Source organism: Aotus nancymaae, unplaced genomic scaffold (assembly GCF_030222135.1).
Source record: "Aotus nancymaae isolate 86718 unplaced genomic scaffold, 86718_ANA_hifiasm-v0.15.2.pri h1tg000036l, whole genome shotgun sequence".
NCBI lineage: Eukaryota > Metazoa > Chordata > Mammalia > Primates > Aotidae > Aotus > Aotus nancymaae.
The window spans coordinates 92,403,824-92,539,145 of record NW_026988450.1 but is presented as its reverse complement, the minus strand read 5'-3'; the positions used below and the strand labels follow the sequence as shown (position 1 = coordinate 92,539,145).

General features: G+C 59.6%; 5 protein-coding genes across 25 annotated transcripts in view; 3 read left to right on the top strand and 2 right to left on the bottom strand.

Moving 5' to 3' along the window:
* Positions 1-7,397, top strand: part of OPLAH (5-oxoprolinase, ATP-hydrolysing) — a 9,549-nt gene extending 2,152 nt beyond the window's left edge. The window contains exons 7-27 of the mRNA XM_064384714.1: positions 74-239; positions 350-488; positions 570-637; positions 779-1,044; positions 1,181-1,293; positions 1,394-1,564; positions 1,794-1,931; positions 2,026-2,164; positions 2,290-2,402; positions 2,611-2,762; positions 3,349-3,509; positions 3,813-3,914; positions 3,990-4,164; positions 5,308-5,492; positions 5,572-5,718; positions 5,800-5,934; positions 6,111-6,260; positions 6,347-6,504; positions 6,588-6,748; positions 6,832-6,929; positions 7,161-7,397. Of these exons, the coding sequence (XP_064240784.1) occupies positions 74-239; positions 350-488; positions 570-637; positions 779-1,044; positions 1,181-1,293; positions 1,394-1,564; positions 1,794-1,931; positions 2,026-2,164; positions 2,290-2,402; positions 2,611-2,762; positions 3,349-3,509; positions 3,813-3,914; positions 3,990-4,164; positions 5,308-5,492; positions 5,572-5,718; positions 5,800-5,934; positions 6,111-6,260; positions 6,347-6,504; positions 6,588-6,748; positions 6,832-6,929; positions 7,161-7,307 (3,084 nt within the window). The 3' untranslated portion in view covers positions 7,308-7,397. The remainder of the gene's footprint in view (positions 1-73; positions 240-349; positions 489-569; positions 638-778; positions 1,045-1,180; positions 1,294-1,393; positions 1,565-1,793; positions 1,932-2,025; positions 2,165-2,289; positions 2,403-2,610; positions 2,763-3,348; positions 3,510-3,812; positions 3,915-3,989; positions 4,165-5,307; positions 5,493-5,571; positions 5,719-5,799; positions 5,935-6,110; positions 6,261-6,346; positions 6,505-6,587; positions 6,749-6,831; positions 6,930-7,160) is intronic.
* A 5,111-nt stretch (positions 7,398-12,508) lies between these two features.
* On the bottom strand, positions 12,509-38,842 carry SPATC1 (spermatogenesis and centriole associated 1). 2 transcript variants are annotated; one of them, XM_012473346.2, is made up of 5 exons: positions 38,396-38,842; positions 18,767-19,321; positions 18,121-18,660; positions 17,884-18,023; positions 12,509-12,994 (listed from the first exon to the last, which is right to left on the bottom strand). In XM_012473346.2, exons 1-5 carry the CDS (start codon positions 38,604-38,606, stop codon positions 12,665-12,667), a joined length of 1,776 nt encoding a protein of 591 aa, XP_012328769.2. In that variant the 5' UTR covers positions 38,607-38,842; the 3' UTR covers positions 12,509-12,664. The 2 variants fall into 2 exon arrangements, with proteins under 2 accessions (XP_012328769.2, XP_012328770.2); XM_012473347.2 differs by lacking the exon at positions 17,884-18,023.
* Positions 38,843-49,882: 11,040 nt separating this feature from the next.
* On the bottom strand, positions 49,883-53,198 carry GRINA (glutamate ionotropic receptor NMDA type subunit associated protein 1). Its single transcript, XM_021676000.2, has 7 exons — positions 53,054-53,198; positions 51,660-52,062; positions 51,471-51,583; positions 51,197-51,397; positions 50,903-51,031; positions 50,669-50,812; positions 49,883-50,583 (listed from the first exon to the last, which is right to left on the bottom strand). The coding sequence occupies exons 2-7, from the start codon at positions 52,036-52,038 to the stop codon at positions 50,434-50,436; spliced, it is 1,116 nt and encodes a 371-aa protein (XP_021531675.1). The 5' UTR covers positions 52,039-52,062; positions 53,054-53,198; the 3' UTR covers positions 49,883-50,433.
* Positions 53,199-55,935: 2,737 nt separating this feature from the next.
* PARP10 (poly(ADP-ribose) polymerase family member 10) lies at positions 55,936-65,287 on the top strand. The gene is made up of 12 exons (XM_021675999.2): positions 55,936-56,327; positions 56,809-56,897; positions 57,019-57,197; positions 57,277-57,531; positions 57,604-57,840; positions 57,923-58,740; positions 58,853-59,074; positions 59,180-59,276; positions 59,473-60,117; positions 60,216-60,349; positions 64,649-64,823; positions 64,909-65,287. The coding sequence occupies exons 3-12, from the start codon at positions 57,026-57,028 to the stop codon at positions 65,253-65,255; spliced, it is 3,102 nt and encodes a 1,033-aa protein (XP_021531674.2). The 5' UTR covers positions 55,936-56,327; positions 56,809-56,897; positions 57,019-57,025; the 3' UTR covers positions 65,256-65,287.
* Positions 65,288-65,918: 631 nt separating this feature from the next.
* PLEC (plectin) lies at positions 65,919-124,947 on the top strand. Of its 20 annotated transcripts, none has more exons than XM_064384709.1 (35): positions 65,919-65,965; positions 67,298-67,496; positions 102,070-102,131; positions 102,331-102,345; positions 102,456-102,545; positions 102,890-102,925; positions 103,435-103,512; positions 103,605-103,697; positions 104,628-104,794; positions 105,322-105,437; positions 105,516-105,622; positions 105,704-105,823; positions 105,903-105,998; positions 106,186-106,313; positions 106,539-106,632; positions 107,232-107,386; positions 107,471-107,780; positions 107,860-107,937; positions 108,010-108,171; positions 108,330-108,434; positions 108,559-108,654; positions 108,931-109,056; positions 109,852-110,004; positions 110,093-110,247; positions 110,328-110,454; positions 110,542-110,725; positions 110,798-110,955; positions 111,093-111,271; positions 112,154-112,292; positions 112,378-112,734; positions 112,815-112,898; positions 113,065-113,169; positions 113,259-113,357; positions 114,245-117,625; positions 117,734-124,945. In XM_064384709.1, the coding sequence occupies exons 2-35, from the start codon at positions 67,304-67,306 to the stop codon at positions 123,950-123,952; spliced, it is 13,767 nt and encodes a 4,588-aa protein (XP_064240779.1). In that variant the 5' UTR covers positions 65,919-65,965; positions 67,298-67,303; the 3' UTR covers positions 123,953-124,945. The 20 variants fall into 20 exon arrangements, with proteins under 20 accessions (XP_064240779.1, XP_012328754.2, XP_012328755.2 ...); XM_012473331.2 differs by lacking the exon at positions 65,919-65,965 and adding an exon at positions 66,625-66,830; XM_012473332.2 differs by lacking the exons at positions 65,919-65,965; positions 102,331-102,345 and adding an exon at positions 66,625-66,830.
* The last annotated feature ends 10,375 nt before the right edge of the window (positions 124,948-135,322 follow it).

The following is a 135,322-nucleotide window of genomic DNA, read 5'->3' as shown; positions in this document are numbered from 1 at the left end:
CTCCACCGCCCGCTCCTGGGCCTGGGCCTGGGCCTGCCTCTCGCCTCACGGCCCGCCTGCCGCCCACTCACAGGACGTGCAGGTGTTGTTCATGCGCTCCGACGGCGGCCTGGCGCCCATGGACGCCTTCAGCGGCTCCCGTGCTGTGCTCTCGGGCCCCGCTGGCGGCGTGGTCGGCTACTCAGCCACCACCTACCATCAGGAGGGTGGCCACCCTGTCATCGGCTTCGACATGGGAGGTATGAGGGCTGAGGGCTGAGGGCTGGGGGCTGGGGGCTGGGGTCTGGGGGAGGCCCAGACGCTGGGCCCCGGGTCTTCAAGCGACCCACCAGCACTGCACCCCTGCCAGGCACGTCCACGGACGTGAGCCGCTACGCTGGGGAATTCGAGCACGTCTTTGAGGCCAGCACGGCTGGCATCACCCTCCAGGCCCCTCAGCTGGACATCAACACCGTGGCAGCGGGTGGGGGTTCCCGCCTCTTCTTCAGGTCAGCTCCCCTGCTTCCTGGGCTGAGACCCCCAGCCCTGTCTCCCTCCTCGTCTCCAACCCCAGCCCTTCCTTCCCCTAGGTCTGGTCTCTTCGTGGTTGGGCCTGAGTCAGCAGGAGCCCACCCAGGACCCGCCTGCTACCGCAAAGGTAAAAGTCAGGATCTGCCTGGCCTGGCCTTGCCCTCTGCCTGCCGCCTCAGGCCCAGCCCCTCCCGTTAGCCCCATCCCTGCTGCCCATCCTGCTCCCCTGCCTCCAGCCCCCAAGCCCCACACCCTGTCCACCTCCCAGGGGGCCCTGTGACAGTGACAGACGCTAATCTGGTCCTGGGTCGCCTACTGCCTGCCTCCTTCCCTTGCATTTTTGGGCCGGGAGAGGACCAACCACTTTCTCCCGAGGCCTCCCGCAAGGCCCTGGAGGCTGTGGCCACTGAAGTCAACAGCTTCCTGACTAATGGGCCCTGCCCGGCGTCCCCGCTGAGCCTGGAGGAGGTGGCCATGGGGTTTGTGCGTGTGGCCAATGAGGCCATGTGCCGACCCATCCGTGCACTCACGCAGGTACGCCCGCCTCTGTCCTGCCCCCAGCCCTGCTTCCTGCCCCATGCCTCCCTCTCAGTCAGCTCAACAGGGCTGAGAGGCTGGGGGCTGGATGAGGTAGGGTAGGAGAGCCCACTGACCCCTTCTGTCTCCCTAGGCAAGAGGCCATGACCCCTCAGCCCATGTGCTGGCCTGCTTCGGGGGTGCTGGTGGGCAGCATGCGTGTGCCATTGCCCGGGCCCTGGGCATGGACACTGTGCGTATCCACAGGTGGGCCTCGGTGTGGGTGCGTGGGGGTGCGTGTGATCCATGCTGGGGGAGCCGGACTTGAGAGGTGATCCCTCCATTGCCACGCTGCCCATCCCTACAGGCACAGTGGGCTGCTGTCAGCGCTGGGGCTGGCCCTGGCTGACGTGGTGCACGAGGCCCAGGAGCCCTGCTCCCTGCTCTACATGCCGGAGACCTTCGTACAGCTGGACCAGAGGCTGAGCCGCCTGGAGGAGCAGTGTGTGGACGCCCTGCAGGCCCAGGGCTTCCCCAGGTGGGCTCCCAGGGTGCCCTGGGCAGAGGACTTAACGGTCCGGCTCCCCCAGCGCAGATCACACGCACCCCCATGCACCCACACCTAGGCCCACCTGTGGATATGCAGGGTGTCTGTGCCCAGAGCCCGGGCAAGAAGCAGAACAGGTGTCCTTGCCAGGCGCTGGGTGGGTTGTGGTGGGGGGCAGGGCAGAGGGCTTGCTGTGAGTGCCCCCAACCACCTGCTGCAGGTCCCAGATCAGCACTGAGAGCTTCCTGCACCTGCGCTACCAAGGCACAGACTGTGCCCTGATGGTGTCTGCCCACCAGCACCCAGCCACAGCCCGCTCGCCCCGTGCGGGGGACTTCGGGGCAGCCTTCGTGGAGCGGTATGTGAGCTTCCTGATTCCGGATCCCTGGTGAGGGGCTGCCCGTCTGGTCGCCTCGCCCTGAGTGCTCCTTGGGTCTGCGTGGGGAGTGCAGGTACAGGAGGGAATTTGGCTTCGTCATCCCTGAGCGGCCGGTGGTCGTGGACGACGTGCGAGTGCGGGGCACTGGCCGCAGCGGTCTTCGCCTCGAGGATGCCCCCAAAGCCCAGACCGGGCCTCCCCGTGTGGACAAGGTCCGTGGTCCTGCCTGTGCCAGCTTGACAGCAGCCGTGGGGCATGGGGATGGGGACCAAGGCCTGCGAGAGGCAGTGGGGAGGGTGCTGGGCCTGGGGGCTGCACTGACCCACACCCTCTGCAGATGACCCAGTGCTACTTTGAGGGGGGCTACCAGGAGACCCCTGTGTACCTGCTGGGAGAGCTGGGCTACGGGCATAAGCTCCAGGGGCCCTGCCTCATCATCGACAGCAACAGGTGGGCCGAGGTCCGGCCAGGGTGGAGGTTGTGGAGGGGTCAACTGTGGGGCGCCTGGTGTGGGGTTCTCTGGCCCAAGGTTGCAGGGGCCTGCAGGACTCCGTATTCCACCATTGTTGGGGTGTCCCCTGGCCTGGGACTGTGGTGTCTCTGGTTGGAGGGGTCTCACCTGGCCCCATGCAGCCTCTCTGTGTCCTCTGCTCCTCAGCACCATCCTGGTGGAGCCAGGTTGCCAGGCAGAGGTGACTGAGACAGGGGACATCCGCATCTCTGTGGGGGCTGAAGCCCCCGGTACGGTGGGCACCCAGCTGGACCCTATCCAGCTGTCCATCTTCTCACACCGCTTCATGAGCATTGCTGGTGAGTGGCCGCTGCCAGGTTCCCTGCTGCCCTGGCTCCCTGTGGGATAAGGTGCCATCTGTGTCATGGGGTGGCTGGCAGGGCTGTGCCCAAAGGGAAAGGCAAAAATAGGACCCCCTGGCGACAGGGCGGGCAGCATGCCTGCAGCACTGGCATGGTGCAGTTGGCCATGAGAACAGGCCTTGGGTAGCGAGGACACCTTCCCCTCTTACCCGAAGCCGTGTGATCTGGGGATTGCCCACCTGGCTAAGGAGGGCTATTGAGGACACCACAGGGAACCCATCTGTGCAGGGTCAGGCCAGTGGCTTGGTGGGAGCCCAAGGGTCAAGAGCCTAGGAAGCAGGTTCTTACTGTGCCAGGCAGGGTGGGAGGGCTGAGGGCTGGCACCAGGTTCTTGCTGGGAGCTCCAGGAGGGGCTGGGGAGGAAGGTGGTGTCCTTTACACAGGCGAAGAGGCATGGCCAAGTGGGCATGCCGCCACCTTGGTCTTCCCCAGGTAAAAGCTGCTGGGTCCTGTTCCTCCCCTTCCTGGGGCCATGCTGTGGGTGGGTGGGACCAGCGGGTGCCTGGTCACTTTGTGCTCCCAGAGCAGATGGGCCGCATCCTGCAGCGCACGGCGATCTCCACCAACATCAAGGAGCGCCTTGACTTCTCCTGTGCCCTCTTTGGGCCCGATGGGGGCCTTGTGTCCAATGCCCCCCACATCCCTGTGCACCTGGGCGCCATGCAGGAGACTGTGCAGTTCCAGGTGTGGTGGCCCCTCCCTCACCTCCCTCCCTCGCCCCCCTCCTTCACCCCCCTCCCTCACCCCCTCCCTCACCTCCCCACCCCCCCACCCACCCACACCCCCCTCACCCCCCTCCCTCGCCCCCCTCCCTCACCCCCCTCACCCCCCCTCCCACATCCCCCCTCCCTGGCCCCCCTCCCTGGCCCCCCTCCCTCACACCCTCCCTCACACCCTCCCTCACCCCCCTCCCTCACCCCCCCTCACCCCCTATCCTGCTCTGTCCCCTGCTCCTGTGCCCACTCTGCACCTGTCTCCTGGTTTCAGATCCAGCACCTGGGTGCCAACCTCCACCCTGGCGACGTGCTACTGAGCAACCATCCCAGTGCCGGGGGCAGCCACCTGCCAGACCTAACTGTTATCACGCCGGTGAGGGGTGCCATCCGCCTGCCTCTGCTGGGGCAGGGTGGCTGATGCAGCTGACCATGGCTCTCCACCCACTAGGTGTTTTGGCCGGGTCAGACGCGGCCTGTGTTCTATGTGGCCAGCCGAGGGCACCATGCAGACATTGGGGGCATCACACCGGGCTCCATGCCCCCCCACTCCACCACGCTGCAACAAGAGGGCGCCGTCTTTCTGTCCTTCAAACTCGTCCAGGGGGGCGTCTTCCAGGAGGAGGGTGAGTGGGAGTGGGGTGGGGCGGGCCTTCTGCAGGCTGGGACACATGGCTACTTCTGGCAAGCAGGCTTGGCTGGAGCATGGGATGCAGTCCACGGGCCCAGGCCTGCCTTGAGGCTGGGAGGAGATAGATGGTTACCCCAGGGGGCAGCTGCAGATGAGATCCCAAGAGCTGAGATGAATTCAGCCTCCGCCTGGGAAGGCCTCTGGGGGGCGGTTTTGCGGCTGGAGAGTTAGCCAAGCGTGCAGGGTCAGGGTGCTGGAGGCAGAGGAGCCTGTTTCAGGGTGGGTGGCTGCTTGTGGTGTGTGCAGTCACACTGGGTGGGGCGGCAGAGAAACAGCAGGGCAGGGGCAGGGCCCAAAGGCCCCTGGAGAGTTTTCTGGGCCTGAGTCCTGGTCACTGGGAGGTGAGTGGCCGTGAAGGGCTTTCAGCTGGGCCTGTGCTGGTCTCCTGCTGTGCCCATGTGTAGAGAGGATGCGGGGTCTGAGAGTGGCCCAGAGGCTGGGGGGCAAGAGGGGGTGCAGCTGCCGTTGCCTTGGATGATGCTGAGTCTTGGGCTGAGTGGAGGCTGAGGGCAGGGGGTGGGGGACTGTTTTGGAGGTGGAGGTGGGTATTTGGAGGGATTTGGGAGACAGGACCTGGGGTCAAGTTTGGGCAGCTGGAGGTGGAGGCCCTGGCACTGAGCAGCTGCAGGGAGGGTGGGATGGAGAGTGCAGGGGTGCCTGTGGTGGGGGTGGGGGTAGGACAGACAGGAGAAAGCAGCCCTGGTCTGAGGCTGCAGATCTGGGAGCTCAGGGGAAGTGGCATGGCCAGGGTGGAGGGTGGGGGCGGAGGGTGTGTGGGTGTCATGGAACCACAGGCTGTTCTGGGTGTCGACACAAATAGGGTGGCCCATTCCTGGCTGCTCCTTTGGTCAGTATGAGCTGGGGCAGGGGGTGTGGTCCACAGAGGGCCACGCACAGGCGTATTGCAGAGGGCCCTGTGGCCAGGTTCACGGAGGGGGCCTTTCCTGAGGTGGGGAGCAGTCCCAGGCCAGACCTCACTGTTTTCTAGGGGCAGGAGACCTTGTCTGGATCTGGGAAACCTGGGTTTGGGGGGCAGACAGGCTTGGCCAGGGGCTCAGTGATGACACTGTCCATCCAGCGGTGACCGAGGCCCTGCGGGCACCAGGCAAGGTCCCCAACTGCAGTGGAACCAGAAACCTGCATGACAACCTGTCAGACCTCCGCGCCCAGGTGGCAGCCAACCAGAAGGGCATCCAGCTGGTGGGCGAGCTCATTGGGCAGTATGGCCTGGACGTGGTGCAGGCCTACATGGGCCATATTCAGGTGGGCCTGGGCAGAGGAGTGTGGGCGGCAGGGCCACCCTGCAGGTGGCCTGGTTGCCACTGACTCTGCTTCCTGCCAGGCGAACGCGGAGCTGGCTGTGCGCGACATGCTGCGTGCCTTTGGAACCTCCCGGCAGGCCCAGGGCCTGCCCCTGGAGGTGTCCTCGGAAGACCACATGGATGACGGTTCCCCCATCTGCCTCAGCGTGCAGATCAACCTGAGACAGGTGGGCTGCGGGGAGAGGGCCTCTGGGCAGCAGGGGCAATGGACCGGAGGCTGACACCCTCTCGCTTCCCTCGGGGCACAGGGCAGCGCTGTGTTTGACTTCAGCGGCACCGGGCCGGAGGTGTTTGGCAATCTCAACGCCCCGCGGGCCATAACCCTGTCCGCCCTCATCTACTGCCTTCGCTGTCTGGTGGGCCGCGACATCCCGCTCAACCAGGTTCGCAGGGGCGTTTGCGAGAGGGGGGCCTCAGCCCGAGGTCACCCTGAGTGCGCCTACCTGGGCCCAGCCACGGACTGACCCCCAAGGGTGCTGGGGGGGTGCTGTTTCTCCTGGAGCCCCAGAGTGGGTTCCACCCACCCTAAGAGCCCCTGAAAGCCGCCCGCCCCGCACAGGGCTGCCTGGCGCCAGTGCGCGTGGTGATTCCCCGAGGCTCCATCCTGGACCCGTCGCCAGAGGCCGCGGTGGTGGGAGGCAACGTGCTCACGTCGCAGCGCGTGGTGGATGTCATCCTGGGGGCCTTTGGGGCCTGCGCCGCCTCCCAGGTGGGTGGGCGGGGTGGTGTGGGGGCGGGCGGCGAGGTCGGGACGCCCCGCCCCAGCGCAGCGCAGCGACCGGATGCCCTTGCCAGGGCTGCATGAACAACGTGACCCTGGGCAACGCGCACGTGGGCTACTACGAGACGGTGGCGGGCGGCGCGGGCGCGGGCCCCGGCTGGCATGGGCGCAGCGGCGTGCACAGCCACATGACCAACACGCGCATCACCGACCCCGAGATCCTGGAGAGCCGGTGAGCGGCGTGCGCGGCGGCCGGGGGGAGCCGGGGGGAGCCGGGGCTCGGGCCACGCTGAGCCTTCGCCCTCGCCCTTGCAGGTACCCGGTCGTCCTGCGCCGCTTCGAGCTGCGGCGGGGCTCTGGGGGCCGAGGCCGCTTCCGGGGCGGCGACGGCGTCATCCGCGAGCTGCTGTTTCGCGAGGAGGCGCTGCTGTCAGTGCTGACCGAGCGCCGCGCCTTCCGGCCATACGGGCTCCACGGTGCGCGGCTCCCCAGCCCTCGCGGCCGGCCCCGCCCCCGCCCCCCTTCCCGGCCCCTCTGGACTCCTCGCCTCCCTCCGCAGGGGGCGAGCCCGGCGCCCGCGGCCTAAACCTGCTGATCCGCAAAAACGGCCGGACGGTGAATCTGGGCGGCAAGACGTCGGTGACCGTGTACCCCGGGGTAAGGGCTGCGGCCTGTCCTGGTCCCTCCCCACCGGCCTCCATCCCGCAGACGGTGAACACTTGCAAACATGACAAGACGCCGGAGTTTAATTTGGCCCCGAAGGAAAGGGGGCGCGTGCTGGGCCTCTGTGGTCCACGGGGCGGGTGATGGACGCTGCCCCGCGGGGGAGGGGGCTGCGCAGGTGACAGGGAGGGGCCGTGCCTGCGCTGAGCCCGCCCCCCTCCACAGGACGTGTTCTGTCTCCACACGCCCGGCGGTGGTGGCTACGGGGACCCGGAGGACCCCGCCCCACCGCCGGGGTCCCCCCCGCTAGCGCTGGCCTTCCCGGAGCACGGTAGCGTCTTTGAGTATCGCCGGGCCCAGGAGGCCGTGTGAGGGTCACACTGCTCGGCCCAGTCCAGCAGCAGCGTCAGCAATAAAGAGCCCTTCAGTCCCCCGGTTCTCGGGGCGAGGCTACTGCGCCTAGCTCGTGCTCCAAGCCGTGTCTGTGTGTGCCCGCCGCGCCCCTTCCATCCGCGCCCGCCCTGGGAGGACGCGGAGACTCGCAGCTGCAGGCCCAGCACCAGGTGGTCCCTGAGCCCTGCCAGGACGGTACTGAACCTCACCTGCTCCACCTCCTGGGGGCGGGGTCAGGTTGAGGGTCGTCCCAGCGCTGCAGGCCCGGCCACCCTGGGCCCCGGCACTCACTGGGCTCAGCAGGCCCCCGGGAACTCCGCCGTAGGTGATGTAGTCCAGGCGCCGACCTCTCCAGGGCTTAGCCCGGCGGCTTCTGCGGGGAGGGCCAGCCAGGTAGAGGTGGCGTCCTTTCCCCTGCTCCAGGGCCCTGTAGGGAGGGCCCTCTGCGGGCTCGGGGCGGGCAGTGCCTCCCAGTCACTCACCGCCGCAGCATGTCGGAGGACCAGGCCATGGGGTGGAGCACGGAGGTGCTCTGTATGGTCCCTGGTGTAGGGCACGCTGGGAGCCCGGTGTAGGGCAGAGTGCCCACAGGGTCGTGGGGTGAGCCTTATGCTGTGCTGAGGCGTAGGATCTGTGAAATAAAGAGACAGGACACAGAAGTACAAGAAAAATGCAGCTGGGCTCGGGGGTCACGCCACCTATAAGCGGAGTCTGGCGAGGCCCCGAATGTCCAGAAGCGTGAGTATTTATTGTGTGTAGGTTGGGGGCGGGGCAGTGAGTGAAATCATCTTTAAGGATAGTAATAGGGTCGTGAGCAATAAAACATGGGGTCCACCCCCATTAGGTCGCCTAGGCCAGGAGGTGGACAGTGCGCAGCAAGGGGCCCGTTCCCATGAAGGCAAGGGCCGTGTGCAGTAAGGGGTCCACCCCATTAGGTCACCGAGGCTTGAAGGTGGGCCGTGCGCAGTGAAGAGGGTGCAGTGTGCAATACCTTTATCTATGGGCAAACTACTTCTAAGAAGATTTATAGGAGGATGCTTTAAGTCACACAGCAGTGACAGAGCTGTCAGGGTTACCGCCACCTTCTGGCAGCTTCCAATGGGTTCTATGGGAAGATGCTTTTCAAGCAGCACCATAGCAAGAGCTGATAAAGTTCACAGTCACCAAGGTGGATTGCCGTTCTGAGGGCAGCCTTCCACAAGAACTGGAGCAGGGTCCTACAACTCCTTTATCAGGAGGAGTGGCTCTTGCCCCAAGCCTGCCATACAGCGGGTATCTTTACGATACTGAACGCTGCCGCCTGGGCCATGGATTCTTGTCCTGGTATAACTGTTTTCCCTTAAATCATGCTCTGCACTGTGTCTGCTCTAGGCATTCCTCCGATTATAAGCTGCTTATTCCTTAATTCATGCTCTGTGCTGTGTCCACTCTAGGCATTCCTCCGATTATGAACTAAGATATAATTATGTAGGGAAATATTCTTTAGGCAGTCATACTATTAACTATTATATGATTATATAGAGAGGATTATATAAAGGGATTCATTCTTCAAGCCCTATTTCTATAAACTAATATATGATTGTATAAAGGATAATATAAAAGGAAATAGCTGAGTAGTAACACTATAAAGTGAGATATTCCTCAAGCCCTAACTGTGCCAGGGTTCTGCTTAGCTCTCATTCCTCGGTGCCTATATGGGGGGTTAGCCACACCTGGGGGCCCCGGGGAGGGCGGTATCAGCCAGAGCCTCGGCCGACAGCGCTCCTCAGGTCCACTTCCCGCTCCAGAACCCTCCCCACAAGCGCGATACCCAGGGCCCAGGGCTGCTCCTGGCGCGTGCCCAGCCGGCAAGGGTCCTGGAAGCGGCTGAAGAGCTGTGCTCCTGCTCCAGCGCGTGGTCTGCAGAGACAGACCGGCTCGCGGTGGGGGGAGGAGGGTGGGCCTCCTGGCTCCGCCCTCCCTCCTCCTCAGCCCTCCCCTCTCCCTTCCCTCTTGCTCTACCTTTTGAGCAGTCACCGAGCACGCTGAAAGCCACGACCTCTCCACTGTGGTCGCTCTGTGCTTCAAACTGCCCGGCCCAGTCCAGCAGCAGCGTCCTCTGCGGCGGGGAGCGGGGTGGGGTGCGCTTGGCTCCGATTCGAACCCGCGTCCAGCCCCCGCCTCCCCAGTTCCTGCTGTGTGAGCCCCGACAGGCACTTCTCAGGAATTCCCTTGCCTGGGGCAGTGTACAAAGGCTGGGAGGTGGGGGGCGGGGTGCAGGCGAAGGTAGGGATCGGCTGCCGCCACCGACAGGCAGGACCCCCTCACAGGGCTCACCGGCCGGTGCTTGCAAGTGCGTGCAGCGCAGGAATCCCAAGATGCGGCGCCCGTCCAGGCTGCCCAGCTGCGCCTGCAACGCCCCAGGCGGCCCCAGCTTCCATCGCCGCCTCAGCCGAATCCCCCGCCCGCTCCGCGAGCCGCGCAGGTTACGCCAGTACCGTGCGGACAGTAGTCCCCTGGAAGCCGGCGCGTCCTCGCCACGCGCGTGGGGGAAGCAACGGAAGGCGGCGCGCAGCAGCGGGTAGCGCGAGGCCAGCAGCAGCCCGCTGCCCAGTAGCTTGAGGTGCGGCCCGGCTGTGGGCCGAACGTACCCACGTGGCAAGGCACCGGACCCAGGTTGGGCGCCAGGCGGTTCGCCAAGCGACGCCCGCTCGCAGATCGAACACCTCCTGCAGGCACACGGAGTCCAGACCCACGGGCAGCGAGGCCGCCAGTGCCCCGCGCGGCGCCCTGGGCCAGGGCTGGTTGCAGTCCGTCGGCAGACCCGCCAGCAGCGCGGCGCCCATGGCCTCGGCCCGTCGCTGGCTGTGCGGCAGGTTGCTGAAGCGCGCCAGCCCGTCGGGGAGCAGGCACAGGTTGGCCGTGAGGAAGGCAACGCAGCGCCCGCGTTCAGCCGGCGGGCACCAGGGTGCGGGCGGCGCCCGGCACAGCGGAGGGGGGCGGTACAGAAGGGGCGGCGCCAAACCCGCAGCCACAGCCAGAGAGGCAGGCGGGCAGCGCCAGGGGCAGGCCGACTAGCAGCAGCAGCGCCGCCCGCCCTTCTCTGCCACCCCGGGCTGATCGGGCGCGCCGCTGGTGCACAGCAGCCCAGCAGCTGACCCAGGGTCCAGTAGGCCGGGAAGAGCAGCGCGCGGGCCCTGCGGTGGAGGGCGCGCAGCGCCGGGTGCGGGAAGGGCGAGGGCCGCAGGGCAACGGGGGCCGGGGCCCGGTCGGGCGGGGATTGCATGGTACGGCCGCGGGGCGCGGGGGGGACTCATTGGCCTCCAGGGTACGAGCCGACTCGTCTGTGCGTCCGCGCCGACTGCGGAGGAATCTCAGGGGTGACGGCCACGTGGCGCAGCCTGTGCACGGCCCGCGGGGAGGCTCGGGCTTAGGTAGCGCGGCGCTTTCGCTTAGCGAAGCCACCCACTCCTCACCCTCGAGGAACTTCGGCGGCTGTTGGGAGAACACATGAAAATCCTAAAGGGACCAACCTCCAGTCCCCACCCTGGATGCTCCTTGCCCCGCCCCATCCACCTGCGGAGGCCGCACGGGGATCCTCTGAGCCCCGCCCGACGCAAGCGGGATCGGCCGCATGTGGAGGGCGACCGTTCTTGAGTGCGGGCGGCGCGGCGCAGGTGAGGAGCAGTGTGCGCTGCATCGACTCACCCCCACGCAGGTGAACACGGAACAGGCTGCGCACCCCGGCTGCCCCGACGGCAGAATCCACCCCACCCACTACGCGTCTCTCTGCAGCCCCGCGGTGTCGGGGCGCCTGAGTTCAAAGACCTGACACCCGAGGAGGGATGGACTCCTGCCCAGCGCCCCGCACAGCCCCCCAGAAGGCGAGCCCGCAGTGGTGACGGCCCTGTGGCCCTGCCCCATGGAGCTTCCAATCTAGAGGGAGGGACCGTCGGTTCTGCCCTGCGCGCGCCGCTCGCTCCACCGGGGCACGCGAGCCTGACTGAAGCGTTTCCCCAGTCGCCGAGCCCTCGGGCATCCTCTCAGTCGGTTCCCAGCACTGGCCAGCCAGGAGCCCCAGGCTCCCCTCCCCTCCCACCTGTCTAATTGGACGTCTGATTGGATGCGTGAGCCAGCACGCAGTCCCGCGGTCAGCTGCTGCAAGTGTGTTAAATAGCCCTGGGAGTCTGGGTCACGGCTGCCCTTCCCAGCGACTGAGAAGAGCTTGGGTGTCTGCCTGGATCCCCTGAAGTCTCAGGAGGCCTAGGCGTGGGGAGGGCAGAGCTCAGCAGTCCAGGCATCCCGGCAGGGCCGGCACACCCTGCATACCCTCTCGGTCCTGGGACCCCTTGCTGGTTGCTGAAAGATTCCCATTGGAACCCAGACCCTGTGGGTCCACTGTTGCCTCCTGCTATCCTCTCTGACTGGCAAGCGCTGGTGCTCCAGGACCCTCCTCAGTTGGAGTTTTCACCCCCCTTCCCGTCGCAGCTGGCCTCCTCGCCTTCCTGCATGTGGCTTGCTGCTGTCTTACCCAGTGGCCGAGGCCCCTCTGGGCTTTCCCACCCTGCACGTGTCTTCCTCCCCGGGGACTTCCCATCCTGGCCAGCCCCCTCAGCTTCCTGCACTTTCCACAAGCCCTTCCCAGCACCCCATCTGCCCTCAGTGCACTGTGGGTGGCCCCTGGGCTGCCTCCCCATCCTGCTGGTGCTCCTCAGCTCCTGCAGCAGGTAGGGTCTGCCCTTGTCAGCTCTGAATGCCTCTCAGAGTCTCCGGGGCCTGTGGAATGGCCTTGCACGTGTTGGGAAGGGGCCGCCACTTCGCTGGGCTGCTCCGTGTGCAGGTTGGGGTGAGGTTGCTTTCCCCTGGCTCTTCTCCCTCGAACGTCCCCCAGGCCTGGCCTAGTATGGGGGCAGGGACCCCCACCCACGTCCTTGTCTCGTCCCACCTCTGCCTTCTGCTCTGCACTGAGTGTGTCCCTCACGGCTTCAGCAGGTACAGAGGCACAGCCCTTCCCTTGCTGCTCCTTCCCGGTTCCTTCCCTTCCCTATCCCAGTCCCAGGAGCTCTGACTTCTTTCAGTGCCATGGAAGGGGAGGCTGGGGGCCTTCAGACCAGCCCCTCACAGACCACTGCTGAGCCTTGGCCTCTTGGGGCCCTTGCAGAGGGCCTGGGATGGGCATGGACCTCCAGGGCAGGCAGGACTGAAGGGGCGCAGTGCGGGGGCCTGGTGAGCCACCCCAGAGGAGGCAGCTCCACCCAGGAGTGCTGGCACGGGCCCAACGGCCAGCGCTGGTAGAAGCTTTAATGGCCGTGCACAGGGGTGTGGGCTGAGCGAGCCTGGACCGCCCAGCTCCGGCGTCACCAGATGAACATGGGCTTGCCGTCGTCATGCGCCAGCTGGTTGAGGCAGGAGAGCAGCAGCAGCGCATCGGTGAGCATGCTGGGGTGCACGGTGTCCGCGAGTACGCGCTGCAGGAAGTCCACGGTGTAGGAGCCGCCGTGGGACGCCACCAGCTCCGGGCGCTCTCGCAGGATGCCATAGGCATTCACCAACTGCTCGGTCAGCGCAGGGTGCACCCGCCCGTTGTAACCCAGACCCTGCAGCCTGTTCATGATGCTCACATAGCGCCGTGTGAGCGTCTGGCACAGCTCCTCGTCCAGCTTGTGGTCACTGGGGTTCAGAGAGGCCTGTGGGGAGAGCCGCCTTCAGGGACCCTCCCTTGCCACACCTCCACACACAGGCAGGCGAGGGGAAGACCAAGGGGCAGTGAGGCTGTGAGACGGCCAGGATCCGAGGGGCGTGCGGTGGGGAGGTTCTGGAAGAGGCTTCAAGGGTCTAGGACGGGAGCCCCGTGGGCAGAGCCTGACAGAGAGGTCTCCAAGGCCCGAGCTGGGCAGGGCAGTGGCTCCCAAAGCTCCTAGGGGGCCTCAGCCACAAGATAGAAGAGGGTGCCCCAACCCACCACCAGGGATTGCAGCTGGACTGAGGTCTCCAGGAACTGAGGACAGGGGTCACGGCTGGGCATCTCGAGGCACACAGGGTCCCCTGACCCAGGGGTCTGGGGTCCTTTCCAGGCCCCCTCCTGGCTCCCTGATCTGCTCCCTTTCAGCCTCTGAAGGCCCCGCCTTCCTCACCCTGGCCTCCATCCTCAGCACCCTCTAGTCCCCGGGGGACTCTGTTTACTCCCCCAACACTGAACTGACAACCCCAGCCAAGCGTTGGCCTCAGCGCCGAGGGACCTGGCTGCTTTACCTGTCTCCTTCGGTGCCCGGGGCCAGGGCCTGGGAAGAGCACATCTGGGTCAGTGTCAACTCACTTCCTCATGGCCTGTGTCCCCCCAACAGCCAGCAGCGACTGGGTGCTGTCCTAAGGCATGTAATCATGAAGGCAGCCTCCTCCCACCCTGCCTGCCACCGCCTCTGGGTGTGTGACCCGGATGGTTGTGGAAAGCCCAGCGCCCAGCTCAGTGCTCTCTGGCACCATTCTGAAGTTCTAAGTTTGGAATTGTTTTCATTTTGCAGCCTGTCTGTCTCAGGTGCAGCTGCCCCCGCCTCCAGGCTTAGTCCTGCCCGCTGCTGCACAGGCCCACGGAGCCACGGGTCTGAAGTGGAAGTGGGTTATCCCTGCCCAAGCTCCTCCTGCCACTTCCACTGCTGCAACACTTGGGGCAGGGCCTCCCTCCAGGGACTCCCATCTGTCCCTGCACGTCCAGCTGTGTCCCACTGTGTCCCAGATGCCTGCCCTGCTGGTCCCCACCCTGCTGGGGGTACTCCTCCCTGCTCCTTGCCCGGACAGCCTGTTCAGGCACCACCCCTTGGGGAAGGCTCCCAGGCCGGTCGTACGTGCAGGGCACCAGATGTGGGGCTGGACTCAGGACTGGGCCCAGTTGATGTGACCCCAAACTCCGCCAAGTGCTCCCAGAGCATGTGCTCAGCGCCGCTGTTGCCTGGATGCGCCTGGGATGGACCTGTCTCCCTAGTTGTAGGTTCTCGGCCCCTGAGGCTTCTAGGCAGATGAACAGTATGCACAGTTGGGGGCAGGAAGACAGCGTTGAGGTTCAGCACAGGAGTAAGGGCCCGTGGACAGCCATGCTCAGCGGCTGCTTCTGCACCACTTCTGCCTGAGCCTCAGTTTCCCTGCGGGGATGTGGAGGAGATCACAGTGCCACCTGCAAGAGCACTGAGCACCAGGCCACTCTGTCTTACAGATATTCCCTCAAGGAATAGACAAGGCGGGGCACCCAAGATGAAGTATGAGGCCAAGATCCGGGTGGGGAGCTTGCAGGGCGGTGCCCCCATCTCTCACTGCCCTGCTCCCCGAGCATGCGCCGCCTCTATCTTCTATTTATTGCTTTATGTATTTACTAAATGCCTTCCCAGGAGAGCACGTTGATTCGGGACTGCCTGGTGTGCACCTGGCTTGACACTAGTCAGGAGTGAGTGGGTGCAGGGAGAAGGCGGCTGCGGACCCGTGGGAGGTGTGGAGGACGAGAGAAGTGAGTAGCGGAAGAGTCTGTAGGACCCAGTGTTGATGGGATGTGGGGAAGGGCACGTGTGACCGTGTCCACACTGTCCTCAGAGGCGCGTGCCTGTGCTCGGCACCCAGGCCTTTCTTACGCGCAGCTCCTGGGACACTGTCACGTGCTCCACAGCAAGAAAGTGGCAGCAGGTGTCACAGAGTCACTGTCTGAGCACAGGACAGGTGCATTACAAATCAATTCAAAGACAGCCAAAAACACCTGTGAAAGTCGCTGGTATCAGAATAGAGTCACTTACGTAAAAAAATGAAAAAATGTAGTCAGTAGGCCAGTGCGGTGGCTCACACTTGTAATCCCAGCACTTTGGGAGGCCGAGGCGGGCGGATCACCTGAGGTCGGGAGTTTGAGACCAGCCTGACCAACATGGAGAAACCCCATCTCTACTAAAAACACAAAATTAGCTGGGCGGGGTGGCGAATGCCTGTAATCCCAGGTAGTTGGGAGGCTGAGGCAGGAGAATTGCTTGAACCCGGGAGGCAGAGGCTGCAGTGAGCCGAGATTGCACCACTGCATTCCAGCCTGGGTGACAGAGCAAGATTCTGTCTCAAAAAAAAAAAAAAAAAAAAAAATTAGCCAGGTGTGTTGATGCATGCCTGTAGTCCTAGCTAGCAGGGAGGCTGAGATGGGAGGGCCACTTGAGTGAACCATGATTGTGCCACTGCACTCCAGCCTGGGTGACAGAGTGAGACCCCATCTTTTTTTTTTTCTGAGACGGAGTTTTGCTCTTGTTACCCAGGCTGGAGTGCAATGGCGCGATCTCGACTCACTGCAACCTCCGCCTCCTGGGTTCAGGCAATTCTCCTGCCTCAGCCTCCGGAGTAGCTGGGATTACAGGCACGTGCCACCATGCCCAGCTAATTTTTTGTATTTTTAGTAGAGACAGTGTTTCACCATGTTGACCAAGATGGTCTCGATCTCTTGACCTCGTGATCCACCTGCCTCGGCCCCCCAAAGTGCTGGGATTACAGGCGTGAGCCACCACGCCCGGCCCGAGACCCCATCTTAAAAAAAGTTGCGGGCCGGGTGCGGTGGCTCACGCCTGTATTCCCAGCACTTTGGGAGAATGAGGCGGGTGGATCACGAGGTCAAGAGATTGAGACCATCCTGGTCAACATGGTGAAACCCTGTCTCTACTTAAAAATACAAAAATTAGCTGGGCATGGTGGCACGTGCCTGTAGTCCCAGCTACTCGGGAGGCTGAGGCAGGAGATTTGCTTGAACCCGGGAAGCGGAAGTTGCAGTGAGTCAAGATGTCGCCACGGCACTCCAGCCTGGTGACTGGTGACAGAGCGAGACTCTGTCTCAAAGGAAAAAAAAATTGCAGTAGAGGAAGGCCATGAAGTCCTTCCACACGCAGGCCCGTAACAGGACTTACCACCACAACTTCCTCAAGACTGCAGGATTCCGAGACACTGCTTGCTCAACGCCACTCGCCTGTGCCTCCGAACTTGGTTTCAAGGCAGCTTACACGGATGCCTCCGTCTTTAAAAGCTTCCCTTTCCCCACACCCTCTGGATATGCCTGTGATCCATCGTAGCACGCACATCCCAGACTGTAGTCCTCTGATTCCCAGATCAGCTCACTGATTCTGGAGAGCCTGTCTCTCTGCATTTCTTTTTAGGTTGACTCTCCTCAATGATAGAAACTGAGAATGAATCCTAATTGACTTAAGGGTTAGAGAGGAAATCCAGTGCCGTTTTGAACAGTGTTTTCTGCCCACCTGTGACAGTCTGTGGCAGGGAGCCTGAGTGCTGCTCCGAGGGAGGCCGGAGATGTGGCAGGTGCCTGCACCACCGTGGCTGCAGGGAGGTCACAGCAGCACTTCCCAGCCAGCTGGTAAGCAACAGAGCCCTGCTGGGACCCCGTGCTGCTTTTGCTCCCCAGGCCAGGACCCACTGTAACTGGCTGCTGTTTCTGTTGCAGCAGTTGCTAAATATTTTGAATATCTCCCTGATTAGAGGAAACTGCAAAGCCCCAAATGTATTTTTTTTAAGAGAAAAAATAAAATAAGATAAAGACTCAGGTGCTCAACTTAACAAAGAAAAATAAAAAGCAGGCTGGGCACAGTGACTCACACCTGTAATCCTGGCACTTTGGGAGGCTGAGGTGGGAGGATCACTTGAGGCCAGGAGTTTGAGACCAGCCTGGGCAGCATAGCGAGACCCTGTCTCTTAAAAAAACATTAGGCTGGGTGCAGTGGCTCATGCCTGCAATCCCAGCACTTTTTGGGAGGCCAAGGCGGGCAGATCACATGAGGTTGAGAGTTTGAGACCAGCCTGGCCAACATGGAGAAGCCCCATCTCTACTAAAAATACAGTATTAGCCGGGCATGTTGGTGCACGCCTGTAATCCCAGCTACTTGAGAGGTTGAAGCAGCCTCTGAGAGGTGGAGGTTGCAGTGAGCTGAGATTGCGCCAATGCTCCAACCTGGGCAGGTGACAGAGCGAGACTCCGTCTCAAAAAACAAACAAACAAAAACTAACCAAAGGATGCTTTAACTAGAGGCAAAGCTCAAACCCGGACCCACGGAGCTCACAACAGCTCCTGCTCAGGCAAACGCAGGCCAGCAACCCACAGATAAACACCGCTGGAGAGAAACAGTGGCCGGGGATGCAGTGGGGCTTTTTCTCAAGGGAAGCCCAGGCGGTGAGTAAGTAGAGATGCAGCCACCCTCCCTGCCCGGCAGTCCGCACGCCCCTAACCTGGCTTCCCCGTGCCCTCCACAGCCTGACACGCGTGACACAGAGGCGCACTCTGGCATGTTGGCGAAGTGTCATCCTCCACGTGTGTCTACAGAGGAGGCCATCCTGATGGCAAAGGACCGTTCTGAAAGCCCCCACCTTCCCTTCCTCCAAGGAGACCGTGGGCTCCCCCTGCCCTATGCCCCAACGCCTGCTGGCCGCTGGCACTCAGCGGTCTGCTTCCTCTGCCCCAGGGCCTCCTCAGGTCCTGGCACATTTGTCCTGGCTGGAGTGCAGGGTCCCCATACGCCTCATGGGCCAGCCTGCCCCCGTCCCTGCAGGCCTCCTGGCCACACACCTGGATGATCTTCTCTGGGATGTTTGAGACGGTGAAGCCATAGAGTCGCACGCGCTCTGGGAAGATGCTGGACAGGATCCTGCGGTCCAGCTGGAAGGCGATCTCACCCACCAGCCGCTGCCAGGCCAGCTGCTTTGACTCTGGGGACACAGGGTCTGGTCAGACCAGGTGAGGGGGTGAGAGGGGCCGGGGTCAGCAGCCCAGCCCCGCCCATGCAGAGCCTGCAGTGTCACTGACCTCGGGGGCTCTCAGGGAACTTGCTCGTCTTGCGGTGGGCCACCTTCCGCTCCACCTCCATCATGCTCTTCCTCGACGGCTCCGTGGTGCGTGGACCCCGAGAGTCATTGACTGAAGCCGGGGAGGATGAGGTGCGAGGTGGGGAGTGGGCGTTGTGTGGAGGAGGGTTGGGGGCAGGCAGGTTCCGGGTGGCGGAATGATGCATTCGGGAGGGGGGATGGGGGGCACCCTGGGCGATGTGGGTGGTACTTGAGGGGGTGTAGCTGGTGGCAACCTGGGGGGCGAGGGCGGGGGCAGAGGCAGGGACAGTGACCGTGGGGGAGGTGGTGGAGGAGGTGGGGATGGACGCAGGGACCACTCGTTCCTGGGTGGCACCGGGCTGGGCCCGTGCATCCGAAGTGTTGAAGGAGAAGGCCGTCGAGGGAGCAGGTGTGCCTATGGCTCCGACGGGGGTGGAGGCCTGGAGGGGTGCACCTGCAAACGGCGTGCTGAGAGGCTCTGGGTCCTGGCTTGGCCGGGGGGCCTCGGTGGAGAGTGGGACTAGTGATGTGGAGGGGACAGAAATGAAAGGAGGGGGATTAGAGTGACGTGGGGGGGGGCACAGCCCTCCCACCACTCTGCCACCCACCACCCACCACCCTGTTACCTTTGGTGGTGGCAGAGGGCACCATGCAAGCTGCGGAGTGGGGCCCAGAGGGGCCTCCGCGGGGCGGCTCAGCCAGCCGAAGCCTTGGGGCCTCTGGCAGGACCAGGTTGCTCATGGGGTTGGCCAGCAGGTTCTGAGAGACCCCTAGTGGGGCGGCAGTGGAGCCGAGCAGGGGGCTGCTCAGAGAGACAGCCACTGTGCCCGTCACAGGGACTATCAGGGGGCTGCTCTGGGACACGGTCACAGGACCTGCAAGGGGGCTGCTGGAAGTCAGGGGGCCAGTGGAGGGCAGGCCTAGGGAGCTGGCCATTGTACCCACGTGGGGCCCTGCCACAGCACTGGTCAGGAAGCCGGTGAGGGGGCTGCTCTGTGACATGGGTGCTGGGCCGGACAGCAGCGTGCTGAGGGGGCCTGTCAGGGGGCTCATGAAGGAGCCCGGTGTGGCACTGGGCTGCGAGCTGGTTAGCATCTCGGCCAGAGGTGCCAAGGCCATGATCCCCACTTCTTCCAGGACTGGTTCGTTTGCCACTGCTGGGGACGGGGGCGGGAAGACACCTGGGGACATAGAGAAAGCACTGAGACCCCAGGGGAGCCCCTCCAGGCGAAGCGGGGGGTGGGCGCAGGCTCTCCCACTGTGGTAGGGCCTGGCCGTGGTGCCGGTCTGGCCCCGATGAGCTGACTGGTCCAACCTGGCCCCGATGAGCCTCACGTCTTAGGTAGGCCAGAGTGGTGGCCTCTCTGCCTCCGTGGGGGATCTCTGCCTGCTCAGAGGATCCTGGGAGAGCTCCCCAAGGCCTCATCTCCAGCCCTGATTTTTGGTTCAGTTCTCCACTTGCCTGCTGCCCCCAGCCATGGGGACCTCCCTCTGCCCTTTTCTCAACCATGCCCACCCCTTGCCCAGCAGAGGGCCTCCCAGCAGCTGGACTCTCAGGTCACTAAGTTGGCCCCTCTGTTCTTCGGTGGAGAGAAGAGGGCCCAGGCCTCCTGACCACTGTGTTTGTGGGGAGGGATGAGCCCCACCCGGTGGAGGCTCCTCAGGGGCTCAGTGCCGCAATGGGCACAGCTTCATGTGGCCCGGCCCCCATGCATGGTTCCTGCCTTGCGTGGCTTGCCGTGGTCTGAACAGGGATGCGGGTCAGAGCTGCTCACACGCCCCGGTCCCAGACACATGGCTTTATGCTCTCTCCCCGCACCAGGGAGCCTGCTCTCCTTGGGTCCTGGAGGAGTGCTCCTTTCACTGAAATTAGGGGCGAAGCCCCAGATCCCCCGGGGTGCAGCTGCTGGCAGGAGCGGTGGGAGAGCAGAGGTTTTTGTGAGTATGTGATTTCATTAAAAGTTCCACTCTTGTTGTTGGTATAAAAGCAGTACATGCTCATTACAGAGAAAGAATGGAAATACAGAGAGTAGATGAAAAGCTACAGATAGTTCCGCCATCCCACGGCTGGTCTCCATCGAGGAGTGTGTGTTGCCTTGGAGACTTTCTCTACCGTGCGTATGAAGAGCAGGAGGCGGCAAGCGTTTTCTGTGACGGTCCGGAGGTAAACATTGCCACCTTTGCCAGCCACATGGTCTCTGTTGCAACCGCTCAAGCATGCCGTTGCCGTGAGAAGCAGCCACAGGTGACCCAGAGGTGAATGAGGGAGGCTGCATGGCCATGAACCTTTATAGATGAACACTAAATTTTGGATTTCTTCTGTCACGAAATTGTCTTCTTTTAACCATTTAAAAATGTAAAACTCAATCACTTGAGCCCAGGAGTTCCAGACCAGCCTGGGAGATGTGGAGAGACCCTGTCTCTACAAAAAATACAAAAATTAGCCAGGCGTGGTGGCATGGACCTGTAGTCCCAGATACTTGGGATGCTGATGTGGGAGGGTGACTTGAGCCTGGGATGGTCGAGGCGGCAGTGAGCCATGATTGCACCACAGCACTCCAGCCTGGGCGACAGAGTGAGACCCCAATCTCAAAATAATGATTTTTTTTTCTTTTGAGATGGAGTCTCGCTCTTATTGCCCAGGCTGGAGTGCAACGGCGCAATCTCGGCTCATCGCAACCTCTGCCTCCCGGGTTCAAGTGATTCTCCTGCCTCAGCCTCCCGAGTAGCTGGGATTACAGGTGCCCGCTACCACGCCCAGCTAATTTTTTGTATTTTTAGTAGAGACAGCGTTTCACTATGTTGGTCAGGCTAGTCTCGAACTCCTGACCTCAGGTGATCCACCCGCCTCTGCCTCCCAAAGTGCTGGGATTACAGTCGTGAGCCACCGTGCCTGGCCAATAATTTTTAAAAAGTAAAACTCGTGATCAACAGGCTGTGTACAAAGGTGGTGGTCGCACAGATCACATGTCCTTCTGTACCTTGCCTCTTCTCACCAGACACACACCATGGCGGCTCCGGCATCACGAGTCTTTGCGAATGGCACTATTGTAGTTGCAGAGGCCTCGTCTAGACACGCCAGTTTTTACTAAGCCTGTCCCAGTGGCTGGGCATTTAAATTGATTCCTGTGTTCCCTGATGACAAAAACCCTATTACATAAGTCTTTATGATTGATTTTTTTCCTGGAAATAGACATTTTAGAGGCTTCCTTGGAAGTGTTCCGATGTCCCCCAGAGAGTGTCTGTCGCTAATACTCCGTGATGTGTGGTGAGATGTTGTGTCATTTGATTTGCCTTTCGAGTTCTCAGTTCTGGGCTGGGCATGGTGGCTCCTGCCTGTTATCCCAGGACTTTGGGAGGCTGAGGTGGGCAGATTGCTTGAGCTCAGGAGTTGGAGACCGGCCTGGGCAACATGGTGAAACTCTGTCTGTATAAAAATTCCAAAAATTAGCTGGGTGTGGTGGCATGTGCCCATAGTTCCAGCTGCTTGGGAGGCTGAGGTGGGAGGATCACCTGACCCCAGGAGGTCAGGGCTACGGTGAGCCATGATTGCCCTACCGCACTCCAGTCTGAGTGACGGCATGAGACCCTGTCTCAGAAAAACCCAAACACTTCTAAGTTCCATTTTCCAAACAAATAAATCAAAATTGCACAATCCATTCAGCTGCTCTTTTACTTATGTATTTATTTTTACTTTTAGAGATAGGAGTCTCATTCTGTTGCCCAAGCTGGTCTCAAACTCCTCAAGCAATCCTCCCGCCTCAGCTTCCTAAAATGATGGGATGACAGTTGTGAGCCACCACTCCCGGTCTGGTCTTTTACGATTTTATTGTCTTGAATTTTTGGAAAGTTTTGTTTTAGGACCCAAGGCCAGGTGCGGTGGCTCACGCCTGTAATCCCAGCACTTCGGGAGGCCAAGGCAAGCGAATCACGAGGTCAGGAGATCGAGACCATCCTGGCTAACACGGTGAAACCCCGTCTCCACTAAAAATACAAAAAATTAGCCGGGCATGGTGGCATGCACCTGTAGTCCCAGCTGCTCAGGAAGCTGAGGCCGGAGAATCGCTTGAACCCGGGAGGCGGAGGTTGCAGTGAGCTGAGATTGCACCACTGCACTCCAGCCTGGGTGACAGAGTGAAACTGTCTCAAAAAAAAAAAAAAAAGAAAACCTCAGCCCTCTGGGTACTGCTTGCTGGAAAATACAATAAAAAGAGAAAACCAAACCCAGATGGGGGTACTGGAGACCCAGAGTCACTGAGGCCCGCGTGTGCTGTCCACAGCAGTCTGCAGGACCAGCCGCATCGGCGTTCACCGCCCGTGAGTAAGGATGTGTGTGCCGCCTTTGTCTTTCCCTCTGGACTCAAACTAGCCAGACGGGTTGCAGCTGAAAATGTAGGATTAGGGAGCTCCACAATTTCAGCCCTCCACCAAAGCTACAATTAAGCTGGCAAAAATGATTAGCGTTAACTTTTTTTGGGTCTCCAGAATCTAATAAAAATCTTACAATAACCGGGGGACTGCTTAAGGAAGAAGCTGCTTAATTTTGGTAAGAAAACATTGTGGCATTTTAACTTTTCCTTCCTTCCTTCCTTTCTTTTTTTTTTGAGACAGAGTCTTGCTTTGTTGCCAGGCTGGAGTGCAGTGGTGCGATCTTGGCTCACCGCAACCTCTGCCTCCTGGGTTCAAGTGATTCTCCGGTCTCAGCCTTCAGAGTAGCTGGGATTACAGACGCCCGCCACCATGCTCGGCTAATTTTCTGATATTTTTAGTAGAGACGAATTTTCACCATGTTGGCCAGGTTGGTCTCAAACTCCTGACCTCAGGTGATCTGCCTGCCTCAGCCCTTCAAAGTGCTGGGACTACAGCCGTAAGCCACCATAGCTGGCCTAACTTTCCTTTCCTGGTATGTGATTTTTTTTTTCCTGTTTGTTGAAAGCTGGACATTGGAAGTATAGCTTGGTGACCCTGGAAATCAGATTCGCCCTCCTCCCCAGGCTTTGCCGTTGCTGCTTGTTATAAGTCGTAGTTTATTGTTATTTAGTGACTTTTCTAAACTACTTTTGTAATGACCGTATTCTTTGTGGTGTGTGCTCGTGGGAATCTCTTTCGTGCGTACGACACGCAGAAGTCACCGTCCTCAGTCACCTACTATCTCCCATTCTTTGGATCGGTGATGGCCATAAGGTTGGTGGCCTGCCTTCCTGGTGTGGCTTGCTGGCACCAGAAGGAGTAATGTGGACAAAAAAAAAAAAAGATTTTATGGAAAACCATTTAGAAAAGTCAGTAAACAAACAAGTGCAACCTGTAACAAGCAGCAGCGAACCGTGGGGAGGAAGGAATAACCTTATTTCCAGTCACCACATTGTAATGTTTCAAATGTCCAGTTTTCAAAAGCTTAAAAAGCATTCAATAAAAAGAAAGTATGGCCCATTTACAGGAAGAAAATAAATTAATATGTATTATTTTTAAGGTAGCACATATACTGGACCTATTAGATGAAGGCTTTAAATCAACTGTCCTAAATATGATCAGAGAGTTAAAGGAAACCATGGATGAAGAACTAAAGGAGACTAGGAGAACGCGCTTCACCAAATAGAGAATATCAATTACAGAAAGAAACTCCAGTACTAAAAGATACTGTGACTGGCCGGGTGTGGTGGCTCATGCCTATAATCCCTGCACTTTGGGAGACCAAGGCGGGTGGATCACCTGAGGTCAGGAGTTCGAGACCAGCCCGGCCACCGTAGTGAAACCCTGTCTCTACTAAAAATACAAAGATTAGCTGGGCATGGTGGTGCGCGCCTGTAATCCCAGCTACTCGAGAAGCTGAGGCAAGAGAATCACTTGAAGCTGGGAGGTAGAGGTTGTGGTGAACTGAGATTGTACCACTGCGCTCCAGCCTAGGTGACAAAGCTAAACTCCATCACAAAAAATAAAATGAAATAAAATAATAAAAAACACCATAACTAAAATGAAAAACTCACTAGAGGGATTCAACAGCTCTGAGCGGGCAGAAGAATGAATCAGCAAACCTGAAACTAAGTCCATTGAGATTATACAGTCTCAGGAATAGAAAGAAAAATGAACAGAGCCTGAGGGCCCTCTGGGACACTGTCAGGCACACCCACATGCACTAACAGGAGTCCTGGAAGGAGAAAGAGAAAGGAACAGAAAAACGTATTTGAAGAGATTGGCCAGGCGTGGTGGCTCACACCTGTAATCCCAGCACTTTGGAAGGCCAAGGTGAGCTGATTGCCTGAGCCCAGGAGTTCAAGACCAGCCTGGGCAACATGACGAAAACCTGTCTGTACCAAAAATACAAAAAATTAGCCAGACATAGTGGCACATGCCTGTGGTCCCAGCTACTCAGGAGGCTGAGGGGAGAGAATTGCTTGAGCAATTCTCAAGCAGTGATCCTCCCAGTTCTGGGAAATAGAGGGTGCAGTGAGCCAGGATTATGCTACTGTACTCCAGCCTGGGGCGACAGAGTGAGACCCCATCTCAAAAGAAAAAAACAAAAGAAGAAGAAAAAATATTTGAAGAAATAATGTCTGAAAATTTTCTAAATTTAGGGAAAGACATAGATACACATATCAAAGAAACTCAATGAACTCCTAGTAGAATAAACCGACAGAGATTTGCACTGAGATACATTACAATCAGACAGTTGAAAGAATCTTCGAGGCCAGAGGATTGCTTGAGGCCAGGAGTTTAAGACCAGCAAGGGCAATATAGTGAAACTATATCTCTCTAAAAAAGAAAGCAGCAAGAGAGAAGTGGCTCATCAGCTACAAGGGATCCTCCGTAAGATTAACAGTAAATTTGGCTGGGTGAGGTAAGTCACACTGTAGTCCTAGCACTTTGGGAGGCTGAGGTGGGCAGATCACAAGGTTAGGAGTTCAAGACCAGCCTGGCCAACATGGTGAAACTCCATCTTTACTAAAAATACAAAAAATTAGCCAGACGTGGTGGCGCACGCCCATAATCCCTGCTACTTGGGAGGCTGAGGCAGGAGAATTGCTTGAACCCAGGAGGCAGAGGTTACAGTGGGCTGAGATTGCACCACTGCACTCCAGGCTGGGTGACAGAGTGAGACTCTGTCTAAAAAAAAAAAAAAAAAAGTTAACAGCAATTTTTTCCTTCTTTCTTTCTTTTTTTTTTGAGACGGAGTTTCGCTCTTGTTGCCTAGGCTGTGAAATGGCATGATCTCGGCTCACCACAATCTCTGCCTCCCAGGTTCAAGCAATTCTCTGGCCTCAGCCTCCCTAGTAACTAGGATTACAGGCATGAGTCACCACATCTGGCTAATTTTGTATTTTTATTGGAGATGTAGTTTCTCCATGTTGGTCAGGCTGGTCTCAAACTCCTGACCTCAGGTGATCTGCCCTCCTCGGCCTTCCAAAGTGCTGAGATTACAGGTGTGAGTCACCGCGCCTGGCCAACAGCAATGTTTTCATCAGAAACTATGAAAACTATGAAGGCCATAAGGTAGTGGTTTGACATATTTAAGCTGCTGAAAGTAAAAAGATCAAACAAGAATTCTATATTCCACAAAACTGTCCTTCAAAGATGAAGGAGAAATTAAGACATTCCTAGATAAACTAAAGCTAAGGGAATTTATTGCCAGTAGACCTGCCCACAAGAAACGCTAAAGGGAGTCTTTCAGGCTGAAATGAAAGGAACCAGACAGCAACTAGAAGCCATATGAAAAAATAACACCAGTAGTGGTCACTACATATGCTGATGTCAAAGTCAGTATTATTGTATTTCTGGTTTGTAGCTCCCATTTTTCCTATATGACTTAAAAGACAAATGTATAAAACAATGATTATAAATGTGTGCTAATGTGCACATACTATATAAAGATGTAACTTATGACAACAGTAACATAGAGGGGGAGGACAGAGCTATGCATTATTTATATACTGTATGTATATTTTGCATACTATTAAAGCTAAGTTGCTATTAATTCAAACTAGGCTGTTATAAATTTAAGATGTTTATTGTAATGCCAGGGTAACCACTAAGAAAATAACTTTATAATATACAGAAAACAAAACCAGGTGAAGGAATAAAAGTGGTATGCCAGAAAAAATTAAACACAGAAGACAATAAAAGAGAAATTGAGGGGAAAAAATACAAGACATGCAGAAAATAAACAGCAGGCTGGGCATGGTGGCTCCCACCTGTAATGCCAACACTTTGGGAGGCTGAGGGCTGGTGGATCACCTGAGGTCAAAAGTTCAAGACCAGCCTGTCCAATATGGTGAAATCTGTCTCTACTATAAACACAAAAATTAGCCGGGTGTGGTGGCTGACGCCTGTAATCCCGGCTACTTGGGAAGCTGGGGCAGGAGAATTGCTTGAACCCAGGAGGCGGAGGCTGCAGTGAGCTGAGCTCGAGCCACTGTACTCCAGCCTAGACCAAAGAGTGAGACCCTGACTCTACATACATGCATACATATATACGTGCATATATACATACATAGCAAAGTGGGAGAAATAGTGCTTCCTTATCAGGAATTTCTTTAAATAGGTTAAAATATCCAGTGGAAAGGTAGAGATTGGCAGAATTGATAAAACAGTCAACCAAAAAAGCCTCCCATGTCCCTATTCTATGCTGCCTAAAAGAGATTCATTTTAGATAGAAAGACACACATAGGTTGAAAGTGAAGGGGTGAAAAAAGTTATTTCATGCAAATAGTAACCAAAAGACAGCTGGATGGCTATCCTAATATCAGACAGAATAGACTTTAAATAAAACATTGTTACAAAAGGCAAAGAAGAACATTATATATTAATAAATGATTCAGCACAGTAGGATGTAACAATTATTAACATTAATGTACTTAATAACAGACCCTCAAAATATATAAAGCATGAATCAGAGTGAGAAATAGATAGTTCTGCAGTAACAGCTGGAGACCCCATTTCAGTAGTGGGTAGAGCCAGTCCTGATGGACATACACAAAGCATTTCCATCCAGCAGCTGTAGAATGTACATTCTGATCAGGTGCACATGAAACGCTCTCCGGGGTAGATCATTTGGGAGGGCACACAGAAGGTCTCAGTAAGTTTTAAAAGATTGAAATCATACAAAGTATCTTTTCTGACCGTAAGGGAATGAGACTAGAAATCAATAACAGATGGAAATCTGGAAAATTCACAACTGTGGAAATTAAACAACACACTCTTAAATAACCAATAGGTCAAATACATCATAAGAGAAGTCAGAAAATACTTTGAGACAAGTGAAAATGAAAACACAGCATGGCCAGGTGTGGTGGCTCACACTTGTAATCCCAGCACTGTAGGAGGCCGAGGTGGGCAGATCACTTGAGGTCAGGAGTTTGAGACCAGCTGGCCAACATGGTGAAATCCCATCTCTACCAAAAAATACAAAAATTAGCCGAGTATGGGGGCGCACACCTGTGGTCCCAGCAACTCAGGAGGCTGAGGTGGGAGGATCACTGAGCCTGGGAGTGTGTGGTTATAGTGAGCAGTGATTGCACCACTGTACTCCAGCCTGGGTGACAGAGCAAGATTCTGTCTCCAAAAAAAAAAAAAAATCAGTTGTATGTGTATATACTTGTAATAAATAATCTAAAAATGACATCGAGAAAACAACTTTTCTTTTTTTTTAATTTAAGATGGGGTTTCACCATGATGGCCAGGCTGGTCTTGAACTCCTGACCTCAGGTGTTCCACCCACCTCGGCCTCCCAAAGTGCTAGGATTACAGGCGTGAGCCACTGTGCCTGGCCTGAGAAAACAACTTATAAGAGCATCAAAAATAATAAATTAGGAATAAACTTAACAAAATAAATGTAAAACTTGTCTCCTGTAAACTACAAACATTGTTGAAAGAGATTAAAGAAGATACAAATAAATGAGAAAAGCCATGTTTGTGGATTGGAAGACAATATTGTAAAGAGAAAAATACTTCCTGAACTGACACACAGATTTAGTGCCATCGCTCTCAGAATCCCAGCTGACCTCTTTATAGAAATTGACAAGCTTATCCTGAAATTTACATGGAATAATTATAAGGGACCCAGAATGGCCAAAGTGGTATTGAAAATAAAGAAGGTTGAAGGACTCACTTCAGATTTTCAAAACTTACTACAAAGCTAAGTAATCTTAGTGGCACTGGCATAAGGACAGACATATAGCTCAATGAGGTCGCCTGGGAGTCCAGAAATAAATGGAGTCTCATCTGTCTCCCAGGCTGAAGTGCAGTGGTGCAATCTCGGCTCACTGCAACCTCTGCCTCCTGGGTTCAAGCGATTCTCCTGCCTCAGCATCCCAAATAGCTGGAATTATAGGCGCATACCACCACACTTGGCAGATTTTTGTATTTTTATTAGAGATGAGGTTTTAACATGTTGGCTGGGCTGGTCTCAGAACTCCTGACGTCAAGTGATCTGCCTACCTCGGCCTCCCGTAGTGCTGGGATTACAGACGTGAGCCACCACTCCCAGCCCTGTCAGCTAATTTTTGGCAAGTGTGTGAAGACAATTCAATGGGAGAAAAATCTTTTTTTTTTTTTTTTAGTTCCAGGGTACATGTGCAAGATGTGTAGGTTTCTTACGTAGGTAAACGTGTGCCATGGTGATTTGCTGCACCTGTCAACGCGTCACCTAAGTATTAAGCCCGGCATGCATCAGCTATTTTTCCTAATGCTCTCCCCGCTACCCCTCCGACAGGTCACAGTGTGATGCTCCCCTCCCTGTGTCCATGTGTTCTCATTGTTCAGCTCCCATTTATGAGTGAGAACATACAGTGTTTGGTTTTCTGTTCCTGTGTTAGTTTGCTGAGGATGATGGCTTCTAGCTCCATCCATGTCCCTGCAAAGGACATGACTTTGTTCCTTTTATGGCATAGTATTCCATGGTGTCATGTACCACATTTTCAATATCCAGTTATTGTTGGTGGGCATTTGGGTTGATTCCATGTCTTTGCTATTGTGAATAGTGCTACAGTGAATATACACTGCACGCATTCTTCATAATAGAATGATTTATATTCCTCTGGGTATATAGCCAGTAATGGGATTGCTGGGTCAGATGGTATTTCTGGTTCCAGTTCTCTGACGAATTGCCACAGTCTCTTCTACAGCAGTTGAACTTGCTTACATTCCCACCAGTGTAAAAGCGTTATTTCCCCACAGCCTCGTCAGCATCTGTTGCTTCTTGACTTTTTAATAGTAGCCATTTTGACTGGTGTGAGATGGTAGCTCATCCTGGTTTTGATTTGCATTTCTCTAATGATCAGTGATGCTGAGATTTTTTCGTATGTTTTTTAGCCGCATAAACGTCCTCTTTTGAGAAGTGTCTGTTCATGTCCTTAGCCCACTTTTTAATGTTTTTTTTCTTGTAAATTTGTTTAAGTTCCTTGTAGGCTCTGGATGTTAGACCTTTGTCAGACGGATAGGTTACAGAAACCTTCTCCCGTTCAGTAGGTGGTCTGTTTGCTCTGATGGTAGTTTCTTTGGCTGTGCAGAAGCTCTTTAGTTTAATTCGCTCACATTTGTCAATTTTTGCTTTTGTTTCACTCTTGTTACCCAGGCTGGAGTGCAATGGTGTAATCTCGGCTCACTGCAACCTCCGCCTCCTGGGTTCAAGCAGTTCTCCTGCCTCAGCCTCCCTGGTAGTTGGGATTACAGGCGCGCACCATCACGCCTGCTAATTTTGTATTTTTAGTAGAGATGGGTTTCTCCATGTTGGTCAGGCTGGTCTCGAACTCCTGACCTGAGGTGATCCACCCACCTTAGCCTCCCAAAGTGCTGAGATTACAGGCGTAAGTCACTGCACCTGGCCTAGTTAATTTTTGTATGAAGTTTGAGGGGTCCAGTTTCATTCAAGAAAATAATCTTTTTATTTTTTGAGATGGAGTCACGTTCTGTCACCCAGGCTGGAGTACAGTGGCACCATCTTGGCTCACTGCAACCTCTGCCTTCCAGGTTCAAGTGATTCTCCTGCTTTGGCGTCTGGAGTAGCTGGTATTATAGGTGTGTGCCACCATGCCCAGTTAATTTTTGTATTCTTAGTAGAGACAGGGTTTCACCATGTTGGCCAGGCTGGTCTCGAACTCCTGACCTCAAGTGATCCACCTGCCTCGGCCTCTCAAATTTCTGGGATTACAGGCATAAGCCACAATGTCCAGCCTGAGAAAATAATGTTTTTAACAAATGGTGCTGGGATAACTGGATATCCATGTTACAAAAGAATGATATTGGACTCCTACTTCACACCATGTACAAAAGTTAACTCAGAATGGAGTAAAGGCCTAAATGTAAGAGCTAAAACCACAGAAGTCTTAGGCGAAAACTTGGGGGTTAATCTGCATGACCTTGGATTTGGCAATGGATTCTGAGATATAACACCAAAAGCAGAACCCACAAGTGAGACGATAGATAAATCAGACTTCATCAAAATCGAAAGCTTCTGCGTTTCAAAAGATGTTATTAAGAAAGTGAAAACGGCCGGGCGCGGTGGCTCACGCCTGTAATCCCAGCACATTGGGAGGCCGAGGTGGGTGGATCACGAGGTCAAGAGATCGAGACCATCCTGGTCAACATGGTGAAACCCCGTCTCTACTAAAAAATACAAAAAATTAGCCAGGCATGGTGGCGCGTGCCTGTAATCCCAGCTACTCAGGAGGCTGAGGCAGGAGAATTGCCTGAACCCAGGAGGCGGAGGTTGCGGTGAGCCGAGATCGCGCCATTGTACTCCAGCCTGGGTAACAAGAGTGAAACTCCGTCTCAAAAAAAAAAAAAAAAAAAAAGAAAGCGAAAACACAACTCAAACAATTGGAGAAAATATTTGCAAGTGATGTATTTGAGGAGGGACTGTATCCAGTGAATATAAAGAATCTCACAAGTCAGCAATAGGAAGACAGCCCAGTTTAAAAATGGGCCGGACGGCTCATGCCTGAAATCCCAGCACTTTGGGAGGCCGAGGCGGCAGGATCACTCGAGTCCAGGAGTTCAAGACAAACCTGGGCAACATAGAGACCTGGTCTCTATTTTTGTATAGCAATTTAAAAATAACGTGGATCTAGATATACATTTCTCAAAGATACACAGGTGGCCAATAAGCACACCTAGAGAGGCTCAGCGTCATTAGTCGTCAGGGACATGCAAATCAAAACCACATTGTAATATCACTCTACACCCACTAGGACGGTTATAATTTTAAAGAATCAGATGAAAACACATGTTGGCAAGGATCTGGAGAAACTGGAACCCTCATACATTTCTGGTGGGAATGTAAAATGGTGCAGCAGCTTTGAAAAGCAACCTGGCAGCTCCTCAAACAGTTGAACATAGTTACCATATGACCCAGTAATTATAGGCCTAGATACATCCAAGAGAAATGAAAACATGTCTGCACAAAATTTGTACATGAATCGTTATAGCGGCATTATTCATAACAGCCCAAAGGAGGAGAAAACCCAAATGTCCACCAACTCGTGAATGAATAAACAGAATGTGCTGGGATCGAGGCCGGGGACGGCTGCTCCCTATCACCAGAGGCTGCAGGGGAAAGGTGAGCGCTTCCCAGCTGCGGAAGGCGTGTCTTCCACTCCGGGCAGGGGTTTCACGGCACCAGGCAGATTCCTGGGCATTTGGCACAGTGTAGCTACTCAGAACAGCGGCTCTCAGTTCAACAAATATTTCCAGAGCATGCACTGAGGGGCAGGCCAGGCGACGGGGCCAGGATGAGTCAAACACCATTCTCCGTCCCTGACAGGCCAGACAGGGATTAGCACCGCTCGGGTACCGCGCCGGAGCCATACACTAGAATAGTATTCAGCCGTAAAAGCAAAACAGAACAAAAATCCCTAACGGTGGCCAGGAGTACTGATTCGAGCCATGAAAACATTACGATTAGTGAAAGAAGCCACTCACAAAGGACCACACACGTGATTCCATGCACATAGAATATTGAGAACGGGCAAATTCATGCAAACAGAAACTAGATTAGTGGCTGCTTGGAGCCGGGTGGGGGTGCTGAGAGGGAAGGGGTGTAATAACTAAGAGGGATGACGTTTCTTTTAGGGGTAACGAAAGTGTTCTAGATGGATTATGGTAATGTTTGTACATACCTGTGAATATACTAAAAACACTGAATTTTACACGTTAAATGGGTGAATTGTATGGTTATATGAATTACATCTCAGTGAAGCGGTCATTTAAAAAAGATTCACTGGGGTCACAGGCATTGCTGTGGCAGAAAAGGCACACTTATGGTTCAGGGGCCAATCTGGTGCCCCCTGGGAGGCATTAGAGGCTCTGCAGGCCTGGGCCGTGAGGAGTGTGGCCCTGCTCACCCTGCGATGGCCTCAGTCTGTGATGCATCAGAGCCACCGCTGAGGTCCCTGGACGGGAGACGGGATACCTGTGGCTTCACGACTGCTAGACGCCAGCCATGGGCGGAGCGAGAGTCCTGAGTTAACAGACGCCACTGTCAGCTTGTCTTTAAGAGGTTTCAGTCCCATCGCTTTAGATTCTAATGTGTACAAGTGATTTCTTAACCTATTGATGAGTTGTGTTTAATTTATGTAGATTTGTGAGTTAAAAAACTTAAGTTCCAGTACAGCTGCCTTGAAAAGAACTTGAAGAGAACCCTGACGAGGACTTTGGATCTGCTGCGTTTATGTGGTTATTTAATTATTTAGGGCTCTGGGCCAGGTTTGTTACATCAAACAATCGAAGTTAAAAAGAAAAGCAAGGGCCAGGTGCTGCCCCTCACGCCTGTAATCCCAGCACTTCCAGAGGCCAGGTGGGAGGATCACTTAACCCAGGGAGGGTCTTTCCAGAACAAGGTATGAGGGGAGAGGGTCCCGAGGGGAGAGGAGGGTCCCGAGGGGAGAGGAGGGTCCCGAGGGGAGAGGAGGGTCCCGAGGGGAGAGGAGGGTCCCGAGGGGAGAGGAGGGTCCCGAGGGGAGAGGAGGGTCCCGAGGGGAGAGGGACCTGAGGGGACCGTTTGCATCCATGGGGCTTGCAGGTCCTGAATTCAAGGGACGTTCTGGTGTTGGGGAAGCTGTGTCATGGGGGCGGACGTGGGTTCTGGGTGGTGCTCGGGAAGGAAGGGGATGCTGCCCCCTGCCGGTACCCGCCTGCTGCATCCCTGCGGGCAGGCTGTGGGAGGGCAGGAGGGGTGTGTGAGCTCCAGGGAGGAAGGCGTGATGAGGGCTCGGATGGCGAGGATGCTGGTGGTCACAGCAGGCCCTCAGTTCTCTTTTCTTGACCGCCTGTCCCATGCTGAGTGCCGCCCACCCGTCACCCGACCTCTCTGTGGAGGTCCCAGGTCTGAGCACTGGAGCAGGAGCCAGTTTTCGGCGCAGTTAGTGTTGTAGTGTCTTGAGCTCCCAGCGTGGCCCTCATTTCCTGCCTCCCCTGCTACTCGGGCAGCCCCGTCTGCCTGCGAGCCCTGAGCCCTTAGGAGCAGGACGCCCTGCGGTCCGAATGCTGCCCTGGCTGCACCTCCCACCTGCCCTGTGCGCGGGGCCAAGTCTGAAGCGCTTGGCGTCTGTTTTGTCCCGGTGAAGTGAATTCGGCCGACGGCCAATGTTTTCTGATTTCCTGCCTCTCGGATTCCCCACTCTGACCACACAGTGGTACCTTCTGTCTCGGTCAGAGATCGCTCCTGGCCACCTGGTCTCTGAGCCTCCCCAGAGCTCTAGTCCACTGGCCTCTTCGTTTTCTCCCCATGTGACAACACTCTGGCTCTGGCTGCCGGCTCAGCCGGAGCAGCTTTGATGTGCCCGAGCGCTGCCGAGCTGTCCTCCCCCATGCCTGCCCTCGGGCTACCAAGTGCTGCTGGGGAAGGCACCTTGATGGCAGCTGCCTTTGCAAATCCCATACGCACTAACAGAGCAGACATCCAGACAGACCCTCCGAGCTCTCTCAGTGCCTTCCCCCACTTTTACTCTATTTCAGACTTTCCTCGCCCCGTCGTTGCTCTCAGAGAAGAACATTTGCACAAAGAAGGTTCAAGCCCTGGGTCTGGAGCTGCTTCAGCTCCCCACCACCGGCATTCACACTCACACTCTCCCTCCTCCCTCCCGCTTCCTTCCGGGACAGTGGAAGACACTCTCTTCCGTCAGTCAAGGGCACCCCTACCCTAGAATGTACCCCTTTTTTCTTGAGTATTTTCCAACAGTCTCTCTGGCCTCTTCCTTCCACATACAAACAAACTCAGGTCTCCGTCACCCTGAAAGGAAGCTCTGAGCTCCGTGCCCTCCCAGCTGCTGCCCTCCCCTGTCCACTCCCCTCACCCCAAGGCCAACCCTACTGAATAAGTATCTCCCTCGTCCTTCTCTCCATTTTCTCACTGACTTTTCACCTCACCCTGGTCGGCCCTTCCAGCTATGATGGGGTTGAGGTCACTCTAACCGAGGTCATGAATTGTCCACTAAATGTGGTGGATATTTTTGGTAATTTTCCGACTTGACCTCTTGGCAGCCTTTACCTTGCTGACACCATTCCTTTTGAAGCTGTCCCTTTTGGCTTTTGTGACATTCCACTTTTGAAGTTTCGCTTGCCTTTCTGCATGCTCCTTTGCCAACTCCTCTACCTGAGTTCAGTCAGGACCTCACGCTCTTCCCAGATGGCCTCACCCCCTGCCTCAGCTTGAATTATCAGTAACTCTTGAGTCTTTTTTTTCTGAGACAGAGTCTAGCTCTGTTGCCCAGGCTGGAGTGCAGCGGTGCAATTTCAGCTCGCTGCAACCTCTGCCTCCCAGATTCAAGCGATTCTCCTGCCTCAGGCTCCCATGTAGCTGGGATTACACGTACCTACCACCATGCCCAGCTAATTTTTGTATTTTCAGTAGAGACGGCGTTTCACTGTGTTGGCCAGGCTGGTCTCAAACTCCTGATTTCATGATCTGCCCACTTTGGCCTCCCAAAGTGCTGGGATTACAAGCGTGAGCCACCATGCCTGGCCACAGCATAAACACACTCAAACACCCACATAACACATATATATCATACACACTCTTGCACACATTCACTCACAAATCGCACACTGTCAAAGCAGATACACCACACCCTCTCACACACTCATGCATTTTCTTCTTTTTTTTTTTTTGAGACAGAGTCTCAGTTAGTCATCCAGGCTGGAGTGCAGTGGTGTGATTTTGGGTCACTGCAACCTCTGCCTCGTGGGCTCAAGCCATTCTCCTGCCTCAGCCTCCCCAGTAGCTGGGATTACAGGTGCCCGCCACCACACCTTGCTAACTTTTGTGTTTTTAGTAGGAACAGGGTTTCACCGTGTTGGCCAGGCTGGTCTTGAACTCCTGACCTCAGGTGATCTGCCTGCCTCCGCCTCCCAAAGTGCTGGGATTACAAGCATGAGCCACTGCGCCCAGCCCACATTTTCTTTTTTTATGTTTTATTTTATGTTTTAAAATTTTTAAATATTTTAAAATTACATTTAATTGTCTTTTTACAATACTGCTCCTTGTGCTGGGCATGGTGGTTCACACCTGCAGTCTCGGCACTTTGGGAGGCCAAGGTGGGAGGATCACCTGAGGTCAGATGTTTGAGACCAGTGTCGCCAACATGGTGAAACTCCATCTCTACTAAAAATACACACACACACACACACACACACACACAATTAGCTGTGCGTGGTGGCATGCACCTGTAATCTTAGCTACCTGGGAGGCTGAGATGGGAGAATCGCTTGAACCCGGGAGGCAGAGGTTGCAGTGAGCTGAGACTGTGCCACTGCACTCCAGTTTGGGTGACAGAGTGAGACTCTGTCTCAAAATAAATAAAAAATAAAAATTTAAATATTAAAATAATTACATTTTCTTTTTCTTTCTTTTTTTTTTTTGAGACGGAGTCTCACTCAGCCACCCAGGCTGGAGTGCAGTGGCACAATCTCAGCTCACTGCAACCACTGTCTCCTGGGTTCAAGCGATTCTCCCGTCTCAGCCTCCTGAGTAGCTGGGATTACAGGCACCCACCATCATACCTGGCTAATTTTTGTATTTTAAGTAGAGACAGGATTTCACCATGTTGGACAGACTGGTCTTGAACTCGTGACCTCAGGTGATCCGCCCGCCTTGGCCTCCCAAAGTGCTAGGATTATAGGTGGGAGCCACGGAGCCCGGCCACATTTAATTTTCTTTTTACTGTGCTGCTCCTTGTAGAGCAAGGCTAACACCTAGGCAGTATGCCACAGTCAACACCACACACCTTCATACACACTCATTCACACACCCATGCCACACACTCCAGACGCTACACAGAGTATGTGTGGTGCATAAGTGTGTACCACACGTACTGTCACACCACATTCACACACACCCCATTACACACACACACACACGAGTTGGGGCTTTAATCGCACATCTGTTTCTTATCCCTGCAGTCCCCAGGGCCAGGCATTTGTACAAGTCTCTTCTACGTGTGGCCTGCTCCCTTCCCCTTCACGACCACTTGGCTGGGCTCACCTCCTCCAGAAAGTCTTCCCCAACCCTCAAAGCTTGACCATTTGGGAGCTGGAAGATCTGAAGTGGTCCAAGGATTCCCTTAAGAATGAAACCTGAGAGGTGAGGGCTTGCTTGGTTAGCCTGGAAGTACGAAAACAGAGTCTAGAAACAGGAGGTTTTCTTTTTTCCTTTCCTTTCCTTTCTTTCATTAGAGACAGGGTCTTGCCCTGTTGCCCAAGCTGTAGTAGCTGACTGCAGCCTCCACCTCCTGGGCTCAAGTGGTCCTCCCACCTCAGTCTCAAACAGCTAGGACTACAGTCATGTACCACCATGCCTAGTGAACAGTGAAATTTCCTTTTATTTTTTGACACAGAGTCTCACTCTGTCACCCAGGCTGGGGTGCAGTGGGATGATCGCGGCTCACTGAAACCTCCACCCTGCCAGGTTCAAGCGATTCTCCTGCCTCAGCCTCCCAAGTAGCTGGCACTACAGGCGCCTGCCACTGCGCCCAGCTAATTTTTATATCTTTAGTAGAGATGGGGTTTCACCATGTTGGCTAGGCTGGTCTCAAACTCCTGACCTCAAGCAATGCATCTGCCTCAGCCTCCCAAAGTGCTGGGATTACAGGCATGAGCCACCACGCCAGGCCTATTATTAGTTTTTGAGATGGAGTCTCGCTCTGCCACCCAGGCTGGAGTGCAGTGGTGCGATCTCAGCTCCCTGCAACCTCCACCTCTCGGGTCCAAGCTATTCTCCTGCCTCAGCCTCCTGAGTAGCTGGGATTATGGGCACACACCACCATGTCCGGCAAATTTTTGTATTTTTCTAGAGACAGGGTTTTGCCATGTTGCCCAAGCTGATCTCAAACTCCTGACCTCAGATGATCCACTCGCCTCAGCCTCCCAAAGTGCTGGGATTACAGGTGTGAGCCACTGTGCCTGGCCCCAAGAATATTATTTTTGTTACCCTGTCGGTTGTGTCTGTGTCATTAGAGGTGTAACATTTAAAACTAGAGGGGTCTGTGTGCTCGTGATCAGTAACGGGGAACTGAAGACCAGCTCTATGCTACATTCAGGTTGGATGCCAGGGAACCCAGTGGGTAGGGAGCAGGGAACTAAGACAGGAGGGGAATGAGCACCAGCCTGAGGGCCTTTAGCCGCTGGAAAGACTGAAGTTATCAGTAAGAAACATGTCTAGTTTGGAGTGAGCGAAGTTCCAGTGACTCGCTGGGCCTGGAGGATCTGGAGGGGATCTTGACTCTAGCGGAGTGTTGAAGCTGCACTGTGGGTGGGCTGGCTGAGGGTGGAGGGACGGGGCCTGGACCCAGACCCTGGGAGCAGCCTCGATTAAGATGAGCCAAGTGGGTGGACAGCCTGGCTTGGGAACTCAGAGGGGCACGGAGCAAGGCTGTGAGTCTCAGATGCCGTGCAGACGCGGAGAAGGACGCGGCACCTAGGAAGCCACCTGCGGCCATTCTAGCGCCGCAGTGTCAGGTCATTGCCAAGCTGTGGAGGCTTCAATAGGCAGGGAAGGAGGAAGATCTTACACCCGATGGTGGCCAGAGGAGAGGGCCAGGCAGGGAGGGCAAGGTACCGGGCCTGTGATGGCGCAGGTCACTGCAGGGGTGGGTGGGCTCTGAGCACCAGAGGTCCGCCCCGGTCAGGAGGGAATGCCACCTTCTCCAGGGCGGGAAGCGCATCGTATGGTGAGCTGAGCATGTTAGAGCAGAGAGGGCAAGGGGGAGGCGCTCCCTCCATGACTTCCTGAGACCTCTCCTCTCTGGTGCAGCGCCCCACTTCCCTCTTACCGTTGCTCTGGCGTGAGGGAAGGCCTGCTGCCGCCTCGCCAAGCCCATTTGTGAGCGCGCTGAGGCCGAGCCCTCCTGCCTGAGTCTTGATTGCAGACTTGAGCTCGTGATTCTCCCGAATGAGCCGCACCAGCTGCTTCAGTTCCTCGTTTTCCCGCACCAGCCTCTCTATCTGATGCCGAAGCCCCTCATAATTGGTGAGTAGAGACATGCCCCGGGCCGGCGGGAAGAGTGTGGCCCGTGGGAGGGTACTGCCCCTGGAGGCTGCCCAGGGCCCCAGGCCTTGCCCGGGCTGAAGGAGGGTGCAGAGTCTGCAAGGCTGGCCCAGCGGGCCCTGGGTATTGTGAGGTCAGAGGCCATGGCCTCCTCCTTGCCCTCTCTGCTCTGACACACTCAGCTCTCCATGCTACCAGGCCTGTGCGCAGGTCTTGCCTCGGCCTGGAACGTCCTGACCCTTTCTCTGTCTGGCCAGCTCCATCCTCAAGGTGCCTCTCCTGTGAAGCTTCCTCTCTCCAGCCTCAAGTTAACTGCCGCCCGCTGGGCTTCCCCAGCAGATGTGTCCCGTGTCCCAACACTTCCCCCGGTTCCAGTCAGTGCTCGCTCCTTAATGCTCTCCACTGGCTTTACAGCGAGGTCAGGGATTGTGCCACTTTCCTGGAATCCCCAGTGTTCAGCAAAGGGCTTGGTACGACGTGTGCAGGTAGCCAGTAAATACTCGTTGAATGAAAACTCACCACCCCACCTTCCTGCCCCTTCCTCGCAATCTTGCGCGTACCTGGGTTTTGGCTCTTGGCCTTCTCCTGGGATGTGGTGTCTTCAAGGCCTGGACGCTGGCGCATGATTTCTTCTGACCCAGGTGCTGAGCGTCTCTATCTTCCTGTTGCCCAGGAGCTCTCTGCAACTTGGAGTTTCCATTTCTGGTGATTCAGGGCTACCTATTCCAAATCCCCCACTGGTGCCTCCTCTGCGCTCGGATCTCTGTTGTCTAGCTCCTTGAATTCTCCTGACTGTAGTCCTTCAAGAACCCAAGACTGCATCCCTCACTTGGTTCTAAGAACTCAGGACTCAGTCCTCATGATGCCCCCCTTCTCTTTGAGCGACCTACAGAGAGCTCTATAGGCCTGACCTTGAGTATTGAGTGGGGACGTGTCCTCGTGACCTCCACTGGCTCTGTGGCTGTTCTCTTTCAAACCTCTTTTTGGGCCAGGGAGAAATAGCAAAGTTCAGTCACAGGCTAGAGGGCACACTCCTGGTAGGGTGTGGGGAGGAGGAAGGGGAGAAATGCCAGCTAGGGCTGGGACCAGTCTGAGTTGAGCATTCTACATGGACCTCACAATGGGGGACCACCCCTCTTCTGATGCTTCCGCCTGTAATCCTGGCTGAGTCCTCTGGCCCTGGGGACCAGAGGCCCCAAAAACCAGAGCTGAGGTCTCTTCAGTTACCTCTCTAACTTCATAGAGTGTCTCTGTTGGGCTTTCCTTCAGCATGTGAAAGTTAGCTTATCATGCTCTTATCCCACTGTCGGCCTCTTGGGCTGACGTAGTCTGTGACGGTTACATTTGATGTGTCAGTTTTCTGGGCTGTAGTGGCCAGGTGTTTGGTCAAAAGTCTAGACCGACATTGCTGTGAAACTGTTAGAAACTTGTAGCTCTTCAGCACATCTGTTAGTAGCTGCAACACGCTGACTGTAAGTAAAGGAGATTACCTTCAGTCATGTGGGTGAGCCTCACCCACTCCCTTTTTAAAATTTACTTTTTACTTTTGTTTGTTTATTTATTTGTTTTTTGAGGCAAGATTTCAGTCTGTTGCCCAGGCTGCAATGCAGTGACACCATCACACCTCACTGAAGCCTCGGCCTCCCATCCGAGCAGCTGAGACTACAGGTGTCTGCCACCACACTGGGCTAATTTTAATTAAAAACTTTTTTTTTAGAGATGAGAGTCTTAGTACATTGCCCAGGCTGGTCTCAAACTCCTGGGCTCAAGCAATCCTCCTGCCTCAGCCTCCCAAAGTGCTAGGGTTGCAGGTGTGAACTACCATGCCTGGCAGAAGAAGTTAAGAGTGAAAAAAACCCTGAAGTTTTCTGGAAAAGAAGGAATTCTGTGTGAAGACTGTGGCACAGAAATCCTGCCTGAGTCTCCAGCCCGCCCTACAGATTTTGGACTTGCCAGCCCCCATAATTATGTGACCAAGCCCTTAAAATAAATCTCCTAATATAAAAGAACTCTGGCTGATACACCATCTGTACTTCCCTTTGGATATGCCAGCGCTCTTTCCTCCAGAAATAAATGTTGAGCCCCAACTGTGGCGGGCATTGTGTTAGGAACTGGGGGTTCAGTGCTAGTCAGAGCAGGCATTGTCCCCAACTTATCAACTTTAGCGTCTAGTGGGGAGTGGCTGTGAGTTGAACGATCACACACAGATGCGGAGTTTCCCCTGTGATGAATGCTGCTGGGGGAGGCGCTGGTGCTGGGAGAGGGTGCAGCGGGTGGGCCAGATGGAGTCCGGGAGTGTGCTCCAGCAAAGAAGCCAAGTGTGGTGGAGAAAGGATGAGCAGGGCAGAGTACGTGCTGGGGAGGAGTGAGGGCCCAGGCCGGGACAGGGCCTGTGGCTGTGATCTCGAGTGATCTTCATCCTAAGTTGGGGAGCCCTTGCAGGGCCTGAAGGGAGGACATGTGGGAACAGATTGGAGGGAAGAAGCTCTGAGTGGCATACGGTAAGCGGGCTGCTGCAGTCATCCAAGCAAGCGACGAGGATGGCAGGTTCACAGGTGGGGCAGTGGAGATGCAGAGAGTGGGCAGAGCTGAGAAACGTGCCGTGGTGCTGGATGGGCTGGCTTTGGAGTTGGCTCAGATGTGGGGATGAACTGAGAATGAGGGCAGGATGGCCTTGCAGCTTCTGGTGTGGGTGATGGAGCCGCTGGTTATACCAACCCAATCGAGAGGAGAACCAGGTTGAGAGCGAATATTTGGAGTCAGCTTTGGACGTGCTGCTGAGATCAGGATGTCAAGGAGCTGTGCCAGGAGGCAGGGGTTACTGCTCCAAGTCCCAGCAGAGAGCCTAGCGCTTGGGATGGAAAGATACACGTTAGAGGCATCAGCTCCCAGATGGTGACTGCAGCCGAATGAGTGCAGGAGGTGGCCCAGGAATCGGAAGCACATGAGAGAACAGGCCTTCAGCCCACTGTGCAGAAGGGCCCATGGCGACGGGAAAAGCTGAGATGGTTGGCCTGGGGAAGCCGCAGCAGGGGCGGTTTCAAGGTTACGTGCGGCAGCAGTGGTATCTAGGGAGGCTGAGGGGTCAGATGAGACCAGGACTGAAGAGGTGTGCCTCGGCTTCAGGGACTTGGAAGTCACTGGCGACATATCAAGGGCTGTTTTGGTGAAGCTGTTTGGCCAACTCCAGATTTTCAAGTCTGAGCAGTGAGTTGGGGGTAAGGTGGAGGTAAGGCACGCCCAGCCCTCCCAGGGCTTTGCTTGTACAGAGAAATGCGGGCGGAGCTGGAGGCAGGCTCTTCCTTCACTGCCCTCTTCCTCCTCTTGTAGCCTGGCGCCAGGGAAGACTGCGGCTTCCAGCCCCTCCTTAGAGTCACAATGCGCAGTAGAGGCTTTCAAAGGACCTTGGGGTCTTTTGAAATGTCCCAGAATGCTAGGCTGCAGCCTCCAGCTCCTTTCTTTACGAACCTTCTCCAGGCTTCCTCCGCTCCCCTACTCTTATTTCACCCTCATTCAAATTTTCTTTTTCTTTTTGTTATGTTGTACATACAGTGCCCTTTGGTATCCAAGTCTATTGGGTCTGAGCTTGGTGTGAAGACTGCCACCATCTGGGGAGCTGCATTCATCCAAAAATATGTCCACATCCATTTGGGTGATGTGCTTGGGGGCTAGCGCCTGGGGAGTGAGAAGCGCTGGGCCTCTCAGTCCTGCCCTTCTGAGCTCGGGCAGTGTCACTTGGGAAGCGTCCTGCTTCCTGGCTGCGGGGAGGCTGGGCCTGCAGGAGTGACAGGCGCCTCCTGGGGTGCACTCGGGTTTGGGCTCCTCACAGGCTGTCAGGGGCTCCCTACGAACAAACCTCCAGTGTCGGCCCACTTGCTTTCGCTGAGTCAGATCTCCTCGTTCCAGTCTTGGGTCACTGGCTTTCGCACAGTCTGTCCCCATTCAAATTTGCCTCATTTGATTCAGCTCAGCATTTCAGCTTGGCAGGGCCTTCAGGGATCTTTGCTCCTTTCTTGGCTTGGGAGTCTCTGCATGTAACAAGTTTCCTTCTGAAGCCATCTTTCCAAGGCATGAAGTTGCCAAAGAACGAGGGCCTGCAGCTGGGAGCCTCTGTCCCATCCACCTGATAGGCTGCAACGTGCTGCTTCTGTGCTGGGTGTGCTGAGAGACGCCTCCTGGGAAGGAGCCATCCGCTGTGCGTCCTAGCAGTATTGGCCATGTGAACATTTCAATCCTGCCTGCTGTGGCCGTTTTTAACCTCCGGGTCTGCGTCCGAGAGGGAGCTGTCCCGTCTGTGCTCCCACAGATTCAGTTGGCACTTGACTGCCAGTGCCCTCCTGGACGTCAGCAGTGACTCCTCTCCACGGCTCTCCTGTACTTCAGACGACAGAAGGGCCATGGCTGACATCTGTTGAGGCTTATTCTTTACCAGGCACTGTTGTGACAGTCCTAACAAGCCCCCAAAGCAGGTAATACCCCATCCAGCAGGCGGGGCCACTGAGGCACTGGGCCGTTCAGCATGTTCCCGGCTGTCGGGGTCCGGGCTTGGTACAGGCAGCCTAGTCTTGGTCTCTCTTCTCGCCTCTGGCTTCGCCTCTTTCGCTGCAGCCTCTCTCTGCACAGTTGCCAAGGCAGATGTGTGTGTCTTTCTGACACCCCACTGGAGCTAGGCTCTGCCCAGAGGAAGGACTTCCAGTGATATCCCAGGAGAGGACAAGGGCCACAGCAAACTCTGCTCTGCATCCCAGAGCCCAGCAAGGCCCCAGCGCATGGTAGGTGCTCAATAAATATATGAACCTATTTTTATTCAGCTTTTTCTTTTTTCTAAAAGAATGGCACCAGAAGCTGGAGAAGCTGCTGTATACTAGCAGTTGAAACAGACAAGATAAAAACTGGCTTCTGAGTGTCGAGGACATGTCCCTGGGTTTCTGAGGAAGCCATTGTCCCTTTGATGAGTCTGGAGGGCCCCGGGGAGGCTGGCAGCCCGCAGGAGAGCAGGGATATCTGCTTGTCTACCTGGGGCCTGCCAGTCAGGAACTGGGATGAGCGGCCTCAGAGGAGAGGCTCCTGAGGTCTTGGCTAGAAGTAGAGACTTTGGTAGTATGAACTTGGTCATCAACCCCGGGGGCCATCCAGTTACCCCTCAGAAAGGGCTCAGGGACTAAAAGCCAGTGGAGAGACCAGCAGGGCTTTCTTTGTTAGGCTTTGGACCCTTGGTAACTTCTCCGGCTAATCAAAAAAAAAAAGGTTTTTTTTTTTTGTAGAGATGAGGTTTTACTATGTTGCCCAGGCTGGTTTTGAACTCCTGGGCTCAAGCGATCCTCCTGTCTTGGCCTCCCAAAGTGCTGAGATTATGGTGTGAGACGCTGAGCCAGCCCCCATGCAGGTTTCTGTTGCTCTTTTATATGTATATATAGTTGCCTCCTTTCCAGAATTCTGTCCTAGAACTATGTTTAGCTTCTTTAGCTTCCCTGACCTTTGATTTTTATCTCAGGGAGCTGTCACTGCTTTGCCTGGGACTGTTTTCTGTCCCATGGCCTGAAATGTGCCTCTGGGCAGAAAGGATGACCGCAGTGCTCCTGTCTCAGGGTCACAGTCGTCTGCTGCCTGTTGCATCACAGGACGATTTTTACAAGATGTTTGCATAATTTCTGAAAATCATTGTTTCATAACTTTTTTTTTTTTGAGACAGTTTTGCTCTGTCACCCAGACTGGAGTGCAGTGGCGCAATCTCAGTCTTGGCTCACTGCAACCTCCGCCTCCCAGGTTCAAGTGATTCTCCTGCCTCAGCCTCCCAAGTAGCTGGGATTACAGGCGTGTACCACCATGCCCAGCTAATTTTTGTATTTTTAGTAGAGACAGGATTTCACCATGTTGGCCAGGCTGATCTAAAACTCCTGACCTCAAGCGATCCACCCGCCTTGGCCTCCCAAAGTTCTGGGATTACAGGCGTGAGTCACCCGGCTGTTTCATAACATTTTTTAGTTGTTTGTAGTGAGTGTGCGTATAAATCCTGGTTCTATCTTAGTTCTTTGTGGCCAGAAGTCTCCATATTTATTTTAAAAATTGATTTCCCGCATTGGTTTGTAGGAATTCTTTTTATATTTTTTATGAAAATCCATTGTCTGTTGTATGTGTTATGAATATCTCTCCCAGTTTTTAACTTGTTTTTTCAATTTAATTAATTTATTTTTGAGATGGGCTCTAGCTATATTGCCTAGGTAGGTCTCACACTCCTGGACTCAAATGATTCTGTTACCTTGGCCTCCCTTATTATTTTTCAATTTTATTTAAGGTGTCTTTTGATGAACAGAAGTTCTTGATTTTAATAATGTTGAATGTTTTTGTAATTAGTGCTTTTGTGTGTTTCAAGACAAAAGTTATAAAGTTTTGCTTTTGAGATTTATATTCTTCATCCAGCAATGGTGGATTTTTATGTACGAAGTAGGCACCTAGTTTCACCTTTAAAAGTGTGTGGTTCTATTGTTACGTTTTCTGCTATATTCCTTTTTTTCCCTTTTGGTCTATTCTTGCATTAATACCACACTGTTTTAATTGTTATTGTTTTATAATATGTTCTGATATCAGGGCTAGTCCCCATCCAGAATCTTCTCCAGAAGAAGTGTCAGGAGTTTTAGAGTATTAATCTTATTTTACTCTTTTATGTCAATTTTAGAATCAGCTTATTGAATTCTGTTGGGATTTTCTTCTTTTTTGGAGATAGGGTCTCACTATGTTGCCCAGGCTGTTCTCAAACGCCTGGGCCGAAGCAATCCTCCTGCTTCAGCTTCCTGAGTAGCTGATACTGTACCTGGCCTATTGTGATTTCTTATTGGACTGGCATTAAATATAGATCAATTTGTAGGAGATTTACTTTTAAGATTAAGATGCCTCTATTTAAAACTTTTTATTATGAACAATTTCAGGCCGGCCTCAGTGGCTCACGCCCGTAATCCCAGCACTTTGGGAGGCTGAGGCAGGTGGATCACGAGGTCGAGATCGAGACCATCCAGGCCAACATGGTGAAACCCTGTCTCTATTAAAAAAATACAAAAAATTAGCTGGGCACGGTGGTGCACGCCTGTAGTCCCAACTACTCAGGAGGCTGAGGCAGGAGAATTGCTTGAACCTGGGAGGCAGAGGTTGCAGTGAGCTGAGATTGTGCCTCTGCACTCCAGCCTGGTGCCTGGTGACAGAGTGAGACTCTGTCTCAAAAAAAAAAAAAAAAAAAAAAAAAAAAATAGAAAAAGAAAAATTTCAAACCTTTCAAAAAGTAAAGCCTGACGGACCCATATGTATTCATCAATCAAAATGCTTGTACGTTTATCAGCATTTTGTCAATCTTGCTTCATTTATCTCCCTCTTACCTTTTTTCCCCTAGAGTGTTTTAAAGCAGATGCCAGACACTTTTATTATTTTATGAGTATTTCAGTAGGTATCTCCATGGGCAAGACCTTTGATATTTAACATAACAATAACATTATTATCTCTAACAAAATCAACACTGAGAATGCACACACACACACACACACACACACACACACGTGTGTATGTATTTAGAGATAGGATTTTGCTTTGTTGTCCAGGCTGGTCTCTAACTCCTAGGCTCAAGCGATCCTCCTGCCAAAGTGTTGGAATTACAGGCATAAGCTGCTATGCCTGGACTTTTTTTCTTTTCTTTTCTTTCTTTTTTTTTTTTGAGACAGAGTTTCACTCTTGATGCCCAGGCTGTAGTGCAATGGCATGATCTCAGCTCACTGCCACTTCTGCCTCCCGGGTTCAAGCGATTCTCCTGCCTCAGCCTCCCAAGTAGCTTCGATTACAGGTATGCACCACCATGTCTAGCTAGTTTTGTATTTTTCATAGGGACAGGGTTTCACCATGTTGGCCAGGCTGGTCTCGAACTCCTGACCTCAATTGATCTGCCTGCCTCGGCCTCCCAGAGTGCTGGGATTACAGGCATGAACCACCGCACCTGGCCTGTATTTTAAATTAAATTTATATTTTAAAAACTAAGGTTTGGCTGGGCACGGTGGCTCATGCCTGTAATCCTAAGTACTTGAGAGGCTGAGGGTCTGTGAGGTAGGAAGGTTGCTTGATTCCAAAGGTCCAGGCTGCATGAGCCATGATCATGCCTCTGCACTCCAGCCTGGGCAATAGAGTGAGCCTCCGTATAAAAGATAAAAACAAGAGGTCGGGCGCAGTGGCTCACGCCTGTAATCCCAGCACTTTGGGAGGCCAAGGCGGGTGGATCACCTCAGGTTGGGACTTCAAAACCAGCCTGACCAATATGGAGAAACCCTGTCTCTACTAAAAACACAAAATTAGCTGGTTTCGGCAGGCGCGGTTGATTGATGGTGCTTGGCAGGGTAGGAATGGGTGGAGACTTGCACGTTTTGCTCCATAGATATCTGTGTGGTTTAGTCTTGAAATCAAGTGTGGGTTTAATATTTATTCATGTACATAAATGTTTTTTGATTGAAGAATAAATTGTTTTATTTAGGTCTCTTTTTGGCCTTCATATGGTTAGTGTCAGTGTTCCTCGAGAAACCCACCCCCCAGCCACTGCTTGAACAAGCCAGTGACTGCCCCTCGTGTGAGTGTGTGCACACCCTGGGGCGTCGTGGTAAGAGGGTGCTGGAAAGGACTTCTTACAGGATTTGGCTTGAATAATCTGGGGGTGGGGGTTTAGGGAAGTGGGCCTTTGCTCTGGGTTGGTGCTGTCAGGAAGCTGGCGTCATTTTGCAATTGAGTATCTCAACTGCGTCGCATTTGAAAGGAGACAGACTGGAGCCGGGCTGGAGCTGGCAGCTGTGAAGAGGCTGCAGCCGCTCAGATTGGCCAGGACAGGGCACTGCTTGCCCTTTTTACAGCCTGGACAGTGACCGTGTTTTGTCTGTGTTCAGTCACAGTTACGGAGGGGTCTTGTTTTTGTATTGATCCATCATGGTCACGGAGTAGTCTGATGGTGATGTTCTATGAAATTTTAACCAGGAGACACGGAGGCCTCTATCTGCGAGTGCCAGGCCAGCTCCTGGCAACGCTGAGGCTAGAAGATAGGACCAGGTCACCTCCCAGATGTCAGCAACTGGTCTTCTCTTCCACCTGCACTCCTCATTTCACTCCCTGGCTGGGACACGGCAGATAGCAGACCTCTCGGTTGGCAGACACATCCCGGCTGCCTTTGGCTGCACCCAGTCTGGCTTAACTAGCACCTCCCGATGCTTCTGGAAGCATCTGTGCTCCCAGCTCTCTGGCATGTCTCAACTGCTTCCTTGCTGCTCACTTCACCTGTTCACAGACCCCTGGCTTCCCCTGTGTCTTCTGTTGCCAGACTCATCTTCCTAAACACAAACCCAGCTGTGGCCCCTGCCTGGGTGCCCTTTACCTGCAGGACAGGCCCAAGTCCTCGTGTTCAGCCCTGGCCTTCTCTCTGGCAATAGGGGTGTTTGCTGCAGATCCTCTGGCTCCCTGGCCCTGCCCCACACCTCTGGACCTTGCCATCCTCAGGGAGCCGCCCTAAAGCCTATCCCTCTCAGCCAAGAGTTTGTGTCCATCTCAGACTCCTCAAGAAAACACTGTCCTGGCACATTTCGCTTGGCAGTTATTCCTGAGACCACTCCCTTGCCCCCACACCAAGTTCTTGTTAACCATATAAACACTTGATTCTCCTTTTTTGTGTAAAATCCTGAGGGGTCTGGGAGCTAGAGCTAGGCAGGTTTTTCTTCTCCTTGGCATGCTGGAGCACAGGCGGGCACCCGGAGGAGGAACTGCACTTGCTCAGGAAACGGCCAGAAGGAGAGGTGGGGGAAGGGGGAGCCATGTGGCCCACCCACTGCTTAGCATGTGACTACGGTTAGCCACTGCAGAAGGCAAGGTGGACTCCAGGCGGTGCCCTCGTGGCCGGGAGGCAGCGTGGTCCCGCTCTGGAGCCGGGAGGGCAGCGTGGTCCCGCTCTGGAGCCGGGAGGGCAGCGTGGTCCCGCTCCGGCAGAGGGGCTGTCTGTGAACGATGACAGCTCTGCACGTGCAGCAGGGAGCCCTCTCGCGGCTCAGGGCCCCGGGCTGAAGGGCAAGGGGACAGCAAGAGGGCAGTTGTAGCCACCAGTGGGCAAGTGGCAAGGCCTGTGTGCCATGCTAAGGAGCGTGGACTTCATCCTGAGGGCACCACCGAGGTTTAGGCAGGCGGGTAGTACGATGGATGTGATGGATGTTTCAGAAACACACGCTACGGTCCTGGTGGAGGGCGGGTAGGCGAGGAAGCCAGTGAGGCAGGGGAAGGTGGGAGGGCGAGAGAAGTGGGCAGCCCTGCTCCGGCTGGACGTAATGCAGGAGCAGGTTTCAGGGAGGATGAGCTAGTACCTGGGCTGCCCACAGCTGCGGTGCCTGTGGACGTCAGAGTGGCACTGGCTTCACACAGAGGTGCCAGCACCAGTTAAACAAGGGGACCCACCAAGTGGTGGGGAGGAGCCTTGAGTGATCCTTAGGCCATGCTGCATGGAGAGCCTCAGGAGAAAGGCTGACGTGGGAATGTCCATCTTCAAGGCTCCCCCTGGGTCCAGAGCTGGGGGCCGTGAGAGCTCAGCAGGGCTCAGATGCAGCCAGGTCCTGGGCAGTGGAGGACCCCCAGCCTCCTGTAGGCAGCGGAGGACCCCCAGCCTCCTGTAGGCAGCCAGTAGCAGGAGCCACAGGGCAGGAAACACAGCACAGGCTGTGGCTGAGGGCTCCACGGGACTGGGCCTGGGCAGGCCGAGGGGCCCCGACAGTCGAGCCCTGTCTCTGTCTGGCTCTTGGACAGGATCTGCAGCCTGCATTTCTCATAGGGAGGCTGGAGAGGAGCAGGGACCTCTGTGTGAGGCGGGCCTGGGTGGTCCATCAGGATGCCCATGCAGATGGACTGCACAGAGCTGGGGAGGCCCAGGGAGAGCCCAAGGAGCACGGCAGGCTGCCCTGGGGAGCCTCCCTAAATCTCCCTAAGGATGACCTGTGCCCAGGTGACAGAATAGTGAGGGGGCTATACCGTGCCATCTCCAGGGAACACCTGGTAGACACAGCCAGGCCACTTACCATCGGGTGCCCCAGCACAGGCTTAGCTCCCTCTGGGCACCCTAGGGTCTCTGTCCATCGGAGATGTGGCCTCGTGTGGGCAGAGACTTGGCATTGTATTAACCTCCACGATTCACTTCTGGTCCTGTGTCCCCATCAGTGGGGGGATCTGAAGCCCCTCCCCATTTAATGTTGAACGTGGCCGGGAGAAGAGTGACCAAGAAAGGCAGAGAGCAGATCCCATTTATTGGAATTTCAGTGACAGCAGAATGAGAGAGGAAGGCTTCCTCCTCCCCTGAAACATGCCGTCCTCTCTGCCCTCAGGGCTCAGCACAGGGGTAAGACCCCCACCCGGCATGTCCCCCAGAGGGCAGCACTCCAGGGCAGGGGGGAGGGAAGGGGTGCTCTACGCCAGGCTGGGGAGCTGGGACAGGAGGGAAGACGTGCACCCTCACCTCGTGGCTCAATCCCTCTCCCCAGTCCCTGGGGTGGGCTGGCAGACAGGGCTCATGCAACAATGAGTGGACAGGAGGTGGCACGGAAACGTGGCCTTGTTGCCCCTTGGCAGGGGCGGGAGGACTAAAGGGGCCATGCTGTGGCCACAGTGGGTCCGAATGAAGTATCTGCAGTGTACGTACAGGAGGGTCAGAGAGGGGTGTCTTCTGCCCCAGGCTGTGCCAGGGGACGAGGGAGGGGAAGTACAGACAGCACTGCCGTGCCAGGGGCAGGGTCCAGGCCAGCCATGCCACCCGAGTGGGCACGGCGAGCTGGGGCTCAGCTACTCCTTGGCGCGGCCAATGATGGTGAGGATGTACAAGAAGATGTTGATGATGTCTGTGTACAGGTTGAGCGCGGCAAACACGTACTCTTCTGGGCTCAGGGACAGCTGCTTGTTCCCCAGCAGCAGCTGGGTGTCCACGGCCAGGAACTAGCGGTGACGGCACAGCGGTGTGAGGGACCAGCCTGCCTGCCCAGCACCCCACCCCCAGCCAAGGCCGCCCCTCGTCACTCACGCAGGTGAAGAGCAGAGCGCCCAGTGAGGCATACACGATCTCCAGGATGCGGTTCCGGATGAAGATGCAGAGGATGGCGAAGATGAAGAGCACCACCATGCTCACCAGGAGCACACCCATGCACGAGGTGAAGTCGTAGCGGGTCTGCAGACAGGAGAGGAACGGGCCATGGGGCTGGGCCTGAAAGGCCGCTCAGCCCCTGGGGCCACGGCCCTGCCACGGGAGGCCCCTCACCTGCATGGAGAAGATGACGACCGTGAAGCAGACGACTGTGGTGATGCCCACGGCCATGATGACTGCCTCGGTGTTATAGAAGCTGGCGATCATGCCCACCATGTATGACAGGCTGGCGGTCAGGACCGACTGGGGTGGGAGACAAGGGTTGGCCTTGGTGTGTGCCCCATGCCACCCCCGCCTGCCCCTGCTTCACGAGCACAAGGAGAACGAAGGTGACCAGGCCCGGAAGAGTGCGAGTGTGGGACTGCATGGCCGGGCTTGGGGGCCCAGAGGCTCAGGTCTGGGGGTTACCAGTGCGACAAGGTTCCAGGGGTGCTTTCGCCGGAAGTCCCCACAACAGCTGAGGACGACGAGGGAGATGAAGAAGACGGCGTAGGATACATAGTAGGTCCAGACGTTCTGCCGGACAAAGCCCTTCACCTCCCCAACAAAAGTGAACACAGACACCGTGGCCAGGGTCACCGACAGCTGCAGGGTCAGCACCAGGAACACCTGGGGGAGGGGCCGCTCAGAGTCATCCACCAGGCGCCACACCCCACACCGCCTCCGAGACAACCCCACCCACCTTTCGGATGAAGGCCTGTCGGATGCTCTTGTCATCCCAGTTGGTGGCAGGGAAGTCCTGGTTGTCGTAGTAGGAGGGGGGACCCTCCTCCTGGTAGTTTCCATGCTGGGGTGCTGAGGAGCAGACAGACTGGGTCAGTGACACTCATGAGCAACCCTTCCCCCCCACCCCTCCCTTCCTGAGACTCACAGTCAGGGTCTTGTCCCGGGAAGACCTGTGGCTGTCCATAGGGGTTGGGGGGGAAGGGGCTTTGAGGATACGGCCCCTGTGGGTAGCCCCCTTGGGGGTAGGGGCCCTGTGGGTAGCTCTCTTGTGGGTAAGGGCCCTGTGGGTAGCCCCCTTGGGGGTAGGGGCCCTGTGGATAGCCCCCTTGGGGGTAGGGGCTGGGGCCATGGGGGTACCCTGGCTGACCGTAGGGGGAGGGCTGGAAAGGGGGCTGAGGGTAAGGGGCCCCAGGGTAGGGAGGCTGAGCATAGGGGGGCATGGGTGGCTGGGGCCCCCCCGGATATCCAGGGTTGGGGGTAGGATAGTTGTCCCCAGACACCAAAAAACTCTTTTCATGGGACATGGCCTCGGGTTCTGCGGTCCGCCCCTAGAGGAGACAGAAAGGAAACAGTGGAATAGTCGGTTTGTCCGACAATGTCGGGATGCAGCCCTGGGCAACCCCACCTGCTGCCGGAAACCCAGAGGGAAGAAAGGAGAGACTGTGACCTTTGCCCTGGGCTGTGGGGAGCCCAGGAGCCAGGGCCCTGAAAGGCAGGTGGGGACCCGACCGGCGCCTTGGGCCTTCTAGGCCGCCTGTAGGGTGGGGGAGGGGGCGGGCGAGGGGACAACCGCCAGCCTCGGGATCTGGGGCTTGGGCTGTTTCTTACAAGCAGCCGGAGGCCTGCACTGCTGTCGGAGTCTCCCGGGTGGGAGCTCAGCGAGTGGGGGCTGGGGTCTCGGTAGGGGACGTGTGGGGTGTGCCCGGACCCTCCCCTCCGCATCCTGCCCCTTAAGCAGCTTTAAGGGGCCAGAGCTGGTGGCTATTTCTATCCCAGGAAATCCCTGGGCCATCTGTGACCAACGAGGGCCTGAACCTCCCTCCCCCCAAGAACAGGGCCCAGCGGCCCCTGGCTCCGGATTCCGGGGTGGGGGGATCAGGCCCGGATCGGCTGCCGGTACCTGCCAGTGGGGTACGCCGGGAACAGCGGGGTGCGGGGGTGTGTGGGGGATGGAAGCGACCGCGGGGCGTGCGGGGAACAAAGCGGGCGTGGGGCGAGGCGAAGCAGGTCGGGGGCTGCGGCCGCGGCACTGGCACCGAGGGCGGGTGGGCCGTCCGCGGGCCGGGGGCGCACGGGGCCGCGCGTCCCGCCGTCGCCGCAGCGCGCCGCCCCCTCCCGCCGGCTCCAGGCCGCCGCGGCTCCCAGCCCCCACCGCCGCCGCCATCCCCGGCCGCTCGGCCGCGCGCCCCGGCCGGACCCGGTGACCGACCCGAGGCGGCTCCGCTCGGATGCGCAGGACCCGTGGGGGCGGGGGCGGGGGCGACCGGCCGCGCGGCGCGGCGGCTCAGACACCCTCCTGGGCTCGGGCCGGGGACTCACCGCTGGCGGGGCGCCGCAGGCCGGTGCGCACAGTGTCCACTGCGCGGGTCGCGCGGTGATAGCCGGTGCGCCCGCACCCGCACCCGCTCGGCGGCCGCTCGGCTGGGCCTGCGCCTGCGACTCGGGAGACGCAGCGGGGCCGTGTGACGGGGCGGGGCCGGGGGCGGGGCCTGTGACGGGGCGGGGACGGGGGCGGGGCAAGGCCTTGTGACGGGCGGGGCCGTGCAACGGGGCGGGGCCGGGGCCGGGGCGGGGCCTTGTGACGGGGCGGGGCCGGGCGGGCTGGGGGCGGGCGGGGCTTCCGCGGACCCTCCCCTCTATGCCCCGCCCGCAGCTTCCTCTTTGCACCGGCCCAAGGCCCGTGCCCCTCGCCTCCAGACCAGACCCCTGGAGGCAGAAGTCTGGTCTGGCCCATTTGGCCCTTCAGGGAGTTAAGAAATTTATTCCTAAATGCGGGATTTGCTGAAGTTGCCCAGGACTGACCATCCCGTTCTCGGCCTTAAAACACGACGTTCACTTCTCCTTTTCATCCAGGTCTATCCCAAATCAACAGGCCTAATCCTTTAATTCCCAAATCAAGGCCTCATTGTTTAATTGCCCCATTTCTCTATCAGCCCAAACTCTGCCTGGCTTGCTACTAGACACCCTTATATAAATATTTTAATTGTTGTGGGTGCATAGTAGGTGTACATAGGATGTTGTGATACAGGCATGTGGTGCGTAATAATCACATCAGAATAAATGGAGTATCCAGCAGTTCCAGCATTTGACCATGTCACAAGCGATCCAGTTATAATCTTGTAGTTGTTTTAAAATGTACAATTAGATTATTTTTGACTACAGTCACCCTCTTGTGCCAGCAAATTCAAGGTCTTATTTCCACACTAGAGACTCTTAATGCTTGCTTGTTTTCCTGACGTCCTCACAAGCTGCGAGGGGCTGAGGCTTGGGGATACAGCAGGACTGGAGGCCAGGCCGCCTCCCTGCTGGCTCCTGGGTCCTCCTGGGGGAGCAGTGACTGACGCAGGCAGGGTGCATCGTGCTGCCAGCCTTCCCACGCGGGGCGTGGACCCGACCTGCCCTCCTGCCCTTGGAGGGCCAGCCTCTCTCAGACTGCTCTGAGTCCTGTACCTACGGTGTGCTGGTGCAATGTTTAGCAACCGGACCTAGTGAGGGGAAGCCTGGGCTATGTATGTCTTCTGCACATGCCCATGGTGTGCATACTCCCACCAAGGCTGGTTTCAAGTTACCCCCAGTTGAACAAACAGTCCACAGAAATTCCTGAAAGTGTACCAATCTGCTTGTGGTGTTAGTGGTGCCTGTGGCAGGCCCTCTGCAGCCGGGGTTGGCATCATGGGTAACCTGTGATGAGTTCTGTAAGAGGAAACATGGAAAAGGCAAGATGGATTTACGTTTGTAGAAGCAGAAGCTCGCAAAATTTGAGAGACCTTTAAGAAAAATAAAATGCAACTAGGTGTGGTGGCTCACACCCTTAGTCCCACCACTTTTGGAGGCTGAGGCAGGCAGATCACCTGATGTCTGGAGTTTGAGACCAGCCTGGCCAATGTGGCAAAACTCCGTCTTTACTAAAAATATAAAAATTTGTACCAGCCGGGCATGGTGGTGCGCGCCTGTAATCCTAGCTCATAGCAAAGCTGAGGCAGGAGAATCACTTGAACCTGGGAGGCGGAGGTTGCAGTGAGCTGAGATTGTGCCATTGCACTCCAGCCTGGGTGACAAGAGCAAGACTCTGTCTCAAAATAAAATAAAATAAAATAATAAAATAAATATAAAATAGCTGGGCATGGTGGCTCACGCCTGTAATCCCAGCACTTTGGGAGGTTGAGGCGGGTGGATCATTTGAGGTCAGGAGTTAGAGACCAGCCTGGCCAATATGGTGAAACCCTATCTCTACTAAAATACAAAAATTAGCCAGGGGTGGTGGTGCGCGCCTGGCGGGGCACACCTGTAATCCCAGCTACTCAGGAGGCTGAGGCTGGAGAATCACTTGAACCCAGGAGGTGGAGGTTGCAGTGAGTTGAGATCACGCCACTTCACTCCACCCTGGGCGAAAGAGCAAAACTCCATCTCAAAAAAAAAAGTCAGAGTAAGGGAGATCATGCCAGAGGGATGGCCATGGGGGTTTGTGGGGAAGGCGGGGGGCTAAGCAGAGGGAAGAGCCAGTCCTAGGCCACTGAGGTAGGAGTGGCCTGTAGCCCTGCAGGAAGAGGAGCCTGGAGGCCTCTAAGCATCAGGGTGTGCAGGGGGCATGGGTCCAGAGAAGGGACTGAGGTCTGGTCAGGTGCAGCTCGGCAGGGCGTCAAAAGGACTTTTTTTTTTTTTTTTTTTGAGACAATCTCACTCCGTTGCCCAGGCTGGAGTGCAGTGGCATGACCTCGGCTCACTGCAACCTCCGTCTTCCAGGTTCAAGTGATTCTCCTGCCTCAGTGTTCCAGGGTAGCTGAGATTACAGGTGCCCACCATCATGCCCAGCTAATTTTTGTATTTTTAGTAGAGATGGGTTTCACCATGTTGGCTAGGCTGCCATGAAACTCCTGACCTCAATTGATGCGCCTGCTTCAGCCTCCCAAAGTGCTGGGATTACAGGCATGAGTCACCGCGCCCGGTCCCCAGGACTTTGGTTTTTACTGTTGCTGATGCTGGGAGCTGTAGCAGCTTCTGGTGTCACTTTACAAGGCCCACCCTGACCCCTCTGTTGAGGACCCACCGTGGGAGTGGCAGATAGAGACTAGTTAAGAGGTTAGCTTAGCTACCTAGCAAGAGATGCTGGAGGCTGGGGCCAGGGTCGGGGCAGCAGAGGTGCCGCCTGTGCAGGCTGGCCAGGGTCCTCAGCCCCTGGAGGGAGGAATAGCAGGGGTGAGGCTGGGTTTTAGTGGGCTGAGGGTGAGTGGGAAGTGGGGGATGGAGAGAGTAGTGGGCACAGCTCTTTGAGAGGCTGGAGGCAAACGGTGCTTGGGTGATGTAGGGGGCTTGTGGCGAGTGGGAGTGTGGATTCCGAAGGCACCGCTCAGGTGTGGGGCCTGCTGCTGCCGTGAGCCTGCGGTACCTTTGTTTCCCTTCCTATGGTGAGGATTGGTGGCAGCAAGGAATGCAGTGGTGCCATCACCTTGTCACCTTCTAGGGTTACTTGTGACGATGCCAGTGATGGTGTGAGATGAGGCAGTGCGGGGGGCGGAGAAAGCTGCAGGAATGGCCAGGCAGGACCCGAGGCCAGAGGGAGGCTGTGCTGGGATCCAGGCTCTTGAAAATCAAGGTGGGGGAGCTTTCTGTGCTCAGCACCTGACGGGTGTGAGGGACCAGGAACAGGGCTGAGAAGTTTGCTGGGGGCGTTGAAGGCCAGCCGTGGCTGGGGTTGGGCCTGGCGACCCAGTACTTTGTGGGCAGAAGGTGTTATGAACACAGAGGCTTGGAGATCCTGAGTGAGGGGCAGTGACTCAGGCCCCTTGGTGGATTTAGTGGGGAGAGCGGCCACTTTCCCGCCACGGAGGCCAGGGGAGTGGAGGTCCATCAGAGGACACTCACATCCACCCTGCCAGCCAGGGGCTGGAGTGGGCCAAATGGGGCCAGTGGGCTGGGCTGGGCTGGGCTGTCTGGAGGGTCCTGAGGGGTTTAACCTGGCCAACACCTCCTGGTCAGCTGGGGGTTGGGGCTGCAGCAGGAGAGGAAGCCTTTGAGCCCCAGTACCCAGGCCTGAGCGAGGGCCCAGCTGTTCCCTCCCTCCTTCCGGCTTTCAGTTTCACTTTTGTTTTCCTGTACCGTGCGTGCGGAGTGAGGCTTGCTGAGGGGCAGGCGCAGGAGTCCTGGCTGAGCCCATGGGCTGAAGGTACTGGGTGTGGGGCCATCCATGTTGGGGGAGTATTGAGGGCACACCTCAGAGGGGCCTGGGAGGGGTAGGAGGGGTGGAGAGGGCTGCTTCTCTACCCCCCCGCCATGCCCCATTGCAGGGTTGCAATGGCGGAGGCAGAGGCGGGGGTGGCAGTGGAGGTCCGCGGACTGTCCCCTGCTGTGCCCGACGAGCTGCTCACGCTCTACTTTGAGAACCGCCGACGCTCTGGAGGGGGGCCTGTGTTGAGCTGGCAGAGACTGGGCTGTGGGGGTATCCTCACCTTCAGAGAGCCTGCAGGTGAGGGGGCTGGCTGAAGGGGCAGCCTGGGTGCCCTGATGTTCCGATGCCTGACGTCTCGCCCCGTCTCTGCCCGCAGATGCCGAGAGGGTCTTGGCCCGGGCAGATCATGAACTACATGGTGTCCGGCTGAGCCTGCGGCCAGCTCCCCCACGAGCCCCTGCACGCCTGCTGCTCCAAGGACTGCCCCCTGGCACCGCACCCCAGCTCCTGGAGCAGCATGTCCAGGCCTTGCTTCGTGCCTCGGGGCTCCCGGTGCAGCCCTGCTGTGCCTTGGCCAGCCCCCGGCCAGACCGGGCTCTGGTCCAGTTGCTGAAGCCCCTTTCTGAGACAGGTGAGAGGCAGGGTTGGGGCTGAGGTGCTGGCTAGGGAAGGTGCCCTGAGCTGACCTGCATATTCCCCACAGATGTCCGTGTCCTGGAGGAGCAGGCCCAGAATCTGGGCCTGGAGGGGGCCTCGGTGTCCCTGGCCCGGGTGCCCCAGGCCCGAGCGGTGCGTGTGGTGGGGGACGGTACCTCTGTGGATCTGCTGCTGCTAGAGCTGTACCTGGAGAATGAGCGTCGCAGTGGCGGGGGGCCCCTGGAGGGCCTGCGACGCCTGCCTGCGCCCCTGGGCACTGTTGCCTCCTTCCAGCAGTGGCAAGGTGAGTGGGGCGGGGCAGACTCAGCTGACCCCGCCTCTCCTGCAGAAATCTGAAGGCTTTCTGTCCTTTCCCTTCCTCCAAGTGGCAGAACGAGTGCTGCGGCAGGACCACCGGCTGCAGGGCTTAGAGCTGAGCCTTGTCCCCCACTATGAGGTCCTGGAGCCCAAGGAGCTGACTGAGAACACCAGTGGAGGGGACCACCCGTCCACCCTGGGGCGTAGGGCCATGGAGCATGCTCTCCCGAGGACTGGAGGGCTGGTGACAGCTCTGCGGGGTACAGAGACTGTGACAGTGGGCTCTGGCAAGGAACCAGGGCAGTCAGGGCCCTCTCTGAGGATAGGTCCCGTGGGGTCTCTGGAACATGAGGGGCTGGTAAGCCTGAGACCTGTGGGGTTACAGGAACAGGAGGGGCCCATGAGCCTGGGGCCTGTGGGGTCTGCAGGCCTGCTGGAGATCTCTAAGGGGTTGCTGGGGCAGGAGGGCCTGGTGGAGATTGCCATGGACTCACCAGGGCAGGAGGACCTGGTGGAGATTGCCATGGACTCACCAGGGCAGGAGGGGCTGGTGGAGATTGCCATGGACTCACCAGGGCAGGAGGACCTGGTGGAGATTGCCATGGACTCACCAGGGCAGGAGGGGCTGGTGGAGATTGCCATGGACTCACCAGGGCAGGAGGGGCTGGTGGGTCCCCCACAGATCGCTGTGGGGCCTCTGGAGCAGGCGGGACCCGTGAGCCCAGGGCGTGTGAGGCTGCTGGGGCAGGAGGGCCTGGTGGAGACAGTGCTGTCAATGGAGCCAGGCGCGATGCGCTTCCTGCAACTGTATCATGAGGACCTTCTTGCGGGCCTGGGAGACGTCGCCCTCTTCCCACTTGAAGGATCAGATGTGACTGGCTTTCGGGTGAGTGACCCCTCAGGACTCCTAACCTTCGGCCCCCTCCTCCGACTGGGTACTCAGAGTGCCTCTCCTGTGCTCTAAACCTGCAAACCGCCCCTCTGCCATGGCCCTGCAGCTCTGCGGAGCCCAGGCCTCCTGCCAGGCAGCCGAGGAGTTTCTGCAGAGCCTGCTGGGCAGCATTAGCTGCCATGTGCTACACCTGGAACACCCGGGCAGTGCCAGGTTTCTCCTGGGCCCAGAAGGGCAGCGCCTGCTCCATGGGCTGGAGGCTCAGTTCCAGTGTGTCTTTGGGACGGAGCGCCTGGCCGCAGCCACCTTGGACACAGGCCTTGAAGAGGTAGAGATGGAGTCCCACCCCTGCCCTCCCCTTTCTCACACCTCTGCCCCAGGCCTCCTCTGCCCTCGTCCAGAGGCTGGTGGCCCTGATATCCTCTCCCTACAGGTGGACTCTGCTGAGGCCCTCCCAGTGCTCCCTGGCCATGCCCACGCCCTGTGGCCCCCCGACAGGACAGGCGGCGACCGGGAGGATGTGAGCCTCGGTAGGGCTACCTGGGAGCCTGCAGCACATCCTGTGGCCCTCTCGTGACCTCACCCCTGCTCTGCTCTGTGCTCCCATCTGTCTAATGACCCATCTTAGGCCCACCCTGTCACCCCCTAAACTCATTCCCCATCTTTCACCCATTCCAACTCCTCCTGGGCCCAGCCCCTGACCCAGTGGCCTCTCCCTGCTCCCAGAGAAGATCCGAGAACTGCTGGCCATCCTGGAGGGCCTAGACCTTGATGGGGAGGACTGGCTGCCTCCAGATCTGGAGGAGGAGAAGCCTCAGGAGCACCCAGAGGAGGAGGCGACCCCAGGGCACGAGGAGGATGAGCCTGTGGTCCCCAGCACTGAGGGCCCGAGGCGGCTGGAGGAGGAGGCCGCGCTTCAGCTGGCACTGCACCGGTCACTGGAGCCTCAGGGCCAGGTGGCCGAGCAGGAGGAGGCTGCTGCCCTGCGGCAAGCCCTAGCTCTGTCCCTGCTGGAGCAGCTCCCGTCGGAGGCAGGAGACCCCCCAGATGGGGGAACCGATGGCAGGGCCCAGCTGGTGGTGCACTCGGCCTTTGAGCAGGATGTGGAGGAGCTGGACCAGGCGCTCAGGGCTGCCTTGGAGGCCCACCTTCAGGAGGAGATGGTGGGGCCCTGGCGCCGCACACTGCCCGCAGAGCTGTGCGCTCGCCTGGAGCGATGCCACGGTGTGAGCATTGCCCTGCGTGGTGACTGTGCCGTCCTCCGTGGCTTCGGGGCCCACCCTGCCCGTGCTGCCCGCCACCTGGCAGCACTTCTGGCTGGCCCCTGGGATCAGAGTTTGACCTTTCCCTCGGCAGCTTCAGGCTCTGCCTGTGAGTCTGCATCCTGGGCAGAGAGACGGGGGGATGGGCTGGCTAGCAGGGGGCTGGTGCCTCAGGCATGGCCCTGACCTCCTTTTTCCCCACGTCAGTGGCGGAGCAGACGCTGAAGGGGCCCTGCAACAAGCTGGAGCGTCTGGCAGAGAGCACCGGGGAGTTCCGGGAGGTGGTGCGGGCCTTTTACGACACCCTGGATGCTGCCCGCAGCAGCATCTACATCGTTCGCGTGAGTCCGTGCGCTGTCTCTCTGGCCCCATGGCGTCCTGGGCTTTTGCACCATCAGCACTGTGCAGAGTCTGTGGCCTGTCCTCTGGCCCACATCAAGGTCAGCTGACCAGGAGCTGACAGGCTCCCAGCCCTGTTCCCTGCCCAGAGAGCATTCGCAAAGTAGGGAAACGGGAAGGAACAGAGGTTGGGGGGCCCTGGGATCTGACAGGCCTGAGTGAGGGTCCCCACTCTGCTACTCCTGGTTGGGTCACCAGGGACTATGGGACCAGCTCCGTGCCTCAGTTTCCTTATTTGGAGCATGGGGCAGTGATGCCATCTTGTGGCCATTGTGAGAATTACTCGTTCCACAAATGTGTACCTGGTGCTGTTCTGGGCGCTCTTCTGCCTCCACAGAGGGCCACTGCCATGGGGAAAGGCCCTGGCTCGCTGCAGCTCGGCAGCCTCTTCCTGTATTCTTACGTGCTACATTTGACAACCCTGAGCATGAGCACATTTCAGAAAAGTCTGGGAACAATTGGTTGGGAGCCAGAGTTTTTGGTTCCTTCACCACCCCAGACAAGTGAAGGGAGTTGGCCTCCCTTCTGCTGGTGAATTAGGGTGGGGTGGGGGCAAAGAGGAAATGGAGGTGAGGGAAGGGGCAGCTCTGGAAATAAGCTGGCCACAGAGGGAGAGTGACGGGAAAGAGGGTTTCCAGCTCAGGAGACTCAGGTGCTCATAGCTGAGGAGAGGGAATCAGAGAGGGTTGGCTGCAGACAGGTGAGAAGGAAGGGACACTAGAGTGCTGGGGACACTGTGCTGGGGTCACTGTGCTGGGGACACTGTGCTGCGGACAGTGGGCTGGGGACACTGTGCTGGGGTCACTGTGCTGGGGGCACTGTGCTGGGGTCACTGTGCTGGGGACACTGTGCTGGGGGCACTGTGCTGGGGTCACTGTGCTGGGGACACTGTGCTGGGGGCACTGTGCTGCGGAGAGTGGGCTGGGGACACTGCTGGGGTCACTGTGCTGGGGTCACTGTGCTGGGGACACTGTGCTGGGGACACTGTGCTGGGGTCACTGTGCTGGGGACACTGTGCTGGGGACAGTGGGCTGGGGATACTGTGCTGGGGTCACTGTGCTGGGGTCACTGTGCTGGGGACACTGTGCTGGGGGCACTGTGCTGCGGACAGTGGGCTGGGGACACTGTGCTGGGGTCACTGTGCTGGGGACACTGTGCTGGGGTCACTGGGTGGGGCACTCTCAACTCTTGATGCTCAAAGTTGCCAGCAGCATCACCCTCCACCAGGAGCAGGTCAGAAATGCCAAAAGAACCTCTGGTTGTCGCCAGACCTGACCACCACCACCATCACCACCATAACCACTACCACACCATCACCATGACCTTCACTACTCACTGTCATCACCATCACCACCATCACCATCACCACCATCATCACACCATCACCATGACCTTCACTACTCACTGTAATCACCATCACCACCATCACCATCACCACCATCACACCATCACCATGACCTTCACTACTCACTGTCATCACCAACATCATAACCACCACCACCACCACCACCACCATTGCACCGTCAGCTTCACCAACACACCCTCACCACTCACCACCACCAGCATCACCACCACCCAGATGCACTGAACTCACATCCTGGTGGTTTTGTTAATTATTCATACTTGGTTCTTTGAGTGAGCCCCTTTATGACTTTAAACGGTACGCTTGAATTTTTTCACTTGACAGCTTTAGAGATTGTTTCTTGCCTTCCTGCATGGAAGATGAGGAGAATGGGCCTCCCTTCCCTCTCTTTTGCCTCCTCCCCAACCTTCCATCTCAATTTGGTCAGTTACGTTATCTTTATTATGTAGTAAAGGTTTCCGTAAGTATCACAAAGCCTCCATGCTTGGGCCATAGGTTGGTAGACATACTATAATAATGAAAAAATATTTACCATTGAGCCATAGAAAGAGAAATGAAATCCTAGTTACTAAAACTGTGCTCTGTGAAAAAGCTGCTCTGGGATTCAAGGCTAATGACTCTTCTTTTTTTGACTTTCTTCATTTCTTCTGGGTCATGCTTGACCCCCGGGTTGCTCAGTGCCCGCCTGACACCTTTCGGTAGATTCTTCTTCTGTTTAGTGCAAGTATTTCCTTGAGTGGGTGGTAAAATTTTTGACTTCTAAATTTATATATATGTAAATAAATAAATACATATATATACACATATGTATAATTTTTTTGAGACAGTATCTCTGTTGCCCAGGTTGGAGTGCAGTGGCATGATCTTGGCTCACTGCAACCTTGACCTCCTGGGTTCAAGTGATTCCTCCTCAGCCTCCCGAGTAGCTGGAACTACAGGCACCACCACACCCAGCTACTTTTTGTGCGTATGGATATATAAATATAAATACATACATATATATCTTTTTGAGACGCAGTCTTGCTCTGTTGCCCCAGCTGGAGCGTAATTGTGTGATCTCAGCTCACTGCAACCTCTGCCTCCCAGATTCAAGTGATTCTCCTGCCTCAGTTTCCTGAGTAGCTGGGACTACAGGTGCACACCACCATGCCCAGCTAATTTCTGTAATTTTAGTAGAGACGGGGTTTCACCATATTGGTCAGGCTGGTCTCAAACTCCTGACCTCAGGTGATCTGCCTGCCTCAGCCTCCCAAAGTGTTGGCATTACAGGTGTGAACCACTGTGCCTGGCCAACTTTTAAATTTACATTGCACTTTACAGTTAGAGGTATTTTGCATCTACAATTCGATGTTGGTGTAAACTTCCTCGTTCTCGCATGTCCTGATACGCCCCTATTTGTTCTCATTCTCCATTAATAGTTTGGTTGGATTTAGTGCTCAGGTTGAAAATGTGTTTTTCCTCAGATATTTGAAGACATTGCTGTTTTTCTTCCTTCTTCTTTTTTTTGAAATGGAGTTTCGCTCTTGTTACCCAGGCTGGAGTGCAATGGCGCGATCTCGGCTCACCGCAACCTCCGCCTCCTGGGTTCAGGCAATTCTCCTGCCTCAGCCTCCTGAGTAGCTGGGATTACAGGCACGCCCCACCGTGCCCAGCTAATTTTTTGTGTTTTTAGTAGAGACGGGGTTTCACCATGTTGACCAGGATGGTCTCGATCTCTTGACCTCGTGATCCACCTGCCTCGGCCTCCCAAAGTGCTGGGATTACAGGCGTGAGCCACCACGCCCAGCTTCTTCCTTCTTCTCCCCTGGCTGGGCGTGGTGGCTCACGCCTGTAATCCAAGTACTTTGGAGGCCAAGGCGGGCGGATCACCTGAGGTCGGGAGTTCAAGACCAGCCTGACCAACATGGTGAAACCCCGTCTTTAAAAAAAAAAAAATCTCCCCATGGTTTCTTAGCATCTGGTGTCAGTAGTGAGAGACCCAATGTGAGGAGGTGAGATTTCTTCCCGTTTGCATCTCGTTGTGTGTGTGTAAACTTGCAGGGTTTTCTTTCACTCTGAAGGTTGAGGTTTCCTGGCAGGTGGGTGCCAGGGGCACATGTCTTGCCCCCGTGTCCTTCTTGGCGTTTCACGGATCCTGTGTATCTGAAGATGTTCTTTCAGCTCAGGGAAGCCGTCTTCCCTGTGGAGCTCCTGCTATGTGGGCTCAGACACCACCCCGCTCACCTGCTCTCCTGGAGGTCCGTTCTCTTCCGTTAGCTCTGCACTGTCAGTTCCTGAACTCCATCTAGATCACTAGCTGGGTCTTTAGCTTGAACCACTTCCTCATCCCCTGGATCTAGCTCAGCGTCCCTTTCTGAATGCAAGAGCACTCTTATTTCCAGACTAATTCCTTTTCATAGCAGCTAGTCTTGTTTAATGGACATGGTGTTCCGCTGCGCTCCTCTGAAAAAACTATTTAGAATTTCAAGTGTTTCCCAGGGCTGATTGTCAGATAGTCACCGGAGGCCTTGTCTCCCACTTGGGTCTATCGGCACTGAGCGGTCTGGTATTGGAGTCGAGTGCCGTAGGCAGCATCGGACCCTGGCTCAGCTTTTCTCCGCAGAGGCCCGGCTGTGAGTGGGTGGGGTTTGTCCACCCCCGGACTTCCTTCCATGGGAGGGGGAGGAGGGCAGCAGACTCCCCTGGAGGGGTCAGGCCTCCCCAGAGGCCTCTGATGTCACTTGCCCATGGAGGTGCTACCGTCTGCTGCTGGACAGAGCGTGATGGGGGCTGCAAGGTGTCCCTGGAACCCTGGACTCCAGCAGAGGGCTCCTTTTTGCCCGGCTCAGCTCTGCCCTGCCTAGGGAGGGTGTCTGAGCCTGGCCCTGGCGTCCTGCAGGTGGAGCGAGTGTCGCACCCGCTGCTGCAGCAGCAGTACGAGCTGCACCGGGAGCGCCTGCGGCAGCGATGTGAGCGGGGCCCCGTGGAGCAGGTGCTGTACCACGGAACCACGGCGCCGGCAGTGCCTGACATCTGCGCCCACGGCTTCAACCGCAGCTTCTGCGGCCGCAACGGTGAGGCCTGAGCCCGGCAGGGGCGGGGGCTCTGCCCACCCCGACCACCCTGACCACCCTGACCTTGCTCCGTCCTGCCCTGCAGCCACCGTCTACGGAAAGGGCGTGTATTTCGCCACGCGCGCCTCCATGTCGGTGCAGGACCGCTTCTCGCCCCCCAACGCCGATGGCCACAAGGCGGTGTTCGTGGCACGGGTGCTGACCGGCGACTACGGGCAGGGCCATCGCGGTCTGCTCGCGCCCCCTCTGCGGGGCCCCGGCCACGTGCTCCTGCGCTACGACAGCGCGGTGGACTGCGTCCGCCAGCCCAGCATCTTCGTCATCTTCCACGACACCCAGGCGCTGCCCACCTACCTCATCACCTGCGAGCGCATGCCCCGGGCTTCCCCCGACGACCCCTCTGGGCTCCGGGGCCCCTCCCCAGCCACTTGACCTCAGGGGCCACCTTCTGGCCTCCTGCTTCCCAGGCCCCCGCCTGAGCTGACCGCGGGGACGCCCCTGCCTCCCGCTGCGGGCTCCCGAAGGCGGGGTTGAGGAGCTGGGCCGGGTCTCCGCCAGGGGTCAGCAGAGCCCAGGAGGACGGGGCGGCGACACCGCCCGCCGCCGCGCCGCATCCTCTCTGGAAACAGCTCTGTTGTTTGAATAAACGTGAACGTGAAACAGGGCGTGAGGGCCCCGGGAACTCCGACTGCGACCTCTGTTTGGGGAGCGGGAACCTCCGCGGACTAGGGGCGGGGTCTGCTGCTCCCGAGGGGGCGTCGCGGGGCGGGGCGGGGAGGGGCCCAGAGCGCACCGGAGCGAGCGCACGGCGTTCCGGTGTCACGCACGCTGGCGCCGACCGCGTCTCCTTGCCGACCGGCCCGCCCCGTGCGCCCTGGCTCAGGTGTGCGCCGCTGCCCTGGCCGAGTCCCCCCCCGCGGGCCCCGGCCCCGCCGCTCCCGGGATCTCGCCTGCCCCACGCAGACACGCGCGCCCGATCTCGCGGACACCGCTCGCTAGCTCTCGGCCGGGCCCGCGCGGCGCAGCTCTGGGTGGGGGCCGGGGCGGGGCTCGGGGCGCGCCCCGCCTGCGCCGCCTCCGCCGCTCTCCGGGTCGGAGCAGTCTGGCTGCGGCTGCAGAGCTGAAGCGAGCGGAGCCACCAGGCACGTATGACCGCGGCCGGGATGCAAGGGCGCGCCGCGTGCGGGCGCTGCGGGGTGGGGGTCGCGGGGGGGTCTCCGGTCGCAGGACACACGGAACTAGGGCTGCGCCGCGGCCCCTCCTGCCCTTCCTCGAGAGGACAGCACTTCCCTGCGCGCCCGATACTGCGGAACTGGACGGGCGGTGCCCGGGGTGTGGGCAGGAAAGGCTGCTGGGGAGGCGCGGTTGACCGCAGAGCTCCGGGCGGGGGCTGCCCCCGGGGCGGCCGGTGGAAGGGCCAGTGGGGGCGGGGTGCGGCGGCCCTCTGCGCGGTGCCCGCAGTCTCCTCCCTGGCCCTTGGCCTGAGGGCGGAGGCACAGAGCCCACATTGTGCCCCCACGCCAGCCCACCCCGCCGAGACAGAGCCCCATTCACCTCCCGCACGCCGGCGCTCTTGGGGACGGGGGCTGAGGAGTGTGCGCAAGTGGGTATTCGTGCGCCCTGGTTGCGTCTGCGGTGCCGGTGTACGCGCCCCCACTGTGGGCTGCTGGAGCGGCGGACTGGGCACCCTCCCCGGCCTCGCCGCAGCAGAGCTCCCACGGCCCACGCTGCTGCGGCTGCAGCTATTTATAGGCCTTTGCTGCGGAGATCGAGGTGGGACTGCGGGCTGAGGTGGGGGAGCGTGATGGGGAGTCCTAGAGGTCGAGACAGCTTGGAGGTGGACTGCCGGTGTCCAGGGGAAGGGCTTGGGTGTCCTTCTCGGATGACCCAGTGAGCGGAGGGGCCGGTGGTCAGCGTTCCTTGATGGCCTCGCCTGCCTACGATTAGAGGATTAGACGAAGAGTCAGGTTTGGGATGGAGGCAGTGGAGGCCCGCGTCTGAGTGAAGGTAGTCACCCCCTCCCCTTCCATTTGACGGGGCGGAGGGTGGTCTGTCCTGTGCTGTCCAGCCCCTCGGTGACAGAGTAGGCGGTTGGGGTGTTGGCGACTAAGAAGGAGAGTGGCAGCCAGTGTGCGGGAGTGGGGGTGGCCAGGGCGGTCAGTGTCCTGGTGATGGACTGGAGGGTGAGGCCGGTGGCCGGGTGGGGGTCACCGGGTCACTGTGTGGGTTTCTGAGGAATGGGTGGGAGGGGGCGAGGCAGTCGTGGATGGAGAGAGAGTAGTCAGTGCCTGGGGCGAGAGCGTGGGTGTCAGTGAGTGGGTACAGCAGGGTGCAGGTGTGTGGGTGCCAGTGTCCCGGTGAGAGGGTGGGTGGGGTGGGGTCAGTGTCTAGGTTAAGAAGGAGCTGGGTGGGTCAGCGTGCAGAATCCACTCCTGAACCGGCAGAGATGTGACCCTCTCCTGCTCCCCCTCCAGGAGGCCATGTCGGGTGAGGACGCTGAGGTGCGGGCAGTCGCCGAAGATGTCTCTAATGGAAGCAGTGGCTCACCCAGCCCTGGCGACACACTGCCCTGGAACCTCGGGAAAACGCAGCGGAGCCGGCGCAGCGCGGGTGGCGCCAGGACCAACGGGAGTGTCCTGGACCCTGCGGAGCGGGCGGTCATTCGCATCGCAGGTAACTGCGCAGGGCCTTGCCTGTGCGTCTCCTTGTCACGCGCGGGTTGACTGGCTTCCCGCTGCGTGCCAGGCGCTGGGGCTGGGGCTGGGGCTGGGGCTGGATGGGAGGCCTGGGGGGGTCTGCGCGTCCCAGGTGAGTGCAGGCGGCACAGCGCCACCTGCCGGCCCCGCCTAGGCGGTTCTGGAGGCCTGGGGTTGGGCTTCTTGCGTGGCGTCCGGCACTGACTTTAAAACGGTCCAGTGCCCAGCTGCAACAAGGATAATTTTTTGGGCTCCTGGGGCAGAGCTGCCCACCAGGCCCTCGGTCTTGGCTTCCACCATGGGAGAGGGGGGCATGTGGGAATGTATAGAAGCAGCGTCTAGGGAGGGGGCGCCTGGTTGTCCGGAGCCCCAGCCTCTTCCTGGGCCAGGATCTGGCCTTGCCCTCCAGTAGCTGCCCATCCTGGGAGAAGGATGGGAAGGACCCAGCGAGAGGCCTGGGGAAGGGGGAGGGCAGGAGGGAAGTGGGTGACCTAGAGCTGGAGGCCATGGGAAGGGTGTGCTAGGAGAGGGAGGAGCCGCAGCTCTCTAGGCTAGGGCTGGAGAGTCCTGACCTGTTCCAGCCGGAGGGCAGGGAGGGCCCCTGCGGGAGCCAGAGAGGGCTGCAAGGCCAGGTGCTGAAACCCGAGGAGGTTACAGGCAACGGGAAGTGGGGCTGCTGGGAGCGACAGAGAGGGAAGGAGAGGCTCACCACCCTCACCCAGCCCCAGCCCCAGCGTCTGCTGTGAGGTGCATGACCTTCAGGGGTTTTCACATCACATGGCCTTTTTAAAGAAATAAGTCATTTATTTCCACTTGAAAGGGAATCACTTGTGTCGTTCCCACAGCTGGGCTTTCCTCGGCATCACCTTTACAGTTGTGGAAGAGTTGGGGGGGGTTCCCGAGGCCCCGGCTGACTGTGGCCACCTCCCCCACTCACTGCAAAGGCTGTGCCACAGCCAGCACCCCACGCCAGGGCTCTGCCTCCTTGAGGGTTTCCTTAGGACCTACTTCCTGGAAGCCGGACTTGAGTTACAGGACGTGTGGTTTTAAGCTTGAAGAAAACATGGCCAGGGGCGTCCCAGAAAGGGTGGCCAAGATGGTGAAACCCCATGTCTACTAAGAATACAAAATTAGCCGGGCGTGGTGGCAGCACCTATAATTCCAGCTACTTGGGAGGCTGAGGCAGGAGAATCGCTTGAACCCCGGGAGGACGTTGCAGTGAGCCGAGATCGCGCCACTGCATTCACCTGGGTGACAGAGGAGACTCTGTCTCAAAAGAAAAAAGAAAAAAAAACGGGTGGCCCACATTGGTGAAGGCTGGTAGAGCCGGGGCTTTGCCAGGCTGATGGTGGAAAGAGTCGTTTTAATTATCACCACGCATTTTTTAAGTACTTAATTTTTGTTTGCCTGTTTGTTCGTTTTGGTGTTTTAAGGGTTCTTGGTACCGACTCGGCCGTCTCCAGTGTTGCAACGGGAAAGTTCTCAGCGGCGCGCAGGGAGCCAGGTGCGGGCGGGCAGGGGCGCGTCTCGGAGGCAGTAGGGTCGCCGGCCCCGCGGGGCGCAGGCAGGTGGCGGCCGCCCCCGGGCTGGGGCCGCACGAGGACCCCGAGGACCCCCGGCTGTCGGCTGCGGCGGCGCGGGCGGGAACGGGAAGCGGCGCGTGTGCGGGACTCGGAGCCCGCCCGCCGGGAGGCGCCCACACGCGGCTCCCCCTGCCCGGCCCCGCCCGCCCGTGGGGCATCCTGGGTGCGGGGCGGGGCGGGGGCGGCCTCTTTAAGCGGCGCGCGCGGCCGCGGGGACAGAGTGGCCGCCGGGTGCTGGAGGCTCCGCCGCGCCCCGCGCCCCGCGCCCGCCGGCATGGCCGCCCTGCTGACGCCCGGCCCGCCCGACGAGCGGGACTTCATCCAGGCCTACGAGGAGGTGCGCGAGAAGTACAAAGGTAGGCGCCCGCCCCGCCGCTCGGCGCCGTGTCCGCGGCGGCGTCCCGATCGCCAGCCCGAGCGCGGCCACTCCGCCGTCCTCGTCCTCCCGGCTCGTGCCCAGGGAAGGGGGCGGGCGCGCGCCGCTGAGCCCCCGCGGCCATGCCCTTAATAGGGAATCTCGCGGTGCGGGTGGGTGGGGGCGCTCAGGGCTTCTCGGGGTCGACTGTCTGAGCCAGGATTCGGTGTCTGTGCCCGGCAGACACATGGGTCGAGGCTGAGCCATCCCCTGCCCCTCCTCTGGGGCGCCTCTGCATGGGACAGGGGTGGCTGCGCCGCCTGGCAATGGATTGCATAGTTACCGCCTCTCCTCACCTCCCTAAACTGGCGAGGGCCTGGGCTGCCACCCTTCCTTGGCAGGGCACCCCCACGCACCCCTTCTGTTTCTTGGGGGACAGCTGTGGGCTAGGGGTCAGGCTAGGGGAGCATCAGAGTGGCCTGCCCACCTGCTTGATGCCTCAGCAGACCCCCTTGCCCTAGTCCAGGCCCACAGGGAGCCCCTGGACCCTCCCAGGCTCTGGCACACGCCAGCCATTCTTGCAGCCCAGCTGCCTGGCTCGGCCTGGGTTGCCCGGCTCCGGGCAGTTGTGGACACCGCGTTGGCTTCCAGCCTGCAGAGGCTTAGATGCAAGGGACTGAGCTGCTGGGGAGGGTCGGGGTGGGGGCCCTAGGCAGAGCCCAGAGCAGGTTCCAGCTCCACGTGGCTGGTTTTACTGGCTCTGCCCCCAAGGGCAGCTCAGGGAGAGAGGTCCTGCTGGGGCCCCGTGATGCTGCTCTCCACCACAGCCTCGCCCAGCCGGGTAGGTTTCACGGTGCCCCGAGCTCACCTTCTTCAGGTGTCCTCCACGGACGGCTCTGGGGCAGGGTGGGTGTGCTGCTGTGGTGCTCTTTGACAGCGCTGTGCCCAGCCCCTTTGCCTGTGTGACTAGTTCATCCAGGCCGGGGAGACACTCCTACACCCTTGGGGAGGCCTTGAGGGGCGGCTTGTGCACAGCCGGCCCTGCCTTGGAGGGAGCACCGGGCCAGGTGCTGGGGTGCAGGGCAGGGAAGCAAATGCCCACCTGGGCTCCGGTCCTCCTGACAAGCCCCAGGACAGAGCTGACTGCGCCGTTCAAAGTGTGGGACCTGTGCAGAATCGTTTCCTCCTGGGGTTCTTGGTCTGGTCAGGTTGCTGGGCTGCCTCGGGTGCCCCAGCCTGTCCTGGGCGTTGTGCTGAAGCTTTCCTGGCCCCCAGGCTGTCTTCCCTCTACCTCCTGTGATGAGGTTACTTCTGATTCATCCAGGGTCTGAGCCGGACAGATTGCTGGAGGTTGCTGGGACCCTGTCTCAGGGCCTTCCCTCCCTAGCTCAGCTCCTCTGGAGGCCAGGGTTGGTGTTGGACACAGAGTCCTTCTGGGTTTGGTCGTGGAGGCTGGTGAGGGGACAGGGGGTGCTGGGGTGCCTGAAGTGGAGTCATCACGTGATGGTGCAGCTGCCCGCATGTGTGTGGCACTGGCCGGAAAGTGGCTAAGCAGGAAGGCAGGTGCTGAGGCTCCGTGAGCGCACCAGGCATTCCAAGTCTCCTTAACTGCTGGCTGGCGACAAGGGGACAGGGAGGGGCTGGGCTGGTACCTGTGTCTGGGAGGCATGGCCCTGCAGGAGGTCAGATGTGGCCCCGGTGCCCTACAGCATTCCAGGCCTGACCACTGTGAGCGCCTTGGACCTGCTAGATGGCTGGAGCCCTGGCCCTTCCTGTCCCTAGGGTGGAGGGACTTTGGGAGGGTATCCCCAGAGAGGGAAGGCAGGAGGGCATGGTACATCCTGCCAGCCAGCCAGTGACGGGGAGGCAGCCCGAGTCCCTCCATGGGAAGCAGCTGTGGGCCCCTGTCCTGGGCCCAGCTCAGCGTTTGCTGGTTCCGAGGAGGGCAGGGAGGCCAGGCCTGCGCCCAGGGACCCCTGCCCAGCTGATCCCTGAACTGAGAGGTGCTCTGGCTTAGTCTCCTCGCCTCCTCCCTGCTGAGGCATCCCCCCTGGTTCCACCTCACCCTGCCCTCTCACAGAGACAACTCCCTGTCCCTCACCCTGGTGACCTTCACCCCCTACCCCACAATGTCTCAGACCCTCCCCTGGACATGTCGTTCCCTGGCTCTCCCCTGGAAATCCCCAGTCTTTCCTGTACAGTCAGCCGGCCACTGCTCCACCCAGAGCATTTCCAACTTCCTGTCTTCCTAAGCCCCTCAGCTCCCGCATTCTCCCTGCCCCCCATACAGGGCAGATTCCTCTGGGGCTGAGGCCACTGTGGCCTATGGCGGGAGAGCTCTGAGCGCCCCGTGGGAGAGGCCTCCGTGCTGAGGGCTGTGGGCTGGTGACTTAGACAGTTGGTCCAGCTGCCAAAAGGCGTCCAGCTGCCCGGCCCCCCAAGCCTGGCCTGTGACAGCTCATAGAGGCTGGGCTGTCCTGCCCCACCATGGGAGCCTGGACAGGCCTGGGGTGGGTACGGCAGGGCGGGGACAGTTCTAGGGAAGAGTTGTGGCGGCGGAGGTGAGTGGAGGTGAGGTGGTCGGCGAAGAAAGAAAGAAAGAGCCGTCCAGCAGTGCGCTGTCCTGGGGGTCGGGGCATGAGCGATGAGCACAGGGCAGGGTGGGGGGTGGGGCCAGTTAGGGGCCTGGGCAGCGGCGGGTAGAGACTTTACGGTTGTCGTGTTAGGGATGGTAGTGGGGCTCAGGGGTGCTTCGAGGTGGTCCTGGAGGGGCAGCAGGCGTGAGAATGAGGCAGGGGTGAGTACTACTGGTGAGTGGGTGGGGTTGGTGTGGGGCAGGGGCCAGGGGTGGGAGGCCTGCGTTGGTTTGGGGGAAAAGTGGGCCTGGAGAGGGGCTAGGTGTGTTCGGTGCCCACAGGGCGTGTGCCCAGCCTGTGGCCTGCATGCTCCTCAGGACCCCTCGCCGGTTCGGGGCCTGCCCAGTGCCATTGTGCCTGGTGCCCTGCTCATGTGTCCCCACTCTCCCCTGTCCTGGACTCTGAGCTTGGTTATCTGTCCCTGGCACTGGCCCCAGGCCCTCAGCCAGCACTGCAGGGTGTTTGCACGGGTGAGTGGGTGATGGTGTAGGGCGTCGTCTGCAGCGGCTAGTGCTCAGCTGGCAGAGGGGAGGCTGCAGGTTTTTTGGGGCTCTTTGGAGAGGAATTTTGGTTGGTGTTTACTGTCAAAAGTAAAATGCACCAAAAAAAAAAAAAAAAAAAGCAGGGTGGAAGTTTACAAAGTAGAAGAGAGAGAGTCACCTCTGGGCCCGGGCTGCCGGCTGGGCGATCACTGTGAGAGAGGGCGGGAGAAAACACGGACTTGGACGCCCCTTTACAGGAGCTCAGACTGCGATTTCCTCTGGAGCCGCTGGCTTTTCCTGTCAGCACCAATTAGGTTGACCTCAGGCTGATTATTAGCATTTTTTAATAGCTTTGTTGAGGTGTAATTCACATGCCATACGATTCACCCATTCGAAGTGTCCAATTCAGTGGTTTTAGTACATTCAGAGTTGTCAGTTCCAGGACATTTGTGTCACCTAGCCCCTGGCAACACTGCTCTCCTTTCGTGGTTACTCGTTGGCCCACACTGGTCTGTACTGGTCTGTACTGGCCCTGGGTGTGGCCTCTTCCACTCGCCGGGACATCTCAGTCAGCCCCTCAGCCTCCCCACGCTGCAGCTGGTTCCGTGGTCTGGAAGCGCCCACTTCTGCTTATGAGTTTGTCAGCTGATGGCCGGTGGGCTGTTTCCACCTTTTGGGTGTTGTGAGTGATGCTGCTCCGGACGTTTAAATACATGCTTTTGTGTGGTCGTATTTTTTTAAATTTCTGTTGGGTGGATGCCTAGGAGTGGAATTGCTCTGCTCTGTGGTGATTCTATATCTAACCATTTGAAGAACTGCCAGATTGCCTTCTAAAGTGGGCGCGCCATTGTGCATTCCCAGTAAGAGCCGTGGACGAAGCTTCCAGTTTCCTCACGTCCTCATCAACGCTGGTTATTTCCTGATTCTGATTACAGACATCCAGTCCCAGTGGGTGTCAAGTGGGATCTTACTGTGACTGTGATTTGCATTTCCTGAAGCCTGATGACGTTGAGCACTTTTATGTGATTGTTGGTCATTGATTAGATATTTTCTTTTGAGAAATGTGTATTTAAATCCTTTGTCCATTTTAGAAACTGGCTTTTGTGATTATTGAGTTGTAATTGTTTTTTTGTATATTCTAGATGCCAGTCTCTTATCGGAAACATGATTTGAAAACATTTTCTGTCTCTATGCTTTGCCTTTTTGCCTTTTGCCTTGCTGCTGGTGTCTTTTTTTTTTTGAGACTGCGTCTTGCTCTGTCACCCAGGCTGGAGTAGGTTCAAGTGATTCTCGTGCCTCAGCCTCCTTCAGTGCTGGGATGACAGGAGTGAAGCACCTCGCCTGGCCGGTGGCGTCCTTTGAAGCATGAACATTTTAATTATTATGACTCCAGTTTATCTATTTTTTTACTTGGTTGCTTGGGCGTTGGGTGTCATATTTAAGCAGCCATTGTCTAACCCAAGTCATGCAGCTTTACACCAGTGTTTTTTTTTTTTGAGACAGAGTCTTGCTCTGTCACCCAGGCTGGAGTGCAGTGGTGTGATCTTGGCTCACTGCAATATCAGCCTCCTGGGTTCAAGCGATTCTCCTGCCTCAGTCTCCCAAGTAGCTGGGATTACAGGTGTGTGCCACCACGCCCAGCTAATTTTTGTATTTTTAGTAGAGATGGGGTTTCACCATGTTGGCCAGGCTGGTCTTGAACCTGACATTAAGTGAGCCGCCTGCCTCAGCGTCCCACAGTGCTGGGATGACAGGCTTGAGCCACGCCCAGCCTGAATTCTTTGATTGTTAATTAAGGTGAGCGTCATTTCCTAGAGTTGTTGACCATTTGCAGCTTTTCTTTTGTGAATTGCCTATTCAGAAGAGTTGTTGGCCAGGCCGGTCTCAAACTCCTGTGCTCACATGTAAATGGAATATAGTCCTGTGTCTGGCTTCTTTGACTTGTCATAATGCTTTCAGGGCTGCTCACGTGAGCAGAGGAGTTTGAAACCAGCCTGGGCAACATAGTGAGACCCCCATCTCCCCATCTCTTAAAAAACAAAACAAAACAAAATAGCCTCCTAGGCTCAAGGGGTCCTCCTGCCTCGGCCTCCCAGACTGCTGGGATGACAGGTGTGAGCCACTGCCTTTCCTGGCTGCTACATCTTTTTTTATCAGGGACTTCAGCATCTGTGGATTTTGGTATCCATGGGGAGTCTAGAACCCATCCCCTGCTGATACGATTGTATTTGGCTTAAATTTTGAAGTTGCCTGTGATCAGCACCAGCTCACGGAACAGAACTTTCCAGCTCCTTGAAAGGTCCCCCTGTGTCCCCAGTAGCTGGTCACACCGTGGATGGATCTCACACCATGCATCAATTTTGATTTAATTCTGTCTGTAGTGTCTTTAGCTGTATCAATTTTTTTTTTCTTGAGATGGAGTCTCACTCTGTCGCCAGGCTGGAGTGCGGTGGCACGATCTCGGCTCACTGCAACCTCTATTTCCCCAGTTCAAGCGATTCTCCTGCCTCAGCCTCCCGAGTAGCTGGGACTACAGGCACCCGCCACCACGCCCTGGTAATTTTTATATTTTTAGTAGAGATGGGATTTCACCTTGTTGGCCAGGCTGGTCCTGAACTCCTGACCTCAGGTGATCCACCTGCCTTGGCCTCGCAAAGTGCTGGGATTACAGGTGTGAGCCACCGCGCCCGGCCAACTATATCAAGTTTTAACATTTACCAGTCTTTTATGATTTCTAGATTTTATGCTATGCTTCAAATGGCCTTCTTTTATAAAAACATCTGCTGAGAATCGCTTCCAACACTGGTGCATTTGTTTTAAACATCGCCATTGTTAATCTTTGTGGAATTTGCTTGGGGCTGAGGCAGAGATGTTCAAGGAAGCTCAGCGTCACGCTTGGTGTTTTGCTCATAGGGTCTGGCTGTGGGCTCTTGGGTAACAGGGACGATGGTAAACATCTCGCCTTCCGCCCATCCAGCTTCCTGACACAGGGGCTGAGTGTCGCTGCACCTCTGTACCCCTGAGCCGAACCCCACCGTGTCCTGTGGCAGGTGTGACTTGAAACATGCATTGGGTGGGAGAGGCAGGTAGACTTGGAGCAGGCTGGACCCCTGCAAGATCCTGGCCTGGCGCCTCCCAAGGAGCAGCTGAGGAGGCCCTGGTGGTGGCAGTGGAGTGGAGAGGATTCGCCTGTGACAGAGAGGGCGGAAGAGCCGGAGCTTAGCCTCGGGTGCATAAAATCAGAGATGCCTGTGAGATAGGAATGCACGTGCAGACACCGAGGTGCAGGAAATGCCAGGCTGAGCTGGGGAGGCCAGGCTGGGAGGCAGTGCTTCGGGGCCATCACTAGGGCAGGCCTTAGGCCAGAGCTCTGAGTCTGGGGTCCTCCAGAGCTTAGGGGCCTATGAGAAGAGGAGCCAGGAAGCAGGGTAGTGGGCAGCTGTCACAGCGAGGGGCCTGGTGGCTCGGTGAGGGAGGGAGGGGTGTGAGGAAGCAGAGCCTCGTTGGGAGCAGGGTGAGGCCTGGATGGTGCTGGGACCAGGTGATGAGGGGGTGTTAGAAACCTCAGTGGGACTGCGTGGGGTGTGGTCAGATTGGATGGGTGATGCCCACATACCCACAGTGGGCAGGGAGCTGTGGGGCTGGGAGAGCAGGGGCCATGGGTCGTGAGGTCAGGGACCCAAAATAGGGCATGGGCCGGATCATCTCTAGGGGCGGTGGCCTGGCATGACGGCAGACCAGGCAGAAGGGGAGTTGGGAGCTGCAGTTCAGATGGTGGAAGGAGAGTGCCAGCTGGGAAGACAGGATCCTGTAGCCCCTGGGACGTGGGCCCTCGGGGCCTGCTGTCTTCCCTCTCTTCCTCCACGTTGGGAGTTTGGGTCCTGGTTGGCTGCAGAAGAGTCCTCCCAGCTGGTGGTCAGCTCTTGGCAGGGACTGTTGCTGCTACTTCCAGGAAGCAAAGGCGATCCAGGACCAGGAATGGGATGGGGATCACCTTGTGTCCCCGTGTGGCTCCAGGAGTAGGGACAGACCCAGGGCCAGTGCTGTGGGAAAGGAAGGCCCCCGGACGGCATCCGCGTGGCTGGTCTGAGTCCGGGTGCTCTTGGGCAGACCGGTGTGTCAGGCGGGCTGGGGCCAAGTGGGACGGTGAGGGTAGGGAAGGCCATCCATAGGGGCACACCAGGGCGGGTGGGGTGGGGGCAGGGCTGGGCAGGGCTGGAAGTGCGGGACTGCAGGTGTAGCAGAAGAGGTGTCTTCGGTATCGCTTCTCTGTCTGTTGCCTGAGATCAAGTGTGAGGTATCTGCAGTAAGAGTCTCGGGTGTGGCTCTTACAATTTTTATTCTGCTCTTCGGTTTTTTCAAATGAATGTGTCTTTTGATGTTTTGAAAGTGCATCTCTCTCTTCTTGCTGAATGAGTGGCTACCTGGGAAGCTAACAGCAGGCACACGGTAGGCCTAAGAGACTCAGCTGGATGCCACTGTCATGACGGCCACAAGAATGCATGGTCGCTTGCAGAATACAAATACCCCCAAAGAATGTGCCCTGTTTGAAGTTCCTGTGGCCGCTGTCACGTGTACCCACAAACCTAAAACAACAGGAATGTATCCTCTCATGGTTCTGGAGGCCAGACGTCCAAACAGGACCACGCTCCCTCGGAGGCTCCAGGGCAGGCTCTGTTCCTGGCCTCTCCAGCTCCTGTGGCCGTCGGCGTGGCTGGGCTCGTGGCTGCAGTGCTCCAGAGTTGGCATCCATCCTCACGTGGCCCTCTCCCCTGTGACCTCTCTTCATCTCTTGTGATACGCCTGGCCCTGGCTGTAGGCCTCCCCACTGCGTCATCCAGGATGACCTCATCTCAAGATCCTTGTCTTAATGACACTGCAAAGATCCTTTTTCCAAATAAAATACCATTTATGGGTTCCAGAGAATTGTTCATAGATGTATCTTTTGGGGACCCACTACAGTCTGTCCCCTGGCCCCTCAAAATTTATATCTGCCCCACTTCCAAAATGAATGTTTCTTATCCCAACATGCCCCAAAGTCTCAACACATTGTAACATCAACTCTAAGTCTAAAATTCCATCAGCTCAGCCAGGCACAGTGGCTCACACCTGTAATCCCAGAACTTTGGGTGGCCCAGGTGGGTGGATCACTTGAGATCAGGAGACCAGCCTGGCCAACGTGGCAAAACCTTGTCTCTACTAAAAATACAAAAACCAGCCAGGCGTGGTAGTGCACACCTAGAATCCCAGCTACTCAGGTGTATGAGGCATGAGACTGGTTTCAACCCAGGAGGTAGAGATTGCAGTGAGCCGAGATTGTGCCACTGCACTTCAGCCTGGGTGACAAAGCAAGACTCTGTCTCAAAAAATAAATGAACAAAAATTAGCCAGGTGTTTTAGCACCCGGCTTGTAGTCCCAGCTGCTCAGGAGGCAGAGGCAGGAGGATTACTTAACCCTGGAGGCTGAACCCAGGTGACAGAACGAGGCCCTATCTTAAAAAAATGAGAGCAACAACATTTAATCAGCTCAGAAGTCCTGAATCTGATCACTGAAGCTGTGTGTAAATCAGGTGTTGGTGAGGCTCAGGGTAGGGTCCAGAAGGGGGCACAATTTTTCTCCATCTTTTTAATCGTAAAACTAGAAAGCAAATTTTATGCCTCCAAACTGCAATGCTAGGTTAGGCATAGATTAGACATCACTATTCCCAAAGGGAGAAATATAAAGGAATAAAGCGGTTGCCAGTCCCAAGCGAGTCTGAGATCCAGCAGGGTGAATTCCATGAGGCTTCCAGGCCCGGGAAGGCCCCTCTGTGGCCGCTCCCCGCTCGGTACCTGCAGCTCTGCTGGCTTCTGCCTCTAGGCCTGAGGCTCGACCTCGGAGTCATTCTTCCTTTTTCTGGAAGGGCAGCACATGCTTGTAGCCGCCTGGGTCTGTCATCCTGTTTCTTGCCTGTAGACTTGCAGAAGCCCAACACCTTCCTTCATTTCATCCTGTCTCTGTCCCCTTCAATCCAGGTGGAGAGTGCTTCTGCTGGTACAACATTCTCATAAACCTTCTGGGTCTCCCTTGTATGTCACAGGGAGCCAGGCCGTTAGAGAGAAGGGTTCACTCGGATCCTCCCTGGATAATCTTGGCTCTGTTTCTGGTTTCTGCTGAGATAGGTGAATGGACCCACGAGTCACACGCCTCATCTCTCCAGAGGTGGCTTTCTCGGCAGAACACACTTTCCTAACAGCGAACCTCCCAACATTATCACTTGCAGTCTAAACGGGCTGCACGTGCCCCAGGTCACCCGTGCTCGTTCCTCTTTGCTTACTAGTTCCTCCCTCAATTTCTCTCTTTCTTCCTGTGCTTCACCATCAGCAGCGAGAAGCAGCCAAGCCACACCTTCCACACTCTGCTTGGAAAGCTTTTCAGCTGAATTTCCAAGTTCATTGCTTACTAGTTCTGTTAAGCATGCAACAGGGAACACGATTCAGCCAAGTCTCGCTTCAGTGTAAGAAGCACCTTTCCAATGGCACGTTCCTCATTGCCTTCTAAGGCCTCACCGGAAGCACCCTTAATACGCGTATTTCTGCCAAGTCTGGTTGGACAGGCTAGGCTCTCTTTTATCGTGTGCCTCAAAATGTCCCGGCCTCTGCTTACTACCCAGCTCCAAAGCCACATCCGCGTTTTCAGATACTTGTCACAGCAGCACCCACTCCTGCTCACCGTCTGTATCGACTCCCTGTGATTCCCACAGGCAAGAGTCACAAGCAGAGTGCTCTAAAACAGTAGAAACGGATCCTTTTACTGCTCTGGAGGCCAGAAGTCAAACTCCCGGCATCGGCAGGCCCACGCTTTCTCCGAAGGCGTTGGGAGGAGCCGCCCGCCTCTTCCAGTCCTGCTTCGTGGCTTGTCCCTGCCTTGGTGTCTCTCCTTGTCTGAGGACACTTGTTTTTGGATCTGGGGCCCACCCAGGTAATCCAGGATGATCTCATCTCAGGATTCTTTACTTAATTACATCTGCAGAGACCCTGTGTCCAAATAAGCCCACATTTATGAGCTCCAGGGACACGGACATATATTTTTGTGGCCACCATTCAACCTACCCCCAGCCATCCTTCAGGAGTGCGTTAATGTGGAACCTATGTTCCACAGTCATTGTTTTAAACAGTGTGTGCACTGGGCATGGTGGCACATGCCTGTAATCCCAGCACTTTGGGAGGCTGAGGTGGGAGGATCTCTTGAGCGTAGAATGTCAAGGCTGCAGTGAACCTGGGCTACAGAGCAAGACTCTGTCTCCAAAAATAAAAAAACGGAAAAGCATGCACAGCGGTCTTTAGTTGTGTCAATTTATCTATAATTTCATAATTTAACGTTATGCAGTATTTTAGACATATGTAACTTGTTTTACTTAGTGATACTGATACAGCTTGGACGTGTCTCCGTAACATTAATTTACAATACCGCATTCCTCTGTATGGCAAAAGTGATCAATCCATTCTCATAGGACGTTGAGCTTATTATTATTATTATTTTTAAAGACGGGGTTTCACCATGTTGGTCAGGCTGGTCTTGAACTCCCTACCTCAGGTGATCCGCCCGCCTTGGCCTCCTAAGTGCTTGGATTACAGGCAGGAGCCACCGCGCCCGACCTATTTTTTTTTTTTTTAATATTAGAAACTGCTGCAGTGAACAGCGCTGTAGCTGGGTGGTTGTGCGTCAACATGACTGGTGTTAAAAATGGAATTTCTGGGGCAATCGGTTTTCAAAATTTAAGCTTTATTTACACCAATATGCCATTTTTTACCTACCGTATTGGCAAAAATAAAAAAAATCTGGATTTCTAGGTTCTGTTGGTGAAGCTGTGGGAACCAGGCCAGAGAAAGGTCTGTCAGAGCCACAAATGCAGCGTGTGTCAACGCAGAAGACGGCGCCGGCCTAGGTGTGCTCAGAGGCTGGCCCCACACGTGCGGCTCTGCACGGCCAGGGTCGAGGTCCCTGTGCACAGCAGCCTCCAGCTGCGGGGTGCGTGGGAAAGCAGGGGCAGAACGCTGCCCGGGAGATTTCACCGTTTGTGTTGAAAGGGAGAAAACCAAGAATCATATGGTATTTGCTTGATTTTCCGTAAAGAAATTCTGGAGAAATAACTAGGAAGCCGCTAACAGTGATTTTCACATCGCGTGTGTGGGTGAGGGGAGACGGAGGAGGAGGGGAGCGACGCTTGTGTCTTGCTCAGTGTTTGAGTCACATGAATATTTTCTATTCCAACACGATTGTTATTTTATTTTTTTAAAGTTTAGTGAAGGGAAGAATGTGAACTGTTATAAGTTGTTTTTTTCTTGAGACGGAATCTTGCTGTTGTCACCCAGGCTGGAGTGCAGCTCACCGCAACCTCTGCCTCTCAGGTTCAAGTGATTCTCCTGCCTCAGCCTCCTGAGTAGCTGGGATTCTAGGCACACACCACCACGCCCGGCTAATTTTTGTATTTATAGTAGAGACAGGGTTTCACCATGTTGGCTGGGCCGGTTTCCATCTCCTGACCTCAGGTCATCCACCCGCCTCAGCTGCCCACAGTGCTGGGATTACAGGTGTGAGCCACCAAACCTGGCCTAAGTTCTTTTTTTTTTTTTGAGACAGAGTCTCACTCTGTTACCCAAGCTGGTGTGTGCAGTGGCATGAGCTCAGCTCAGTGCAACCTTTACTTCCCAGGTTTAAGTGATTCTTGTGTCACAGCCTCCCAAGTAGCTGGGATTATAGGTGTGAGCCACCACCCCTGGCTAATTTTTGTATTTTTAGTAGAGATGGGGTTTTGCCATGTTGGCCAGTCTGGTCTAGAACTCCTGGGCTCAAGTAATCTGGCTGCTTCAGCTGCCCAAAGTGCTGGGATTACAGGTGTAAGCCACCACACCAGGTTTCAGACACAATTTTTAAACAATTTCTAAGTTGCTAGCTAGGTCTCGCAGTCCTTTCTCTGAGGGTCGTCCCTGTGGCAGTGCCCAAGTGAGCTGACTCCTCTCAGCTGCCCAGCACCCAGTGCTGGAGCTTCAGACAAGCCACATGGCCTCGCTGTCTGATGGGGACTTGTGTAGTGAGTCTCCTGGGAGCCAGTGGGAGGGTGAGCGGAACTGCGGCCGCGTCAGCACGTGGGTCAGCATGGCATCTGCCAGCTGGGCCCTCTGCACTCCGGACCCGAGCCTGGTCCTGGAGCTGTCCTGGAGCCCCGGCATGCCCTGCACCAGCTCTGACCGGTTGTCAGGTATCTTACTGCAGTGTTTTGTGCTGATGAAGGGTTTTTCCTGCTGTATTTTCCTAACTTGTTATTGCTGGCCTAAAGAAATCTCTCGGGTCTTTTAACAGCGTTGGAAGCCGGCCTCTCAATGAACTGTTTCTGAGCTCCAGTAAGTGGTGTGTTGAGTTGTTGCAGGTGCCAAGAGGAGGTGCTGACTTGGGTAAACACTGCCCATGTCCTGGCGCTGGACCCAGAGTGCGCCTGCACTGTCCGCATGCGCCCTCACGTGCCCTCCCCTCAGCAGCCCCGCCTGGCTCTGGGAGGGCGCCACACTGTGCCATGAGGGGCATTTGTTCTCGTGTTAACAGTGTACTCATCACCCCTGCTTACAATTGCTGGTTTTCATCAAATGCGTTACCAGCATTTTTGAGATGGAGATACAGGTTTTCTCCTTTAATCTGCTGGTGAAGTCAGTGATATTAACAGGGTTCTCGGAAGCACATCGTCCTTGAACTCCAGGAAATCATTTCTTCTCTTGCTCCGTGTTTCCCGTGGTGACACCTCTGTGTCTGGTGCTGGGCGTCGGTGTGGCAGACCTGAGAGGGCGGGAAGGGGGAGCCACCACAGCCGGGCGAGAAGCCTCCCTGCAGAGGCCTGGCAGGGTCCACCGTGCTGCAGAGGAGCGGGTGCCTGCGTGAGGACAGCCTCCAGAGGGCCGTGGTGGGACCAGCCTGTGCTTGGAGAGCGCTGGCTGCTGTGTGCCCGGGGCTTGGAGGTGGGGGGCAATGAGGGAGGTTGCCACTGTCCTTGAGGTGAAAAGGTGGTGGCCAGGCCAGGGTGTGGTGGAGACAGTGGGCACAGGACAGGTGTGAGAGGTATTTGGGAACGATGGGCCCCCTGATGGATGGGTCATGTGGGTGGGACCCAGGACCTTCCCCCCAAATTGGTCTCCAACAGACCCACGGTATTGAGGTTCTCTTGTACTGGGGTTGCAGGGGAGAGAGGAGATGGATGTGGCTTGGAGAGGTCACCCCTGTGCCTCCTGGGCCCTTACTGGGACCCCCCAGGAGCCCTGGTGGGCATCTAGACCAGCAGTGGCGGCCCTGGACCCCAGAGGTCCTGCAGGGTGGCCTGCCTGACTGAGCTCTCCCTGAGCCCTACTTTGCACAGGGTGGCTTCCAGAGAATGGAGACCCTCCTCCCGCCCCAGTCCCACAGCATCCACAGAGGCCGGGCCGTCGCTGGGCCAAGGCTGCAGGGCAGAGGCCTGGGGCAGGTGAGGTGTCTCCTCAGACCTGCTGCAGGCTTAGGCGGGGAACAGAGCAGGGCGCAGTGTGTCCAGAGGGCTGGGTGTGTGCGGGATGAATCCATGGCGGGTTTCACTGGGGCTGGTCTCCCTGGGGCTATTGCGGGAGGCCCCAGGTGGAGGTGTCTGCCTGTCACAGGTGGCCTCTGCATGGGATCACTGGGTCAAGGCCCAGTGGCCTGCTCCACCACCATCAGAGAGCCCCAGCGGGGCCGGCTGCCATGGGTCTAGGGGCTGGGTGGGTGTGAAGGCTGGGGGCAGGCATGGTGGTGGTGGGCAGGGCCTCAGGAGTGGGCCCATCCCATGTGCAGGTGTGGTGTGGGGACGGGGTTGGAGCCCCTTCTTGGCCTGGACCTGTGGGCAGGGCAGCCAAGGCCTCAGGGGACTGGTGAACAGGGGGCTGCTCTGTGCCCACACAGAGGGGTTGGGAAGGAGGGAGGGCTTTTCTGTGGTGCCTGGGCTCAACCCCAGTCCTGGGGTCCCCAGTGGGGTAGAGGATTTGGCTTTGCCCAGGGTGTGAGACCTGGCCAGGTGACCTGATGGCACCCCAGCTGGGCATGGGAGTTGTGCTGGGTTCGACCAGCAGAGCAGAAGCTAGAGGTAAGGGTTTTCTGGTGGCACTGGTGCTGGCGAGCCCGGCTGCAGCCTTGGGGTCCTTCCAGTTCACAGACCTGGACACACAGACCCACGTGCTTCTTCAGCAAGACTCATCTCTGACCCGTGAAATGGTTGCGGGGTCCCAGAGCAATGAGATCTCCTGGGCAGTGGCCGGGGCTTTGCTTCCCACGCTCCAGAGCTGCGTCACCAGGGTGTCCAGCTTCCCCTACCCCGGCTCCCTTTCCTCTCTGCTGTCTGAACCTCTTGCTCGCAGGCCCTTCGCTGCCAGCCTGGGGCCTGCCTGTCCTTTGAAATCCCTGGCTACGGCTCTGTCTCCAGGCGACCCCCTCCTGGCTGCAACCACCTCCACATTCTTGGGGGTTGCCTGGACTCGTTTTCTCTGCATCAGGGCCTTGATGCCTGTGGCCCCTCTTCCTGTGCTGCTGTCTGCAGCCTGTCCCCACATAGCTGTCCCTTCCTCTGGGAAGCCTGTGCCGGGAAGGAACCACAGAGCTGACTAATGTGCAGCTGGCTGAGCCTTTCCCAGGGTCATCGTGGCCGCCCCCACTTCCAAGGCTGCACCACTGTTCCAGGCAGGCTGGGCTGGGCAGTCTCAGGGGCTCCTTCACGGGACCTTGCAGCTGCTGCAGCTTGACTATAAGCCTCTGGCTGCAGGTAACCACAGGTGACCATGGTGGCCACTCACAGGGGGGCAGCTTAACTTCAGGGGGTAGGTTAAAGGCAGAGTCGCTGCGTGAAAACCTGTGTGCTCCTCCTCGGAACAGCTGTGTGCCCTCACCTTCTCATTAGCTTAAAACTAGGATCATATTTGTGTGTTTTTGAGTCAGTCTTGCTGTTTCCCAGGCAGGAATGCAGTGGTGCGATCGTGGCTCACTGCAGCCTTGGGTGGACTGGACTCAAGCTGTCCTCCTGCCTCAGCGTCCCAAAGAGCTGGGACCACAGGTGCACAGGCCACCATGTCAGGCTAGTTTTTTAGTTTTTGCAGAGACAGTGTCTCGCTGTGGTGCCCAGACCGGTCCTGAACTCCTGGGCTCAAGTGATCCTCCTGTCTCAGCCTCTGAAAGTGCTGAGCTACCACACCTGGCCAATCTTATAATATTCAATTTTATACATTTTAATCTTTAAAAGAAAATCTCCCTGGCTGGGCACTTCGGCTCCTGCCTGTGATCTCAGCACTTCGGGAAGCCAAGACGGGTGGATCACCTGAGGTCAGGAGTTCAAGATCAGCCTGACCAACATTGCAAAACCCCGTCTCAACTGAAAATACTAAAATTAGCCAGGCGTGGTGGCGTGCATCTGTAGTCCCTGCTACTCGGGAGGCTGAGGCAGAGAATTGCTTGAACCCAGGAGGCGGAGGTTGCAGTAAGCCAAGATCACGCCACTGCACTCCCTCCTGGGCGACAGAGCGAGACTCTGCCTCAATAAAACAAGACGAAACAAAACAAAACAAAAAATCTCCCTAGGCTGAGGAAAATTTTTATGCATTAAGTTTAAAAAATTGATCCGGACTAGGCAAGGTGGCTCACACCTGTAATCCCAGCACTGGGAGGTGGGAAGATGGCTTGAGCCCAGGAGTTTGAGACCAGCCTGGGCAACACAGACAGACAGTCTGTATAAAAAAGTACAAAATTAGCTGGGAGTGGTGGTGCACGCCTATAGTCCCAACTAATCAGAAAACTGAGCGGGGAGCATTGCTTGAACCCAGGAGGCTAGGGCCGCCATGAGCTGTGATTGAGCCACTGCATTCCAGTCTGGGTGACAGAGTGAGACGTCATCTCAAAAAAAAAAAAAAAAATGGCAATTTTTTTTTAATGTATAAACTTTTTAGATCTAGTTATAAATATCTGTCAGTTTCACTTGAGGTTTAATAAGGAAGTACTATTCACTTGCAGGCCAAATTTAGGTTTATCCAGACATAGGTTAGTAAAACATACCTAGGAATTTAGCAGTGGCACAATCTCGGCTCACTGCAACCTCCACCTCCTGGGTTCGAGTGATTCTTGTGTCTCAGCCTCCTGAGTAGCTGGGACTACAGGCGCACACCACCATGATGGGCTAATTTTTGTATTTTTAGTAGAGATGGGGTTTTGTCATGTTGGCCAGGCTGGTCTCAAACTCCTGACCTCAAGTGATCCACCTGCCTCAGTCTCCCAAAGTGCTGGGATTCCAGGTATGAGCCCCTGTGCTCGGCCCGGAATTGTGTTTTAATTCCTCACTTCACCGTTTTCCCTAAGTTTGCCAACTGCTTTTCCTGAGACTCCCCACACCCTGAGACTGGCTGAGTCCCGGGGAAGGCAGGGACAGGCGGAGACCCCAGAACTGCTGGGTCTGCAGCACAGGTGGGGCTGGCTCCTGGCTCTTTGCCCATTAGCTTGTACCTGTGGAAGCTGCCAGCCTCGATCCTGGGTCATGGACACGTCCTCCATGCCAGCCCCAAGCTGGTACACAGTGAGTCTGTTTGTAGGAGGGGAGGGGCTTGTGGGCGAAGGGAGAGGAAGGACCTGGCTGAAGACTGAGGCAGGCTGGTCACATCTTGTGGAGGCCATCCTGCCCTGCACTGCCCAGCACGATGGACTGGGGTGGGGTGAACCTCGGGGCCAGTGTTGAAGGGGTGCCCGTAGTGTGGGCAGGGCCCAGGCATTCCTCCGTGACTTCCTGTGTTGCAGTGAGTGAGGCAGAGCTGACCTCACCCTGCCAGTGCAACCTGCTCCCCCAGGGGTGGGCAGTGACACACAGTACTCCTGCGGGCTGAGGAGGCTGACCCTATTAGCCATAGGGGTGGCTGGATCAGAGCAGCTGCAGAGGGTCCCTGGTGGTAGTGGGGGAAGTGGGGGTGGGATGGAACCGCAGTGTCATCCTGGTGACAGTGGAGATGCTGGCGAGTGGGCATACTGAGGGGTGCAGCCAGCAGGACCTGTGGGGCTGCCTATGGGGCATCCTGAGGCTGGGTGGGAGAGGCAGAGGCCAGGGTGCAGGTTGGACCTGTCATCTTGGGAGCCAGTGTAGAAGGTGCTTGGCCCAGGGCTGCGTGGAGGGGAGACGCCCCGAGGAAGGGGCACACTGCTGGGGCCAGGGAGGTGGGAGGTGGCCATCCAGGGTCCTGGGGGCTTGATCTCAGCAGCCTGCCAGTCCAGGCACTGGAGTTGGGCCGGCTGAGGAGGTCACTGGGAGATCCGGATGGGTGTCTCCTACAGGGCATGGGTGGCGGCTTGGAGGCCCTCGAACCTGTGTCCCGCAGGACATTCTGAGCAGGGCTCGTGGCAGCGGACGCCGGGGTGCTGTGGAGGGGGGCCCGGGTCTGTGGATCTGTGGGGTGGGCCGTCCCAGAGCTCCTGGATCCGGCCTGGTGACCTAGCAGTCTGGCGGGGTTAACGGGGTCTCGTGCCCCAGAACAGCGGGCTGGGAGGGAGGGGTGCCCGGTGTGGCCCGGAGCATGCGCCCGGGGCGGCCCTGTCCGCTCATTGATCAGCTGAAGCCCCGCCCCTGGCCAGCAGGCCCTGCCCCCGGACCTCCGGGCTCCTCCCCCGGCTGCGGCGCCGGCCTGGGCAGTGCGGTGCGGGGTGGACTCTGCCTGGCGGTGGCACTGCCGCCCTCGGCCCCGGCGCAGGCATGGACCCCTCGCGAGCCATCCAGCACGAGATCAGCTCCCTCAAAGGTGCGGTCCCGGGGCCGGGCCCGAGCCGGGGGGCGCGGACCGCACGGTGACCTCCGGCCGGGTGCAGCGCACGCAGGGTGGCGGGCAGGGTCTGCCATCCCCGGGGCAACATTGCGGGTCACTGAGCCGCAGACTCGCCCCCAGACTCGCCCCGCTCCGGGCTCCTCCGGCTGGCTCGGGGTCCTCCGGGGCTGGCTCCAGCGGCTCCGCAGCGCTGCAGGAGCGTCGGGGGCGGGGCAGGGCGGGACTGGGTGGGAGCTCGGCCTTCACAGCGGGGTCGGCCCCTGCGCCCCGCCCGCCCCAGTTTGCTGCCCACAGCCTGGCGTCCAAGGGGCAGGGTAGTGCTGTGGGGACCACGGTGCGGAGGCGCCTGGCGGGCTGGCCCTGGGCAAGTCCACACTGCGGCTCTTTGTCTTGGGGTGGGGTGGGGGAGCTGGGGGCTGCCCAGAAGCTCTGACCGGTTGCTCAGGAAACCCGAGGGGGCCGCCCAGTCGCACACCATGGCCCTCCCAGTGCTGAATCAGCTCCCGCTTCGGTTCCCACAGGGTGGGGGCGGGGGGCAGTAGCTTCCACCCCGGGGTCCCGGCGCAGGGGCGTGTGTGCTTCGCGGGGGTCGTGTGCCGAGGAGGTGTGTGTTGCCAGGCGGGGTGGGGGTGGCGCACGCCGCAGGGGGGGCGTGTGCGGAACTGGCGGGATGGGCCGGGAACATTCTGCTCCGGGCTCCTCCCTGCGGCCTCCTTTCCCGCCTGCAGGCCCCTGGCTGGGGGGAGGGAGGGGATTCCGCCGAACCCCGCCCCCTCTCTCTGCTGCCCTGAGCCGGCTTGGGCGAGGCGGGGCTGAGGGGGCTGGCGGCCAAGCGGGGTTCAGGCTGAGCACCCCTGCAGGGCCGTGTTGGAGAGACCCTAAGTCCACGGGACCTTCCTTGGGTGCGCCTCAGGGTCATTTTGGGGCAGTGTGGGTATCATGGGTGATGCCTACGTTTGTTTGGTAGGGCGCTTGCAGATTGGGGGCGATTAAGTTGGGTAATCTTGCCAGGAAGATGCGGTGGGCCGTGTGGGGGGCGCTGAGGGACACACCAAGGGTAGGGACCTCTGTGGGCACAGGGCTGGGCAGGCTGGGACCCAGCTGGTATCGTTCCCAAAGCCACAGCCGTGGCGGGTGGAGGGTCCGCAGGTGCTGGTGGGTCAAGGGGCGTGGTTGCTTTGGCCCCCACATCTTCCCTGAGCCTCACCTCCTGAGGCTGGCCTCTTCCTGGCAGGGTTTGGCTTCATAGGAAGGGAGAGCCGTGCGGTAGCGAGCTGGCCCTGCTGGAGGGCTGTGGGCACAGTGGCTGTGCCTTCAGAATTTCCCCGCCACCACGCTTCTGTGCACGCAGGCGTGTGTGTGCCTCTGTGTGTGTGTGTGTGTGTGTGTGTGTCTGTGTTTGGAGCCTGCACCATGGCGCCATGGCGACGGCCCCATAAACCCGCCCCCACAAGCTTCACGTTGGCCGCCTGCCGGCTGCTGGCCAGCGCCTCCCACCTCGGGATCCCCCTTCCCCCCCCGCCCTATTTATAATCAGTTCCTGGGTTTGCCGTGCTTGGTGGGAAGGGGTGTGTCATCTTGGGGCGAGCAGGGATCCAGGTGGGGGTCCCTGGAGCACAACGTGGGACAGTGGGAATGTTGGGTGGGGTTCCCATGCCTGGACCCTTGGTGGGGGCGGTGGGGGGCGGTGTGATGATGGGTGTGGCTGGGCCAGGCCTGCAGGGCCTCGCAAGGCTGTTTCCTCTTCCCTTCCCTTGGGCCCTGGCCATCTCCTGGCGTGGCATTCTTCCACTCTGCAGCCATCCATCTGGCCCACAGACGGGCATTTGGGCTGCCCAGGGTGGGCATCTGTGGGCAGTAAGGACTTGGTGACTCTGATTCCCTGTGGCAGCTGGGAGTCTCTGGCCTCCGACAGCTGGGTTGGAGGTGGGGGTGGATGGAGGCGCCTCTCAGAGCCCTCTAGCTGGTGCTCTGCTCAAAGGGCTGTGGGCTTGGAGTGGCCACCCCTAATCTGGCCTGGAACGGGAAGTGTTAACCTGAGTGGCCACCGCCTCTAAGCCTGGTGTGTGGAGGTGGGGGTCTGTCGGTTTGCCTGCCTGATGGACAGCAGCAACGGTGCCTGCAGCCCATGTGCTCCGGCAGCTGCCCCCGGCCACCCTCCTTGGACTTCCTCCCCCAAGACCCCAGCTTCTTCCCCAGGCCCCAGTCCTCCCAGCTCAAGCCTCTCATCCCTCCAGGCCTGGCAGCCCAGCACCCCCCTTCAGATCCTTGTGAAACCAGAACCCACGCCCCTGCCGAGGACCCCTCCTCAGCCCCGCTGCCTGCTCTGCGGCCCTCTTCTTTAGACCCTTGGACCGTATCCGCCCCCACTCGCCCCAGCACAGTCTTAGGGACTTTGAAGGATGTGTTTAGAACCTGATGTCATTTCTGACGTTGGAGCCCTGGGGCCTGGTGGGGGAAGGGGCAGCTGTGGAGGTGGCGCTGCCTCTTGCGGTGCCCCCCACTCTGCAAGGGCCCCTTGGCTGTGGGTGGGAGGGGCCGCCGAGCTGCTGAGTCAGAGGGGGCCGGCCCGGCGTCCTGGAGGAGGGCGGGCGGCCGGCAGTGCCGGCAGGGATTGCACAGAGCCCCACGAGCCGCACAGCCGGGAGTCTGCGCCCTCGCGCTCAGCGCCCCAGCCTGCCTGCCTGCCCTCCCGTTGTGCGGGAGCCTCGTGCGGCCTTCTCGAGGTGTCCTGCCCTCTGCCTTCGCCCCTGCGCTGCCCTCCCGGCTCCAGCAGCCATGGTGGCCGGCATGCTCATGCCACGGGACCAGCTGCGGGCCATCTATGAGGTGCTCTTCCGCGAGGGCGTGATGGTGGCCAAGAAGGACCGGCGGCCCCGCAGCCTGCACCCCCATGTGCCCGGCGTCACCAACCTGCAGGTCATGCGTGCCATGGCATCCCTGCGGGCACGGGGCCTGGTCCGCGAGACTTTTGCCTGGCGCCACTTTTACTGGTACCTCACCAATGAAGGCATTGCCCACCTCCGCCAATACCTGCACCTGCCCCCGGAGATCGTGCCCGCCTCTCTGCAACGTGTGCGCCGCCCCGTTGCCATGGTGATGCCCGCACGCCGCACCCCACAGGTGCAGGCTGTGCAGGGTCCCCTGAGCTCCCCACCCAAACGGGGGCCACTGCCTGCGGAGGAGCAGCGTGTCTACCGCCGGAAGGAGCCTGAGAAGGTGTCACCTGAGACCCCTGTGGTGCCTGCCACCACCCTGGGGACCCTGGCCAGGCCCAGCCCGGAGCCTGCCCCTGCTCCAGCCACAGGTCAGCTGCACCCTGACCAGGGTCATGAGGGGTGGAAACTGGGGGTCTGGTTGTGGTTCCTTCGGACCTGGGCCTGGGTCGTAGTGGTCAGCTGGCGTGCGGAGTGTCGCTCACACCAGCAGGTGGCCCCTCTGCCCGAGGGTGTGGGGTGCGCTTGCCTGTGGAGCCACGTGGCTCCTCCTCCTTGGCTGGGGACCTTGGGGTGTCTAGACCAAGGAGGAGCCTGTGGCTGATGCCAGCGCCTCCCCAGGCACACCCCGGGGCGCCCCCTGCTTTCTCTCCAGCACTGCCCTTGCCTTCGCCCCTACGCCGCCTCCCCTGTCCCAGTGGCCTGTCTGCCTGGAGGCCCCTCCGGCGCTGAGATGGGGTGTTTGAGGAGGTGCTGGCGCCGGTCGTGGGTGGCCATCGTCCAGCACGTGGCCTGGCCGCCTCCCCTGCCGCAGTGGTTGATGGTCAGGCTTGCTGTTGCACAGAGCGCCTAGTGTGACCAGTAACAGTGCTTGGCCAGCTTGGGCTTGGTGGTGGCTGGGGACGGCCCTGGGCAGGATGGGGAGAAGCACAGGGTCCAGGCAGGAGGCTCCTCCAGCAGGGCAGAGGCCAAGCTGTGCTGTGGCATGTGCTGGCCTAACCTGGGGCCTAGATAAGCCCTTCCTGGTATGAACCAGGTCCCGCAGGGCAAGACAGGTCCTGTCATCCCAGAGGCTTTCAGAGACCCCTTGCTCTGTAGCTTCTCTGTGGCCTCCCTCTGTCCCCAAGCACCTGTGCCAGCAGGACCCAGGTGGGCAGATGTGTCCCCTGCAGCTTGAAGCTTACACACACACTGGAGCACTCCGCCCTCAGCGCCGTGCCGGCTCAGGATTGCCCTGGCCCCCAGCAGAAGGCCGGCCTGGCCCCACCTCCCTCTCTGGGGCTGGCACTTGGGGAGCAGCTCGCTGTCTCCAGCTGAAGAAGGGGGCCTGGGGTGGGGCTCTTGGGGTGGGCAGGAGTTTACCTGAGGTATGGGGGAGGCCAGGGGAGGCCCAAGGTTGGGGCACAGCTGCCCCCGAGGGGTGCCAGGCAGAGCCCTGGTGCTGGTTAGGCTGGGGTGAGTTGGACTTGTTAGGGGCTTGCCTTGAACCCGTTTGGGAGGATCCATGAGGCTGCAGGGAGGAGGCTGGCCTCCCCTCCTGGCTCTCTCCCCAGCCTTGGGCAGGTCTTGTGGCCTCTCCACCTCCTCTCTAAATGGGTGACATGTCTCCTAGAGGAGGCGTGAGACAAAGACCGCTTGGCCAGGTGTGTAGTCCAGGCCCCAGCCCATGGGGCCTTTCTGCTGGCTTCTCCCCTCCCCCAGCATTGCTGCCCACCCACCTCCGGCCATTTGGCAGCCCAGCCTCCTCGTGCTCAACTCCTGGGTGTGGTGACTGGGAGCCCTTCCCCTCCTTTTTTCTCCTTCCTTGTCCATGGCTGGGCTGGGCCGGGCCGGCTTGGCGGGCAGCTGGCGGCAGGACCAAGGGTGGGGGGGCTGGGTGTGGCCACAGCGGGCAGAGCGGAGGACATCCCTCCCCGATGGAGGTGACTCAGTCCCCCCCGAAGCCACAGCCACCAGCGGCAGCTCAGAGTTTCCAACAGGAAGCGAGCTGTAGCTCCGGGATGAGTCAGGGCCAGCAGGCTCAGACCCCTCTCCCCTCGACTTCACGGGCTGAGCTTGGGGATAGGAAGCTAGGGGAAGGACGGGGCTCAGATGTGGGGTGTGGCAGAGGGCCAGGGCTTGGCCTCGGGCAGTGGCACGGGTCATGATGGCCCTGCATACAGGCCGGAGCAGTTCTGAGGATACCTGAGACCATGGACTTCTCTGAGTTTTAAAGTGACCAAGCAGTGAGCTGCCCTTCCCTTCCCTTCCCCGCTGCACAGCCCCTCCGAAGTTGGCAAAAGGGCAGGGTCAGAGCTCGTGGGCCAACTGTGCTGGTCCACAATGGCTCTGTCAGATGGGCTGCCCCTCTCCATCCAGCCCTGGCTAGGGAGCACCAGCCGTACCCCTGCGGTGGGGCCCCGCCCTGGCTAGGGAGCACCAGCCGTACCCCTGCGGTGGGGCCCCGCACTCTCTGTGCCCTGGTGGTCTGCTTGTCCCTGCTAGCGGCACATCTGTGTGGGAAGCCATCCGTCCATCTGCTTGTCTAGCCATGCACAGGCCAGGGCCATACCCAGACGGAGCCCCTGCCCCAGGGGGGCCCAGATATGTGGGGTGAACTGGGTGAGGAGACAGAGATAGGGAGGTGGCTTCAGAAGCAATCAGGGAGGGCTCTCAGGAGGTGCCTGCCCTGCCAGGAGTAGCCCAGAGAGAGGGACAGAGGGAGGCTGGATGGCCAGAGGGAGAGGATTCATGGGAAGGCCCTGGGCCTGTGGCAGGGAGTTTTGGTTGCTTGGTGTGGTGGGAAGCTGTTGGAGCAGGTTTTATACGTGAGTTTCATTTACATTTCAGTTTTATTTTATTTTATTTTACTTATTTTTTTGAGATGGAGTCCTGCTCTGTTGCCCAGGCTGGAGTACAATGGTACAATCTCAGCTCACCACAACCTCCGCCTCCCGGGTTCAAGCGATTCTCCTGCCTTGGCCTCCTGAGTAGCTGGGATTACAGGCATGTCCTACCATGCCTGGCTCATTTTGTGTATTTTATTAGAGATAGGGTTTCTCCATGTTGTTAGGCTGGTCTCGAACTCTTGACCTCAGGTGATCCACCCGCCTTGGCCCCCCAGAGTGCTGGGATTGCAGCTACGGTGCCCAGCCATCATTTACATTTCAAATAGTGATGCTTTGCCTGGCTCAAAATTCAGAAGGAACCCAGGATCATGTGGAGGAGACGCCAGCTGAGCGTTGTCCACCCACGGCACCCAGAACTGCTTCCCACGGGAACGAGCAGGGGCCGGCGTAACCGCCACCACTGCCCCTCCCCGTGGAGGATGCACGCCTGTGCCTCGACCTCTCCACTTGGCCCTCTGTAGCCCTGCATCAAGGAGGGCTCCTGGAGGTGGCCTGGCTGCCTTGCGCTTCTTCACAGCTGCATGGTGTCCTGGGTGGAGGTGGACTGTGGCCTGACCAGCTCTCCGCAGGTATCACTGGCTTGGCTGAGTCACCTGTTTGTGGGATTTCTGTCGATCGAAGGCAGGTTTCTAAGTGGAGTTATGGCGGGATTTGATTTGTACTTCATTGGTCCACAAGCAGCTAGGTGGAGGTGTGGAGAGGGGAGGCAGGAGGTGTCACAGTCGCCCCTGGACACGATGCCTGGGAGGACTCAGGTGGAGGAAGGGACCACCTTTGGGGCTGAGGAATGTGGGTCTCAATGAGTGGGGTGGGGTGGACAGTTGGGGCTCTGCTCCCACGTGGCTCACAAATTGCCGCTGGGCACATGGATGCCTGGAATGTGGGTGGGAGGGTGGGTGGGGTGGCAGGGCTGGGCTGGTGGGGCCTGCAGCGGGAAGGGGAGGCTGCAGGGTGGGGTCTGCTGGGCGGGACAGGCGCAGTAGGGAAGACCCATGGGCTGGGGCCGGAGGGCTCTCTGGGATTGCAGGCAGGCCAGTCCCCTGCACCCCCAGGCGGGTCTGCTGGGCTGGTCCGACCCGTCAGTCTGCTGGGCTTCAGCTCCGTCAACTCACTAAGGGGTGGCTGTGAGGAGGAGCCGCTGTTCCCAGGGCACGGGTGGGCCTGGCCCTCCCTCCGCCTCCCACCCCTTCCCTCCTTCCTGCCTCGCCTTCCTCCCTGCCGGCTCCGGAGCAGCCTGGCCTGTGCAGCAGCCATGGACAGGTACAGCATGGAGGAGCTGATTCAGCTGGGCCAAGGTAGGGCAGGCAGAGCTGGAGGCTGCGGGAGGCAGAGGAGGGGAGCCAGGGACCAAGGCCTGTGGCTGTGCGGGGCCACGAGGGGGCCGGGGCTGCTGCTGGCAGACCTGTCTCTTCCCGCTGCCCACAGTTCTGAGACGCCAGAATCTGGGATGCAGGGATAGGCACGGCTCCCTCTCGGAGCTGCCCCAGGGGCGTGTATGATGTGTCCTGGACCACGGGCCCTGTCCTGGCTCAGTGGAGTGGGAGAGGAACTGCCCCCTGCCAGCCTGGGGCACTCCTGCCTCCAGGAGCTGGTTCTCACCCAGGCTGTTGAGTCACAGGCTCCTTGGAGACTTCCCTGGCCTGAGACAGGGAGTGGGCTGAAACGTCCGGCCTGCCGGCCCCTGCCCACTGCTGGCCGGATGCCGTCCTGGGCTCAGCTGGGAGTTGGGCCCTCTCTGGCGTGCCTTTGGGGCAGCGGGTGTCCCTGACCCTTAGGGCTGCCTGGGCCCGCCCAGAGCAGGCGCCTGCAGGCATTTCCCTCAGCAGCACCTTTTGAAGTGTGGGGCTGGAGAGCAGGAGGCTGGGGTGGGCCCATCTGGCCTCAGGCCTCTGGTTGTCCTTGAGCTCACCAGCATGGACCAGGGTGCCCTGCCCAGTGGCCGGGGCCAGGCTGGTTCACTGTGCCTTTCTGTGGGCTGAGGTGACTACACTGGAGGCCACCTGGGCTCAGATGGCAGCGTGCGGGATGTTGGATGGCGCCTCAGGTTCCTCATCTGTATGACGCATTCGTTGTACAGGACTTCATGGGGTTCGCTTAGGGTTCCATGTGGTGCCAGGAGCAGTAGAACTGTCAACATGCATTCTGCTGGGCCTGAGGGGCGCACCCAGCAGACGAGGGTCCTGGGTGAGAGGAGCGGAGCCGTGTGCGCCCCACGTCCTGTTTCTCTGGCCGCGCTACAGAACATGTATGCTCTGGGCCTGCCTGTGGCCGAACCCTCTGACCCAGGCCTTCCACAGAGCAGGGCTTCTGGGCTCCTGGGTGGAGCCAGGCCCAGGAGGGGTGACCCTTATCCCAGATCCCCCAGGACCCCAGGAGAGGCCTGAGGCTGGAGGCACCCCCTGTGCTGTGGGGCAGGCACTTGCCTCAGTGGCTAGAGCCCTGATTTCGGGCCGCCTGGATCCCAGGCCTGTGCGTGACCTTGGGGCAGCTGTCCCGGCCACCAGTGGGGCCAGGTGCTGCCTTGAGTGACCTGCGCAGGGCCCTCTGGGAGAACGGGCGGCCTCTCCTCTTGGCCTCTGTGGCCTCTCCAAGAGCACCCCCCAGGTGGACAGGGACTGCAGGGACATGAGCCCACGCCCCCCACCCCCCATGCCCTGTTCCATTAGATCCCCTGCGGGAGCTGGGACCGAGGTGTCAGGTGGCACTGCCCAGCCAGACCCGACTGCAGCAGGGCCTGGGTGCTCTCGAGCTGTGCGTCATGTTCTAAGTCTGGGTGGTGACCGTCCTCTCGAGCCCTCCTTGGATATTTATATCCCCTGGGCCCCTGCCCACCGCTCCCCTCCCCCATGCGCTGCTGCTCACAGGAGCACAGCCGTGCCCTCCTCCCACCCGACGCTGCCGCCGCGGCCTGTGCCTCCTCTGAGGGGCCCGTGACCTCCCACACCCCTGGCCCGCTCTGTCTGCCCCGTGGGCTTCTGCCACTGTCCCCGATGAAGATCGTGCCCGGTAGGTGGGCGGCCCTTGAAAGTCTTGTGAAAGCCTGGCCCCTTGCTGGGGACAGGAGCCAGAGGGCTGGGGACAGGAGCCAGAGGGCTGGGGCACTGAGGCTGAAGGCCAGGAGCTCTCTGCCCCTCACCCTGCAGGCAGCCTACTTCCTGCGCCCTCACCCAGACCCCCTCAGCTCTATCTGCAGTCCCGGGGGAGGGGGGCGGCGCTGGGACTGGTGAGGAGGGCGAAGGTCTTTGAGTGCGGTGGGATCAGCTGCAGGCTTGAGTGGGGGGCGCTGGCATCCCTCTGTGACTGGCAGCTGTCCCCAGAGGGCAGCCTTGGAGGCAGAGTGGGCTGCTCAGGCCCCTCTTCTGGCGGGGATAGCAGGGGGAGGCTGGGAGAGAGGATGTGTGCCAAGGCTGCGGGCAGTGCTGGGGGGCTGCGGCTGGCCCCTCCTCCCAGCGGGTGTGGCCGCGGGGACGCAGGGGTTAAGGCCTGCTAACCTTCAGCGTCAGTAGCTCAGCGCAGGGACAGCTGAGCCGGCCGGGTGGGGAGGTGCCGAGGGCCGGACCGGCGGAGGGAGGAGGAGAGGAGGCGGGCGGGAGCTGTCTCGGGGCTGCTGCGGTGTGTGGGGCGGTCCTGTGGGCAGGGCAGGCTCTGGTCCCGGTGCTCCCCCTCACTCACCCTGCATGCAGGGAGGGGGCTGTCTAGCCTGAAGCAGCCGGTTTCTGGAGTGGGAAGGGCGGCACTGGCGGCTCTGCCTGGTGGCCATGGAGCCCTCGGGCAGCCTGTTCCCCTCCCTGGTGGTGGTGGGCCACGTCGTCACCCTGGCCGCTGTGTGGCATTGGCGCAGGGGACGTCAATGGGCGCGGGATGAGCAAGGTAAGCCCCTGCCGGGGACTCGGGGTGTGGCGGAGGGTCCGCCTCCCTCCCGCCCCTTCATTCCCTGTGCCCTCCCCTTCCTGTCCCGAGCTGAATGTCAGTGAAAGCAGTGTTGGCCCCCCCAATCCAGACTGCAGTGTAGACCCTGACCCTGCTGCAGTCCCAGCGCAGGGCGGGCTATGCGGCGGCCCTCAGCCTGCAGCCTGTGTCAGGCACGTGGGTGGAAGGGGAGGCCAGGCAGGGCAGGAGCGTCCCCCTCGTGAAGGGAAGCCTGTGGCAGCCACTGTGATGGGGAGAGGTGAGGCAGGTGCCTGTTCTGGCCAGCACTGAGGTGAAGGTGGCTCCCCACCCACAGAGCAGGGGGTGGAGTCACACACAGGTGAGGCAGGTGCCCTCATGCCCTCAGGCAGGGCCTGGACCGCCTCACAGGGGGCGGGGGCAGCCAGGTTGTGCCCTGCCTCCCTGCTCAAAGTCACCAGCTCCTGGGCTGTGGTCCCAGGTGGCAGCCGGGCCCAGCGCAGGATGGGGTGGGGCTGGAGTGAATAGATCCTGGGGCGGGACCCTGGGGATTAGGCAGAAGCCTGGGCATCTGGCCAGAGGGACTGCCCCACCGGGGACCTGGCCGGCCGGGCCTCTCCTGCAGTGTGGGGGCTGCCCGCCTCAGCTCCTCCGCTGGATCCCCCATACTTGAGATGAGTCAAGATGGGGCTTCTAGGCGTGGTGCCGGGGACACCCCGAGCTGCCAGGGACTCAGCTGTGGGGATGGGACGGACTGAGGGCTTCTTTCCCATCCATGTTTTTGGCTGAGGACCAGACACTGTCCCTCCCTCCCCACCTCAGCCCACGATTGCCCCTTTCCGCCACGGTCCTGGCTCATGGGATGCCTCTGCTCCCCGGTGGTGCCAGACGGGGCTCAGCCCCTCGGTTCTGCCCCCGGCGTTGTCTCCCCACTGCCGGGCACCGTGCCCTGCCTTCTTCCCTGGGCCCCGCACCCCCCACCTTACATCCTGCCCAGAGCTCCCTCCCAGGCCGCTTCAGCTTCCCGGCCCGGCCAGCGGGTTGGGGCGCGGCTTCCTGGCTGCGCTGGGCGGGGCTGCGCGCCAGGGGCAGGTTCTCCGGGTCTGGGCCTCGCTCCCGCGGTGGGCGGATTGCGGGGAGGTGGAGAGCCAAGCTGGCGGCCTCGCGGCGTGGGCTGGAAGCGAAGGCGCAGCCGCGGTCCAGCTCGCCCCACCGTCCGGGGCCGAACCAGGGCTCGGGCCGTGGCAGGCATGTGGGGGGCAGGGTGCGCCTTCGCCTCGCCGAGGGAGGTCTCGCTGGAGCGGCCGTGCTGGCTGGACAGCGGCTGTGAGCCGGCCCGCAGGGGCTACCTCTACCGGCGGCTGTGCTGCGTAGGTGGGTGCGGCAGCACCGGCGGGGCCACCGTCGCGCGCAGCTAGTGGCGCTGGGTCTCTGCTGGGACCTGCTGCCGGGGCTGGGGTGGGGGTGGTGCCCAGGCCAGGTGCAGCCCTGCCTCCGAGCTCCGGAAACACCTGGGGAGGAAGGCGGGGTGACGTTCCCGTACCCCCGTGTGCTTGTCTCCGGAGGAGGCGCTGGAGGGGCGGGGCTGGCTCGCCTCCAGCCCGGGCTCTGGCCTGGGTTTCCCGACGCCGGGACACGGGGGAGGGAGGAGGTGCTGAAGGCGGGGCTCCAGGCCTTCCGGGGACTTGCAGCAGTCCAGGGCCGGTGGGATTCCCTTCCCAGTGTTGGGGTTTCCGTCCTAGGACCGTCTCCACTAGCAGCGGGACCCCAGCCTGTGTCCACACCTGTAAAACGGGGGAGCGATACCGCTCAGAGGGCCACGGCAGCATCGCCTTGGCTGGCGGCCGAGGGTCGGCTGCCCTGGACAGCACAGGCGTCAGGCGGCTGTGTAGACGCACCCGAGCTGGGGGTGTTTTCTGTGCGTCCCAGGTGGGAGAGCCAGCTGAGCTGCAGCCGCAGAGGGTGGGCGTGGCCTGGCTGGGCGGGGGAGGTGGGTGTCTCTTGGTTTTAGAGGGCAGGCAGAGCTGGGAGGGAGGGGGATGTGATGGGTGGGGAGGAGCTCAGAGCAGAGGCACCCAGAGGCAGGCAGCGGGAAGGGGCGCTCAAGCCAGGCTTGGGAGGTGGAGGCCCCTCATGGAGCCCCCAGCCCACCCTGCCCCAGCCCTTCTCCTCACCCAGCCTCATTGCTGCCCCGTCTCTGTCTTGGGTCCCCACCCTGCCCCATGCCTGGCCCTGGCCCTGCCCAGGGCGGCATCTTTGAGGCTGTTAGTGGCAGGGAGAAGGCTGGAACAGGGGCCTGACTGGGGTGGAGCCCACTTGAGTCCTGGACCTTGGCCCCGGCTCCTAGTTTCCAGCTGTCCTGGACTCCCCGTGCCCACCTTCCTGGCTGTTCCGGGATCACACACCATGTTCCTCAGCAGAGTGGCAGCCCTGTTCCCGCAGGCAGGAGCCACCCGCTCACTGCCTGGCCCCCAGAGCCCACACCCAGCAGGGTCTCGGCACGGTGCTTGGCCTCAGGATAGCTGCTGGGCCTGGGGGCTTCTGAAGAGGCAGACAGTTTCCAGTGGCTCTGGGCCCGGGGAGGGGCAGCAGATGTGTCAGGTGCGGCGTGCCCTTGGGCACACGACTGGAGGTGTGACCAGTGCGGGATCAGATTTGGATTTGGGAGCTTCTGGTGCCTCCTGAGGTTCTGGAGGCTGCTGGGCTGGACTGGCAGAGCAAGAGGGTTGCCCCAAATCTCATGCCAGGCTCAGAGTCCAGGCGTGGAGACCAGGGATGGATGTAAGATGTGGCAGAGTCCTGGGGGCTGGCTGTGCCCCTTGGCTTGGGGTGGGGGCTTCCCCACATCTGGGGGGCTTGAGCACCCCCCATTGTGGGGGTTCTGGTGCCCCCTCACGGCCTCAGGGTCAGTAGGAATGGGGTGGGGTGAGCTCTTCCCAGAACTGAGGCCCGAGTGCAGCTCCCAGCTGGACCGAATCAGCCTGATGTGGGGCTGGAACATTCTTGTGGTTGGGGCAACACATTCTTTCCTATGGTGGTCGGGTGGGCTGGGCAGACCCAGAAGCTGGCCGGAGGCAGCTCCGCCCTGGACCCCAGGGAGCCAGAGGCCCCAACCAGCACAGGCCCTTTGTCCTTTGCCCTTTACAGCCGAGGCTGGGTCCCTCGAGCCCCACCCAGATGCAAACAGCACCCCCCACCCCTGGGGTCACCCAAGTCCTGCCCCAGGTGTGGCTTCCCTTCTGTGAGTCACTGATCTGGGCCCCCTCCCCAACCCTGACTCATTGGCTGGGCCCCTCCTGGGGCTTCCCGCTGCTCCATCCCCCCACAAAGCCCAGCCCCCATGAGTCAGCCCTCAGCTACGCGCCTCCGGCCTGAGGTGTGCTGCCAGTCTGCCTGTGCCAGGGTAGGCTCCTTACGCGGGCAGTGCTCCAGGATTTGCCAGGGGGCAGCTTGGGAGAGGCCAGGCCTGGCGTGGGACCCCAGTGGCCCTGGAGCAGGAGCCTGGCGGGCTCTGGGGCAGGGCGGGCACATGGAGGAGGGTGTGGTCCTGGCTTCCCTTCGTCCAGGTCTGTGAGGAGGTGCGATGCTGGGGCTGCCAGAGCAGATGGGCAGCAGGCCCCCTCCCCTAGCCAGGTGTCTTCGGCTTCCTGAGTCCACCACGGCGGGGTGGGTGGGCAGAGGCTGAAGCAGGGCCTAGAAGGAGCTCTAAAGAGAGGCGTGGCCCGGGAGCCCCTCCCTCTGTTGGGGGGGGGTCCTTCTGGGTGGCCGTGGGGATGGCCTGTGTGCCTTTACTGTCCTGGCACCAGTTAGTGTGCAGTGAAGGGCCAGGTGCCCTGTACCCCCAGGTCCCCCTAGGGGGCTGCAGTGGGCAGGATGGGTGAGGAAACTCCGGTTTCCTGTTTCTGGTGGGCCGAGGGCGTGTCCATGGGGGAGGGGCTCCTCGCTCCTTCCCGCCGGGACACTCCCCTCCCTGGCGGTGTGGGTGGGGCCCCGGGGGTGGGCCGGCCTCTCGGGGAGTACAGCGGGCAGGGAGTGGCCACACCGACTCCAGCTCTGAGCTGAGCCTGTGCCGAGTGAGCGTCTCGTGGGGCCGATAGCCTTCAGCTGCCTGTGTGCCACGCGGGGCTGCCCAGAGCACCGTGCCTGAGGCTGAGGGTGACGAAGGTGTGGGGCGGCGCCATGTCTCAGTACCTGCTCCGCGTGCCTGAGCCTGAAGGCCTGGGCCGAAAGAGAACCAGCTCGGAGGACAACCTGTACCTGGCTGTGCTCAGGGCCTCTGAGGGCAAGAAAGGTAGCAGGGGCTCCCCTGCGGCACCCCCGCCAGGCAGGGCGGGTCCCTGGAGGAGGAAGGCCACTTCCTGTGGCAGGAAGCCTTGGCACCGGGTGGAGGGCTGTCTTAGAGATGGGGGTCGGGGGCGAGCCATGTCCACCCACCCAACATGGAGGAGGCCGACTAGCTTCCTCAAGGCTGGCCGGGGCCTCCGAGCGTCAGGTGTAGGGCTTGGGTGGTGGAGGGACTCTGTGCTCTTCGGAGGGCCCGCTGCCCGTCAGGACACACAGCTTTCCTTGCAGTACCTGCCCCTGGCCCTGCCACACCCCTACTTGGGTCTCAGTCTGTGGGGGGCGGGGGGAGTGCAGGACAGGACTTGTGTGTGCCGTGGGCTCAGGGTGTGGCCCCGGACCGTCCTGTCTCCTCTGGGGAACAGTTGGGGGTGGGGTGGCTGCACCTGGCTGTGCCTGACCCCCGCCTGGACTGAGACTGCTGGGCCCTGGGCACCTGGGTCTCTGCTGTCCTGGCTGGGCTGTGGTGAGGGTGCCTGGGGCTCAGTGTGTGATCTGAGGGGGGCTTTGGGGCTCCCCTGAGGTGGGACCCGGCCAGCCAGGCCGCTGTGTCTGCACGGTGGTCACCCGTGGGCTCCCGGGGCTTCTCCCAGGCCCCAGGTCAGCTGGTCTTGTCTCCCCCAGATGAGCGGGACCGTGTACAGAAGAAAACCTTCACCAAGTGGGTCAACAAGCACCTCATCAAGGTTGGTGGCACATGCTCGTGTGTGTCACAGGGGCCGAGGCTGCGGGTGGCACTGAGGGAGGGTGGCCCCCGCCGCCCAGGGCTGTCCTCACACTGCCTGCGCACTCACCTTTCATCTCTGAAACCTGTCATTTTCTGTCTTTCTTGCACGCCTGCTCCTGTCTCTCTCTTCCTCCTCTTCCTCTGGTCTCCCTTTGCAGCACTGGAGGGCAGAGGTAGGTGCCTCTGAGGGGCAGGGGCGTGCTCCGTGGGCTCCCGCTTCCTTCCCTCTGGGACCAGCACCCACTCTGTGGATCGGCCACCCCAGCTGCTGCTGTCCCCACAGGCACAGAGGCACATCAGTGACCTGTATGAAGACCTCCGCGATGGCCACAACCTCATCTCCCTGCTGGAGGTCCTCTCGGGGGACAGCCTGGTACGTGTGCCTCTGCCCCATCCGGGCCCTGCCTGCCCCCACCTGGACACCCCTGTCTGCCTTCCCTCCTTGGGGCCTCTCCGGCCGCCCACCCTACTCAGAAGTCAGGTCATCCCTCCTGACTTCTCCCTGGGGCAGCCTGGCCTTGTCCCCAGCAACGCAGCCAAGGCCTGGCCTAGGAGTGACCGCAACCCCCGTACCTCGGCCGCTCTGGGCCTTGCTGCCCTCCGCTTTGGGTCCCTGACACAGTAACCTCATGCTCTGCTCTGCTTTGGTTTCTCTGCTGCTTGGACTCTGAACCTTGACCTCTGCCCTTTACCCTTTGCCCTGCCCTGGCTGGGCAGCCGAGGGAGCGGGACGTAACCAGGAGCTCACGCCTGGTGAGTGGCTGTGACTGCCGGCCGCAGCGGCACGGGAGCTCCCCAAGACCGTGAAGCCCAGCTCTCTGGGGGCTGGAGGCCCGTCGGCTGACCCCTGCCAGGCTCTTGGGCGGGCAGGTGGTTGGGTGTCAAGCTGCCTGCCCACCATGCTGCCCAGAGCTGGCCTGGGACCCACCAGCAGCTGCTGAGGCTGCTGCCGCTGGGCAGGAGGAACCCCCCTTTAGTGCCTCTGCCCTCCACACCAGGCTTCCTGGCTATTGTCTCCTCCCACCCCTTCCTTCCTTCCCTCAGCCTGGGTCGCTGGACTTCCCGAGCCCCTGCTGGGCCTGGCCTGGCCCCTGGGCCGGTGGCCTCCCTTTTCCTGCAGGGGAGGGTGAACCTGGGATGAGGAGGGCTATTGCCCCCTGGGGAGGACCCTTGGCTTAGTCGCTGTGGTGCTTTTGGGGGTGCTGAGGGTAGAGCCTGGGAGCGCCAGCTCCACTGTGAGTGCTGACTGTGTCTCCCCACAGCCCCGGGAGAAGGGGAGGATGCGTTTCCACAAGCTGCAGAATGTCCAGATCGCCCTGGACTACCTCCGGCACCGCCAGGTGAGGCTGCCCCCCGGCCCTGCGCCCCACCCAGATCCCTCACTGAGCCAGCCTTGCCCCGTGGGCCGTGACCGAGAGCCCCTTGCTCACAGGTGAAGCTGGTGAACATCAGAAATGATGATATTGCCGACGGCAACCCCAAGCTGACCCTTGGCCTCATCTGGACAATCATTCTGCACTTCCAGGTAGAACAGCTGCTCTCAGGCCCCCCACCTGCAGGAGTTTCTAGGGTAGCCCGGGCTCCTTGGTGGCAGGCAGATCCGCTTTCTGGCTGGGGTGTGGCCCGGGAGGTGGCTGGCACCGTAGGTATGGTGGCACCTGGGCGCCTTCCTGCCAGCTGCAGCCCTGGACTGGATCTATGGCCTGAGGGCGCAGGTCTCTCACTGGGGCCGCCTATCCTTGCCCTCTGGCCCTGCGGGGCAGGGCCTGGAGCCTCCCTGTGGAGGAATGCGGCCCAGTGCCTGCCCTGGGGAGGCTTCTGCAACAGCACAGGCTGCATGGGCTGACTCACCCGCTGCTTGTCCTGGCCTCACAGGAAACCGCAAATCTGAGAGCTGGGCAGGCAGAGCCTGGTGCTGGCATGGCAGCTGAGTCACACAGGCTGGCAGGATGACAGGCAACTAGGGGTGGGCGGGCAGACCCCGGCCTGAGCATGGCCCTGAGTACAGAGCCAGGCTGCCAGAGGCCCCATCTGCCAGCCTGCAACCAGTGATGGAGCTTGACCCCCAGCCTTTTCCAGACCCGGAGGTTCTGGGCCAGCTTTGGGGGTGCACGGTTGCTCCTCTTGGGCCTACTTTCCTTCCACTCTGGTCCATGCCAGCCCTGGAGGTGCAGGGTGCAGCCTGGCCCTCTCCAGCTAGCGGAGTGGGCACCTGCTCTGTGGTGGCAGCTGCCCCCGGCTGGAGTGCTTGGACTTGTGGCCCCGAGGCATGGCCGGTCCCAGCAGCTTCCCAACAGGGAAGGGCCCTGGAGCCCAGTGCTGCTTTGGCTGGCTTGAGGCCCTGCACACTCACCCTGGGTGCTGAGCTGCCCCGCCCTTGAGCACGTGGTCGTGGGCACAGGGCAGGCCTGGCAGCTGTGGCTGAGCTGTGGCCTCCTGTCCTCCGTGGGGGTAGATCTCAGACATCCAGGTGAGCGGGCAGTCGGAGGACATGACAGCCAAGGAGAAGCTGCTGCTGTGGTCACAGCGCATGGTGGAGGGGTACCAGGGCCTGCGCTGTGACAACTTCACCTCCAGCTGGAGAGACGGCCGCCTCTTCAATGCCATCATCCACCGGCACAAGTACATGGCCCTGGGGGGAGGGGGCTGGGGACTGGGGGCGCCCCCACAGTGCCTCTGACAGGCAACTTCAGACACGTCTGGGCAGGGAGTGGGACAGGAGGAACAGGGTGAGTGCCAGCAGGCCGCCTCGGGTTGCTGGAGTTCAGCAGGGCCCAGCCCCACCCTGGTGCCCTTCAGAAGCACCATGGCTTTCTCGAGGCTGGAGGGCCTGCGGGCTGCTGGTCCTCACAGCCAGGAGTATGTGCCCACTGTGGACGCCTCTGGAGGGGCCTGGTGGGCAGGGTGGCTGCGGGGAGCCCCAGCTGCCTGGCACCCTCTGCTCTGCATAGTCCTGTACCGTGCCCCTGGGCTCCTGAGTGTGGGGGTGGCAGGGTGATTTCAGCTCTGCCCATGTGGCAGTGCACCTTTCAGGGTGAGTGTGGGAGGTCCATGGTTGCCAGGATGTGTGGGGAGCCGGCCTGTGCGCCCGCCTGTGTGATGCGGCTGGCCTTGTCCGGCCCACCTGACCAGCCACCTGATTGTCCCAGGCCCATGCTGATTGACATGAGCAAAGTGTACCGGCAGACCAACCTGGAGAACCTGGACCAGGCCTTCTCTGTGGCGGAGCGGGACCTGGGAGTGACGCGACTCCTGGACCCTGAGGGTACGTCTGCGTGGCCCCCCTCCTCGCCCCTCCCCCCCGCCTGCCCCAGAGCCCTCCCTGAGCTACCCTTCCCTGCAGATGTGGACGTCCCTCAGCCCGACGAGAAGTCCATCATCACCTACGTCTCGTCCCTGTATGACGCCATGCCCCGCGTGCCGGACGTGCAGGATGGGGTGAGGGCCAACGTGAGTGGGGGGCCCAGAGGGCAGGGGCCTTGGGCCTGGATGCCCTGATGGCCCCTGACAGCCGCCCGCACCCGCCTGCAGGAGCTGCAGCTGCGCTGGCAGGAGTACCGGGAGCTGGTCCTGCTGCTGCTGCAGTGGATGCGGCGCCACACGGCCGCCTTCGAGGAGCGCAGCTTCCCCTCCAGCTTCGAGGAGATCGAGGTGGACTCAGCTTGCGGGGAGGGGTGCTGGGCCTACCCTAAGGGCCGGGTGTGGTTGCTGACACCTTTGTTCCCCGCAGATATTGTGGTGTCAGTTCTTGAAGTTTAAGGAGATGGAGCTCCCAGCCAAGGAGGCCGACAAGAACCGGTCCAAGGGTATCTACCAGTCCCTAGAGGTGAGTGGGACCCCGGGAGGCATGGGCGGTGTCTTGGAACCCCAGACCTGAAAGGCACTTCCAGAGCCCGACCTGGCCCTGCCTTTGGGACCAGGACTGTCCCAGGTCTGGTGGGCTGAGGCCTGAGAGCCCAGCACCCCGCCCCCTGTCCCCTGCATGTCGGGCCTGAGCTTGGCCCTGTCCACAGGGAGCGGTGCAAGCAGGCCAGCTCAAGGTGCCCCCTGGCTACCACCCGCTGGACGTGGAGAAGGAGTGGGGCAAGCTGCACGTGGCCATCCTGGAGCGGGAGAAGCAGCTCCGCAGCGAGTTTGAGAGGTGGGTGGGGCCCTGTGGTGGCAGGGGAACCACCCGAGGGTGAGTCACTGCCTGGGGAGGAAATCCCCCCCCACCGCCCGCCCCCGGTGGGGAACCCGAGCTCCCACTCGACTCAGGACAGTGGGCCACAGGCAGGGAGGCCAGAGCAGGAGGCGAGCTGCAGCCTGTGGCCAGGGCTGTGCCAGACCCGGCTAACGCCGCCCCTTCCCTGTGCTTCTCCCGCAGGCTGGAGTGTCTTCAGCGCATCGTGAGCAAGCTGCAGATGGAGGCGGGGCTGTGTGAGGAGCAGCTCAACCAGGCCGACGCCCTGCTGCAGTCGGTGAGGGGGTGGGGGCAGGCCAAGGGAGGGAGGCTGGAGGAGCCTGCCCCGCCCTGCAGCCAGAAAGCCAGGAGGGGGCTGTCCCCTGGGCTCCTGGGGCAGGAGCAGGGCGGGGCATGTGGTGGGGAATCCAGGCCTGAGCTCCTCCCTCCTGGTGTGCAGCCAACTCTCACTGCCTGCTTTGGGCAGAGTTGGTTTCTGGCCACTGGGCAGGACCCAGAGTGGCTGCCTTGCCCCCTGCCAGGCCCCCTCCCCACAGTGGTTTACTGTTGGGGAGCGGTGGGTAGAGGACCCGACCCTACACTGCTTGCCCAGGAGGATGGGGTCCACACAGTGTTACAGAAGGAGTTAGTTACCGGGGGTAGGTGATGAAGGATGACGCCTGGGACCCCAAGGACACGGGTCATGGGGTCTCAGTTCATGGACTGGGCAGAAATACTCTGGGGTTGGTCCCAATCCCCCAGAAGGCCGGCAGGAGGATGTGTGAGGTGGCTGGGGGGTAAGTCTGGGGAAGCAGGTGAGGGTGGCCGCCTTGCCCAGGGCCCCCGTGAGGTCAGAGGGGTCAGGTGGGCTCCAAGTCACAGGCGACGGCCTTGCAGGATGTCCGGCTGCTGGCCGCAGGCAAAGTGCCACAGCGGGCGGGGGAAGTGGAGCGGGACCTGGACAAGGCGGACGGCATGATCCGGCTGCTGTTCAACGACGTGCAGACCCTCAAGGATGGACGGCACCCGCAGGGCGAGCAGATGTACCGCAGGTGGGGCCCGCCCCCCCACCCCCCGGCACCCGGGACCTCTGGCCCAGGCCTGCTGACGCCTACCTGAGTCCTCTGCTGCCCCAGGGTGTACCGTCTGCACGAGCGCCTGGTAGCCATCCGCACCGAGTACAACCTTCGGCTGAAGGCGGGCGTGGCGGCCCCTGCAGCCCAGGTGACCCAGGTGACTCTGCAGAGGCGCCCCGAGCCGGAGGACTCCACCCTGCGCTACCTGCAGGACCTGCTGGCCTGGGTGCAGGAGAACCAGCACCGTGTGGACGGGGCTGAGTGGGGCGTGGACCTGCCCAGTGTGGAGGCGCAGCTGGGCAGCCACCGAGGCCTGCACCAGTCCATCGAAGAATTCCGGGCCAAGATCGAGCGGGCGCGGAGCGACGAGGTCGGTGGCACTGTGCGATGGTCAGCGGGGGTGGGCCGGGCCCAGACACCGCAGGCCTCACCTGTCTCATCTGGTGCAGGGCCAGCTCTCCCCCGCCACTCGGGGCACCTACCGTGACTGCCTGGGTCGGCTGGACCTGCAGTATGCCAAGCTGCTGGTGAGTGGGGCGGGCCTGGCTGGGGGAGGTGGGTAGGCCGCGGCCTGCTGACATGCAGCCTTGCACCCACAGAACTCCTCCAAGGCCCGCCTCAGGTCCCTGGAGAGCCTGCACAGCTTTGTGGCAGCGGCCACGAAGGAGCTGATGTGGCTGAACGAGAAGGAGGAGGAGGAGGTGGGCTTCGACTGGAGTGACCGCAACACCAACATGACCGCCAAGAAGGAGAGCTACTCGGTGAGGGTGGCTCGGCCCCGGAACCCCCAGACCCTCCCCGCCTGTGCCCTGGCCATCCCCCATGGCAGAGACCAGCAGAGCCCTGGGTCGAGTTTGCTGGGTGCTTGGCAGAGTCAGGCGTGGCCAGCTGGCCCTGAGACCCTTTGCCCTGGTGCCAGGCCCTGATGCGGGAGCTGGAACTGAAGGAGAAGAAGATCAAGGAGCTCCAGAGTGCCGGGGACCGGCTGCTGCGGGAGGACCACCCGGCCCGGCCCACGGTGGAGGTGGGCCGAGGGGGCCCGCAGTGCTCCCTGGGTAGGGGTGGGGTTGTGGGGGCCCGTGCTGGGCCCCCAGGTGGGACGGGGGACAGGGCGTGGTGGGGCCTGACGAGGACCCGGGGTCCTGCAGTCTTTCCAGGCGGCCCTGCAGACGCAGTGGAGCTGGATGCTGCAGCTGTGCTGCTGCATCGAGGCGCACCTGAAGGAGAACGCCGCCTACTTTCAGGTGAGAACCAGAGCTTCCTGCCCGCTGTGGCTCCGTGGCAGCCCGGGAGCTCCTGGACCCCCTCGTTAGAGGTTCTGACCAGGAGTCCCTTTGTCTGCAGATGTTGCCAGCTGCTGCCTGCAGCCCAGCTGGGTCCTTGGACAGGGTGCTCCCCAGGCCTCTCGGGGGCCTTGCCACTCCTTCCTCAGGGCCCCCGTCTTGGGCCTGCCCTGGGGCATGTGTGGGCTGGGGCTCTGGTCCCTGGTAGCCCGGCATGACCCCATCCCATTGCCCCAGTTCTTCTCAGACGTGCGGGAGGCTGAGGAGCAGTTGCAGAAGCTGCAGGAGACGCTGCGCAGGAAGTACAGCTGTGACCGCTCTGTCACCGTCACTCGGCTGGAGGACCTGCTGCAGGACGCCCAGGTGAGGGGCGGGGTGTGTAGGGCTCGTCCAGAGAGGGTGGCCTGGAGTCTGGGCTGCATGGGTACTCTGGAGACGGGGCTGGGGGGCAGCTGGAGGGGCCAGCAGGGGTTGGGAGGCACCACGGTGGGTGTGGATGTCAGCCGAGAGGGGAATGATGCAGGGTGTGGGGAGCTGAGAGGCAGCCGGTCCGAGCTGGGGCCACCCCCACCTTCACAGCCACAGCGGGAGTAGAAGTCTTGTCAGCCGCTGTCACCAGTCCGTCTGCTGTAGAAGGTGGCACCTGAGACCTGGAGTGGGCAGAGGGGAGCTGGGCTTTGTGCTCTGCGAGCAGGGGTAGGGTCACCCAGGAGGGTGGGCGCACAGTGGGGAGTGACAGGGAAGAGGGACTGGAGGCTGGAATGGCCTTTGAGGTCAGCAGGGCTGGGCCTGGGAGAGCACCTGGCCCCCGCAGAGGGCTGGGATGGGATGGGAGGAAGCAGTGACCTTCTGCAGCCGCAGGGCAGGGACGAGGGGTGAGGACATTGTAGCGTCAGAGCGTAGCTGGCAGGCCGTGGAGGGCTATCTGGGGTGAGAGGAGGGCACCCTGTCTGCGTCAGGAAGGAGCGAGGGCACATGGGTCTGCTTGGGGCCAAGCTCCGAGGCCTGTCCCACCCACACCTCCTGCCTCCTGCCTCCAAGGGCTGCCACTCTGGGAGCATCAGGAGGGCCCCACAGACCTGGCCCCGGGGGCTGGGGGGCCTGGGGCAGGCCTGTGGGTCTCCGTGGCCCTCGTCTGGATGCTACCCTCCCCCACAGGACGAGAAGGAACAGCTGAATGAATACAAGGGTCACCTCTCAGGCCTGGCCAAGCGGGCCAAGGCCATCGTGCAGCTGAAGCCCCGCCACCCAGCTTACCCCGTGCGGGGCCACATGCCCCTGCTGGCCGTGTGCGACTATAAGCAGGTGGAGGTGAGGGTGGGCCTGGGCTCCACCGGGGGTGGGGAGTGCCAAGCAGGGCACAGTGTGGCCACGTCCTCACCAACTCTGCCCATCCCAGATGACCGTGCACAAGGGTGATGAGTGCCAGCTGGTGGGCCCTGCGCAGCCATCCCACTGGAAGGTACTCAGCAGCTCTGGCAGCGAGGCCGCCGTGCCCTCTGTGTGCTTCCTGGTGCCCCCGCCCAACCAGGAGGCTCAGGACGCTGTCACCAGGTGGGTGGCGGGGACTCAGCAGCTGGGGGTGGGGGGTGGGCGGGGCACGGGCGAAGCTGACTGTGGCCCTGACCCATCAGGCTGGAGGCCCAGCACCAGGCCCTGGTCGCGCTGTGGCACCAGCTGCATGTGGACATGAAGAGCCTTCTGGCCTGGCAGAGCCTTCGCCGTGATGTGCAGCTCATCCGCTCCTGGTCCCTGGCCACGGTATGCCTGTCCCTGGCCGGGGACTCTCTGGGCGGGAGGAGGGGAGGGGTGTTCTGCAGGGTGCTCAGCCCCACCTGCTTCCCCCAGTTCCGCACCCTGAAGCCAGAGGAGCAGCGCCAAGCCCTGCACAGCCTGGAGCTGCATTACCAGGCCTTCCTGCGGGACAGCCAGGACGCGGGCGGCTTCGGGCCTGAGGACCGGCTGATGGCCGAGCGCGAGTACGGCTCCTGCAGCCACCACTACCAGCAGCTGCTGCAGAGCCTGGAGCAGGGTAGGGGGCGGCAGCGTTGGGGGGTTGGGCTGGCGCCCCGCGGGCAGGGAGTAACCCGGACGTGTTCCCCAGGCGCACAAGAGGAATCTCGCTGCCAGCGCTGCATCTCGGAGCTCAAAGACATCCGGCTGCAGCTGGAGGCCTGCGAGACACGCACTGTGCACCGCCTGCGGCTGCCACTGGACAAAGAGCCGGCACGGGAGTGTGCCCAGCGCATTGCGGAGCAGCAGGCAGGCGCCTCCCCACCCTGTCCAGTCCCGTCCCTCTCCCTGCCCCTCCTCCCGACCTCCCCTCCCTCGGCCCTCAAGGGGTGCTGTGTGCTGTGCCTTCCCAGTGGTGAGTGCATTCCCACTCCCTGTCTCTGCAGAAGGCGCAGGCAGAGGTGGAGGGGTTGGGCAAGGGGGTCGCCCGGCTCTCCGCTGAGGCTGAGAAGGTCCTGGCCCTGCCAGAGCCATCGCCTGCAGCCCCTACGCTGCGCTCAGAGCTGGAGCTGACGCTGGGCAAGCTGGAGCAGGTCCGCAGTCTGTCTGCCATCTACCTGGAGAAGTGAGTGCACCTGGCCACAGGCGAGGGGCTGGGGTGGGCTGGGGGGTGCCAGGGTGGGCGAGGGCTGTGACCTCGAGGGAGAGTGCAGGAGGGGATGAGGGCAGTGAGCTGGGGACTGTTTAGAGATGTGGCCAGGAAGTGGCAGGCCCAGGCCAGGGTGGCGGCCTCAGAGGTGGTGAAAAGAGTTCAGGTCTGGACATGCTTCAACAGTGGCAGCCGGGGGACTTCCTGGTGATCAGATTCGGGTGTGGGGAAGAGAGGAGCGGAGGTGCTCGGGGCTGCTGAGTGCGGTGGCGAGGCTGTGGACCCAGTTTCAGTGGCACAGGAAGAAATCCCGCACCTGCCTCGTCCGTCCTGTTCCTGGCCTGCACTTACGGGCCTCTGCATTTACTTCCAGTGTGTTATGTCATAGTCTTAGTCTCCTCCTGTGTTGTAAACCACGTCGACCCCTTGTCCACCCTTCACAAACACCAATGCTGTGATGGGGCCGTCACTGTCTGCCACATGGTGCCATTTCTACCCCGGTGTCCCCTTCACCCAGTCTTGGGCTTCAAGGGCTGAGAACTATGCTTCCAGGCCCTGTGGGCACTGGGACGCCGCTGTGATCCAGCCAGTGGGCTCTGCCTGTCTCAGGGCCTTGGGGTCTGCCAATTCTGACTGGCACACCCCCCCGTCCTCTTCAGGCTTAAAGCCTGAGGGGACTTGTGTCGCAGGGGCTCCCAACCTCCTTCTCCCTGAAGCCTGTGACCACAGGGCCAGCCAACCCCAGGGTTGGGTCTGGACTTGGCAGGCGGTACCGTGGCTCGCTGTGGCTCAGGTTCCATCCCCTTGGGCTGTTTGTCGAGCCCTGTGTCCTGGCCCTGAGCCCTGATTTTCTGCCAGGCTCAAGACCATCAGCCTGGTGATCCGCAGCACGCAGGGGGCGGAGGAGGTGCTCAGGGCCCACGAGGAACAGCTCAAGGAGGCCCAGGCTGTGCCGGCCACCCTCCAGGAGCTTGAGGCCACCAAGGCCTCTCTGAAGGTATCATTTTGGGGCTTGGACCTCTGGAGGGTGGGGGTATTGTGGGTCCAGCTGAAGCCACACATGACCCTCCTGTCCCCAACAGAAGCTGCGGGCTGAGGCCAAGGCGCAGCAGCCCGTGTTCGACACCCTGCGGGATGAGCTGCGGGGGGCGCAGGAGGTTGGGGAGCGACTGCAGCAGCGGCACGGAGAGCGGGACGTGGAGGTGGAGCGCTGGCGGGAGCGGGTCGCCCAGCTGCTTGAGCGCTGGCAGGCCGTGCTGGCCCAGATTGACGTGCGGCAGCGAGAGCTCGAGCAGCTGGGCCGCCAGCTGCGTTACTACCGCGACAGCGCAGACCCGCTGGGCGCTTGGCTGCAGGACGCCAGGCAGCGGCAGGAGCAGATCCAGGCTGTGCCGCTGGCCGACAGCCGGGCTGTGCGGGAGCAGCTGCGGCAGGAGAAGGTGGGCCTGGGTCAGTGGGGACGGGGATGGGGTGGCCGGGCGAGCCCCGTGGCTGCCGTGCTGACCGCACCGTCTCCTAGGCCCTGCTGGAGGAGATTGAGCGCCACGGCGAGAAGGTCGAGGAGTGCCAGAAGTTTGCGAAACAGTACATCAACGCCATCAAGGTGAGGCCCGGCCACCTGCGCCAGGCCCTGAGTCCAGGACTGTTGCCTGGGTGGCGGGTGTTCCTGAGCCTGGGCCACGCCACGGAAAGCCCGTGTGAGAGTCTGTGGGCTGGGCAGGGGCCACCAGAGGGCAGAGCTGGTGGCTGACCACGGTGTGTTCCCACAGGACTACGAACTCCAGCTGGTCACATACAAGGCACAGCTTGAGCCGGTGGCCTCCCCGGCCAAGAAGCCCAAGGTCCAGTCTGGGTCGGAGAGTGTCATCCAGGAGGTAGGGTGGGGCTGAGCCTCACTGGGAGAGGGGCTGGCGGGCCTCCGAGTCACGGCTCTCGCAGGGCTGACCCCGACTGTGCCCTGCAGTACGTGGACCTGCGCACACGCTACAGCGAGCTGACCACGCTCACGAGCCAGTACATCAAGTTCATCAGCGAGGCTCTGCGGCGCATGGAGGAGGAGGAGGTGCGGCCCTTCGGGTGGGGGCCGGGTGGGGTCCGTCTCAACACCTGCTATGCCCCACACGCAGCCAGAGGAGCAGCCTGAGGCTATTTCTCATGGCCCTCCCCACTCCCCCCGGTGCTGCCAGCACCCCCTGCCCCCAGCTCAGCCTACCCCACTGTGGCCTGCCCCCGGCCTGGCGCGGCTGTGCTGCTCCCACGCAGTGGCTGGCGCCGCCTCTCCTCCCTCGTGGGCATCCCCCCAGCAGCCCAGCGGGCATCCTGTGTGCTCTTCCTCAGCATTCTGCGTTGGCCTCTGCGTTCAGCCCTTAGCTGCGGGAAGTCGGGGGTGGCGGGTTGTGGGGCTAGAGAGGGGTTCCAAGGCACCCACCTGTTGGCTCCTCCTTACCTCCTGCGTGGCCTCGAATCTTCTTCGAGCTGGCTCAGGTCTGCACTGCTGTCTCCATGCTGGCCGCCTCGCCCCACCCTGCCCGACACAGGCTTCCCACCCAGGTCGGGAGGGGGGTTCGGTGATGGCAGCCAGGCCCCCTGGTGTCCAGCAGAGCTCAGGCAGGGCTGTATGCTGGGTGTGGCTCGCAGGTTCGGAGCTCTGGCTTTGCTCTCTCTCTCCCTGTCCGTCTGTCTGTCTCCATCGCCTATCTGCGGGAAGCGGGGAGGACGCCTGGGCCTCCTTCCCCAGGCTGGTGAGCACAGTGGAGCTGGCTGCGCTCGCTGCCCAAGTGCCCTGGGCGGGTGCACGCTGTCTCCTCGGCCGGGCTGGGGCCTCCGTCTTCCCTGACCCCTGCTCCGCGCTGTCTGAGGGAACTATGCCGGTGCGTGACCTGTGGGCGCTGGTGCCTGCTCGTGCTCACGCTCTCTCTGCTTCTCTTCTTCTCTCTGCTGTGGCCGCAGAGGCTGGCTGAGCAGCAGCGGGCAGAGGAGCGCGAGCGGTTGGCAGAGGTGGAGGCCGCGCTGGAGAAGCAGCGGCAGCTGGCCGAGGCGCACGCCCAGGCAAAGGCACAGGCGGAGCGGGAGGCGAAGGAGCTGCAGCAGCGCATGCAGGAGGAGGTGGTGCGGCGGGAGGAGGCCGCGGTGGATGCGCAGCAGCAGAAGCGCAGCATCCAGGAGGAGCTGCAGCAGTTGCGGCAGAGCTCGGAGGCGGAGATCCAGGCCAAGGCCCGACAGGCAGAGGCGGCAGAGCGCAGCCGGCTGCGCATCGAGGAGGAGATCCGCGTGGTACGCCTGCAGCTGGAGGCCACTGAGCGCCAGCGTGGCGGGGCCGAGGGAGAGCTGCGGGCGCTGCGTGAGCGGGCGGAGGAGGCCGAGGCGCAGAAGCGGCAGGCGCAGGAGGAGGCCGAGCGCTTGCGGCGGCAGGTGCAGGACGAGAGCCAGCGTAAGCGGCAGGCGGAGGCGGAGCTGGCCCTGCGCGTGAAGGCCGAGGCCGAGGCGGCACGTGAGAAGCAGCGGGCCCTGCAGTCGCTGGAGGAGCTGCGGCTGCAGGCGGAGGAGGCGGAGCGGCGGCTGCGGCAGGCCGAGGTGGAGCGGGCGCGACAGGTGCAGGTGGCCCTGGAGACGGCGCAGCGCAGCGCGGAGGTGGAGCTGCAGAGCAAACGCGCCTCCTTTGCGGAGAAGACGGCGCAGCTGGAGCGCTCCCTGCAGGAGGAGCACGTGGCAGTAGCACAGCTGCGGGAGGAGGCCGAGCGGCGGGCACAGCAGCAGGCCGAGGCCGAGCGCGCGCGTGAGGAGGCGGAGCGGGAGCTGGAGCGCTGGCAGCTCAAAGCCAATGAGGCGCTCCGGCTGCGGCTGCAGGCGGAGGAGGTGGCACAGCAGAAGAGCCTGGCGCAGGCTGAGGCCGAGAAGCAGAAGGAGGAGGCAGAGCGCGAGGCGCGCCGGCGCGGCAAGGCGGAGGAGCAGGCCGTGCGGCAGCGAGAGCTGGCCGAGCAAGAGCTGGAGAAGCAGCGGCAGTTGGCGGAAGGCACCGCGCAGCAGCGCCTGGCGGCAGAGCAGGAGCTGATCCGGCTGCGGGCGGAGACGGAGCAGGGGGAGCAGCAGCGGCAGGTGCTGGAGGAGGAGCTGACCCGGCTGCAGCGCGAGGCGGCTGCGGCCACGCAGAAACGGCAGGAGCTGGAAGCCGAGCTGGCCAAGGTGCGGGCCGAGATGGAGGTGCTGCTGGCTAGCAAGGCGAGGGCAGAGGAGGAGTCGCGCTCCACCAGCGAGAAGTCCAAGCAGAGGCTGGAGGCCGAGGCCGGCCGGTTCCGCGAGCTGGCGGAGGAGGCTGCCCGCCTGCGCGCCCTGGCTGAAGAAGCCAAGCGGCAGCGGCAGCTGGCCGAGGAAGACGCAGCGCGGCAGCGGGCCGAGGCGGAGCGGGTGCTTGCGGAGAAGCTGGCCGCCATCGGCGAGGCCACGCGGCTTAAGACAGAGGCGGAGATCGCGCTCAAGGAGAAGGAGGCAGAGAATGAGCGGCTGCGGCGTCTGGCGGAGGACGAGGCCTTCCAGCGGCGGCGGCTGGAGGAGCAGGCGGCGCAGCACAAGGCCGACATCGAGGAGCGCCTGGCCCAGCTGCGCAAGGCGTCAGAGAGCGAGCTGGAGCGGCAGAAGGGACTGGTGGAGGACACGCTGCGGCAGCGCCGGCAGGTGGAGGAGGAGATCCTGGCGCTGAAGGCGAGCTTTGAGAAGGCGGCTGCCGGCAAGGCGGAGCTGGAGCTGGAGCTGGGGCGCATCCGCAGCAGTGCAGAGGACACGCTGCGCAGCAAGGAGCAGGCTGAGCAGGAGGCCGCCCGGCAGCGGCAGCTGGCGGCGGAGGAGGAGCAGCGGCGCCGCGAGGCCGAGGAGCGCGTGCAGAAGAGCCTGGCGGCCGAGGAGGAGGCCGCACGGCAGCGTAAGGCGGCGCTGGAGGAAGTCGAGCGGCTGAAAGCCAAGGTGGAGGAGGCGCGGCGCCTGCGGGAGCGAGCGGAGCAGGAGTCGACTCGGCAGCTGCAGCTGGCCCAGGAGGCCGCCCAGAAGCGGCTGCGGGCGGAGGAGAAGGCGCACGCCTTCGCGGTGCAGCAGAAGGAGCAGGAGCTGCAGGAGACGCTACAGCAGGAGCAGAGCATGCTGGACCGGCTGCGCAGTGAGGCCGAGGCGGCCCGGCGGGCGGCTGAGGCGGCGGAGGAGGCCCGGGTGCAGGCCGAGCGTGAGGCTGCGCAGTCCCGGCGGCAGGTGGAAGAGGCCGAGCGGCTGAAGCAGTCCGCAGAGGAGCAGGCGCAGGCCCAGGCCCGGGCCCAGGCGGCCGCAGAGAAGCTGCGCAAGGAGGCCGAGCAAGAGGCCGCGCGGCGGGCACAGGCGGAGCAGGCGGCCCTGCGGCAGAAGCAGGCGGCCGACGCGGAGATGGAGAAGCATAAGAAGTTCTCCGAGCAGACCCTGCGGCAGAAGGCGCAGGTGGAGCAGGAGCTGACGACCCTGCGGCTGCAGCTGGAGGAGACTGACCACCAGAAGAACCTGCTGGATGAAGAGCTGCAGCGGCTGAAGGCAGAGGCCACGGAGGCTGCACGCCAGCGCAGCCAGGTGGAGGAGGAGCTCTTCTCAGTGCGCGTGCAGATGGAGGAGCTGGGCAAGCTCAAGGCACGCATCGAGGCCGAGAACCGCGCGCTCATCTTGCGCGACAAGGACAACACGCAGCGCTTCCTGCAGGAGGAGGCCGACAAGATGAAACAGGTGGCGGAGGAGGCCGCAAGGCTGAGCGTGGCGGCCCAGGAGGCTGCGCGGCTGCGGCAGCTGGCAGAGGAGGACCTGGCACAGCAGCGGGCCTTGGCAGAGAAGATGCTCAAGGAGAAGATGCAGGCGGTGCAGGAGGCCACGCGGCTCAAGGCCGAGGCGGAGCTGCTGCAGCAGCAGAAGGAGCTTGCGCAGGAGCAGGCGCGGCGGCTGCGGGAGGACAAGGAGCAGATGGCGCAGCAGCTGGCGCAGGAGACGCAGGACTTCCAGCGGACGCTGGAGGCGGAGCGGCAACGGCAGCTGGAGATGAGTGCCGAGGCTGAGCGCCTCAAGCTGCGCGTGGCTGAGATGAGCCGGGCCCAGGCCCGCGCCGAGGAGGATGCCCAGCGCTTCCGGAAGCAGGCGGAGGAGATCGGCGAGAAGCTGCACCGTACGGAGCTCGCCACGCAGGAGAAGGTGACGCTGGTGCAGACGCTGGAGATCCAGCGACAGCAAAGCGACCATGACGCCGAGCGTCTGCGGGAGGCCATCGCCGAGCTGGAGCGCGAGAAGGAGAAGCTCCAGCAGGAGGCCAAACTGCTGCAGCTCAAGTCGGAGGAGGTACCGCCCCCTCTCCATGAGACGGGCGGGTGGGCCACAGGATCCGCTTTGGTGGGTGGCGGGTGCTCCTGGGCCGGAGGTCCCTGATCACACCCTCTTCTTCCGCAGATGCAGACGGTGCAGCAGGAACAGCTGCTGCAGGAGACCCAGGCCCTGCAGCAGAGCTTCCTCTCGGAGAAGGACAGCCTGCTGCAGCGGGAGCGCTTCATCGAGCAGGAGAAGGCCAAGCTGGAGCAGCTCTTCCAAGACGAGGTGGCGAAGGCACAGCAGCTGCGTGAGGAGCAGCAGCGCCAGCAGCGGCAGATGGAGCAAGAGCGGCAGCAGCTGGTCGCCAGCATGGAGGAGGCGCTGCGGCGGCAGCGCGAGGCGGAGGAGGGCGTGCGGCGCAAGCAGGAGGAGCTGCAGCGGCTGGAGCACCAGCGGCGTCAGCAGGAGGAGCTGCTGGCTGAGGAGAACCAGAGGTTGCGTGAGCAGCTGCGGCGCCTGGAGGAGGAGCATCGGGCCACTCTGGCGCACTCAGAGGAGGTCACTGCCTCGCAGGCTGCTGCCACGAAGACCCTGCCCAATGGCCGGGACGCACTTGATGGGCCTGCGATGGAGGCGGAGCCCGAGCACAGCTTCGACGGCCTGCGGCGGAAGGTGCCAGCCCAGAGGCTGCAGGAGGCGGGCATCCTGAGTGTGGAGGAGCTGCAGCGGCTGGCGCAGGGGCACACCACAGTGGACGAGCTCGCAAGGCGGGAAGATGTGCGTCACTACCTTCAGGGCAGCAGCAGTATCGCGGGGCTGATGCTGAAGCCCACCAATGAGAAGCTGAGCATCTACGCAGCCCTGCAGAGGCAGCTCTTGAGCCCCGGCACGGCCCTCATCCTGCTGGAGGCGCAGGCAGCCTCAGGCTTCCTGCTTGACCCTGTGCACAACCGGCGGCTGACTGTCAACGAGGCTGTGAAGGAGGGCGTGGTGGGCCCCGAGCTGCACAACAAGCTGCTGTCGGCCGAGCGCGCCGTCACCGGCTACACCGACCCCTACACCGGGCAGCCCATCTCCCTCTTCCAGGCCATGCAGAAGGGCCTCATCGTGCGGGAGCACGGCATCCGCCTGCTGGAGGCCCAGATCGCCACGGGCGGCGTCATCGACCCCGTGCACAGCCACCGCGTGCCCGTGGACGTGGCCTACCGGCGCGGCTACTTCGACGAGGAGATGAACCACGTCCTGGCGGACCCCAGCGACGACACCAAGGGCTTCTTCGACCCCAACACGCACGAGAACCTCACGTACCTGCAGCTACTGGAGCGCTGCGTGGAGGACCCCGAGACGGGCCTGCGCCTTCTACCGCTCACGGATAAGGCTGCCAAGGGAGGGGAGCTAGTCTACACTGACTCGGAGGCCCGAGACGTCTTTGAGAAGGCCACCGTCTCCGCGCCGTTTGGCAAGTTCCAGGGCAAGACAGTGACCATCTGGGAGATCATCAACTCAGAATACTTCACGGCGGAGCAGCGGCGGGACCTGCTGCGGCAGTTCCGCACGGGCCGGATCACGGTGGAGAAGATCATCAAGATCATCATCACGGTGGTGGAGGAGCAGGAGCAGAAGGGCCAGCTCTGCTTCGAGGGCCTGCGCAGCCTGGTGCCGGCTGCCGAGCTGCTGGAGAGCGGTGTCATCGACCGTGAGCTCTACCACCGGCTGCAGCGGGGTGAGCGCTCTGTGCGAGAGGTGGCCGAGGTGGACGCCGTGCGGCGGGCCCTGCGGGGCGCCGGCGTCATCGCGGGCGTGTGGCTGGAGGAGGCGGGGCAGAAGCTGAGCATCTACAACGCTCTGAAGAAAGACCTGCTGCCTTCCGACGTGGCTGTGGCCCTGTTGGAGGCCCAGGCGGGCACCGGGCACATCGTCGACCCCTCCACCAGCGCCCGGCTGACGGTGGATGAGGCGGTGCGCGCCGGCCTGGTGGGCCCTGAGCTTCATGAGAAGCTGCTGTCAGCCGAGAAGGCTGTGACGGGGTACAGGGACCCCTACACGGGACAGAGCGTCTCCCTGTTCCAGGCCCTGAAGAAGGGCCTCATTCCCCGGGAGCAGGGCCTGCGCCTGTTGGACGCCCAGCTGTCCACGGGTGGCGTCGTGGACCCCAGCAAGAGTCACCGTGTTCCCCTGGATGTCGCCTGCGCCCGAGGCTGCCTGGACGAGGAGACCAGCAGGGCCCTGTCAGCACCCAGGGCCGACACCAAGGCCTACTGTGACCCCAGCACGGGGGAGCCGGTCACCTACAGCGAGCTCCAGCAGCGGTGCCGGCCCGACCAGCTGACCGGGCTCAGCCTCTTGCCGCTCTCAGAGAAGGCCGCTCGGGCCCGGCAGGAGGAGCTCTACTCGGAGCTGCAGGCCCGCGAGACCTTTGAGAAGACCCCGCTTGAGGTCCCCGTGGGTGGCTTCAAGGGCAGGACGGTGTCGGTGTGGGAGCTCATCAGCTCTGAGTACTTCACGGAGGAGCAGCGGCAGGAGCTGCTGCGTCAGTTCCGCACAGGGAAGGTCACCGTGGAGAAGGTCATCAAGATCCTCATCACCATCGTGGAGGAAGTGGAGATGCAGCGGCAGGAGAGGCTGTCCTTCAGCGGCCTCCGTGCCCCTGTGCCAGCCAGCGAGCTCCTGGCTTCCGGGGTCCTCAGCAGAGCCCAGTTTGAGCAACTCAAGGACGGCAAGACCACGGTCAAGGACCTCTCGGAGCTGGGCTCCGTGCGGACGCTGCTGCAGGGCACTGGCTGCCTCGCCGGCATCTATCTGGAGGAAGCCAAGGAGAAGGTGTCTGTCTACGAGGCCATGCGCCGGGGCCTGCTGAGACCCAGCACAGCCGCACTCCTGTTGGAGGCGCAGGCGGCCACTGGCTTCCTGGTGGACCCTGTGCGGAACCAGCGCCTGTACGTCCACGAGGCCGTGAAGGCGGGTGTGGTGGGCCCTGAGCTGCACGAGCAGCTGCTGTCGGCCGAGAAGGCTGTGACCGGCTACAGAGATCCCTACTCAGGCAGCACCATCTCCCTCTTCCAGGCCATGCAGAAGGGCCTGGTCGTCCGGCAGCACGGCATCCGCCTGCTGGAGGCCCAGATCGCCACGGGTGGCATCATCGACCCCGTGCACAGCCACCGCGTGCCCGTGGACGTGGCCTACCAGCGTGGCTACTTGGACCAGGAGATGAACCGCGTCCTGGCGGACCCCAGCGATGACACCAAGGGCTTCTTTGACCCCAACACGCACGAGAACCTCACATACAGGCAGCTACTGGAGCGCTGCGTGGAGGACCCCGAGACTGGCCTGCGCCTCCTGCCATTGAAAGGGGCGGAGAAGGCCGAGGTGGTGGAGACCACGCAGGTGTACACCGAGGAGGAGACGCGAAGGGCGTTCGAGGAGACGCAGATTGACATTCCCGGCGGCGGCAGCCACGGCGGCTCCACCATGTCCCTGTGGGAGGTGATGCAGTCGGACCTGATCCCCAAGGAGCAGCGCGCCCAGCTGATGGCTGACTTCCAGGCCGGCCGGGTGACCAAGGAGCGTATGATCATCATCATCATCGAGATCATTGAGAAAACAGAGATCATCCGCCAGCAGGGCCTGGCCTCCTATGACTACGTGCGCCGCCGCCTCACGGCCGAGGACCTATACGAGGCTCGGATCATCTCCCTCGAGACCTACAACCTGCTCCGGGAGGGCACCAGGAGCCTCCGCGAGGTCCTCGAGGCGGAGTCCGCCTGGCGCTACCTCTATGGCACCGGCTGTGTGGCCGGCGTCTTCCTGCCCGGCTCCAGGCAGACACTGAGCATCTACCAGGCCCTCAAGAAAGGGCTGCTGAGTGCCGAGGTAGCCCGCCTGCTGCTGGAGGCACAGGCAGCCACGGGCTTCCTGCTGGACCCGGTGAAGGGCGAGCGGCTGACCGTGGATGAGGCTGTGCGGAAGGGCCTGGTGGGGCCTGAGCTGCACGACCGCCTGCTCTCGGCAGAGCGGGCGGTCACCGGCTACCGCGACCCCTACACCGAGCAGACCATCTCGCTCTTCCAGGCCATGAAGAAGGATCTGATCCCTGCCGAGGAGGCCCTGCGGCTGCTGGATGCCCAGCTGGCCACCGGCGGCATCGTGGACCCCCGCCTGGGCTTCCACCTCCCGCTGGAGATGGCTTACCAGCGCGGCTACCTCAACAAAGACACGCACGACCAGCTGTCGGAGCCCAGCGAGGTGCGCAGCTACGTGGACCCGTCCACCGACGAGCGCCTCAGCTACACGCAGCTGCTCAGGCGGTGCCGCCGTGATGACAGCACTGGCCAGCTGCTCCTGCCACTGTCGGACGCCCGCAAGCTGACCTTCCGCGGCCTACGGAAGCAGATCACCGTGGAGGAGCTGGTGCGCTCGCAGGTCATGGACGAGGCCACGGCGCTGCAGCTGCGGGAGGGCCTGACTTCCATCGAGGAGGTCACCAAGAACCTGCAGAAGTTCCTGGAAGGCACCAGCTGCATCGCTGGCGTGTTCGTGGATGCCACCAAGGAGCGGCTCTCAGTGTACCAGGCCATGAAGAAGGGCATCATCCGCCCCGGCACGGCCTTTGAGCTCCTGGAGGCGCAGGCGGCCACCGGTTACGTCATCGACCCCATCAAGGGACTCAAGCTGACGGTGGAGGAGGCTGTGCGCATGGGCATCGTGGGCCCCGAGTTCAAGGACAAGCTGCTGTCGGCCGAGCGCGCCGTCACCGGCTACAAGGACCCTTACTCTGGGAAGCTCATCTCCCTCTTCCAGGCCATGAAGAAGGGCCTGATCCTGAAGGACCACGGCATCCGCCTGCTGGAGGCCCAGATCGCCACGGGTGGCATCATTGACCCCGAGGAGAGCCACCGGCTGCCCGTGGAGGTGGCCTACAAGCGCGGCCTCTTCGACGAGGAGATGAACGAGATCCTGACCGACCCCTCGGACGACACCAAGGGCTTCTTTGACCCCAACACGGAGGAGAACCTCACCTACCTGCAGCTGATGGAGCGCTGCATCACCGACCCCCAGACGGGCCTGTGCCTCCTGCCGCTGAAGGAGAAGAAGCGGGAGCGGAAGACGTCCTCCAAGTCCTCCGTGCGCAAGCGCCGCGTGGTCATCGTTGACCCCGAGACAGGCAAGGAGATGTCGGTGTACGAGGCCTACCGCAAGGGCCTCATCGACCACCAGACCTACCTGGAGCTATCAGAGCAGGAGTGCGAGTGGGAGGAGATCACCATCTCCTCCTCGGACGGCGTGGTCAAGTCCATGATCATTGACCGTCGCTCCGGCCGCCAGTATGACATCGACGACGCCATTGCCAAGAACCTCATCGACCGCTCGGCACTGGACCAGTACCGCGCGGGCACGCTCTCCATCACCGAGTTCGCCGACATGCTCTCGGGCAACGCCAGCGGCTTCCGCTCCCGTTCCTCCTCCGTGGGCTCCTCCTCCTCCTACCCCGTCAGCCCCGCCGTCCCCAGGCCCCAGCTGGCCTCCTGGTCGGACCCCACCGAGGAGACGGGCCCCGTGGCCGGCATCCTGGACACAGAGACGCTGGAGAAGGTGTCCATCACCGAGGCCATGCACCGCAGCCTGGTGGACAACATCACGGGGCAGCGGCTGCTGGAGGCGCAGGCCTGCACTGGGGGCATCATCGACCCCAGCACCGGCGAGCGCTTCCCCGTCACTGACGCCGTCAACAAGGGCCTGGTGGACAAGATCATGGTGGACCGCATCAACCTGGCCCAGAAGGCCTTCTGCGGCTTCGAGGACCCACGCACCAAGACCAAGATGTCGGCCGCCCAGGCCCTGAAGAAGGGCTGGCTCTACTACGAGGCCGGCCAGCGCTTCCTGGAGGTGCAGTACCTGACCGGCGGCCTGATCGAGCCTGACGCGCCGGGCCGGGTGTCCCTGGACGAGGCCCTGCAGCGCGGCACGGTGGACGCCCGCACGGCACAGAAGCTGCGTGACGTGGGCGCCTACTCCAAGTACCTCACCTGCCCCAAGACCAAGCTCAAGATCTCCTACAAGGACGCGCTGGACCGCAGCATGGTGGAGGAGGGCACGGGGCTGCGGCTGCTGGAGGCGGCCGCGCAGTCCAGCAAGGGCTACTACAGCCCGTATAGCGTCAGCGGCTCCGGCTCCACTGCCGGCTCCCGCACCGGCTCCCGCACCGGCTCCCGGGCCGGCTCCCGCCGGGGCAGCTTTGATGCCACTGGCTCCGGCTTCTCCATGACCTTCTCTTCGTCCTCCTACTCCTCCTCGGGCTACGGCCGCCGCTACGCCTCGGGGTCCTCAGCCTCCCTGGGGGGCCCTGAGTCTGCCGTGGCCTGAGCCTTCCTGCACCCACCCGCTCTGCATGCGGCCCAGCTCCCACCGAGTTGCTGGGGTCGTTTTCAACGCTTAAAGGTGTCTTCCTCCCAAGTGGTGCCTAAAGTTTAACCAAAAAGACCAGACTAATATATTAATATATATCTGCTGTCCAGACAGCCTGTATCTTGGGGGACAGGGCTGGCCCAGCCCTGCTGGCCACCTCACCCCCTCGGGTCTCCTCACTCCCTTCTACCTGCCACTCACACAGCCAGGTGCCTTGGAGGGTCCCAAGCTGGGCCCCAGCCCACCCTCCTGTCTTCCCAGGGTCGCCCGCCTGCCAGTCCTAGCTGCACAGGGCAGCTGGGCTCAGTCCCGTCAGTAGAGGGCCCTCAGCCTCTCAGGGCTCGAGCCTGGCTGGCATTTCTGCCCTGGTGTTGCCAGCACTGGCCTACGTGGTGGGTCTTCCTGGGGACAGGGGGCCCCAGTCAGCCTCTGTCCCAGTCTACCTAGAGAAGCCCCTTCCCCATGGGAAGACGAGGTCCTGCCTGCAGAGCCAGCGGGCCCGGCCCCCACAGCGCTGTCTGATCTCTGCTTTCCAGCTCACCCCCACACTCACTCCTGAGAGCCCCGGCCTCCGGCTTCAGCCCTCCAGCCTCTGTTCCCTAGTAAGTGCCTTCCATGTCTGCCTCTCACCCCAGGCCCCAAGGACCCAGACCCAGGGGGAGACGGACATTCCAGCTGGCGTGGCTGGGAGCTGCAAACCTGTCCTCCTGGTGGGCCCAGGGCCCCTCCAGCTTGTGGAGCCCCCACGCTGGGGTGCTGCCTGCCCATCTCTCTCCCAGGGAGCCCTAACCCCCTTTGGGCCCAGGGACGCCGGCCGGCTCTGTGCTGACCCTCCCGTTCCACCCAGCCCTGGCCTCAGCAGCGACCACTCCTGCCTCCACTCTCCGAGCTTTGCATGTTCCACTAACCCTGGGCGGGCGGCGGGCGGCGGGTGGAGGCGTCAGGCTGCCGGCGCCTCTGCAAGGGCAGAACACTAACCTGACCGTGGGCGGGGCCTTGCGGCATCCGCCCCCAATAAAAGCAGTTCCAACCTTCCCGTGCCTCCTGCCTCGTTTTTTTCTTGGGGTCAGGTGCGTGTCAGGGACGGGGGACATTGCAGCCCCAGGCTCCAGGCTCTGAGCTCAGCCACTGTGGCCTGGTCAGGGACCAATGTCTTCGTGCAGCAGAGACCAGGTGCCGGCAGGAGGGTGGCCAAGAGACCCCGGGCGGAGGGTGCAGTGTGGGGCAGGGTGGCGGCTACACCGAGGCTGGGCCTGTTGGGGCCTCTTGCTGGTCAGGCACCGACGGTCCCCCAGCCCCGCTCCCAGCACTATAAGGGGCGCTCGTGTCTCCTTATCTGAGGCGGGATCTGGCGTGCTCCCATGTCAGTCACTGGCTCCGGCCCCCTGGCTCCCAGGGAGGGCGCCACATGGCCCCTGGTCAGTTGGTTCCTGCTGACCGGGCAGCCCTCTAGAGAAGGGGCCGTGGGCAGTGGGCAGAGTCTGAGGGCCCCACCACAGTCTATGCTGTGTCTCTCGGCCCCGTGTCCCTCACACTCCGGGGATTCCACCTGGATGGGCCTCTCCAGGCTTCCAATTGGTGGCAGTTTCTGGGAAGACTTGGGGGAAGAGGAAAGCGGGGCCAGGGCCAACCCCAGCCCGCAGTCGCTGCTGGCCCAGGCTTAGCTGATACTCACCTCTTTCTTTTCTTATTTCAGGGAGAGTCTTGCTCTGTCACTCAGGCTGGAGTGCAGTGTCGTAATCTTGGCTCACTGCAGCCTCCGCTACTCCCAGGTTCAAACGATTCTCCTGCCTCAGCCTCCCGAGTAGCTGGGACTACAGGCGTGCACCGCCACACCTAGCTAATTTTTATATTTTTAGTAGAGACGGGGTTTCACCATGTTGGCCAGGCTGGTCTCGAACTGCTGACCTCAAGTGATCCTCCCTGCTTTGGCTCCCAAAGTGCCAGGATGACAGGTGTGAGCCACTGTGCCCAGCCTTTGCCTCTTTTCTGCTGGCGGGACCCAGGCCCTCACTCTGAGGTCCGAGTCCTGGTCCCCTCGCTCTTGCTGAGCTCTGCCCTCCCCGCCCCGGCCAGGTGGAGGTTGCTCTGCCCGCTGGTCCACTGAAACAGGAGCGGCTGTGGCCAGGTGGCCCACAGCTGTTGAGCGTGGCAGTGCCTCACTGTCCCAGGTGGCTGTGTTTTAGGGCCTCTGAGCCCTCACAGCTTAGAGTTACAGGGAAAGGGGGCACATGTTCTCAGTGGGTCACTGGGAACTGCTGAGTGGACGGCCACTCCTGCCTCTACCCCTTGGTCCCCAGACCCATGTGGTCCTCTGTGGGGCCATTGATGCAGGCTGAAGGCCACATCCTGGGGACAGGGCCGCCACAGTCCCGGAGGGCTGGTGTCAGGGCAGTGGCAGCAGTGCTTCTGGAGAGGCTCGCTGACACTGCGGGCCTCGCGGCCCTGTGCTCCCATGTCCCTCCGCACCCCTTGCCGTAAGCAGCCAGAGGCCCTGGGGGCCGTTACTAAGGAGTCCGTCCCCCAGGGCAGACACGGAGGCACCGTGGGCTGAAAGGCGGGTGCAAGCCTGGAGCACCAGCTGTTGCCTTTCCGAGGAGAAGGGGTCTCCAGGGCTGAGTTTACCACCGACCGACCGATTGCTCTCGCATCCAGGCCCCTGGTGATATTTACTGCCGGAGGACGGGATGTGCGACTGCTGAGAGGTGCTGGGCTATCGTGGGGTGCCTGGCCCCGTCTGCCCCTCTGTTGCTCTAGGCGGACGCTGCCTCACCGGCCGCGTCATTGTCTTGTGGGTGGCTTGGTGCCTGCTCTGCAGCCAGTGCCCCCCAGTGGACACCCAGAAGCCCCGACGCCGCTGTCTACCCGGCAGTTCCATTCCCAGGCTGTCTTCCAGCCTTGCGCTTCTCAGGCCCCGACCAGCCAGCCGAGCCCTTCCCCAGCCCTGTCCATGTGCGTCCTGACTGCGAGCTGCCCTCCTCCTCCTGAGACGCCAGGAATCGCACTTGCCCCTGACTCCAGGGCCAGCCCGAGTGGAGTGGTCCAACCACCATGAACCCAATTGCTGTGGAGCAGCCCGGGCTTGACCTCCGCCTAGTCACAGGGACCCTCTGAGACCTTGGCCTGACTGGCAGGCGAGCTAGAAGCTGGGCCACCCACCCATGCAGCCCTCTGGCTCTGCTGGGAGCCAGTGCCCAGCTGTGCACGGCCTCTTACCCAAGATCCCACTATGCCACTGACCTTAGCCTGGCTGGGTCCTGTGGCACTGACTCCTGGTGGGAGCCGTGGCTGCACCGTCCCCAGGAACTTCTCTGAACAGTCTGCAGTTCTCTGTTGCAGTCGGGACATCCTTGCTTCAAACCTTAGGTCTGTGCTGCAGCTCTTCTGGGCCTTGCTGGAGCCCCCTCGATACAGCCTTCTCCGCCCGCTGCAGGTGCTCCCGCACATCCTTCTCCTCCTCCCGCTGCAGGTGCTCCCGCACATCCTTCTCCTCCTCCCGCTGCAGGTGCTCCCGCACATCCTTCTCCTCCCGCTGCAGGTGCTCCCGCACAGCCTTCTCCGCCCGCTGCAGGTGCTCCCGCACAGCCTTCTCCGCCCGCTGCAGGTGCTCCCGCACAGCCTTCTCCATCCGCCCGCTGCAGGTGCGCCCGCATAGCCTTCTCCATCCGCTGCAGGTGCTCCCGCACAGCCTTCTCCTCCTCCCGCTGCAGGTGCTCCAGCACAGCCTTCTCCATCCGCTGCAGGTGTTCCCGCACATCCTTCTCCGCCCGCTGCAGGTGTTCCCGCACATCCTTCTCCATCCGCTGCAGGTGCTCCCGCACAGCCTTCTCCTCCGCCTGCTGCAGGTGCTCCCGCACAGCCTTCTCCGCCCGCTGCAGGTGCTCCCGCACAGCCTTCTCCTCCTCCCGCTGCAGGTGCTCCCGCACAGCCTTCTCCACCCACTGCAGGTGCTCCCACACATCCTTCTCCCTCCGCTGCAGGTGCTCCCGCACAGCCTTCTCTGCCCGCTGCAGGTGCTCCCGCACAGCCTTCTCCCTCCGCTGCAGGTGCTCCCGCACAGCCTTCTCCCTCCGCTGCAGGTGCTCCCGCACAGCCTTCTCCTCCTGCTGCAGGTGCTCCCGCACATCCTTCTCCTCCTCCCGCTGCAGGTGCTCCCGCACATCCTTCACCCACTGCAGGTGCTCCCGCACATCCTTCTCCATCCGCTGCAGGTGCTCCCGCACATCCTTCTCCATCCGCTGCAGGTGCTCCCGCACAGTCTTCTCCATCTGCTGCAGGTGCTCCCACACAGCCTTCTCCATCCGCTGCAGGTGCTCCTGCACAGCCTTCTCCGCCCACTGCAGGTGCTCCCAGTGCAGGAGCTCTGTTGGGTCACGCCCCTGAGTGGCAGGGCTTGGCTCCACATCCTCACCAGCTGTGCTACCCTTCCTTTTCTTGGGCCCAGTCAAAACTGGAAGCCTCCATGCCACCTGATAAAGGGATCCATGTCTGGTATCGTGCCATGTCCAGAACCCAGAGGCCCTCTGGCTGCTGGGCTTCTTTCCCAGTGGTAGGAAACACAAGTCTCAAAGCTTGTCCTTGACCTGGGACAGGGTGTCCTAACATGCTCAGATCTCTGGACTCCTAAAACCATTTTTTTTTTTTGAGATGGAGTTTCGCTCTTGTTGCCCAGACTGCACTGCAATGGCATGATCTCGGCTCACTGCAACCTCCGCCTCCTGGGTTCAAGTGATTCTTCTGCCTCAGCCTCCTGAGTAGCTGGGATTACAGGCATGCGCCACTACACCTGGCTAATTTTGTATTTTCAGTAGAGACGGGGTTTTGCCATGTTGGTCAAGCTGGTCTCGAACTCCCAACCTCAGGTGATCCACCCACCTCGGCCTCCCAAAGTGCTGGGATTACAGATGTGAGCCTCCGCACCCAGCCTGACTCCTAAAACCTTCATGATGTGACCGGTCCCTGAATCTTGGCTCAGCCTCTCTCCCACCCTAGAGTGCCCGTGTCCTAGCAGGATGTTCAGAGCGCCCACCACTTCCCGCTCTCCAGGGCTGGTGGTGCGATGCTGGCAGTAAACGGACCTGTGTGTTTATGCTTTGGACGATTGTCCATGTGTCTGTGAGTCTGTGAGCTGCTGTCCACCCATGTGAGCTGGAGCTGCCTTGACCTCCTCTCGGTGCAGTGGAGAGCCCTTTACCCAGCCAGGAGCCACAGACCACCGTCCGAGGCGGGGAGTCTGCTCCAGGAAGGACTGCAGACGGCACGGCAGCTGGGCTGGTGCTGCCGGGGGACACCGGCTCCGCTGCTGTCCACCACAGTCCACCCAGCTCTTGTAGGGACCTAACCAGAAATCGAGTGGGAAGATGGTGACCGTCATCCCTGCACCCTTTAGGCACCTGATGTCGTATTGCTTTATTTGGCTGGGGCTAGGGGTGGTTTCTAAGGCTTCCATTCGGTCTTTTCTACTACAGCGATTTTTATGCCATGGGCCAAAGAGCCCACGTGAGGATTTGCCCGCTGTTGAGCATGCCTGTTCCAATCACACATTCCTGGGCTGGGAAATGATGGGCTGAGACCTGGCCAGGACTCCATATACTTTCTGCCCCCGTGTTCCTACCCAGACGGGAGCCTCTGAGGGTGCTTTGTGTCCCAGGTGTCCGCCTCTGCTCAGATCCTGATCTGGGAAGCTTCTCCCCAGGGCACAGTTGTCCAGATAAGCGGCTTTGGGTCCCTGGGAGAGGGACGGGGGGGTTGCTGCTGTCCACACTTGGAGTCCTGAGGCCTTTCACAAGGGGACCTGGCCCCTCTTTCATATCGTGGGCTCTGGCTCTGAGAACTGGCTTACATAAGGAAACAAAGCAGCCGTTGTGTTTTCGACAGGAGCAGCGGGCCTGGACTCGCTCACTCATTTTAAAACTTGCCGGTGCTGTGTGCTAAGCCAGTGGTGCTCTGAGTATGCCCTTGGGACCACCTGGGAGCTTGTGAGAGGCAGAGCCTCGGTCCTGGCCCAGACCAACGGAGTCAGAAATTCTGGGCCTGGGGCTCAGCCACCTGTGCTCTAAGGAGACCTCCGGCAGCTGCTGCGCGCCCGCGTGTGGGGACCGGCATTGTGAGCAGCCCCGTGCAGGCTGCCCGTCTGCGTCTCCCCTCAGGGTGCAGCTCCCCACGAGCCAGTTTCACGGCCCCCGTGGTCAGGGTCTTCTGGCCGCTGCCCTGCCCCCAAACTTCCCGCCCACGGCCAGCAAATCTCAACAGGTGGGAGCTCCATGGCTGCACCGCCGTGGATGCCGGGCTGACAGCATTGCCAGGCAGTTGGTGGCATTCTGACCAACTGCGGCATCTGTGCCCCAGGACCACGTCTGCGCCCCCGTCCCAGGCCAGCTCCCGGAGGCGGAGCCAGGACTGCACATGGTTTCTGGAGAACTCTCAGGAAAGAGGTGCAAGAAGTGGGGAGGGCAAGGAGCCGGCAAAGGGGGCTGGAGCCGTAGCCCCGCCCCGTGGACACCTGAGAGGCGGGCACAGCCAGAGGCTCCCGCTCCTGCGCAGACGTGGGTCTGAGCTGCCTGTGGTGTGGCACGTGGTCCTCAGGCATCTGAACGAGCAGCTCTCGTCAGCCAAGGGCACTGTTCTGGAGGACGGTGCGGGTGTGTGTCTGCGGCAGCTGGGGAGAGGCACACGGAGCCCCGAGAGGATCTTGGTGGGTCACAGCGTCCGCCTTCACAGCGGCAGCTTCAGCAGCAGCGCAGAGGGACGGAGACACGCTGAAAACCCCTCCCTCGTAAATCCAGGTAAAACTTAAATAGCTTCTCAGGCACATGCCTGACATTACCAAAAAGAAAAGGAAAGCCCCAGGGATGACAGATAAAGGGAGGCCTCAGTGCAGCGGCTGAGCTGACACTTCCCAAGGAATTTGCTGATCCCGGAAAGCCAAAGCCTCGGGCTTTAAAGGCCCTCAGGAACAGGAGGCAGGTCGCAGGCCATACCGACAGAGGCCTCTGTGGCTTCTAGATCCTCAAAGGGCTGCACCCAGTGAGAAGGTGGGTGAATCCAACGATCCAGCGCAGAAGGGAACCCCGGATTCTGCCCGGGCCCTGACAGGAAGCGTTTCCACTGAGCTTTATAATTTCAGGCCACCCCCTATAGGGCCTGGAGAACCCCATGCGGAGAAATTACATCACCATGGCCCCAGGCTGGTTGCCTGGACCTGGTGTAAGCCAACATCATCTTTTCTTTTTTTTTTTGAGACAGAGTCTCACTCCATCGCCAGGCGCCAGGCTGGAGTGCAGTGGCGCAATCTCAACTCACCGCAACCTCCGCTTCCCGGGTTCAAGCAATTCTCCTGCCTCAGCCTCCCGAGTAGCTGGGACTACAGGCGTGCGCCACCACGCCCAGTTAATTTTTGTATTTTTAGTAGAGATGAGGTTTCACCATGTTGAGCCAACATAACCTTATCTGGAGGTCTTGGCCCCAACCAAGGCTTCCCAGGCTTTGGATAAACCCCCAGGCTTTCCAGCATGACCTCACAGTCAAAGGTTACAAGATCCATGGAAACTTGCAACACGAATGAACGAGGACAGCCCTTGAACCTGAAGGATGCAGGACATTGGGATTATTCTGTAAAGAATATAGAGGAAGTATGCCTAGAATGTTTATAACAAAAGATTTATAATGTGAAAAGTAAGATCTTAGCTAAAAAGAGCAAGAAGATTTTTAAGGAAAGTTGATAGAATTCCTAGAAATGAAACATATATTAATAATATTTAAAACTCAATGGACTATTAAACAGCAGACTAGTCACAGTTGAAGAACTGGTGATTTAAAGACTAGATCTAAAGAGATTACTCAGAATGTATCCCAGAGATGGGAAATATGAAACAGGTTAGGAAGTAGAACAGAAAACATCTACTATCAGTTTAACTGGGGTTCAGCAGAAGATCCTGGAATAAGGTGAGAACGCTTTGAAGAAATCGTGGCTGATAACTGTTTTCCAAATAGGTGAAAAACACGAATCACTTATCCAACAGGCACGGGAAAACCCAGACATGGCGAACAGAACATCTACATCAAAACCACTGTAGCAAAATTACAGAAAACCAAGAGCCAAAAAATGTTTAAAGCAGCTGGAGAGAAGGGACGGATTCCCTTCGAAAGGATAATGGACAGCGCAGCAGCAAAGGTGGAAGCCTCTTAATGTATGTTCCGTGAGCCGGGAGCGCGGGCTTCACCCTGGAGCTTTTGAAATGAAGACTCTTGAGACCCGCCGCAGACCCACCGTGCAGACTTCTGATGAACTGCAGTCCCAGGAAAGCCCCTGATTCCTGCTGTATTTACTCGCTGTGAACCCTGCCTTTCCATCAAAGCAGCTTCGTGTTATTACACAGATCACAGGTGATGACGCACTTGGCATCCTTGCCTTTAACTGTGGAGCACACAGACCCTTTCCCTACAGAAGCTGGGCCCTGGGTCTGGGGAGCAAGGGAGCTGAGCTGTACCTGTTCCACCCAAGGCCACACGCTCCTGGCAGCAGGTTCCCCAGTGGAGCGCCCTCTCCAGACAGACTGAATTTGTCGGCCTCATTCTTGGTTTCTCAGCTCCTTCCTCATGTGGGGGTCGCTTTGCACAAGTGACTCCTTCATGGAAAACCCGCTGATCAGAACCTACATTTTTTTTTTTTTTGAGATGGAGTCTCGCTCTGTCGCCTAGGCTGGAGTGCAGTGGCACAATCTTGGCTCCGCCTCCCAGTTCAAGTGATTCTTGTGCCTCAGCCTCCTGAGTAACTGGGACTACAGGTGCACACCACCACGCCCGGCTAATTTTTGTATTTTTAGTAGAGACGGGGTTTCACCATGTTGGCCAGGATGGTCTCAAACTCCTGACGTCAAGTGATCCACCCACCTTGGCATCCCAAAGTGCTGGGATTACAGGCCTGAGCCACTGTGCCTGGCCAGAACTTACATTTTTTTTTTAAGACAGGGTCTCCCTCTGTCACAGCTCACTGCAAACTCAATGTCCCATTTAAGGAAAACCAGTAACAATTCTGTAAAAACACTTCCAAAAACCTGAAGAAGAGAGAACTTCCTCAACTGGATAAAGGGCATCTGTGAAGAATCTACAGCTAACATCACATTTAATGACGAAAGGCCAAATGCTTTCCCTTAAGAGCAGGAAAAAGGCAACATTGTATTGAAGCTTCTAGCCAGTGGCAAAAAGGATAGACAGATAAATGATAAATAAACAAATAAATGGCATCCATATTGAAAAGAAAGAAAGAAAACTGTCTTTATGTGCCATTGACGTGATTACCCATGTAGAAAATCCGACAGAATCTACAGAAAAGCTACTGGAACTATTGACTTAGCAAGACTGTGCGACAGAAGACGAAGCTATAAAGATCAGTCGTGCTTCTGTATTCTAACCTCGGACATTATAAAGGGAAATGTAAAACATCACTTAAAATAGCATCGAGAATATGAAATGCAAGTAACTCTGATGAAAGGTGTGCAGGCCTGAACACTGAAAACCGCCGAACGCTGATGACAGAGTTCAGCCCGAAGTCCGCGTGGAGACGGACCTTGCTTATGTGTCGGAAGACGCAATGTTGCTGGGACATACCCTCCAACCTGAACTACAGGTCAGTGCAACCCAGTCAAAATTCTAGCAGTTTTTTTTTGGTGGAAACTGACAAGCTGATTCTAAAGTTAACATGGAAATGCAGAGGACCCGCAGCCAAAACGATCTTGCAAAAGAAAAGTGGACTGAGAGGACTTCGCCTCTGACGTGAAGGCCTGTTGCGAGTCTGTAGTACTGAGACGGTGACGTATTGACAGTGACAGAAACACAGCTCAACCTAGCCCAGAAGCCAACCGGTGCCTCTACTGTCCTTTGATTTTAAGTAAAGGCACAGGAGCGCTTCAGTGAAGCAATGACGATCTTTCCAGTATCCATATGCAAAAAATGAATCTCACGCCACGTGCAAAACTCTGGAACCTAAAATGATAAACCATCTAAAGGAAAGCCTAAGAGAAAATCTTTGTCATTTTTGAGTGACATTTCTGAAATATTACACTAAAATCATGATCTGTAGAAGGAAAAGATCAATAAATTGGACTTCATCAAAATTAGGAACTTATGCTCTTTTTTTTTTTTTTTTAAAGAGGGAGTTTCGCTCATTACCCAGGCTGGAGTGCAATGGCGCGATCTCGGCTCACCGCAACCTCCGCCTCCTGGGTTCAGGCAATTCTCCTGCCTCAGCCTCCTGAGTAGCTGGGATTACAGGCACGTGCCACCATGCCCAGCTAATTTTTTGTATTTTTAGTAGAGATGGGGTTTTGCCATGTTGACCAGGATGGTCTCGATCTCTTGACCTCGTGATCCACCCGCCTCGGCCTCCCAAAGTGCTGGGATTACAGGCGTGAGCCACCGCGCCCGGCCAGGAACTTATGCTCTTAAGATACACTGTTAAGAGAATAAAAGGACAAGCCACAGACTGGAAATAAGACTTGTAAATCACATAACTGATCAATCACACACCTGGACTTGTCTCCAGAGTACACAAAGAACCCTCAGCACTCAGCGGAAATAATCTGATTTAGAAATGGTCCAAGGTTTGAACAGACATTTCACCAGTGAAGATACATGGGTGGTGAACAGCACGTAAAAAGATGCTCACATCATTAGTCATTAGGAAGGTAGAAATTAAAATTATAGTGAGACGCCATCATGCACCCACTAGAATGCCTAAAATTTAAAAAGACTAAACATATCAAATGTTGATGAGGAGCTGGAGCAACTAGAACTCTCACACCGAGCGGATGGAAATATCTGTGGTTCAGCCACTTTGGAAAAGAGTTTAGCACATCCAGGCCAGGTGCAGTGGCTCATGCCTGTAATCCCAGCACTTTGGAAGGCTGAGGTGGACAGATCATGAGGTCAGGAGATCGAGACTAGCCTGGCTAACATGGTGAAACCATGTCTCTACTAAAAATACACACACACAAAAAAACAATTAGCTGGGCATGGTGGGACACGCCTGTAATCCCAGCTACTTGGGAGGCTGAGGCAAGAGAATCGCTTGAACCTGGGAGGCGGAGGTTGCAGTGAGCCGAGATCGCACCACTGCACTCCAGCCTGGCAACAGAATGAGACTCCATCTCAAAAAAAAGGGCCAGGCATGGTGGCTCACGCCTATAATCCCAGCACTTTCAGAGGCTGAGGCAGGTGGATCACAAAGGCAAGAGTTCGAGACCAGCCTGACCAACATGCTGAGACCCCTCTCTACGAAAAATACAAAAATTAGCCGGGCGTGGTGGTGCGTGCCTGTAATCCAGCTAC

What these genes read in the sequence shown, in the direction of transcription:
- PARP10 (XM_021675999.2), top strand. Translation starts at nt 57,026, where the DNA reads ATGGCGGAGGCAGAGGCGGGGGTGGCAGTGGAGGTCCGCGGACTGTCC. An exon ending in CACCTTCAGAGAGCCTGCAG is followed by an intron (nt 57,198 to 57,276) that starts GTGAGGGGGCTG and finishes CTCTGCCCGCAG; the next exon opens with ATGCCGAGAGGGTCTTGGCC. An exon ending in TGGACACAGGCCTTGAAGAG is followed by an intron (nt 59,075 to 59,179) that starts GTAGAGATGGAG and finishes CTCTCCCTACAG; the next exon opens with GTGGACTCTGCTGAGGCCCT.
- PLEC (XM_064384706.1), top strand. Translation starts at nt 90,171, where the DNA reads ATGGTGGCCGGCATGCTCATGCCACGGGACCAGCTGCGGGCCATCTAT. An exon ending in GTATCTACCAGTCCCTAGAG is followed by an intron (nt 105,999 to 106,185) that starts GTGAGTGGGACC and finishes CCCTGTCCACAG; the next exon opens with GGAGCGGTGCAAGCAGGCCA. An exon ending in GCTCAGGACGCTGTCACCAG is followed by an intron (nt 110,248 to 110,327) that starts GTGGGTGGCGGG and finishes CTGACCCATCAG; the next exon opens with GCTGGAGGCCCAGCACCAGG.
- SPATC1 (XM_012473346.2), bottom strand. Translation starts at nt 38,606, where the DNA reads ATGTCTCTACTCACCAATTATGAGGGGCTTCGGCATCAGATAGAGAGG. An exon ending in TCCCTCACGCCAGAGCAACG is followed by an intron (nt 19,322 to 38,395) that starts GTAAGAGGGAAG and finishes CTATGTCCCCAG; the next exon opens with GTGTCTTCCCGCCCCCGTCC. An exon ending in GTTCCCTGAGAGCCCCCGAG is followed by an intron (nt 18,024 to 18,120) that starts GTCAGTGACACT and finishes CTGTGTCCCCAG; the next exon opens with AGTCAAAGCAGCTGGCCTGG.
- GRINA (XM_021676000.2), bottom strand. Translation starts at nt 52,038, where the DNA reads ATGTCCCATGAAAAGAGTTTTTTGGTGTCTGGGGACAACTATCCTACC. An exon ending in GACAGGCCTTCATCCGAAAG is followed by an intron (nt 51,398 to 51,470) that starts GTGGGTGGGGTT and finishes CCCCTCCCCCAG; the next exon opens with GTGTTCCTGGTGCTGACCCT. An exon ending in GCGCTCTGCTCTTCACCTGC is followed by an intron (nt 50,584 to 50,668) that starts GTGAGTGACGAG and finishes CGTCACCGCTAG; the next exon opens with TTCCTGGCCGTGGACACCCA.